This window comes from Phyllostomus discolor, chromosome 1 (genome assembly GCF_004126475.2).
Source record: "Phyllostomus discolor isolate MPI-MPIP mPhyDis1 chromosome 1, mPhyDis1.pri.v3, whole genome shotgun sequence".
NCBI lineage: Eukaryota > Metazoa > Chordata > Mammalia > Chiroptera > Phyllostomidae > Phyllostomus > Phyllostomus discolor.
In genome coordinates this window covers 168,390,519-168,534,697 of record NC_040903.2, presented here as the reverse complement: position 1 = coordinate 168,534,697, position 144,179 = coordinate 168,390,519, and the positions used below count along the sequence as shown (strand labels likewise).

Sequence of the window (144,179 nt, the reverse complement as noted above, 5' to 3'; positions counted from 1 at the left end):
GACAGTCAATAAAATTATATAGGTTTCAGGGGTACAGTTCTATAACATATCATCTGTATGTTGCATTGTGTGTTCACCACCCCAAGTAAGTCTCCTTCCATCAGCACTTATTCCCTTTACCCTCTACTACCTCCTTCTACTCCCTTTCCCTCTGATAATCACATGCTGTTGTCTGTGTCTATGAGGGTTTTTTTTTTTCTTAATCCCTTCACCTTTTCCACCCAGCCCTCCTACGCCCTCCCCTCTGATAGCTGTCTTTACAGCAGCCAAGATTTAGAGAATTTGCGTAACTTGCCCAAAGACACTGAGCAAGGAAGTGGTTTGAATTCAGAGCTCCCCGAAGTTACCTTGCTGTGCTGAAATGCAGTTGTGCTGATGGTGGTGGTTGTTTTTGGAATTGGGTCATTCTTCCTGGATAGCAAATTAAAAGTGAAATGATTAAGAGATAAATCAGATTCTAGACATTGACCTTGTGAGTTCAAATCTCTACAGCGCTCAGCAATTGTGTGAGTCTGGGCAAGTAATTTATACTTGCTCTGCCTCAGTTTTCTTGTTGACAGACTGGAACTGATAATGGTATGTACCCCACAGGGATGCTGTCATAGGTAGACGTATAAAGTTCCTGGCACACAGTAAGCATTAACAGTTTACTACTATCATCAAATAATTCATTCCTATGAACTGGGCTCATATATAATTGCTGTTGAGTATGTCAAATTAGCCCAGGGCTGAATTTTTAATTTTTAAAACATCTAATAATTTTCACTCTTTACGCAGACTCATAGATATTCACAATTTTTTGAAGTGCTAAGTTTTGTATTAGACAGGGTGACTTTAACAGCAACAAGATAATTACTTTTGAGTCCACTAGCTGTTTTTCTATGGGAAAAAATATTCAAGTGGACCCCTAATTGCGTAAATCGTCCTTTGCCCTTCTGTTTCATTTTGAACCTTGTATTTCTGGTACTGCTGATTTGATGATGAGTATTAGCATAATTTACTTAGGCTTTGATCCATTCTGCCTTGTACATAGATAAGACTTCAGACTGCCTGAGAAGTTTTTCAAAATTCCTACATTTGCTATTCCATTTAGGTTCATGTTTGTTTTGCCTCTATTTTTTCCCCTTTCCTCCCTTTAGTTACATAAACACACTGAGGTCTTTCTTGCCACAGGCTTTCACACGTGCTGTTCTTCTTCCTGAAACACTCTTCCCTTACCCCGCTTCCTTCTCATTGTTCTGCTCTCAGTTCAAATGTTACATTTTCAGAGATACTTTCCTTGAGAGCCCAGCAGTTTGGGCTCAAATTAAGAAGGTTATCCTCCCACCACTCTCCATTAATCTGCATCATATACTTATGTTTCTGGGTGGCATATATCATAACATGTAATATGTGTAAAATCTTTATATGTATAAAATTAAAGATAACATATACTTACACATATATATTCCTTATGTCTGTAATTTATAAATAAATCTATTGAAGTATTTTATATTTATATAAATATACATATAAATTAATATCTATAGTAACATATGCTTATGGCTACTTTAATATTGACTTACGTAAGTAATATAATCATACTTATGCAACATATACATATTTAATATAAATACTAAGTTAACTATATATTTATACTGTATATATAAGTATAGTTCTCTTTTTCTGTATGTTTGATTGTATAATTCTTTCCTCATTAACTGAAATGCCCTACTTACCATTCTGTATTATTTTTACTGCTTAATTGTTTGTCTTCAATTTGAAGATTCAGTTATTTATTTATTTTTATGTATCTTTTAAAATTCAATTTATTGGGGTGATACTGGTTCCAAAATCCATGCAGGTTTCAAGGGTACAGCTCAACAGAACATCATCTGCACACTGCAGCACGAAACCATTGCCCAAAGCAAGGTCTCTTTCCGTCCCCACTTATCCCCCCTTGACCCACCTCCACCTACCTCCACCCCTCTTTCCCTCTGGCTATCACCAAACTGTTGTCTGTGTCTATGAGTCCTATATGTTTTTTTGATTAATCCCTTCACTGTCTTTCATCCAGCCCCCCAAATGCCCTCTCCTCTGACAGCTGTCAGCCTGTTCCTACTTTGGTCATCAGATCCCACACAGAAGTGTGATCATATGGTATTTGTCTTTCTCTAACTGGCTTATTTCAATGAGCATAATGATCTCCATTCATGCTGTTGCAAAAGCTAAGATTACCTTCTTTTTATAGCTGAGTAGTATTCCATTTTGTAAATGTACCACAGCTCTTTCATCCACTCGTCTACTGATGGGCACTTGGGCTTTCCAGATATTGGCTATCGTAAAAAACGCTGCAGTGAACACAGCAGTGCATATATTCTTTTAAATTAGTGTTTCAGGTTTCTTCAGATATATTTCCAGAAGGGACTTTTAAAATGTTATCTCCCAAAACTTTCTTTGTCTTATATTTGAGGCTGTCTACAATAGAGAAAGCTATTACCTTTGTCTTTTCTCTTTCCTTCTCTAATTGCTTTAATCCCTGTTCTCTCACTTTTTTTCTTTTTGGTTTACTCTGATTAGCTCAAGATTTCTGATCTCCAGAACTGCAATATAATGAATTGATGTTGTTTTAAGCCGTAAGTTTGTGGTGATTTGTTCTAGCAGATATGGGAAATGAATACACACATCCTCCCTCAGGGCACATCCTCCAGGCCAGGGGTGAGACCTACTTCTGTGGCTGCCAGCTAATTTTCCAAAATTCAGCAACCTGCCCTGGAAGATGGCCAGTCCTGCATCCTTGCAACTTCTGCTAAGGTTCCATGATGACATGTATACAGAGGGTCTGCTTTTAGGGCTTTTGCTTAGTGTCTGCAATGGCTACTGACTTGTTGCTGCAGTACACTTCTTAAAAACAAGAGAATATTCGTGAGTATCCTCAGAACTGGGTTTCCTCACCTTTACCCTTCATTAGGTCTCTGAGAGGCGAGGGCAGGGTTAGGGGCCATTCTGGATGGCCTCAGACTCAAAGCTTCTCCATATTTTCTTCTGTACCATGTTTTGAAGGTTGTGCCCTGTTCCTTGATTGGCTGCTGTTAACAAATCCCTTCCCCCTCTATTTTTAGTTAATTTCCAAAAAAAATGAAAATCAAGTTGAATTTAGATTTGTCCTCTGCAACTCTAAACACAGTATATAGAGTAACGTATACATTTCTTGAAATTTCTGACTAAATGTGGAGTGTGGTCTTTTGATCTGCTTTCTTGTGGTAAGCCGAGGGGGAGGGGCTCTGCTCCATCCAGGGACAGGCCTACAGTTTGGAAACATTCTATACAGAGGGGACACATTAGCATACTATTGTGGCTACAAATTCAAACCACATGCCCCAGTTTATCATAAAGCTAAATTTTAAAAATCTCTGTCTAAAAAACCTCCTGTGTTTTATTTCTCAATTGTTTCTGAGCTTGCCTTCTAAAATTCCTGGTCTCTTAAATAGATTCCTGGAAGTCTCCAATAAACAGGCAAGGACTGATAGACACTATGGAGTCTAAAATATAAAACTTGATTAATTTTGTCTGTAAAATAAAATACACCTTTTTTCATTTTCACCAATAACTATTGATTTGGCTATTTTGAGTATGTCAGTTATCTCCCATTATTGGCTTCTAGTAGGTAGAGGCCAGGGGTGCTGCTAAACATCTTCCAATGCATAAGACAGCCCCACAGCAAAGAATTATTTGGCCAAAATGTTGATAGTACCAAGAAACTTTGCAAACCACTTTTGACATGTTCGATCAGTCACAGCACCTTCCCCATACACTGCAGAAATCTTTTTTTTCATTCCATTTCATTTTTACATTTCTTGAAATCGTAAAGCATAATACACCAAAAATGTTGTGTATTTTCTTCCATTTTCAATATTAAAAAGGTTACACAAAAATTCAGCAATTTTGATGTTTTCTAAAAATGCATGCTAATATGACAGCTATCACAATACTATCTAACAAAATTGTTTCAAATGAAGTTAAAAACAATTAAGCACTACTAGAGCCATTGTATGGAAAGAACTAAGTGAACTTTTTGGCCAACCCAATATCAGGTAGTGGCTGAGGCTTTGGGGCCCCCACATTAGGACTCTAGTGCTTGAGGTCACATGGTTTTTACCTGTGACAGTTTGAGGCAATTTGTCAGTTGGCCAGTGTTTCTAGCTGTGTGGCTGTTTAAATCTGGAGAGGGCCAGCACAGCTTTAGTAAATATACATAGTATGTGGTCCTTTGTGGTGGACCTTGATATGACCGAGGTAGCATAACTTTGGCCTAAACATTCAGTTTAGCTTCAGTTATATATATATATATATATATATATATATATATATATATATTCAAGAAATAAATATTAATGAGAAGATCCTTTTTATACCTTAAAACATGTTATATTATTTGGTAATTTTAATATCTGAAGTCTTTATAGTTCTAATTCTGCTATGTGTTGTTTCTACTGGTTCTTCATGATAATGTTTTTTCTCATGTTTTATTATTTTTATTGTGAATTCATAAGTGGGAATTCTTTGAGACTCAGGCTAACATTGTGTGTCTTCAGAAAAGATTTGCACTAGCTTCTGCAGGTTGGGAAAAGGTTACTTTCCTAGGATCACCTTATTTTTATTTCAAAATAGTAATTATTTTTATATATTTGAAGCAATCTCAAACTTACAGAAAAGTTGGAAGGATTGTGCAAAATACTTTTTTTCTAATTATTTGAGAGTAAGTTGTAGAAATGATGCTCCATCGCTTCCATTCACTCTGGTTTTGTCACACACAAGGACATTCTCGTACGTAGACACAATACAGCCATGAAAATCAGGAAGTTAACATCAATATATTTTCTAATGCCCAGACTCCATTCAAGGAGTTGACCCAACAATGTCTTTTCTAACAAAAGAAGCCAGTCTACAGTCATATGTTACATTTAGTTATCATGCTAATTCTTTAGACTCCTTCAATCAGGAAGGGTTGCTCAGTTTTTCTGGACTACCTTGACCTTGACAATTTTAAACATTATAGACCAATTCTTTTATAGAATGTCCCTCAGTTTGGGTTTGTTTGATGTTTCTTAATGACTGAACTAAGAAACAATGCAACAAATCAGGCAGGGTTTTGGGACGGAGAGTGGAAAGTAAGGTCAAGAATTCAGGTGGACAAGCAAACCCCAGATCAAAAGAATGGTTTTCTTCAGAAATAACAAATATTAATGAGAAGATTTCTTATGCAAAGTGTTTATTTATGAATGTGAAAATCACTGCACCTTCTTTTCTTTTTTCTTTCCTTCCTTCAGTAACCATGAATCCTATCATAGGCACTATGGAGGGGCTCCATGGTAAATAAGACAAGACTCTTGCTCTCTTTAGGTTTGTAAATTCAGTAGACAAATCTAAAAATTATTTATGTTTTTAACTTTTCCTTTGTTCACAGTAACCTAGCACATTCCAAAATGGTGATGTTTGCCCAGACAGAAGTGAGTGGAAAGTTGTCTTCAACATTAATTAAAGCAGCTATGTCTTCCAACTTAGTAAGCTTCATCCTCAATGCAAATGTGAAGCAGGGAGCTTTGTGTGTGAATAAAGACACACAAAGCTCGCTCAGTATGTGGATGTCATCACAGTTGTCATTCATCATTCCCTGCAGTTTCTAAGGGGCCAAGTAGCGAGGTGACCTTCCATCCCACCTCATTCGTGTCCCACACAAGCAGGTGGTGGTGGTGCTGTGACACCCCCACACTGTGGTGTTGGCAAGAATGAGCAAAAGCTAATTTTCCCTCTTACTTGGAAAAGGGATCTTTGCAGATCAATGAGAAGACTCTAAAATAGATGTTCAGGCTGAGAAGGGGAAGTTCAAAGAGTTATGTCCTATGGCCTCGCCCTTCACTGCCAACTTAAAAGACAACTCTGCCTCTGCTTCCTCCTCACCCACTCACTGTGCTCCCACAATTTCAGAGGAGAAATTCCCTTTTTAAAGGTCACCAGTGAATTTCTAATCATCAAATTCCAAAGCCTTTCTTAGTATGCAATGTCTTTGAACCTCCTGCCAAAACTGATACTGTGGACAACTCCCTTCACCATTTTTTTCTTTAAAATTTTATTGAACCTCTAAATTGCTTTGGAAAGTATGGTCATTTTAACAACTTGGTCTTTTCAATCATTTATGCAATTTATACTTTATTTATTTTTTAAAATTTTATTGTTGTTCGGATACAGTTGTCTGCATTTTGCCCCCACCATTCCCTCCCACCCCAGCCATCCCCACCTCCCTCCTCTTATCCCATCCTCCCTTGGCTTTATCCATGTGTCCTTTATAGTTGTTCCTGAAAACCCTTCCCCCCTTTTTCCCCCATATCCCCTCCCACCTCCCCTCTGTTTGCTGTCAATTTGTTTTTAACTTCAATGTCTCTGGTTATATTTTGCTTGCTTGTTTGTTTTGTTGATTAGGTTCCACTTAAAGGTGAGATGATATGGTATTTGCCTTTTTTCTTAAACAATTAGATTAAAATACACTTCACATATTATCCAATTCATTCAGATAAACTATGTAATCCAATGGCTTTTAATATATTCAGAGTTGTGTACTGATCATCACAATCCATTTTAGAACACTTCATTACCCCAAAAAGAACTGCCTCTCTTCTTAGTTGTCATTTCCCTAACTCTCCCACCTGCCCCTCAGCCCTAGGCAAACACTAATCCACTTTCCATCTCTATAGATTTGTCTATTTTGGACATTTTATATAAATGAAATCGTAATGTCATCCTTTGTGACTGGCTTCTTCCACTTAGCATGTTTTCAAGGTTCATTCATGTTGCAATAATGTATCAGTCTTCTATTTCTCTTTATGGTCAAATAATATTGCTTTGTATGGGCATGCCACATTTGCTTATCCGTTTACTAACTGGTGGATATTTAAGTTATTTTCACTCTTTGGTTATTGTGAATAATGCTTCTTTCCTTCATCTTAAAACACTTTCTTTTGATACCACTGTATGTTATCTTACTTTAACGGTTATCGAAAGAGAGAAAGAAAGAAAGAAAGAAAGAAAGAAAGAGAGAGAGAGAGAGAGAGAGAGAGAGAGAGAGAGAGAGAGAGAGAGAGAGAAAGAAAGAAAGAAAGAAAGAAAGAAAGAAAGAAAGATTGTGCTGATATTTAATAATCTTTGTGGTATTGATCTGCTTCTCTCCTTCTATCTCCTATCTCACCCCCTTAATGAGAGGCAAACCAGTAATTTCAGATTTCAGATATCCAACAATTTCAATCCTCTGGATTTTTAGATGCTTTCTCTCTTTTTTAATTTAAGTATTTTATTGTCTATGTTATTACAGTTGTTCCAATTTTACCCTCTTTGCCCCCCTCTACCCAGCCCTCCCCCTACTCTCACAGTTGATCCCCACACCATTGTCCATGTCCATGGGTCATCCATACATCTTCTTTGACTAATTCCTTCTCCATTGTTTAACTAATCCACACCTTTCATCTCCCCTCTTACAGTTGTCAGTCTGTTCTATGATTCTATGCCTCTGATTCTATTTTGCTCATTAGTTTCTTTTGTTCATTAGATTCCTCTTATAAGTGAGATCATATGGTATTTGTCTTTTACGAACTGGCTTATTTCACTTAGCATAATATTCTATACTTCTATCTGTTCTGTTGCAAAAAGCAAGAATTCCTTTTTTTTAAGGTTTTATTTATTTTATGTTTAGAGAAAAGGGAAGGGAGGGAAACATCAATGTGTGGTCACCTCTTATGTGGCCCCCACCAGGGACCTGGCCTGCAACCCAGGCATGTGCCCTGACTGGGAATTGAACCAGTGACCCTTTGGTTCATAGCCCGTGCTCAATCCACTGAGCTACACCAGCCAGAGAAGAATTCCCTTTTTTTTTTTTTTAAATGCTGTGTACTTTCTCCTTCATTCTTGCTAAATTCACTCTTCTCCATTTTCAAGGACCCAAAAATCCTACCAGAATTTCCAAGTTTTATTTCAAATGCTTCTGAAAAGTTTTCCACAATCTTCCTAAACTCACTTTTATGTGTTTTGTTTCTGTCAGTCTTATGTCCCATACTGTACATTGTAACTATTTATGTATTTATGATCTTCCATATCAAATTTACTCCTGAGGGTAAGCACTGTATCTTATCTTACTTTTGTATGTCTGTAGCACCTCATAAACTTGATTTATTTAAAGTAGGGGCTCAATAAATATTTCCTTGTAAAATTATTCAAGAGGATCATGCGAATTGAGTCCATATTTCAAAAGAATATCTGGATAAGTGGAGGAAAGCGATTTTGGGATTCTGAATTACCTAGAATCTGAAACTTTAGTTATTTTTAATTTGAGGCCTGACCACATAGAAGATGATTAGCATCTTCTGAATAATTCCTATCATATTCTATGTGGGGCAATGACTCATGGTTTTAAATATACCATGACTCGACACGAATTCCAAAGAAATGCCCATGGATATGAAACAAACTGTGAATGACTTTTGGAAACAGTTGATTCATTAGACTTAGGGGCATCATAGTTTCCCTCAAAATACTAGGTTATAGCCTTTTATGAACAAACAAAAAACAATAACAAACCAATACAGACACCAGCCAGTGGCAATGTAAGCTATGTAGTCAAATAAATGGAACTACCACCTAGGTTATGATATGCGTGGTTTTGCAGCAGAAAGATTTCTAAAACTAATTTTAAAATAGTTAAAAATACGTTCATCATCCTCAAAAGATTGTTAACTCTAGCACCACCTATAAAGTATTCTTGTCTAAAAATATGGACATGAATCTAGCCAAGCCTGGGGATGGAACAACCAGTTTGCAGGAAACATAGTATTTAGGGAAATAAGTTAAACAGTACTATGAACTCAGTACAACAGCTGAGTCCAGGCAGTAAACCATTTTACAACACTCATAACACATTTTTGTTTTTAACAAATCAATGGCATAAAGTAAAAAAGTAAATACAAGAGATTGAGAACTATTTGAAAATACGTGAAAGAAATGTAAGATCCATAATAAATGCTACATGTGGACTTTGTCTGGATTTTATTCCAGCAAATTGACTATAAAACCATCTTTAAGATAGCGAGTATCTACCTCATGAGGTCCATCAGTATTATGTCATGGAACAGTTTGTCCTCCACATATTCTAGGCAATTGTCAATGGTTAACAAGTCTTGCTCCAAGTAGTGAATGGCATTGTATAATTAAAACTACATAACCAGCCCTGGCCCTGGTGGCTGAGTTGGTTGGAGTGCTATCCTATACACCGAAAGGTTGAGTGTTCAATCCTGGGTCAGGGCACATAACTAGGTTGTGGGTTGGATCCCCAGTTAGGGTGCATATGGGAGGCAATCAATCAATGTTTCCTTTTCACATGGATATCTCTCTCTCTCTCTCAAATCAATTAAAAATATCCTCAGAGGATTAAAAAAACTATACAACCAAATCATTTGTATTAATGAACACATCATTACTCTAGTATTTAAAATCACCTTTGGTGTCAAATAGTACACAACAGCATAAATCGTATAATACCAGAGAGCTCATAGGGAGGCCAAGGAAAGCCTCAACCCAGTGACAATGTCCAGGTTCTTGTCCCTGTGCAAGGAAGGTTTAGAATGAGTCAGAGAGGGTCAGCAGAGCACAACAGATTTATGAAAGTGACAATACACACTCAAGAAGGAGGGTAGTGCGGGACAACTCAGGAAGTGAGACCCTGATGGGGTCTAGGAGGAGGTTTTTATTAACTATGGGCAAGGGGAGTGATGGGGGTTTCCTGGTCTCCGACGCTGGCAAGGGAGGGATTGGCCACTGATGGTGGGTCTTACTTGGAGGGCAGAGCAGCTTTAAAACCACAATGTAGGGTCAACATGTCTGTCAACTCTGGCTGAGACCAGTTTTTCATTTGTCTCAACTATTTCTTACCCCAGGAAATTGGGAGAGGGCAGGAAGGGGACAGATGTTTAGTCACAAGTCTCATCTACAGTCTGTAGTGCTCTGATCCAGTAGGTGAGCAGTGGGGGAGCAGCTGTCAATCTGCAGTGTCCTAATCTAGAAGCGGAGGAAACAGGGAGAGCCTGTGGCCTCTGTTCCCTATGTTAACTTGCTCGCCTCATCATGATTATCATCGTTATACTCATCTTTGTTAGAAAGACCATATTCCACCTCCCTAACAGTTGAGATCCTCTTTCCCTCAAACATGCCCTTCCATAACCCCAGTGAAACCCCAGGACTAAGGTCTCCTCTGAACCCTGATACTGATGAGCTAGAGGCAACAGAAACTCCAGGTCATGAGACTGTCAAGGAGAAGACACCAACTAGGAGTGTGCTGTTAGTATCCAGACACCATTAAGTAGGAATGGAAGTACCAATGAAATAGACTCTAAAAACAAGGCCTGGGCTTAAACGAGTAGAGGAAAGGCTGGGATAGGGGAGAGTGGCAATAAGTCCAAGTATTCTGCTGTTCTTACTGATTCTCACCTTTTGGGTACATAAAAGAACATTCCTAAATAAACTAAAATCAAAAAAGTTTTCCTAGAAATTGAAAGGCTTTCTGCCTTACCATCCCCACTGGCTCAGAGAGCTGCCATAGTCTCCAGTTTTCCCTGAGCCACACTTCCCCCACTATCCTATTTTTATATTGCCACCAGGGCTATCTTTCTCATTTGCAATTCTTATGTCACTTCCCTAATGAAAACACCTTCATTTATCCATGAGCATCTCATAACTTAAATTCATAATGTTAAGATAAATTGCAACTTCTTGGCATGACTATACCCATTACCTATTGTTCTATTAAAAAAATTACCCTACCCTGGGTGATGTGGCTCAGTGGACTGAGCACCAGCCTGCACACTGAAAAGTCAATGGTGTGATTCCCAGTCAGGGCAGAGGCCTGGGTTGGAGGCCAGGTCCCCAGTTGGGGACATGCAAGAGGTAACTGATGGGTGTTTCTCTTGCACATCTGATGTTTCTCTCCTTCTCTTTCTCCCTCCCTTCCCTTCTGTCTGGAAATAAATAAATAAAATCTTTTTAAAAAGAAAAGAAATGGAAAGCATACTGATATTGGGTTCAATTTTGGAAAAGAATTAAAAATAAAAAATTACCCCCAAATCCAGTGACTTAAAAACAGCAATAATCATTTGTTGTCACTCCTGATTACTGTGGATAGTTCAGGCAGAATACAGCAGGGATGGTTTCTTTCTGCTCTGTGATGTCTGGAGCCCTGCAAGGCTCATGGCCAAAAACATCTGAAGTCCTATCCATTCCACATCTGATGGCTACTGCTGGCTGGGTGCTGGCTGGGTGCTGTCTGGGGCTGGGGTCCAGAACACCCAAAACTTAGCTTTTCCATTTGGTCTGGCCTTCTTTACAACATGCTGAATTCCAAATACAAGGGTTCAGAGAGAAAGAGGAAAGCAGAGAGGGAGGTAGGGAAAAAAGGAGGGAAGGAAGGAGGGGGACAGAAACGCACTGGGCAAGATCCGTATTGTTTTTTATGACCTAGCCTTATGAGTCACACAGGCATCACTCCTGCCACATCCTACTGGTCAGGAAGGATATAGAGGTAGCTCAGGTTCAAGTAGAGGGAACAGATACCTCACCTCTAGATAAAGGAATGTAAAATCCTGTGGGATGAGATATATATTTAAAACTACAATCTGCTACATTACATACCTGACACTTCACCACCAACCTACCTCTTCACTCTCCTCTACTCCCTGCCACTCATTCTACTCTTTGCATACTGACCTTCTGTTCTGTTTGTTTTTTTTTTCTCTGAACATGACAAAATTTTCTATGCTTCTTTACCTTTGTATATGCTGTCATTGTGCCTGGAATATCTTTCCTTCTCCCTAGAGAAAACCTTATGCTTTAAGTCCAAAATCAGTTGTAGCATCTCTGCAAAGCCTTCTTGTCTGAGGTCAAAGAAGGTTAACTACAATATTTTCTTCACTAGGCTCCCATATGTGTTATGCATATTTCTATTTTATAATATTAACTGTTTGAATTTTTATCATCACCAAACTGTAAGCAACTCAAAGAAAAGGGCCAAGTCTTGTTCTTTTTTTCACATTTTTCCTTGTCTCTTCTAGATGCCAGATATTTAGCACTGTGCTTAACACAATGCTCTCACTTACTAATGTGTGCTGAATGGCTGAACAAAACTTTTAGGTAACTTTTGGAAAATTATCATTTCAAAGGCAAGGTGGCTCCCTAGAGCTTCTATTGCAAATATGTATATATTTTACCTATACTATTGTCTGAAATACCTTACTTCTTTATTTTATTTTATTTATTTTATTTTATTTTATTTTTTTAACTTTCAATTATAGTTACCATTAACTATCATATTAGTTTCAGGTGTACAGAATAGTGGTTGAACATTTATCTAACTTACAAAGTGATCCCCCAGCAAGTCTTGCACCCACCTGACACCATGTACAGCTATCACAATATTAGTGACTGTGTTCCCTAAGCTGTATGTTACATTCCTATTACTATTTTTTAACTGCCAACCTGTACTTCTTAATCTCTTAACATTTTCACCCAATCCACCACCCACACTCCTATCTGGCAACCATCAGATGGGGTGGTTGTTGATCTCTTCTTGTTTTCTTTTTTTATGAGTTTGCTTCTGCCTTGCTTGTTTATTTTTTGTTTTAGATTCCACATATAAATGAAATTACATGGTATTTTTCTATCTCTGTCTGTCTTATTTCACTTAGCAGAATACCATCTAGGTCCATCCATGTTGCTGCAAATGGAAGACTTCATTCTTTTTATGGCCAAGTAATATTCCATTGTTTATATCTACCACTTATTCTCTATCCATTTGCTTTTTGATTGGAGCATTTAATCCATTTATTTTAAAGAAATTATTGATAGGTATGTAGTCATTGACATTTCACTAATTGTTTTGAGGTTGTTTTTGTAGTTCTCTGTTCTTTTCTTATTCTCTTACTCTCTTGTATATTGATGACCTTCTGCTGTGTTGTGTTTGGATTCCTTTCTTTTTATTTCTTATATATCTCTTGTAGATTTCTGGGTTTTGGTTACTATGTACTTCATATATACTAAGCTATTTTAAGTTTGTAGCAGACTATTTTAAGTTGATGGTCACTTAAATTCAAACACATTCTATAACCACTACCATTTTACTCACCTCCTACACGTTTATGTTTTTGTCATTATTTTTCACCTCTCGTGTGTGTGTTTGTGTGTATCCCTTATGTTACTGTTGTAATTACACGTGGTCCTCTCACTGTTTTGCCTTTTAACCTTTGTACTAGTTTTAGTGTTGGCCGATCCACTGCTTGTATTATGTATTTGCCTTTGTTAGTGAGATTTTTTTTCTTAGTGGTATTTTCTTATTCATAGATTCCCCCCTTCTTCTTCTTAAAGAAGTCCATTAAACATTTCTTGTAATATTGGTTTGGTGGTGATAAACTCCTTTAGCTTCTTCTTGTCTGGGATGTAATACTTAAAGCTTTACATTTGCGAACAAGAAAAATGGATACACACACACACACACACACACACACACAACACACACCTGGGAGTAGGGGTGGGAGAGAGAGGAAACTGGATGGTGCTAATGCCTCATCAAGGCCAAACACTGACTCGGTCAAAGTATGGATGATGATGGGCCCTGTCTATGTACCTAGGGAAGAAAGGGTTGAGCACAGGGACACACTGGGGGGATGAAGTGGTGAAGCCACTAAGGAGGAAGAAAAGAAACAGAAAGGGAAGCCTTGTAAACACCTGTGAGAAATGCTGTCTCACAATTTTGCCCTCAAGCAAATCTTGCAGTCTTCAATGGTCCCTGAACAAACAGAAGCTGGGACAAAAGTACCTTGTTCAGCCTGACCCAGGTTCATCAAGCAGAAGGTAGCCCAGGATCTTCCTCCTTCTCCTGCCCTCTCACTGACTCCTCCAGCCCCTGCCGCCCAAGCGTTACTGCCTTGTGGTTTCACAGGGTTGACAGGAGTAAATGAAAACCCCTCCCTGCCAGGATCACATGATCCCAAGAACCTCAGGTGGACCTTAGATCCGATACTCTGGTAAGGCTGTCATGAAGTCTGTCTGCAGTCTCATTCACAGTTATCCTCCTTTCCAGCCCCTTCATTCTGTTCTGGGCCCACATTTTCTGGGCTTCTGCAACTGGCCTGTCTCTCTGGACCTGAGTGTCCTCATCTATTGTAAAGTGTGTTGGGTTTTATCACTGTTCCACAAACTGCCCAAGCATAAGAATGCTCTGGGAGAGCTCAAGTTCTTAAACACACAGGAGCCTAGGCCCTTCCATGGGAAACTGATCCAGCAGACCTGGGAGGAACCAAGGAATCTATTATATTCAGAAGTGATGAGGGGAGTTTAGAAAAGCCTGGCTTAGATGACCTTGAATTCCCTTATGGAGCTTGAACGAATGATCTAAATGTTCTCTTTTCTACACATAGTTATATAATTAACTTTCCAACTTTCCAAAGTGACAGCTCTGATAAGGTAGGTTGTGCCATGTCAAGAAGTGTGGGCTCCCACATCAAACTTACAGATAAGCTACAAAACAACCATCAGTTGAAACCACCTGAAATCTGGCTGAATGGAAACCCTACAACTAGGGAATTAAAGAAGTCACAGTGGAGCTGGTAGGAGGGGCAGAGATGCAGAACAGGCTAGTCCCACACCCTTGTGTGGCAGATAAAAATTGAGAGGGATATCACAGCTGCAGAGATCCTCCCTGAGGAGCTAGCTGAGTCCCAGCCCCATACCAGGCCCCCCAGCCCAGGGTTCCAGTGCCAGCAAGAGAAGTCCCCATAATTTCTGGCTGCAAAAACCTGTGGGGATTGAGGCTGAGAGCAACAGAGGTCTTCTGGAGTCACAGGCCGTTCCCTTAAAGGGCCTACGCATAGACTTACTCACACTCACTCCCTCTAAGTTCTAGCACCCACGTATCAGCTTAAAACACACCAGAGACACATGGGGAAGCTGGACATCGGGATGGGAGTTGGGGGCAGCTTTCTCCCAGTCAAGTTCCGGCAGAGGCCATTGTTCCTTTGATGAGCCCTGCCCCAAAAGGGCCGGCAGGCGGGCACCATATCTGAGCCTCCATCAACCTGGCTCACACTGTTTGCCCTGCGCTGATGATTCCCTGAGGTCCTGCCCCACTCAGCTTTCAGGCCCACCCACATTTCACAGGAACTGATCTGTACCAGTTAACTTTAACTGAAATTCATTCTCATTCATGTAGAACTTGATAGAACTACATATACTATTCAAGAGATGCAGAGGACCAGAACCATGGAAGTAGCCTTAAAGGTGGAGAAAAGAGGCAGGATAGGTGGAATGATAGTGAGATGAAAGATACAAAACTTGGTTTAACACAAAGGCCAGTCTGTACCTTTTGGGTATGGTAGCTGCATCGTTGAGAGTGAGTTTCTACCTCTTTCTTAGCAGCACCTTCGGGCATCTTACAACCCTTTCCTTTTCATCACTTTGCCTTCTCCTCCTATGGCCCTAGGAATTCTTCTCACCTGGAAATCCTTTGATTCATGTGTAGACCTTTTTGGGGACTTTTTCTGCTTGCCTGGCTATTTATAATGTTGAATGGCATTAAATTACACATCCCACATGTCTAGGACTTGCTACCATCTAATTCACATAATATCTCAGTGTAACAGGGATGGAGAAGTGGGGAGGGGAAGAGAGGGGCCAGGGAGGACTTACTCTAGCTCCTCATTCTACTAAATCAATTTCTTAGCTTATCATCTGGCTTATTTCTTACACATTCCTCTACAGGTACGTTACACTTTGCTTTCTTTTCCAAATTTTGCTCCAGTCTTCTGCACCATGCTAGTCTTGCCTATGTGCCCTCCTATAATGTAGGCATAGCTCAAATGCCATCCTTCTGAGTCCCATGCCACTTTCTCCTCTTCTCTCTATAGCACTGCGCACCTGCTAGAGCATGATATCCCCACTCTGCTCCCTGCTGGCCTGCATGAACATAGAACTCCTGATGTGAGATGATGGTTTACACATCTCAATAGTTCCCTGTTCCTAACACTGTTGTGGTTGTTTTTGTTGGATTGTGAAGATGTAACATAATGATCATAATTCACTCATACCACAACTTATTTAGATCAACCATTGCCCTATTCTTTAGTCCAGTTTTGAGAATAGCATTATAATATAGGTAAAGAGTTGGAATTGTTTTCCTTTTGTAGTTTAAAAAAATAATGCAGATATCCTACTATAAAGTCTGTTGTGTTCTGATGAAGACATACGTTTGCATGAATACTATCCATGGGAAGTAGGAAACATTTTTAGTGGCTCAAACAGTGAGTATGGGAATAGTCAGGAGTAGATTAGTGCTTCTTGATTTACTAGTGTGTATACCCTAGTTGTTCTGTTGATGTTTCAGTAGTATTTGAGTAAGAAATAAAATAAAGATAAGCATATTCATAAATTATAATTTATTTGGCAAAATGCAGCTTTTGCTTTGATTTCAACTAAATTTCAATATTGTCATGACCACGATTTTCATATAATTTATTAATATTCAGAATAATGATTTAAGATTCTTTAAAAAATTATACTTAAAGTGTTCAAATTTGAATGTATTTCATCAGAAAAATGAATTAAATAAACATAGAAACATTAAAATATTTCTCACAGATGTTTTCAAACAAGTTACTTTCTAAAATATTTGATATCTTCTATTAAAACCAAAAGGTAAAATAGAAATTCATGTGTATCAAATTAATAAATAAAATTAATCCATTTGAAAATATACTTACATCTTACCAAATATATTTTCAATTGTATTTTTCAATTACAGTTTATGTTCAATATTATTTTGTATTAGTTTCAAGTGTACAGCATAGTGCTTAGGCAATAGTATAATTTACAGTGTTCCCCCCATATTCCCAGTTTCCACCTGCCACCATATAGTTGTTACAGCATTACTGACTATATTTCCTATGTTGCACTTGACATTGCTGTGACTATTTTGTAACTACCGATTTGTACTTAAATTTCATCAGTATTTCACCCCAACCTTTCCCCCTCCATAACCATCAGACTGTATCTATGAATCTGTTTCAATTTTGTTTGTTTATTTTGTTCTTTAGATTTATTTGTCTTTCTCTGACTTATTTCACTTAGCATAGTCCTCTAGGTCATCCACACTGTCTCAAATGGTAAGATTTTGTTCATTTTTATAGCCAAGTAATATTCCATTGTATACATGTACCACCACTTTTTTATCCACTCATCTGTTGTTGGACACTTTGGTTGCTTCCATATCTTGTCTATTGCAAATAATGCTGCAACAAACATTATGATGCATATATTCTTTCAAATTAGTGTTTTGGGTTGTTTTGGATATATACCCAGAAGTAGAAATGCTGGTTCATAAGGCAGTTCCATTTTTAATTTTTTGAGGAATGTGAATACTGTTTTCAATAGGGGCTGCACCAATCTACATTCTTACCAACAGTGCATGAGGGTGCCTTTTTTCAATCCTCACTGATACATTTGTTGGTTAAATTATTGATAATTGTCATTCAGACAGGTTTGAATTTGCATTTCACTGATAATTAGTGATGTCGAGCATCTTTTCACGTGTCTACTGGCCATCTGTATGTCCTCTTTGGGGAAGTATCTGTTCAGATCCTCTGCCCATATTTTAATTGGATTGTTTTTATTTGTTTTGTTTTTGGTGTTGAGTTGCATAAGTACTTTATAAATTTGGGATATTAACCTCTTATCAGATGTATCATTGTTGAATATGTGCTCCCATTCAGTGGGTTATCTTTTCATTTTGTTGATGGTTTCCCTTGTTGTGCAAAAACTTTTTAGTTTGATGTAGTCCCATTTGTTTATTTTTTCTTTTGTTTCCCTGGCCTGATGAAATATATTAAAAAATATTACTAAGAGACATGTCAATGATTTTACTATGTTTTCTCTAGGGTTTTTTATGGTTTTAAGTCTTACATTTAAGTCTTTAATAAATTTTTTACTTTATTTTTGCATGTGGTATAAGAAGGTGGTCTACTTTCACTTTTTTTACACATAACTGTATAAAATTCCCAACACTGTTTATTGAACAGACTATCTTCACTCCAATATGTTTTTGTTTCCTTTGTCAGATATTAATTGTCCATATAGGAGTGGGATTACTTCTGGGATCTCTAATCTGTTCCATTGTTATATATGTTTGTGTTTATGCCAGTACCATGCTGTTTTGATTATTATAGCCTTTTATTATAGTTTGATATCAGGTAGTGAGATACCTTTAACTTTGTTTTTCTTTCTCAAGATTGCTGTGGGTATTTGGGATCTTTTGTTGTTCCACATAAAGTTGTGTATTATTTTTCTAGTTCTGTGAAAAATGCCATTGGTGTTTTGGCAGAAATTGCATTGAATCTATAGAGTGGTTTGGGTAGTATGGACATTTTAACAATGTCAATTTTTCATATCCACAAACATGCTATATGCTTCCATTTATTTGTCTTCTTCAATTTCTTTCTTCAATGTCTTACAATTTTCCAAGCATAGGTCTTTTACCTCCTTGGTTAAATTTATTCCTAGGACTTTTTGATGTAATTATAAATTGGATTATTTTCCTAATTTCTCTTTCTAATAGTTTATTAATAGTGTATAAAAGTGCAACTGAGTCTAAATTTTTATTTTGTATCCTGCTACTTTACTAAATTCATTTATCAGGTCTAGTAGCTCTTTGGTTGAATCTTCAGGGTTCTCCATACACAGTATTACATCATCTGCAAATAATGACAATTTTACTTCTGTCTTTCCAATTGGAATACCTTTTATTTCTTCTTGTTTGATTGCAGTGGCCAGGACTTCCTGTACTATGTTGAATAAGAGTGGTGAAAGTGGACATCCCTGTTTTGCTGCTGATCTTAAGAAAAAAGCCTTTAGTTTTCCCCTGTTGATTATGATGTTACCTGTGGGTTTGCCATTTTTAGCTCTTATTATGGTGAGGTATGGCCCCTCTATTCTCACTTTGCTGAGAGTTTTTATCATAAATGGATGCTAGATTTTGTTATCTGTTGATATGATTTTTATCCTTTGTTTATGTGGTATATCATGTTAATTGACTTGAGAATACTGTACCAACCTTGAATTCCAAATCTCACTCCATCATGGTGTATAATCTTTTTGATGTATTGCTGAATTCAGTTTGCTAATATTTTGTTGAGGACTTTTGTATCTATGTTCATCAGGAAGGTTAACCTATAATTTTCTTTTTTTGTGATGTCTTTATGTTGTTTTGAAATCAGGATAATGCTGGCCTCATAAAATAAGCTTGAGAGCCTCCCCTCTTCTTGACATTTTTGGAATAGTTTGAGAAGAATAGCTGTTAGTTATTCTTTGAATGTTTGGTGAAAACTCACCTGTGAAGCCATCCAGTTCAGGACTTGCGATTGTTGGGAGGTTTTTTGTTTTGTTTTGTTTTTTAATTGCTTTGATTTCATTGGTTGTAATCAGTCCATTCAGTTTTTCTGTTTCTTCTTGATTCAGTTTTGGAAAGTTGTATGTTTCCAAGGATTTATGAATTCCTTCCAGATTGTCCAATTTGTTGACATGTAGTTTTTTGTAATATTTTTTTATTATCCTTTGTATTTCTGTGATGTCTGTTGTTACTTCTCCTCTTTCCTTTCAATTTTATTTACTTGGGTTCTCTTTCTCTCTCTCTGTCTCTGTCTCTCTCTCTCTTTGAAGATTCTGGTTAAAGGTTTAGTCAATCTTCTTTATCTTTACAGAGAACCAGTTCTTGGTGTTACTGATCTTTTTGGTTTTTTAAAAAAGATTATTTAATCTGTTTCTGTTCTGATCTTTATTATTTTCTTTCTTCTTCACAAAGGCCCTTCTTTGGGCTTTGTTCTTCTTTTTCTAGTTTTTTTAGGTATAAGTTTAGATTGCTTATTTGAAGTGTTTCTTGTTTCTTCAGGTAAGCTTGTATTGCTATGAATTTCCCTCTTAGGATTGTTTTCACTGTGTACCATAGATTTTAGGTTGTGTTTTCATTTTCACTTGCTTAGTAACATGTTATTTAGCTTCCCTGTGTTTTTTTAAAGTTTTTTTCCTTGTAATTGATTTTTAATTTCATACTATTTTAGTCAGAGAAGATTTACTGAGATTTGTTTGGTGACCTAACATATGGTCTATTCTTGAAAATGATCCATGTGCACTTGAGAAAACAGTGTATTCTGTTACTTTGGGGTGAAATGTTCTAAAAATAATAGTTAAGTCCATCTGGTGTGGTATGTCATATAAGGCTGCTGTTTTCTTGTTGATCTTCTTAAAAAAAGATTTTATTTATTTATTTTTGGAGAGGGGAAAGGAGGGAGAACAAGGGGAGAGAAATATCAATGTGTGGTTGCCTCTCTAGGTCCCCCTGCTGGTGAGCCTGGCCTGCAATCCAGATATGTGCCCTGACTGGGAGTTGAACAGGTGACCCTTTGGTTCTCAGGTGGACACTCAATCCACTGAGCCACATCAGCCAGGGCTTCTTGTTGATTTTCTGTCTAGAACGTCTATCCATTGGTGTCAATCAGTTTCTATGCCTGTATTACTGTTGATCTCTCCCTTTATGACCACCAATATTTGCTTTATATATTTAGGTGCTCCTATATTTGATGCATAAATGTTAACAAGGTTATATCCTCTTATTGTACTGATCCCTTTATCATTATGTAATGTTCTTCTTCATCTCTTATTATAGCCTTTGTTTTAAAGCCTATTTTGTCTAATATAAATATGGCTACTTAGATTTTTTTCATTTGTATAAAATATTGTTTCCATCTCTTTACTTTCAGTCTTTTGTGTGGCTTTTTAAATGATATCCTTGTTGGGCAGAGTAGTATTCATTGTAGATCCTTGCTTTTCATCACAGGGGATTTTGTGCCAATCCCCTCTGGCATGAAATGATTCTGTTGAGAAATCAGGTGATAGTCTTATGAAAGCTCCCTTATAGGTAACTGTCCTTCTCTTGCTGCTTTTAAGAATCTCTCTTTATCTTTAACCTTTTGCATTTAAATTTTGTTAATTTGTTACTACCTGAAAAACTACCAGTTGGAACCCAAAGAAGATCAAGAAAATGGTCATTTGGCACTCTTGGAAAACAACATTTCCACTTTTGAAGAATCTTTTGTATTCATGCTGAGAAGGAGGATTTGGTAGGCTAATTTATCAAATCTCCGTGCGTGCACTGCTCACATCCTCCCTGCACTGGAATGATGACAGCGTTTGACACACTTGTCTTCTGGCAGTCAATGTCATGTTGTGTTTTCAGGACACAGAACAAGGGATGATGAAGAGCCTTTTCTTGAGGCCTGAACAGTGTTAGTTACAGCAGCAGATGTTTTGGGTTACTGTCACCGAGAGTCAGATCCTTAACAATTCTTTGTTAAACTTGCTTTTGTTTTATTTGTAACCGCAGGGCTATCTCCGTCTTACTCTGGTACCACTTATATGCTCTCCTTCCAGTTCCTCTGACCACACCAGGGGCCTTCTTCTTTCTCTCTTCCTGTGCTCCTTCTACTGAGAGCAGCATGAGGAAGATTTATTCACACTGGCTTTTTTTTTCTTTGAATACTAAAGAGAGCAAATCATCCTTGAAACATATGAAATTTTAGTATATTTGTTGTCAATTATGAAGATTTTCCTTATGAGAATCCAATTACAAATTCTTTGAGGTGTAACCAGACCTTATAGTTTTCTTTTTTATACCCTCTGGGAATCTAGCCAGTGCAAGACACATAAGAGGTCATTAGTATTAGACATATGAATATTGCAGTAATTCACTTTTAGAACATTTGATAAATGCTTACTTGCTACTCTAGCAAAGATATTGGGACTTTGCACTAGAAAGAACATAAGAAATGTGGTCTTTTAATAATTTGAGTGTCTGCTTGAATGTAAAGAGAGTAAAGTGAAAAAAAAAAAAGACTTGTGATGTCCCAATAGTGTAGCATGCACATGTCCTGAAATACTTTTACTGTCTCAGTGCAGACATAGGTTAAAAGTCGCTTGTTCAATTCTAGCTTTGATGTGGAAGGTCTCACATGTTTTGGAAGTGATTTCTTATTATTTTCCTCATAATCCTGCCACCTCTAAAAATAGTTTTCAAGTGAATTCTAGCTCTCACCCACCTTTTCCAAAACTCATGACTATTTCATAATTACTAAAAATCTCTACTTATTCATAGCCAGAGAGCTAAAATGCCAGAGTATTAATAACTAAAAATATTGTGAACATTCATTTGAGATCCCTGAATTATCTAGATTCCCAATATAACTTTGTATTGAAACCTCTAGTTTCCAAAATGATGTCTCACCATATCTCTAAATCTATAAAATCAAGTGAATTTGGAACGATCCTCAAGTTTATTATAGTAACTTAAAGGTTTTGTTTAATGTGTGATATTAATTTTCACATTGAATTTATTTTCTTAAGCGTTTTGCATGAATAACTCAGGTTAGAAAAACTCAGTCATTTGAAATGACAAACTAGACCTATACATTTTTACCTGGAAACGTGCCTTCAGATGTGTATTTCTTTTGAAATTCTGATTCTCATTTTCTCTGGTAAGGCAGCATCTCTGGACAACATATTGTCTTTCCTATGTTAGCAGGTCCATAAAACTCCTTAGGGCATTAGAGATATACAGAAATGTTAAAACTCGAAGTTCAAGCTACTTTAGTTACAGAGCGGACTCTTTTCTTTTTTCACAGCAGCAAGGTTTGATCCTCCCAACTGCCAGGCAGATGTCACCTAAGTGCGGTCTCCATATTCATTAGCCCGCAATGAATCTATTAATTGAATATGTAAGTTTGGCTAATTAGATGTAAGACATTTCTTCAGATTTAAAGGGTAATAATAAAAAATTTAAACTGCACACCAGATCGAGCATTTAAAAGGTGATAAATGCGAACTGCAAAGTGCACAAGTCCAATGTAGATTAGTTAATTGCCTCTGTTAATTTAGGTGAGATACATTAGCGGAAAGGTCAATCCATTTGGAGCTTGATGTGTTTTTCAAATAGTAAATTAAAAAACAGCGAGTCAAAGAGCACTACCAAGTGGGAAGCACAGAATACACTTTCCCAGTCCAGAGGTTGCAGAGTGGACTCAAGGGGCCCCACAGAGCTAACCTGTTATGGGGAAACCAGTGATTCTCAAATCAGGCTGTTTTTTAGGCACCAGGACCCTGTTAAAAATATCGGTGTCTTGGGCCTCTTCTTAGACAATTGAAATTTCTGGAGGTGGGACCAGGCATCCATATTGTTAAAAGCTCCCTAAATGAGTATAATGGGAAGCTGGATGCAAAACCATTGGAGTATTCCATGAATGTCTGACCTTGCAAATAAGCAGGAGTAAAGTGGCAACATCAACCTATAGCAGGGATGTATGCATCAGAAACTTGACCTAGTGTCCTAGTTAATGTGATTTTCTTCCTAAGTGGGGAAAAAATAAGCTGCCTTGGTCAGTCCTCTATTTTCCCTTCTGGCTAGATGTGTACCAAAGGCTCTTATGTCTGAGAACGTTTAACTTGGACTTGGGAAGTAGAAAGCAATCTCAGCTCCAAGCATACACTTTTGGGAATTCCAATGTTACAAATAGTTAAACTTAATGGATAACATTAGTCACCTTTATACCTAAAAAAAAGTCAAAGGAGTTCTTTGTAGAGACCTGTTTTGGACAATGTTATCTTTATACCCTGTGTCTTATGTGTCCTCCCCAGCCCGCACCACACCTAGAAGGGGTATAAAGTCCCTAGTAAGCCTGACAAAACTTTTTGTGAACAGGTTGTCTCCTCTATGAATCCTCTTTCATTTTCATCATGCGCTGCACATTCTGACTTCTTTCCTTCCTTGTGGCCCTTGCATAACTTTACATATATGGTTACTGTTATTCCTCAGACTTCTTTTTTGCTCTTCATACTTTATGTCGATGCTTGGCTCATAATGTATCATCAATAAGCATTAGTATTTGTTCAAAGCTATTTGATAGATAGAGGGAGAAAAAAATCCAGGTTTAGCAACAGCAGTGAGGGCATCACAGATACTTTGAAAAGGGGAAGATGTATGCCTGAATCAAGAGACCCCTCCCCTGTAGTTTGACAAGGAAGCTGGCCATTTCCTCTCTGTTACCAAGACATCTGAAGTGTTCTTCATTGTCTCTTCTGTGGCTTATTCCACCATGTAAAGGAAGGAAAGAGTCTCGTTTTCTAGTGAACATGAATGTGAATCCCTGTCCCAAATATCACCAAAGTTCCTGTGAGAATTCCTTATGCCCAAAGGCCCTTTGGGTGAATGACTATAAGGGTGCAAAGACTTGGAAAGAAGCTTATTTTTAAGAATGGGAGAGTCCTAAAGTAAGTAGTAGCGACCAAGAGACATGTGTGGATGTAAAGGATTTTCAAAGTAAAAAGAGAAACACAAACTAAGGAACTGAAAAGAAAAAGGAGCAAATTTAACTTAGTTACATCCTAAGGATTTATTTAGTTGAGAAAATAAAAGATTCTCGAGCTGGCCTATTAGTAACACTTCCTCGCCTACCATGATAAAAACAGTTGCTTTCAATCTGAGACACATCCATGTGACTTGCTCTGGGACACTGCATGCTCTGTGAGCAGGACTGTAGTGTTCTCAGAACTTCACTTTCTATGGTAAATCAGGCAAATGTACAATGTCTTTCTTTTCTTAGAAGTCAAAGGTCTTTTAATGAAAGTTCCTCTCATAAACTATTTGTAGTCTAAAATTAGTCTGCATTCTGAGATATTTTTCTTCAGAATAATTCAAATTAAAAATGCAACAATTCCAAAGATTTCTCATCGGTAGCAGATAAAAACATTGAATTCAAGTTAATGCTTTTTAAATAATATCACTTGCACATACATACCATGAACTGCAGAGGGAGCTAATGCCTTTTTCCTCAGGTCTGTCAGAAAAGGGGGCACAGCTGGGTTTTTAATTTTTCCCTGTGCCTCTTATGTGTGATTAGTGATACGGTAGTGAGCTCATCTCTGTGCCTAGATTGAAGCCTTTAAACAAATACGAGGTGGAACTGGGCTTTACAACAAAGACAAAACCAGTTTCCACTTTTAAAATAGTCTCTTGAGGTTCCCAAAAGGTGGAGGATATATTTTAAAAGGCAAGAATTGTATTTTGTATCAAAACATAATTTTGGAGTCATGAACAATAAGGAATCTACTCCTTGCAACCATAAATACACCTTTTCATAGACTACAGTGACCAGAGGCCATGCAGGGGCATAAGGGACTTCATATGTGCAGAATTTTTATGGTTCATAAAGGTCACAATCTCAGCCTCTTTTTTTGAAGATATTGAGAGGAAAAGGAAAATTAAATGAGCATTTAGATTCCAAATAAAAAGTTAATATTCACATTAAATAAAAATATAAGTGAGTTTATTTTATAGAAATTTTCATAATGACTCCAAAATACTTCATTAAGCATTTCTAGATTGAAATATATAAAGCTTTATGTAAGCTTTTGTTAATAAATTAAAGACCACTTCTCCATAAATATACTATGCATTAAGCTTTCCTGTTCAAGTTTTCTGGAAACATTTCACATAAAGTAGCCCAGCATATCCCATCTGAGATGAACGAGATCATTAGGAGACACATATCTGAAATAAGCATTCATTCTGCATACAACCCAAGGGCCCTAGTTTTTAAAAATATTTCAAACAATGTATCCCTTTCAAATCATTAGACTTAGAGACATTAAGGAACTAATTCAGTTAACCCAGAGGAGAGAAATGCTGTAATGTGTGATTTATTTTTGCAGATAAATTCAAATGCAGGTGTATCTGTTAGAAAAGGTAGGCTGTCATCATGGTTAGTGATGGGAACAGGAAGGCCATGAAGTAGGGCTACCTGAGGCTGAAATAACCCCTGATCATGGAAGCTTGGAGTTCAAGTTAGGCATTCAGTTACTGTCAAAATCAAGAGTATTCCTTTTTTTGGGAGAGGAATTTTTGTGTTCCATTCAGTTTCCCTCATTGATTTCTAAAACATGTTTCTCAAATAATAAATATTTTCCCTCCTTAACTAAAAACAAAAAAAGAAGCCTAAATCACTATGGTTTATACCTTAAAGTCAAATGTCATATAAAACTGATGACTTAAAATTACAATTTTGCATTCCAGTATTTAGGTGAGGAAATATAAGGCAAGAATTTATTTTTCTCCTCTACAAGTCCAGGATATTGGCTCCTCCAGGTCTCATAAACTGTATTCACAAGGAAATAGAGCATACTGCAGCTTACATTTCCTTGCACAGAGGTTTTAACTAGTATGTATCCTAAACAATAAATAATCACAGATGCAGCGGGGGGGCAGTGGAAGAAGGAAACATAAGGGTGGGTAAAAATGTTTCATAACCAAATCAGGGAAAAGACTGACATTCAGAATATTAGCAGTCTGAAGGTAGTTGTGGGGAAGACTCCCACGTTCACCATTTTGAAATCTATGGAGGAAACAAGAAGATAACAAAATGAGATGATAAAAGAAAGAAGGGGAGGAAAGAATAAGAATGTGAGAAGAGATGTTACGGCAGCCTTACAAGTAAGTAACAGAAGAATAAATCCTATGGACAGAAACCGAGAAGATATACACTGTCCCCATCTTGGATTAAAGAGCTTGGCTAGGAAACGAATGGCTGCAATCATGAGCTGAAGATACGGGGAAATTTTTTTTTCAGAGGATGATTATATGAAGAAAAATATTCTTAAAAATCTATGATCAGAAAGATTTATAACACAGGTGGCAAACACAAGGCCTGTGGACTGAATCCGGCCCTCAACCTTGTTTTATCCAGCAACAATGCTGAGCTCTTGCTTAACTGTTAAGGAGTAGTTACATTTATACAGTCCTAAAATTGCATTCGGCCCTTTGAAGGCAACTGCGAGGCTGATGTGGCCTCTGGTGAAAATGAGTTTGACACCCCTGGTTTACAGTGAAAGACGCAGCAAAGCAAAACAAAATCTAAGATCAGGAAAACATTTCTTAGAGAGCATAGAAAAGTAGTCAAACAGGGCCACAGGGAATGTGTTCTGTCTTTTGCTCATATCACTCAACAAAAATTCTTATTAAATAGTTACTGTGTGCTCAATGCTGTTTTAGGAATTGAGGGAAGGCACAAATGAAATAGAAGATACAGTCCCTGTGCTGATCACTTCACTACCTAGTTGAAGAGCAAATCTCACACAAAAGTAGCCCTTAGGGAACAGCTGAAACCAGTCTGCCATCTGTCACTGTACTAGATCTTTTGGAGACAGTTATGAGAAGCCAAGGGATCCTCATTTTCCTGCCTGGAGAAGAAGGGAAGTTCTTAATTTGCTCTACCTCATCGTGTAACAAATGCTAATAATACCGTCATACAGTTTCTTCTTTGGGAGAGATTTTCCAACCCTGATGATAGAACTGGAGTTAGCAAGGAAGAAGTGGGTCAAAGATGAACAACCCCATCTTATGCTCTGAGGAGACATAGAAATCAATAGTTTTTAGTCTGTGATAGTCTTTCTTGACAATATTCATTCATCAGTTTAATTTTTATAGACTTCCCTTTTCTCCTTCTTGGAATCCTTGGCTTCTCAGTGTCTCAAAAATTAAGGTCTCTACAGTCTTGAGTTCTGCCTTGCCCTCCTCATCTGCTGCTCCTCCAGCCACACTGATGTCTCCCTAAAAGTACTCTCACATCTCTATGCCTTTGTTCTTGTGGATTCTTCTGCCTTTACTGTCCTTTCCTCCCCTGTTGAAGTCTCACCTCTTCTTCAAGGCCCAGATGGCCTCCCCCATGGTGGGGCACCCTGATGGTGTTGTTGATGCTCATTTGTAACTTTCCCCCACAATCTCCCATAGTCAGTTATCTATCACTCTGGGGGGAAGGGTTTCAAGCTCACATATGGCAAGGGATGTCCCTCTTGTTTGTAACCCAGTCTCCAGCATCTTGCCTTGGGTTGGGAAGCACTCAAAATACATTTGCAGAATTGCTTTACCAGCATTGTTGATTTATTTCCCTTGCTGCTACCTTCTCCCTCTCTCCCCAACTAATTCTAAGATTGTTCTTTTTACCAATAGATGCTTCCTTTGCACATTGATGTTTCTCTCTCTCCTTTCCTCTCTCTCTAAAAAGTAATGAAAAGATGTCCTTAGGTGGGGATAAGAAATTTTTTTAAGTGTATCTCCTGAACACATACTACTATAAAGGCACAGTATTTGAGCATAGAGATCCCTTGTGAGTCAAGATCTCTCAATTGCCCAAGCTAAGGTCCCTAGCATCTCCATGAAAATGATTCATTCCGATAACCTTGGTATATACTTTGAGTTCTGAGAAGCTAAAAGTTATTTCTATAGACCTAATAGTAAAATGAAATATTTTTGTCTATTTCTATTGTTTTTAGCATCCAAGAACAGAGAATTAGACAGTTTTTGGTACTGAAAGTATTTAAGGCAAGATCTTTTGCGGCTGACACTTTACATCCAAAGAAATGGGGTACTAAAGGCTCCAAAAATTGCATTTAAGGTAAGAATTAGTAGGCCCCTGTCAGGCTTACAATGGGAGTAAGGAGGGTAAGTGACCTATAGAGGTCTTTTTATTTGGACCCCAGATTTAGCCCACGGAGTCCTAAATCCATTCTGGTATGGCATCTCTGGGTTCTTGACGAACACGTACATGCTGACCTTTAGCCTCCCACAAACTAGAAGAAGGCCTTTTGGGGCTATGGAAACACTTAAAATAGGGGGTGTAAATATGGAAGCTGACCCCAAAGAGGAAGTTAAGTGAGGAGTCCAATGTCTGGCGGGATAACTGTTAGCTTGAAGAACAGAAAAACCAAAACAAGTCTATCTTTGTGTTTAGGGGTAAGGAACACAAGGGCTGGAAGGAGGGATCCGAGAAGAAAGATTAGAGGGGTGAATGACACATGCAACTATTAGCATGTGATGACCAAGACCCGTGTCTCCTCCAGGCACAGCACGGACAGTCTGGGGCGGTCCCGGTCGGCAGAGGGCAGCAGCTGGGCGGGAGAAGCCTGCCCCGGGCGGCTCCCAGTCAACCGGCTCTGGGGCAAACTCATTTTGAGTGTGGGGCGAGGGACTCGCACTCATCGTTACGGGTCCCCGACCCAGCAGCCAAGGCGAACCTCGGGTTCGGCTGCAGGAAGTGGGTGTGCGCTGAGGTCGTTAGGAAAGACTCTGCGTTCTTGCCCCGGGAAGGAGAGCTGAGGGCGCCCCCTCCCTGGTCCCCGAGAGAAAAAGACAACCGGAGTTTGGCGGGCCCCGGGACGCGGGTGGGAAGGGATCTCTGCGCCCCTTGCAGCTGCGTCCGGGCTTGTCCCTCAGATACCGCGGTCCCGCTCTCGGCGCCACGTGAGCACCCGCCCGTTCGGGTGCCGGTCTCCTCCCGTCCCTCTTCCGGGGCCAAGACCCGCACCTGCCATCGGGAAAGGTGCGTCTCCCGCAAACGCGGACCCAGCTAGAGTGAGGCCGGCCCCGTTTTCCGAGCCCCGTGCGGCCGCGGCGCAGGTTCGCGGTAAGGCCGTCGAGGACTGGGGGTGTGGGCGTGGACCGGTTCCCGCGGCCGGCAGCGCGGTACGCACTTGACCGTGGGCGCAGAGGGAACGCGCCGGCGGACGGCGGGCTTTATGTAAATCCGGCTGTGCCTCGGAGTCCTAGGTAGGATGGACCAACCCCCGCGCCCCGGCCCTCACGTCCAATAAGAAGAGCCCCAGCTTGACACCTGCCTATATACAGGCGAGCGCGCCCCCGAACCGCGGACCGCGCGCACAGCCCGCACAGCCCGCACAGCCCACGCCGCTGGGCCAGCGACACCCCGGCCCGCCACCATGACTTCCAGCAAGATCGAGATGCCAGGTGAGGTGAAGGCCGACCCTGCCGCCCTCATGGCTTCCCTGCACCTTTTGCCGTCGCCCACGCCCAACCTCGAAATCAAGTACACCAAGGTAAGCGGCGGGCTCGAACCGCTGTACTCGGAGACTTTCTAGAATCTTCCTTACTTTCTCTGCTCGTTAGGGGGCGAGGATAGCCTGACAAGATCGGGGGTCAGGGTCGCCTGGGCCAGCCTGCCATCCCCGTGCAGCAGAGGGTTCGCCCCGTTTTCGGGGTTGGGGCTTTTGAAGTTCCGACGGGGTTTTGGGACACCTCGGGGACTTAGCACAACTTGAAGCGTGGCGCTGAAGGGTTGCCGTCAACGGCTTTTTTTTTTTCAAACTGCATCTGCCACCGCCTTCCGAGGAGGTTCCCGGGGTGCCGACCGCTGCGGGGAAGGCGTCGGCACCGCATTGACTCCTCAAACCGGGAAGGAGGGTGTCCCGCCTGGTTGGCCACGCAGCCGGGCTGACTCTTCTCGGTCCTCCGCCTCCGGGGCCCGTTAGCTGCCCGTCCGGCCCAGGTCCTCGGAAGTTCCGACGGTGCGGAGCGGCTTTCGCGCAGGAATTGTCAAGACACGCCGTGGTCTGGCTGCCTGCACAGATTTCATGGAAACCTGGCTGCCGGGAGTACAGTGGATCCAATGTCAGCATTGCGTTCGAATTTTGTAGGCAGTGGCAGTTTTCCTGGAAAACTTGGAAGGTCTTTTTATTTGTGCAAATTAACAGGTTCGCTTTTGAACTGAAAAATATATATATTCTTTGTAACGAACTCTGACATCTTGGGTTTGCCAAGCAGGATTTTTTTTTTTTTTTTGCACCACATTAAAGAAAATATGTGTTCGCTACCTAATATAAATCGAATTTACTTTTTTTCCATCGATTCTACATAGAAAAATTTTATTATTAATTACTCATATGGGGGATTTATAATGTTATAGCATTTGGGGGCAGGGAGATGGGATTTAAAGTCCTGTTTCTTGGAGTTCATTTTACAGTTTTCTTGTTTGATTTTGTTTCTTCCCGTTGATCTCCACCCTAAACTTCTCCCGATTAACTTAAACATTCACAGAGCACACACAGTATGGTTAGAGTTGTTTTCCATCATGCTTATTACAAGATAAACTAAATTTTGTCGAGAAGTAAATTGTTTGGTTCTGACTTAATGCTTGAAAGAAATACAAAAAAAACAACACCAGAATATTAAAATTTTACTTGTATTGAGCTTTAGGTTACAAAATCAGGGTGATTTGTGTTTGGAATGCTGATTTAGATGAATTTGATGTACCTGTTAGCTCTTTTAGATGGTGTGACAAATTTTTGAAAGCCGTTTTAATGAGAGGTCGTTAATGGTTACAGCCATTTAGACATTGTTTGCACAACAATAGTGCCAATGTGTGGCACATATCTGGGTTCAGGACCAAGCAGGGAAAGCCTGCGGCAGAAAGGTTTTGCTTTACGAGGGTCCCTAACCTCCGTAGCCTCACTTGAAAGTTATTAAGATGCAAGATCTACTTGTGAGAGAGGACCTAATCTTCAAATTTGGGAGGGTTTGATTTTAATCTTAGTTTTCATCGGATTTCCTTCACAGCCCTGAAAGGAGTTTTAGGTATGCAGCAGGTATCTCGGAATTTAATTTGGAAGCTCTTCCAGTTCTCTTTTTCTCTAACTACTCCTGCTCTCTTTTTTCCTCTTGTTCTCCCCAGTAGGAAAGACAACTGATTTATAGCTAATTGAAGTCTTTAATGTGGAGTCTTTTTGCTCAGGGGAGACTTTTATCCAGTATCCACTTTCCCACTTATTACAAAGAAAAACAATCAGAAATGAAATAATGGATTGTAACTTGATTCTTTAATTTGTGGGGAGGAGGCACCTTATTTTTGGCTTGACAAACAACCCTCATAAACACTAAGTAATACTAATCTAAAGGTGACCTCTTTTCACAAAACCTTGTAAAGTCAGATATCTGTGAATGTTCCCAGCACCTTTCCTCCTCAGCTCTTTAGTGAGACTTTTAAATTTTCTGAGACAAGCGTTGTGGTCAAACAGCTTTTATAACATGGAGCGGAAGCTGCTCTTTTTGGTAGCCGAGGGTAATGGCAAATGTGGATTTACTGAAAAGGAAAATAAGATTGATGGAGAGCTTTTTAAAAATTCACTTATGATTAAAGGTGAAGGAAAGTATATTGGCAGTTTTAAGCAGAAGAATGAACAAGGTAGAATGGACAGTTAGTCCTTTAGAATAGTGATACCACACTCACAAGGAATCTCTAACAGGGTAATTAATGGCTAAAACATTATTATGCTGGAGGGCTTGTTAAATAACACATAGGAAAGACACAACAATATCTGTGTCAGAAAATGGTACACAGATGATCCTTAATCATTTTTGTCTTGTTAAACAAATACATCTTTAATGAAGGCTATTGCTATAGGATTTTTAAAATATGTTTTGGGGACCAACGTAAAGCTACTACTGAGAATTTCAGGTAGCATGCATTTAGAAAACTTTTCACTATGCTCTGGTATTTTTCTTTTTTTTTCTTAGCATTCTCTTCTAAAACTATTTCACATTTTTAAAATAAAAGGCGAATGGGGAGATAACTAGGAAAAAAAGTGACTGCCTTTGTTTGTGAAAGATCCTGTGGAAATGCTCCAAAATTAAAGTCCAATCTCCAAGGATCTTGAAAGGGCTAACCTCCTGGTTTTGTATGTATTGACTTTCAGGCAATTACATTTAGTTTTAAAAATAAGCTTACCTCTTTAAGGTCCACTACCCCCTTTAGACTAATGATCAATGGCAACAACGTCTTTGGAATATATCTGTTTTTATTTCCCTCATAAAGTAAGCTAGACCCCAAGTTTTAAAAGTGACTTTTTATTAAGGAATATGTGAAACAAACAAACAAAAAAGACTGTTAATCAAGAAAAAGTGGTAACAGCACCAGCATGAAGGAGTGAGTGGACTACTTTGAGGCAGAAGGAATGTATACTGTCTTGCTTGTATCCTAAGAGGAATGCTTACCAGCTACCATAGGAGTCTGATTGCTTTTAGCTATGCTTTTATAAATTAAAGATGCTCTGAGTTGTTTCTGTTTTATCAGTCTGGCTTTCAGGATTTTTGTATAGCTGAATATATCACAGGAATACACACATTGTAAAATCAAGTCCAGTACTTCACTGACTGCTTGGAACTACAGAGGTCTTTCCTGGATTCCCAGGTCTTTGGAAACTTTCCATCTTAATGCGACTCTTACCTGCTCCATTGTCTCTTATCATCTCTCCTGGTTCTACTCCTTCCTCTGTCCCCGCATTGCACTACCCCACTACACACACACATGCCTTGCACTCTTTCTCTGTTAATCACTTTTTTCACTGCAAGTTTACACCCATAACTAATAATAACATAAAGTGTTGTTTTACTCCAGCATCTAGTAGTGTGGGGAGTTAGAACAGAGGGAGGAAGGGGAACATTTATGGGTGATTGACCTACTAAACTAGAAGAGAGAAAATAAAAGGCAATCAACTGTTAATCAGAGCTAATGTGCATTGGGTAGCTACTATTTATTCTTTTATTCAATTAACACTTTTTATTGAACATCTGCTTTCTGGAGAAAATAGTTTCAATTCAGTTCAAAGGATATTTGAATGGCCATGTTTCTAGCAACTGTGCTTTCCATTATGCTAGCTGGGCTGTGGAAGCATCCACTTTCTAAGGGCTTAGTCTTATTAGAAGCAGTGAGTGCCAAAAATTGTCAGCCTGGTGGTGGTTCAGTTATCATTGTAAAAATAACAATAATGAGAATAATACTTAGAATACTTAGCTTGTTTATAGGGCCTAATAGTTTACCTAGCATTTCCATATATGAGATATATATAAAATCCATATATTTATATATATAAAATCTTAGGGTTCTTGCAATAATAACTTTTGGCAGAGAGGGAGTAGGAAAAAGTAGGGATAATTGATAAGGAAGACCTTGGCCTTGACTTTTAAAAATTGAGAGAGCTTTCCTCACTATGGTCTTTGTTTTTTCTAATGATCACATACTTTTTTGAGAGGTGGGGAGAGAGATTAAATTTTTATTTTTTGTGTTGCTTCTGTTGCAGACAGGGAGAGACTATGGATTGGTCTATGTCTCTTAGAAAGAGATACCTTTTGTGACTTTTGATTCCCTGACTTTAATTTATTATTTTGATGTTTCTATGGTTTTTATATCTGGGGAAAGATTGTTGCCTATTCCAGGGATCATTTTTTATGAGATGGGGTGGGTCTAGTGACTTCTAAGCATCTCATCAAGACTGTCTTGATCAGAAATTATTAATTAAACTTTATATTTTTTTGAAATTACATAGCCTTTTGATGTTTGTATCATCCCCATTTAACCCAGGGAAGTGGACCAACTTCATTGTAAGACTTGAATTAGGTCTTTCTCCTGGGGTCCTGCCTGCCCTGGTACCTTCTACTGTATGGGCTTGTGTTACCAAATGGAATCATCATTCGCTGAGGCACTTTTGTCCTTTTTTTCCTGTGAAATGAGGAGTTAGTTTTTTGATTTGAGGGTAGAAAGAAGGTTCTGTAGGGAGCCTGTTCTGTGAGGTCTCATTTCCTTGTAGCAAGGCTGAAGAGGAGCCAGGCATGTATAATTGGTCTTAGACAAGCAGGTCGATTTACTGTGACCAAATTAAAAGCATCTCAAATACCAACATAAGCAGTTCTCTCTCAAGTCTTTTTCAGTTGGATAAAAGAATGCAAATATTGATGGACAGTTTTTGTCTTTTTAGTTATCTTAGTGACAGCTCACAGGGGTCAGCAAACTGCACACTGTCTGCCTAATTTTGTAAATAAAGTTTTATTGGAACACAGCCACACTCATTCAGTTACATATTGTCTGTGGCTGCTTTTGGATTACAGTGCAACAGAGACCATATGGCCCATGTTTTAGAAAAAGTTTTTAAGCCCTTGACTTAGAAAAAGAAAGGCTCTGAGTTAAAATAGGCCTTTGTTCAAATCTTGGTCAGGTATGTGCTTAATTAGCTATGTGAACAGTTATGGATGGCCTGTCCTTCTCAGGGGGGTTTCTTCACTGGATGTCAATTTCTACCTTTGTCAAAACTGAGATAACAGTATCTACCTGACAGGGTTGTTGTCAGGACTAAAGAAGCCAGTGTGTGAAAGTAAATGGCATGTAATGACGGTAGGCCAAGGGCTAATTCCATTTCACTTTTGTAAAGTGATGATTACATTCATTGTTCCAAATTAATGGAGTCCCATTAAGAAAGATCAAAATTGTATGATCAATAAAGTTTTTCAAACAGGCCATTGTTAGTATTTCAAGTAGTCATAAGAGTTTTAATATTCCACATAGTGTGTATGTTTGCACTGGATTTTCAACAAAGGGGATCCCGTGGAGGTTTCCCTACCAAGATCTCATCTTGACTAAAAAGTCGCCAAATCTGTTTCCTGGCCAGTATGGTCTTGCACCACATAATGGTGGTTAGGTCATCAAGGGACAGCATTTACTCCAGTGGTCCTGTAAGATTAAAATGGACCCAAACAATTCCGATCTCCTAGTGATGTTGTAGCTGTTGTGATGTTGTAGCCAAAGGCATTACCGTTTTGTGCCATTTCAGCCTGCCCACAGTCATGCTACCAGCTGGAAACGCCTGGGGGCACTCATGTGGCCCTGGGAGCTTTCCTCATTTCCCAGGGTACAGCGAGGTCCTGAGGAGAGAGCGCATGCCCTAGGATTTCACATGGGGTCACTCTTTATTGGTGAATTTAAAACACAAGAGCGGGAACTTAAAGCATGGAAAGGTTAAAAAGACACCCACACACACAAATTGCCTAAAATGGTCAGATATCTTAATCAACCAATATCTCTAAAACAAAGGAGTGTAAGTGAGAAGTGGGTTGACTATCCAGTCACGTGACTGACATTGTGTATATTCCAGGTAGCCTTACGCGAGAAGAGGACAGCTCTTTAAAGTGGATGCCTCAGCAATCACAGCTTAAATCAGGCGCTTGAATTATATATAAAAAAGAAGTCAACGGACATGGCTTAAACGATAATTACTCATGTGTTTGTGGTGATGCTGGTGTAAACAAACCTACTGCACACCAGTCATATAGAAGTAAAGTACAGCATAGGGAATATAGTCAGTAATATTGTAATATCTATGTTTGCTGTCAAGTGGGTACTAGACTTATCTGGGTGATCACTTCATAAGGGCTATAAATGTCTAATCACTATGTTGTACGCCTGAAACTAATAAACTATTGTACATCAACTGCAAAAACTGGTACATTTACACAACAGAATACTATGCAGCAGAAAGAAAAAAGGAGCTCCTACCCTTCGTGATGGCATGGAGGGATCTGGAGAGCATTATGCTAAGTGAAGTAAGCCAGGTGGTGAGGAATAAATGCCATATGATCTCACCTATAAATGGAATGTGATCAAAAAAGCAAACAAGCAAGCAAAATATAACCATAGACATTGAAATAAAGAATAAACTGACAGTAACCAGAGGGCAGGGGGGAGGGGAATGACGGGGAACAAAGGGGAAGGGTCGTCAAGGGACCTGTATAAAGGACCCATGGACAAAGCCAAAGGGGGAAGGATTGAGGGAGGGAGGTAGGGGTGGGTAGGGAGGAGGAAAGTGATGGCGGGAAAATGGAGATAACTGTACTTGAACAATAATAAATAAATAAATAAAAAGTATAGACACACATTACAGTAGTAGGCTATATCATCTAAGTTTGTGTAAATTCACTCTACAATATTCACACAAAATCAAAATTGCCTAGTGTTTTTCAGAAAGGTATCCCTGTTGTTAAGCAGTACATGGCTGTATTTTAATAATCAAAGTATGTATCTGACACTTGTACTGAAATTCAGTATTAATATACCTCAACATACCCAACTGCCTGGGCCTAAATGTCAGATTACAAAGAGCCATTTCTGGTATTTTTTAAGTCATTTGGACAAAGATGTTGCCAAGTCACTGATGCGTAAATCTAGGAAGGATGGCAGCATATGAGGACATTCTCAGAAGGAGGATGCTATTTGGAAATGGGAAGGTATATTAAGTTATATAATTTAAAACTGAAGAGACTTTCATTAGTCCTAACTGCCCAGTTTTGGGGCACTTCAGCTTCTAGAAAGCAAAAACACCATGCAGTGATTATTTTGAAAGACCTAGCATTTCTTTAATTTACTTGTCATTTCAAAGCCAATCATTTCTCTTCAAATACCAAGTCTAAAGCATATAGAAATGATTGCCATGATGTCACAATTAATTTTCAGTTGTCTTTTGAGACATATCATTGAGCTCTATTACATTTTACCTTTCAGATATATGAGATTATTCATTGGGAATTTCTTCTCTCTTGCATTTCTGTATTGCTTGGTTTTTGGCCCTAGTTATGTTCAAATTGTTTTCCTTCAAAATCTTAACTCTAAATGACTTTATTTACAGCAAGCCGCTGTCGTGTCACATAACTTGGAAACACTTCCAGATTTGAAACTTCCAGGTGGAGTAAAATTAGGTGCTTCCACCATCTAGACTTTTGCTGGGCTCTCACTTAAACTTCCCTGGGGCCAAACACAGGGGTTTGTTGAATGTGATTGAAAATTAGAAATTTGTGGGTGAACATCCTAATTTTTATTAAAGAAGGAAGCTTTCCTTTTCTTCCAGTGCAGCTTTGTTACAAACAGAAGTGGTCGTCTGCTCTGTTTCCTTTCCTCATCACACCTTTGGAGAGCCAAAGTAGCCGTTTCTTTATTCCTAGATCCCTGGAAAGATAAAACTGATTGTCTAGCTGAACCTGGAACCACCTTTCTCCTATTTAGCAGAATTTAGCATATCATTGGTACCAAAACACATTCCAGTCTTGATTATAACATATAGGGAAAACTTTCAAAATAATTAAAAGATTATGTTTTTGTACAGTCTCACACATAATTTTGATTTGTCTAGGCTAAGTCTTCTGATTTCAGATCCAATGATTCTTAGGATTTTTTTTTTGCCCCAGGTCACATCTAAGGGTTTCTTTTTCCTTTTTATAATTTAAATAAATTTATTTATCAATAAATAGAAATATATAAATAATAATATATTAAATATATTTAATTCTTTCCATTTTATTTTTTATAGAACTTAATGGGGTGGCATTCATTAATAAAATTATGTAGTACAGTTCTATATAATACAGTTATAAAATGTTATATAAGTGTACTGTATATACCATGTACTATATAAATTATATAGTACGATTCTATATAGTACAGTACAATTCAGGTATACAATTCTATAATATATCATCTGTATATTGTGTGTTCATCACCCCAAGTCAGATTTCCCTTCATCACCATTTGTCCCCCCATACCTTCTTCTACCTCCCCCCGACCCCTCTAGGGTTTTCTTAAAGGTGAACCTGATTCCAAAAAATGGTATGGATTTTGTGGCTCTTCCCACAGGTAGGATGGCACCTCCCTCCCATTAGTGGATCTGGCAAAATATGGTGGGTTTAGTAAACCCACTAACAAGCAAAAATATTTTCCTCCTCCCCAACCCCTGGTGCCAAAACACACACCAGATCTGTGGGCTGAGGTGTGAGTAATGGTGGGGAGTTTAGGGTTGGGAGGAAGAGGGGAAATACTCCCTTGCCTGGGAAGACAAAATTATGAAATCTACATGATTATGAAATCCAAAGAGTTAAAGTCTCATTTCCCTTGGTATGAAAATAGGACTTCTTCACTGAATCCTTTTTGTGAGGAGTTCAGAAACCAGTATGAGACTGGTTAAGTTGCCTAGCCAGCTTGAAATCAGTGAATTCTGCCTCATTTGTATTTTGGAGTCTGATACCCAACATACCAACGTAACTTGATTTTCACAGGGAAGGTTATATCTAATTATATTATCTCGGGGTCATTTTTATTTTTAACCGCAACCAGAGCTACCTATTTGGTTCCCTGAATTTATTTATTAATTTATTCACTTATTGGGCCCTCTTTTATACAAAGCACAGTTAGTCACTGTCTGGCATGAAGATACACAGATGTGGACTGTACCCTAAAGGGCCGGAAGAGAATTTCCATTTGGACATGAAATGAGGACATGCACACAAATAACTATGGTGCATGATAGAAGATGTTAAATGCTTGAGACGAGTGCATTTGAGCACCATGAAGGTTTTGAAGGAAAAGAGATGTTTGCAGCTCAGCACATCACCAGCATACTGTATTGTTAGACATACTTGACAGGGAATGAAATATTTTAATCATTCAGAAGACGATAGACAGTAATATAACACACATGTACCTATACCCAGATTTGTTCTTAACATTTTGCAAGATTTGTTTCTAATTTTTTAAAAGATTTTATTTATTTATTTTTAGAGAGGGAAGGGAGGGAGAAAGAGAGAGAGAGAGAAACATCGATGTGCAGTTGCTGGGGGCCATAGCCTGCAACCCAGGCATGTGCCTTGACTGGGAATCAAACCTGTGACACTTTGGTTCACAGCCCGAGCTCAATCCACTGAGCTACGCCAGCCAGGGATGCTTCTAATTTTTTAAAAAGAAATACACTGACGCTCCTCTTGTGAACTCGTTTTCCTACCTTCCTCTTATCTTTCCCACAGCTGTATGTACATGTATTCACAAACAATATATACTATTGTTTTGCATGTCAAATTTTTTTATATTAATGGTAGTATGGTGTATATATCCATCTGCAATTTGATTTTTTTGGTTAATATCTTCAAAATTCACCTATGTTGTTCCATGTACTTGCAATTAATTCATTATCATTGTTGTATGGTATTCCATTGCTTGAATATATCACAACTTTTACTTCTTCTACTATTGACGTTTAAGATACTCGCAACATTCACTATTACAATAATGCTGCATTAAACATTCCCAACCATATCTCCTTGTGCACCTGTGTGAAAGACCTTCTAGGATATATACTTAGAAGTGATATTGCTGGCTAATGGGGTGTATGTACGCTTAATTACAAGTTGCCAAATTTCTGTTCAACACAATCATAGTAGTTTCCACTGCCACCAGCAGCATATCCAACTTTGCATTACTCTGCATCCTCACCTATGTTTAGAGTTCCCATACTTACTAAATTTTGCCAATTTGATTAGTCTGTAATGTTATCTCATTGTTATTTTAATTTGCATTTCATTGATTTCTTGTGAGGTTGAGCATCTTCTCGTATATTTGTTTGGCCACTTGGCTTTCTTCCTTTGGCCAGTCTATCATTTGCTCATTTCTGTTTGTGTAGGTGTGTGCTTTTCCTGACTTGTAGCAATTTTTATATATTCAGGATTATAATCCTTTAACAATTATATACTATGTTAACATTTTCTTCCCCCTATGCCTTTTCTTCTCCCTTTTTTTGGTGTAATTGTCATATAGTTTTAAATGCAAATAGAGAATTTTTCTGTCTTTTAAAAAAATGTTTAGTGCATTTGGTGTCTTGTTTAAGAAATCCATTCTTATTCCAAGTTTTTTAAGATACTCATCTATATAGTCTTCTCAAAGTTTGTTTTTATTATTAAAATTTTTACTTTTTGCATTTGGTCTAATTGGTACTTGTTTATGTATAAGAACACAGATAAGTCTTAAGTGCACATGAAGTAACATAAAGGAAAGCCAAATGATATTAATGTGTCACGAATTTTTCAAAATTATATTCTGTGCCATTTTAGAATAAGATTAGGAGGTCCAGAATGTATGGTTTTCCTCTAAGCTTGGTCTTCTCCATAATGGAATAATATCAGAAACCAGTCCTACCTTGATGGATGCTTTTAGTTGGTTTCCCTAGACTAAGAACAGCAATGCACTCCATAAACCTACCTTTAAGGAATCATTGTAGAAAACTCTGGGATACATGATCATTATAACTTTTCATGCCAAGACTAATTTCTCTATTTTTCTTACATTATCTGGAACAGAGTAAGCACTCAAATGTTGGGTCTGTTGTGCTCCCTCCCCCCACACTCATTTTTGAAGGCCCATTACCTGGTAAACAGAAGAATTCTTCACTGTGTGCTGTTTGTTTTGGGGACTAGAGAAAACTACAGAGATGACAATGAATATAATGTGAAAAAGAATTTCTCGTAGAAAAAACCTGTTTTTTGAATAACTGATTCAGTATTGTGTTTAATCCTGTTAGAGAATTTAAATTGTTCCTTAGCACCAGGTTTGAAAAATAACATTACTTTGTATTTTGTTAGTGTTTTAAATTTTTATATTTTATACTCAAAGCTGGTGTCGTACATTCACCTTTGTGCTTGTATTTTGTGAGCTATTTGATCTGTGCATGTGTACCTCTAATTCAGAAGAAGCTACTGAAGAATGAACTTTTCCAACCCTAAAACTGAATGTAGCCCTTCATTGCATAGTACTTACGTAATAACTAATAGAGTTGGCCCCACGCTTTTTTTAGGGTGAACCTATATTCTTTGAATACCCTATATTACTTGTTTGTACTACTCCTAGTGGTACAGTTTTTGCCTTGTATTATATTTTTCTGGGTAACTCCCTGTTCATAAACTGTACTAGATTATAAATGCTTATTCATCTTGGTATTTCTGAAGCATGTATCTTAGTGCCACATACTATAAATGCTTAGGAAATGTTTGTTGAATGAACACTTGTTATATTTTATTATCATTAATAGCCATTAATAGCTGCAGTTTATATTATTAGTACTATAATATCCAAAGTGCTTTTCACATATGATTACATTTAATAATTGTGGCAGTCCTCTGATGGGGATATATGTTAGTATCCCATTTTATAAGTGAGAAAATTAAGCACACTAACATTAAATAATTTTTCTAGGCTCAGCAGCTAGTAGGTGGCAATTCTAGGATCAAATAATCCTCTTCCTTTCCTTTTCATAACAGTATGAACAGGCACGAAAACCACAACAAAGGCAATAAAATTTGAGCTTAGTTTAAAGTTCTGCTGAGTGTTTTTGCAAGATAATCCCAAATTCAGTTCTTTGACTACAAATTCCAAACTTAATTCTAGTTGATATTCTCATAGCTATCAGTAGCAACAATTTCAACCTCACATAAAGATGAGAATGCGCATTCAAAGCAAAAAAAGTATTGATGTAATCAACACTTGAGGTATGAATCACCCGGGTAGGTGCGATTCTTTAGGCTATGATAAAGAACTGTGTTTTTAGATTCTCACTGATTGGGTGGTCACACATGGCCCTTAATAACACCTGTTTGTTTGTTTTTTTATTCAAAAAGTGCTTTTCTCTGTTATGGTTATTAGATTCACTTGGGAGCTAGAATGTGTAAGACAGTTGAAAGCCAATATATTTCACATTCTTTCTAATGATTCTTTTCCCACCGTAAGCCATAATTCCATAAGTCATCATTTTGTGGGTGAGACACTTGTCAGGGAGTTGGGTGGTTATCTTCCACATTGCCTTTCATGAACAATTGTTTTTCACTGAGGCTCAACCACTGTTAGATCTGTTTATAACATGTAATCTACCGGGGATGCAGAATAGAGAAATAGAGAGTGGTCCCCAGAAATTCATGCAATATCCAGACTTTCACAGAGTCTCAGTGACTGAGGGTGGTGGTGATTAGGATGCACAATTAATGTTTCATTGGAAATGGCTCAAAAATCCTATCTAAAGACTTTGCTGACAAGTTGTCTTCTTTAAGCCAGATTTTAGACTCTCCATATTTCTGTCTTCACTTCTAGAGAGAACACATTTCTCTTTCTCCTGTACTTCTCAAACTTACCCCTTCTTATCTTTTCCATCTCCTTCTCTATTTTTACACACTTGTCTTCTCTTTCACTTCTGTAAGTATTTCTCTCGGGACAGGCTCTCGAAGACTCTCAGTCCCTGGATAGACTCATTATCTGTTTTCATTAAATGGTTAGTTATGCCTGGGAACCTTTGTAGTCGCTCTTCCAGCTGTTGTCCTAAATGGTCCTTCGGGAGACCAGAAGCAATGAACCTGGAATAACCACATTTGACTTCTGTGAGCCCTCTTGAGAATTTAGTAATTACTTAATGGATTGAATTGGTGACATATACTATTCCAGATAACACCCTGGGTTGCATTAAATTAACCTTCACAAATGGGTATTTATTGGTGTATACTTAAAAGACTACATGTGTTGGCTGTAATTGCTCTTTCATGCTTCTCCATGCTGATAGTTTGCACTGAGTGAAAAATTTCTCAGATTGGAGCCTGGGTGGTAGCTCTGTCCCTTTAGTGATGTGTGACATTGTGTTCAGCACATTGAGCATAAATCCTGTCCTGTAAACAGCAGGAGACTAACAAGGTTTGTCCACATTCTGATATCATTATCAGGAATTCCAGCCAAAAAAGACAGCGCTTAGAAAAGAAGTACACGAAACAGAGAGATTTTGGAACTCTTGATGATCTAAATTAAGGAGAGAGATTATTGCTCAATATTTGGTATGGACACATACATACAAATATGGGTACCGAAACTACATTTAGTGAAAAAAGAAACCAAACATTTTGCTTTTAATGAACACTTGCCAAGTCACTGACTCAGTTCTACAGAGAGCTAATGGGAGGCTTATTTATGAGTGTCTCTAATTGTGAGTGGTCTAAAGTGATGGCTATTGAAATAATGGAGCTGCTAAAACGATAGTACACTTTTAGCTTTCTTGGAACTCCTCATTATTTCAGCTAACTAAAATTCACACCAATTGTAATCTTACAATTTTTGGAAAGATTCTGCAGTTTTTTTTATAGTGACAAGTCACATCTGAACACACCAACTCTTTTTGCAAGAAGCCTTTCAGATGTGTCTTTTTAGGTTCATTTCAGGTCTTTATTTTTATTTTTACTGGTAAGTAACTTGTATGTTTGATAATGTCCCATCATGGGATCCCAAGGATGTCCTTATAATTACCAAAGAGTGGTCCACAGAAATCTGTGTTAATGATTCTCCTTATATATGTGAAGGATTTAGCAGTGTCATAATGATCCACTGGACATAAAATGTTTGTTTTTGCTAAAGACTTACAGGACTAGAAATTAGGCCAGTGACTACCAAGAGAATTTGTCCTTAAATCTTAGGAAAAATTGATTTTAATACTTGGCAATAGCAGTAAAAAGAAGAGGTTTGTTGGCACTTTTCTTCCAACCCATATATATCAGCAGCTTTTCTGTTAGCCTGAGCTCGTGAAACCCACAGCGGGTCTGGTAAACTCCGTGCAGAGGGAACTAACTTGTCAGAAGCTTACAGCTTTTCACTTGAGTCTAATAGAGACTTAGCACTTTGCAGGTCAGTGCCACTGCTATTTGTCTCTGACCTAAGAGATCTGGAGTTCTTCACATCAAAACCACATCTTGCTGAGCAGAGATCAAACGTAGGAAGGTAAGGGTTCTGCCAGTGATTTATCATGCCAGGGAGAGTGATCAGGCCATATGGGGCCACTGCAAATGAAGTTGACATTCCGGCAGTTTCTCATACAGGTCTCACATGTAGTTATGGCTAGTTTTTCTTGTAAAGGAATTCCGGGTCAAGTGGCAGCTTTCAGTGGCATTTCTTAGCAAGACTTACCGCCAATGTGAGGGTTTTTTCCAAATCAAGTCCTAGCAAGATTTTTCTAATATTTTATTTAAATGGCCAATAGGCATTTCTTGACTGAATATTTGAAGCTTAATTTGAGCTTTTCACTTGATGTCTCCTTTTCTCTTTTCCTTTTCTGGGAAGGTGCTGATTTAAGAAAAAGAAAAGAAAGGAAGAAAGAAAAATTAAAGTCCTTTAAGGTCTACCAGAAAAAAAAACAAAAAACAAGAAAAGAAAAAACCCCTTTCTTCCTAAATATTAGATGCAATTTTAAGTTGATGAAATTGACTCTATAAGCTATGCACAATTAGGCATATTAGTTCATCATCACAATTTATTAACTCAGGCTTTGGGAATGAATTACTACAACTATTACAATATAATTCTGGGGCGAGGGAAGGTAACTCAGACCTCTTTTGCATATTTGTACTGACCAAGAACAAAGAGGAAGAATTTAATCATTTGAAGACACAATAGGTATAATTATGTTTGAAAATATTTGCTAAGATTTGAGCCAAGGGCAAAATTTTAATTTTGATAAAAACAATTGAACAAATCTCTTTTCATTTAACTATATTACCATATACATGAAAATAATTGTGCTACGTAAAACTCAGCTTGTGTTTTGTTACTGTGACAAGCAAATGTTTAGTCTTCTGTGGAGAAATCACTTATTTATTGGTTCAAAGCCCTCTTCCGTAGGATATGCACTCGGGTGTCTCAGCCCTCTTTGCACAGGATGTTTGCTTTGTAACATAAATGAAAGATGATATTGGCATATAAATGTGGTAGTTAATGACCTGAACTTCTAATTCAATTGATGATACCAATTGTCTTTTTTGTGTTTTTTTTTTCTTTTCTCAATGAGATGGCCATAAATGGAATTAATTACCATAAATGGACGGGCTTTGGTGCTTAGAACTAGATCTCATCCTGTAGTCAAAATTCACTTGATTTCCTGAAGTATCATTTTATCTGTTTATAAACTGGGAATTACTTTGACTACTAAAGCACTTCAGCTCTGCAGGGAGTAAGTTTAAGTATATTTATGAAATGGAATTTCTCCTAGTTTTCACTTGGCATCCTTGGCACGTGGGGACATTCATGAAAACCTGGTGGGGTTGCAAATAAAATACACAGCATTTAGTTAAATTTGAATGTTAGGAAAATAATGAATACTTTTAAAATATAAGTATTCCCCATGATTTGCAAGTGATTTGGAACATACTTAATATTGAAATTTAATTCACTGTTTTTTCTGAAATTCATATTTAACTGGGCATTCTGTATTTTTATTTGCTAAAACTGGCAACCCTAAACTGTTAACACACATGGTTTGTGACTTTATTTGTGACCAGCAAATAAACATCACTTTAATGAAAAATTAATTGGCAATATGATGAAAGACCAAAGGAATCTCTTAAAATCGTTGCACTTGAATAATGCAGAGTGTAGTAGACTTTTTTTTTAACCCTAGCAATACTAGTGAATAAATAAGTCAACTAGGCCCATTGGAAAGACAGCTTAATCTCTTAAATGAATTGCTCCAACCTTTTAATTCAAAATCATACAAACAAAAACATTGAGATAAGCTGGGTGCTTTTTCAAATGGGGACTCCCGTGGCTTTGAAAATAAACACTTCAGCCTCTGCCCCCGCCCCCCAACACCCACACCGACACTCACTAGCCTTTCTGATGTCTCCCATTTGCAAATGAACAGGCTGAATTCTGAGAAAGACAGAAGACTAATTAAACCTAGGGAAGATAGGCAAAAGAACATTTGTTTCCAAGCCGAGCACAAAAAGAAATCATGTTATGTTCGACCTTCTTAAAACTGGAAGGAGAGAGCTAAACCCCTTTCCCTGAGTTTCTTCTTCTCAGAACCCATTTCCCACAAGCGCCTGCTCAGACCCTCTCAGAGCCAGGCCACTCTGGTATGTTTGAACCAGCCTGCTTTAGCCTGTCTTCATGGCAGTCAGAAAAAGGCAGCAATCAGAAATTCCAGGAGAGACCAGTTAATGTATTGGATGATCTTCACAATCCTAACCATCTCCCCCCATCTTTTTGCCCCATGTGTCTTTGATGGTTTGGCAGACAGGTCTTAGTTACCAGTGATAGAGAGAAAATAAATGAATGAATAAGCAAACACAGTACAAGGGGTGACTAGCTTTTTACCAGCATTAATTGCCTTGAATTGGTTGCTTGCATTCAGAATTAGAATCAGTTAAAAGTCTGAGTGCATACTATGCCAGTTTTTTTGGTAATTAAATATGTACCTTATCAAATCCTTCTGACCACTGGGCAACTTGATTTTATGTTACTTTACACATGAGAAAATTGAGCCACGGAAAGTTTAAATGACACTCCCAAGTCACACCATGTAGTGATCTTTATACACATAGGAATTTGACCCATTAAGAAACTATATAAAACATGGGAAGGCAGAACTTGATTTCAGGACACTTTTGCTCTTCTTTGTGGTTAAAGAAGACCCAAAAGACCTCGATGAGATTCAAGCTAGGTGCTAATCAAACCAGGTCACATGACTAAGGGATACTAGGAGAATCAGATACTCTAGCTCTGTGGTAGAGATATCGGGCCATGACTATTGGAATCCTCAATCATATGGAATGCTAGGTCTGCCCTAATTTGTATCACAGGTCCCTAGAATTACCCCCGGAGCCCTTTAATCTGAATGATCCAAGGAGCCTCATTCTGGGAACAAGGCCAGGCCCGCCACCTCACTCACCTCCCAGTGTATTTGTCCCCCGAAAGGCTGGCCAAACTAAACTGTCATCTGAGCAACATGACTAATGACCTTTTGTCTCTGTACTCTCATCAGTGTCCTTTCACTTTCAGAAACGGAGCTTGAGGTTAAATGTATGTGACAGAGGCTGGGTGTATCTTTGCTACCTAACTGCTGATGTTTTGACTTATTTCTGTTTACAACATCAACACAATTTGTGTAATCATCACACATTAGTGTGATGGGTTGGCATACAACATTTATTTTAAAATACTCTGGCACACTCACTTTAGATTAATATGTTAAAGCTGTTTTAAAATGTTGCCTCTAGTTTCTTATTTCTTTTGACTTTGTGCTATCTGCATACTTTGCAATTCTGGATTGCAGCCCTTTCTAATGAAGTCTTTTCTTTTTTCCTGCCTTTCAGCCTAGCACTCGGGATAAGTGGGGTTCAGAGCATATAATATTGAGTCCATTATATGAAACTGTTCATTGATTGGAAATTAGATTTAATAATTTAGTCTTTGTCAAAGCAAGCTTTGTAAAACCATGATTTTTACCAGTAAAAGATTACACCTACCGAACAAAGGCCATGTCTTTATAATATCAAAACATTGACTTTAAAGTAAAAAATGCAATCAATCATCAAGGTGTTTTCCTATACAATGCCATTTGGGTGTTTTTTCACTTTTTAGCCAGATGTTTTGGCGTGAAGCAGAGTGAAGAGTGGAAGTCAACAGAACCACTTTTGCTCTAAATACCTAGATATATCAATAGGAAGACCCACCCTCCATCATTGATCTGATCATTTGCTTCGTTATTTTACTTTATATAGGTACCTCTTTAATTAGAAGTAAAATAAGGTGGGGATTTTTTCATTCAAGTTAACAATACCTTTATTATCTTTTATTATAATATTCAATTATATGCTGCTTTGCAGAATAGCATGCTGAGGTTATCATCAACACAACTATTTTTATAACCATAGAAATTTAATTTTATATAGTTATATGATAGTGTTGTTTGTTCTTTGTTTTGTCCATAAATCTCTTTAAAGTACATCTGTAGAAACAATGGATCAATAATGTAAAAGGAGATAACTAACACATGACAAGTCCTCAAACTACTTCATCTTGCTTACTTAAAACTAATTGAACTTTTCAGTGTGCTTATTGATTTGTTATCTGGTACTCTCCTTTGACGAAGCAAAAGCAGTTTTGTGGCAAGGTGAGTAAAATTCAACTCTCCAAGGTACAATCTACTGCAGGGTTTCAGACAAGTCATTTGAAATGTTTACTATTAAAGTAACAAAACATTTTATTACTGAAATAAAACATGGCAGCTTTATGTCAAAGATTCATTTAGACTAGGAAATTTTCTACACCTAACTCCTTATAATGCCTGCTGCTGTGAGAATTCCTTGGGGATTTAGATTCCCCAGTTAGAAAATTCATGGCAACCTCTCTCTACAGTCATGACCACTTTGCTATGGGCCAGAAAGTGTGGTGAGCCTGACTTGTCCTGGAGTACATCTGACTGCAAAAGTGGCCAAGTGGTGTGGCTTGCCCTGCATGGCTAAGCTTCACTGTTTTGAATCTTAATCCAAGCAACTGCTGAGATTTATAAAACAACTTAAAGCAACTGTAGATGAATTAGATCCCTGTTAACAGCCAATCTGAATTCCTTATCTCATCTTCACTTCTTTCCCCAGTGCTCTGATTTATTTTGTCTTTTGAACACTGATTACATGTTAGAATGTGGGGAAAATCCAATGAAGCCAGGAGATCTTTCTTTCTCTCCTTTTTTTAAAAAATTAAAACTCTTATCTTTTTTTGGTCTTTTTAAAACAAATTTTTCTTGCACTTTTTTCATTACCCTTTAGTCCCTTTATATCCCCCTCCCTGACAGGAGATCTTTCTCTAAGAAACTTGGGAACGGGAGAAACTTCCATTTTAGCTGGCGAAGCCTAGGCACATTCTCATATTATCCCCTTAATTGTACAACAGCCTGGCAAGATAGATAGGCCTTCCCCGCCACTGGCCCCCCCCCCCCCCGCCCCCCGGATGTTTTTACAGAGAAGGACTCAAAGCTCAGAGTTTGAGAGTCTAAGACCCTTCAGGATTTCACAAACGGTAAAAGCAGACTGGTATTTAAATGGTGATCTTTCAACTCTAGCATTTCCATTCTAGTTTGTTCTATAAGGGATATAAAGGAATACATGCAAGATTAAGCACCTCAGTCCTCAGTGAATTTCCTTATTTCTCTAATTTGTTTTTCATGCATAGACATAACCCTCATAACATTGAACTTTCATGATTGAATAAATTAAAACAACTTCAGTCTCTACACTTGTTTTGGGGAGAATATACTTGCATGTTACTTTGTTATCCTTATGGTCTCTTTTGAAAAAAAATTGTATAAATGAGCTCAGTCACCTTGAATTGGCTTTTGAAAAGCTCACCTCTATGATCTTTATTGTATTAATCAAGAGATACAACCGTATACTCTATAAATAATTTCATTTGTCTGATTTTTTTAAGTACTGTATGTTTTATTGATTATGCTATTATACTTGTCCCATTTTATTCTCCCCTTCATCCCCTTTGGCCCTGTATCCCCACTCCAGCATTCCTCCCATTTAGTTCATATCCATGGGTTGTACATATACATATAAGTTCTTCAGCTTCTCCATTTCCTATGCTATTCTTAACCTTCCCCTATGTATTTTGTATCTACCAATTTTGCTTCTTATTCCCTGTACCTTTTTCCCCATTCTCCCCTCTCCCCCCCCCACCCACTGATAACCCTCCATGTGATCTCCATTTCTGTGATTCTGTTCCTGTTCTAGTTGTTTGCTTAGTTTGTTTTTGTTTTTGTTTTTTTAGGTTTGGTCATTGATCATTGTGAATTGTCATTTTACTGTTCATAGTGTTGATCATCTTCTTTTTCTTAGATAAGTCCCTTTAACATTTTATATGATAAGGGCTTAGTGATGGTGAGCTACTTTAACTTGACCTTATCAGGGAAGCACTTTTTCTGCCCTTCCATTCTAAATGATAGCTTTGCTGGATAGAGTAGTCTTGGATGTAGGTCCTTGCCTTTTATGACTTTGAAAACTTCTTTTCAGCCCCTTCTTACCTGTAAGGTTTCTTTTGAGAAATCAGCTGATGCTCTATGGGCACTCCTTTGTAGGTAACTGTCTCCTTTTCTCTTGCTGTTTTTAAGATTCTCGCCTTATCTTTAATCTTGGGTAATGTAACTATGATGTGTCTTGGTGTGTTCCTCTTTGGGTCCAATTTCTTTGGAATTCTCTGAGCTTCTTGGACTTGCAGATCTAGTTCTTTCACCAGAATGGGAAGTTTTCCTTCATTATTTTTTCAAATAAGTTTCCAGTTTCTTGCTCTTGTCCTCCTTCTGGCACTGCTCTGACTCAGATGTTGGAATGTTTAAAGGTGTCCCTTTAAACAGGTTCCTAAGCCTCCCCTCATTTTTTTGAATTCTTGTTTCTTCATTCTATTCTGGTTGAATGTTTATTTCTTCCTTTTGCTCCAAATCATTGATTTGAGTCCCGGTTTCCCTACCTTCACTGTTGTTTCACTGTATTTTTTTCTTTATTTCATTTTGGATAGCCTTCACTTTTTTCTTTTATTTTGTGTGTGTGCTCAATCATTTCTGTGAGTATCCTAATTACCAGTGTTTTGAACTCTGCATCTGATAGGTTGGCTACCTCCTCGTTGCTTAGTTCTTTTTCTGGAGTTTTGATTTGTTCTTTCATTTGGGCCATATTTCTTTGTCTGTGCACACCTTTTATGTTATAAGGGGCAGAGCCTTACACCAGGGCAGGGCAATCCTTGTTGAGTAGTGGTGCTGTATGGGGGGGGGGGGGCGGGTCAGAGAGGTAACAATGCCACTTGCTTGGCTCTTGCCCCATTTTCAGTCACCTCCCTTGCTTCCCACAAGCAAATCAGGCCTTTCTGGTGCTGATTTCTGGGTGGGTGCATTTGTGTACATTTTAGGACCCTGTGCATCTCTCCAACAAACTCTCCTGTGAGGCTACAAGTTTCTTCCACCACTGCAACTCCCACAGATTTTTATAGCCAGAAGTTTGGAGGCTTTAGTTTCCCATGATGGAACTGGCTGTGTGGTCTGTCTCAGTCCCTAGTTGTTCCTCCGGGTTTATCTGCACACAAATGTAGGACCTGTGGTCCACCAGACAGCACCGCACCCACAGGTTCGCCGCCTTGCAGCTTTTACTCTGGGCCCCAGCTGTTTCTGCCCCTCCTACCAGTCTGGATGAATGTTTCTTCTTTAACTCCTTGATTGTTTGGCTTCCATATGGTTTGATTTTCTGGCATTTCTGGTTGTTTTTTTTTTGTTTTTAAGTTGTTGTCGTCTTTCTTTGGGTTGTGTGAGGAAGCAGAGCACATCTACCTATGCCTCCATCTTGGCCAGAAGTCAATCATTTCCATGTACTCTATATTTCAGACCACCTCTCTTGGACACTGTGAGATGTGTACAACTTTTCCTTTTAGGTTTGGCAAGGGACACTTGTTTGAGAGAAAGCCTTTGTTGCAGTAGAGTGTTGCCCTTGTTAGAATTCTTAAAAGCTCTTGACGAGGAAGTAAATAAAATTTCTCAAATGGAGAATATATGATGTTTCCTGCCCAGGCACCCAGAATCTAGGATGCTATGAAACATTTATAGAAGAAAATTGTACTCACAGGTTTTTTTTTCCTCCAAATATCTATGTGGAGTGTCTTAATAAAGTGCCATTCTGAATTTTTATTTTAATTCCCTTAGCTGGGAGAAGAAACTGTGAGCCAAACATCTGTGATCATTTTATAAAGACTTTGGCATTTGATGCCCTTTTCTTATTCAGCCTTGGGTAACTGGATTCTACAGAGAAAGGAACACATAAAAAAGGAATCACTTTGATACAGTGCAATTGTGAGCAGTTCCTAAGTCAGTCAAGGTTGGCCATTTCCTTTTTCCTATGTTCATCCAAAACCAACCCTCTTGTGAAAAGTCATTAGGATAGGTTTTGAAATCCCTTTTCTTCAGTCCTGCAACTATAGCCCTGTGGTTGTATGAGTACAAAACTGTTCTTTAACATACCTAGGAAAATAATCTTCTGTCTGAGGATCACAATAGTCTGGCTTCTGTTTGTCCTGTGGCAGAAGTTCCTGCTTCTACACCTGGGGAGCCTGCAGCACATGTCCTGGGACCTCACCTCTAAACAGAATCATATTAGGATTGTAAATCACCACTGCTTCCCTAACACATTCGCTTTCAAGAAAGGAAATGAAAAGTTATTTTGCAGTTACCTGTGTTGGTCGTACTGAAGAAAAAAGGGGCTCAAGCAAACTTCTTTGTGCTGAATAATTTTTAGGAGACATTGTGAAAGAGATGTGGTGAGGATTGCTCATAGTCCTGGCCAACCATCACATCTGCTTTCTAAAGAAACATCAGCGAAAATTAAATTTAGGAAAAGTGCTGGGAGGGGGATCAGGATATGGGGATTTCAGTCCCTATTCTCCCATTAAGGGGGTGGGTGACCTTGTGCAAGTCCCTGGATTTTTGACAAGCTTATATAACACTTTCCATTTGCATAGGTTATATCTAAGGCACCTTGCAGTTCTGTGAATCTATTTCTTCCTAACCAAAGTGGCCTCCACTATATTTAGACCAACTAAAAGATATTCGTTTATTAGTGCGTTTTAAAATCATGTTTTCAGAAGACTTGGCTGTTAAAGTATGATCTTGATATACTACTTGGTTTCAAAACTAGAAACTAAAACCAGTTTTATTTTGGGTGGGGGGAGGTGGGAGTTTTCCAGTTCTTGGTGGCTACTTTGCATAGGTTTTAAAATGTTTGTTTTCCAGCTTAATTTCTCTTTTTTCAAATGATATCTTTCTACTATATAACTTACTTGATCAAGTACTAGGCATAATTGGAAAAAGAGGCAGACACTGTTGAATCCAGAGGACAGACTCTGCTATGGGGACAGAGATATGTTAGTCCAATGATTCTGGAACTTCACCATGCACATAGAGAAGGAGCAAGACAGTGACAGTGGTGTCACAGAACTTCTGATAAACAGTCTTATTGAGCGCCCACTAGTGGCCACATGTGCTCTCTAGATAGTACCTTAGATACTCAGTATTACAACTAGGAATTCTTTAGGTATAACATCTTCCGTTCAGCTGGTAGTAACTTTCTAAAGTACCATTTAAAGAAAAAGGGAAGCGGGGGAGGCAGGGGGAGGGAGGGAGGAGGGAAAGGAAGACAGATTCAGAAGTTCAACAGGGAAGTATCGTGGTCAATTATCCATGTCTGTCAAGGGGCTGAACAAAAGATTTGTATCACAAATGCCTGTCTTTGGTTACCAAGTTTGGTTCTCTCATAGACAAAGAAGCAGGTTTGGGGAAGATGGGAACATTTAGTGAGAAACCAAGACTCTAGGACACAAGCACTTCACTTCCCCCTCCTATCAGGCAGGTGTGATTCTTGGCTGGATTTCTCTGAGGCACAAAAATTACCTGTCTATTACTTTTATAAAATAGATTATCTTTGTAACATAGTCATAGTACGCATTCAATAAATACTTGTAACTGTTGTGACCATATCATATTATTGGAGCTGTATTGTATTGGTCTTCCCCACTACAGTGCTGAACGCTTATTTCAAGGACAAGGGCTGACTCTTACTTATTTCTGTATCCCTTAGTGCCTAGTATTGTGTCTGACATATACTAGGTGTGTAAGGAATGATTGTAAATAAAGGGAAAATTAATGCTATCTAGGGAGATATAATAAAGATGCTAACTGCCTCTCCTTTCACATGTAACTCTTGCCTCCTTTTTTCTTTTCTTTCTTTTTGTTCTAATAGTGCTGTGAGTCACTTAACTAGCTTTAGTACACGTTTTTAGAGGATAATATTTCTTTTATTTTCTCTCTTCACAGAAATGAAAGGTGACATGTCTTCATTATAAAAAAAAATGGCCTCAGCAACTTCTGAAAAAACTCTAGTGGTTAATCAGTTACTTTTAATATAAATACATATGCTTAATGCTGAATTACATTGTAAAACTCCCAGTCTGATTTATGGCCTCAGTCTGCCTTAATTAACATCGATTCTAGGGGAATAGTAAATGGGAATGGCCTTCACAATTGAGGTTGAACAATGAACTCTCTGGGTGTTGTCCAATTTGTAACATGATTTACATGAAGCAAGCCCTCCCTTTCCTGGGGTTATCCTTTTTTCATCTGGTGTTTAGGACAGGTTATATATAATCCATAGATAGGAACATTTGCTGTCAAATACTTTTGCTGATTTAGAGCTAGGCCACAAAATGGTCACTATTAATAAAGAAGGAGAAAAAAAAACCTAATCTGAGGCTTTGCAGGGATTCCAGCTTCTTGCTATGTGTCATCGCTTGTCCAGTCTGTGGCGTTTTTACGAAGTGGCCATAATGAAAGTCAGATTAAATGCATGGGATATATACATTTAATCAACAGACATTGGAGTCTGTGGTGCTGGAAGAATTATAAGAGCCCCGTGAATGCAAATTTATTGCAAAAGAATCCAAGGGGTCGGGGAATGAATGTCTGCTGAATGGTACTACCTGACACGGGACACCAAAAAACTTTCCAGAGTGAGTGATTTAAGTGTAAGGTTTGGCTTGTAAAGCTGCCAGCTGCTTGGTTTCAAAACTTGAAACATTTCCAAAACATTGGATGAGGCACTTTATATATGCACTAGAGTAAATACTCTGGTTTTACTGCCAATTTAAATGTGCTCAGTTTACAGTAATGAGCTTGTATAGGCATTACCTTGTTTATAGAAAGTGGAACAGGAAGAAATGAACATTAACCATTACCAGTAGCAATTCCCATTGCCTTCTGCCACAACACTGATGGCATGTATAGTTTCTTCCACTGTGGGAACATGTCACAACTGACATTGGTGTGTACTTGGCTTTAATGCCATGTTGCTTCAACAGAGTAACAAATGCTGTAATTCAACATGACTTGGTCAAGGCTGCTCAGACCAGTTGACTGTTTCTTACTACTTTTCCTAAAACTGCTAACAGCTGAGATGTAGGAGTCACGGAACAGTAAATAGGTTGGTGCCTTGATGGCACGTAGTGGAGTTTGTTTTAGCTAACTCTGTTTCCCACAAGTGAATCAGTCATGGGAATTACTTAGTTCTATCTTACAAAATCATTTGGGGGGTCTTTTGATGCCTTACAAAATTATTTTGGGGGTCTTCTACATGGAAGCAGGAGCCTTTGTATTTTGGGAAGACTGGCATAGGAACCCCTTTAGCCCTCTTGTACTCCTGGGGTCATGTGCTAGACACAGGCAGGTATATTTAGCCTGAAAGACAATTTGCTCAGCCTGGAGAGGAAAGAACATATAGCAATCTAAGGAGACACTAGCAAGTACAATGCCTAGAAGAGAGTAGGCACTCAGTAAAAACTGCTGAAGGAGAAAAGAAAGGAAGGGAAGAAGGGAAGGGAGGGTGTTAATAGGAAAAGACCATGGAAACCCCATATCTTTAGAGACGTATCTTCATGAGTTCAGCTGTGTTTAGACTAGACTTTGTGAAACAAAAAGTCCCTCCTGATTGCCAGGGACTCCTTGTCTTTATTTCTGCAATTCTTTGCATGGTTTCTGAGAACCCTTTGGCCCAAGTATATATGCTTATGAATATCAGTATTATGCTACCCAAGGAATACTGCGCTTCCCCTACAGTATGATTCCTTTTCCATTATGTGGGGATACTAGCAACATGCAGAAGTTGACTAAGCATAATACATTCCTGTAACTAGCAGGATTCTGACGGTCTGTAGATATATGCCACAGGCTATATATGTTTTTCAGCTGGTTTTGCTTTAATGCTTTTTCTAACAGTATTTTCATGATGATAAAAATAAAAGAAAGCTAGTTATTCAGCATTGAATAGTACAAAATACTGAATACCTGAACTTTCATGGGAAACCTACACCTCCCTTCATCTTTGGTTCCCTTCTCAATTCATTGTTTCTCAATATGAAATATATAAGGCTTATTTTTCTCAGTTTCTTCTATTTTAACAGAACTGTGTTACTTAAAAAATAAGTATTTGTTTTCTAATAGTTCTTCAACATTCATTTTTCTTGTCTTTTAAAAGTATCATCCTCCTCTTTCTTCTATAGCATTTTTCATTCCTTTTAATCACTGCTCTTTCTAAATGTGTTTAATTTATAACATGTTAAATTTTTTTCTTTTTCCTTGTGTCTTTCTTTCTATGACTGTTTGACAAGCTTTATGAGTGCTTGACCTGTATACTCTGACTCTAGATTTTCATGATTTCTGGGCTCTGCTTGCTTGAAGCCATCCTGCTCACTCTGAGGTCAGTGCTGTGGTAGAGGATAGTGCCCAGGACACAGGGGCGACTTCACCACTGAGACTGCTGGTAAGGGTCTGGGACCTTGTGGAGGAAAGAAGAGAAGCTAGATTTTGAATATCTTCCTTCTCTGTCATACGCCTTAAAGCAGGCTATCAGATAATTTTCAGAGAGGGGCTAAAGTTAAGGAAGCAGGGCTGATCAGGCCAGCTGAATCATTTTCATTAGGGATAGAGTTTCTTTGTCCTCACTTATCCATCCCCTACCCCAGGTCATAATCCTTCATTAATTCTTGTTTCCCTGAAGTGTTCTAACATATCAGCCCACACCGGTATTTTTCTTCTCTCAAGAGTACTCCTGCAATGCTTATCTCTACCATTCATCTTGGCACTAAATCATAGAGTGTCTTGCATTATTTAACTTTCCTGAAAGTGATCTTGTCTTTGAAACATGATTATCAGCTTCAGGATAGGATTTTCAGTGGTACCTACAAACAACTCTGTGTTTAGAATAGGCCTTTAATACACATTTTGCAAATTTTTCTGTGAAATCAAATTTCTGCTCAGCTATCCCTTCCTCTCTTAGTTCCAACTCACTATTTTTGTTCTATTAACCTGTTTCACAAAGGAGAATGTGGGAAAGAATTTTGCAGTTCCCTGAATTTTATGTACTGGTTGCATTGCAACCAAGATTCATAATTCTTCCTTAGTCTCTTTTTTTAGGTCATTGTTCTTGAATTTCCATAATTTAGGAGGTTAATAGTTGCTGGCTGCCAAAAGTTGCTATCTAGGGTTTCTACATCTGGCATTAAAGTAAATTATATTTTCTAGTCTAAAGGATCCCTCTGTCACATGCACTAGATCTTGGAAGAATTAATGCATGTGCATAAATATATGCATTTAAATTTTACTTTCTGCCCTGGCTGGCATAGCTCAGTGGATTGAGCACGAGCTGCACACCAAAGTGTCACAGGTTTGATTCCCAGTGAGGCCACATACTTGGGTTGCAGGCCACGGCCCCCAGCAACCGCACATTGGTGTTTCTCTCTCTCTCTCTCTCTCTCTCTCTCCCCGCTCCTTTCCTTCCCTCTCTAAAAATAAATAAATAAATCTTTTAAAAAATTTTACTTTCTAATGATTTGTTACTAGTATATTGCTCTTGTATCCTGGGACTTTGTTAAATTTATACTTCTAATAATTTATTTTAGATTTCTTAGCAATTTCTGCACAATCATGTCATCTGAAAATAAAGACCATAATTACTTATTTCATTTTCAACTTTTTGGTCTTTCATTTCTTTTTCTTGCTTTATTACATAGTAGAATATCAAATATTATTACAGCATTAAGTAGAAATAGTGAGAGCATCTATCCTTGCATACATTATTTTTAATGTATTGATTGATTAAAAGAACAGTGATCTAAAAATGAATCAGGGAGCTGAAAGAAGATGCAAAAGCCAGGTTTCCTCTAGAAACAAATGTCCATACCAATTCTCAGAGTGGTAAAGTAAACCACCACTTAAAGAATACACATTTTTCACAAGTTCACATAGAGCATTCAGCAATATTCTGGGCCATTATATAGACTTTAACAAATCCAGAAGAGTACAAATTATGGAAAAAAGTACTCTCAGACCATAACAGAATTGAACTAGAGATTAATAACAGAAAGATACCTGGAAAAATCATCAAATATTTGGAGATTAACAACACATTTTTAATTTATACATGGATCAAAGAATAAATCAAGAGAAATTTAAATATTTTACTAAATGAAAGTACAATTTATCAAAATTTAGGGGATATAGTGAAAGCAGTATTTAGAGGGACATTTATAGCATTGAATTCATATATTATAAGTAATCTAAGTTCTACCTTGGGAAACAAAAATAGAGAACAATGGAAACCTAAAGCAAGCAGAAAAAAATCATTAAAACTTGTAGCAGAAATCAATGAAATTGAAAATAGGAAAACAAAAGAGAAAATAAGTGAAACCATATAGGCTGGTTCTTTGAAAAGATAGATAAAATAGGTAAATATTTAGACTGGTTAGCAAAGAGAAAAAGAGAGAAGACACAAATTACAATATCAGAATTTAAAAAGAGGCCATCACTACTGCTTTGATAAATAGTAAAAGGATAATAAAAAGATACTATGAACAACTCAGTGTCCACAAACTTGATAACTAATGAAGCAATTTCTTGAATGACACATTCTACTAAGATTCTACTGTAAGAGAAATAGATAACTTGAATAGCCCTATATTTATTAAACAAACTGAATTTGTAGCTAAAAAATGTTCTTACAGAGAAAAAATCCAGGCCCAGATGCTTTACTAGTGAAGTCTATGAATATTCAAGGAGAAAAAAGCCAATTCTGCACAAACTCTTCCAAAATATTGAAGAAGAGAGAATACTTAGCTTATTCTTTGAGACCAGCATTACCATTATACTAAAACAAAGGCATTACCAAAAATGTCTTTAAAATCCCAACATCTATCAAAATGGCACCATTCCTGAGATATTCATCACCTGTTGCCTCCCTCTCTACAGTTCTTTTGAAAAGAAGTCTCTTGATCCAGGACTTGACCCTTAAATGTACTCAAAATATACTACATGACTTCCTTTTTCCTGTTTCCAGATGTTTGGACCCAAGGGCAGCCACTTAATTTAAAGCTGTTTACTGATTGGAAAAGATGTATAGGAACCAAATCAGATGCCCTTCTTAGGAGGTTAACCTAAGAGACCCAAAGGAAAAGATTAGTTGTTGGTGGGACCTGAAAGTGGAGGCCCATATTAACTAAGCCAAGATAGGTCTGTATGTTTTACAAATTGAATCAGTAATTCATAGAATTCTTCCAAAAAAAGAAAGCACTGAGTCCAGATGGTTTCACTGGTGATGTCCATCAAACATACCAATTCTCTACAATCTCTTCCAGAAAAAAAGAGCAGAAGCAACATTTCCTAAATCATTCTATGAAGCCAGCATTACTCTAATACCAAAACTAAGAAAGGAAAACTACAGACCATTGCCTGATTAACATAAATGCAAATATTAGCAAATAAAATCCAACAATGTATAAAAAGCATTATATACCAAACCAAGTGGGATTTATTTCAGTTATACAATACTGGTTCATATTCAAAAATCAGTTATAATCTGTCACATCAACAAGCTAATGAAGAAAAATTACATAATATCTATATGTACAGAAAAAACATTTCACAAAATCCAATACCCATTCATGTTTTTAAAATCTTAGCAAAGCAGAAATAGAGGAGAAGTTCCTCTACATCTACATAAAACCTATAGCCAACATCATACTTAATGATGATAAATTAGATGCTTTCATTTGGGAACAAGGCAAGATGTTTCCTCTTGCCACTCTTCTTTAATATTGTACTGGAAGTCTTAGCTAATGCAATAAGAAAAGAAAAGTAAATAAAAGGCACACAGACTGGGAAGGAAGAAATAAAACTGCCTTTGTTGGCAGATGACATGATAATCTAGGTAGAAAATCCCTAAGAATTTACTGAATCCCCTCCCCCCAAAAACAATACTCTCTGTCCCCCCAGAATCTCTTAGAACTATTAAATGATTATAGTAAAGCTGTAGGATACAAGATTAATATACAAAAGTCATCTGTTTTCTTATATACCAGCAATGAATAATTGGAATCTGAAATAAAAAGCAATATTATTTATATTGCCACAAAAAGAGAAATACTTAGGTATAAATCTCTGGTATATAACAAAATGTGTATGTGATCTTTATGAGAAAAACTATGAAACTGATGAAATAGGTCAAAAGAGAGCTTATATTTAATGGATAAGAAGACTCAATATTGTTAAGATTTAGTTATTTTCAACTTGATACGTAGATACAATACAGTCTCAATCAAGATTCTGATAAGTTGTTTTGTGGTTATAAACAATCCACTTGTGAGGTTTATATGGAGAGGCAAAAGACCCTAAAGAATCGACACAATGTTGAGAAGAACAAAGTTATAGGATTGATGGTACTCAGCTTCAAAACCTACTGTGAAGTCACAGCAATCAATACATTGTGTTATTGGCAAAAGAATAAACAAATAAGTCAATGGAAGAGAGATCCCAGAAATAAACTCATGCAAATGTAGTCAAATGATCTTTGACAAAGTAGCAAAGGCAATAATGGAAAAAAGATGATCTTTTTAACAAATGGTGCCAGAATAACTAGACACCTACATGCAAAAAGTGAATCTAGACACTGACTTTACACGTTCCACAAAAATTAACTCAAAATGGACCATAGACCTAAACATAAAATGCAAAACTATAAAACTCTTAAAAGATAACATAGGAGAAAATATAGATGACCTGGGGTTTGGCAATGAATTTTTAGATAGAACACTAAAAACATAATCCAAGAAAGGAAAAATTCATATATTGGACTTTAAAAAAACCTTTTTGAGCCCTGGCTGGCGTAGCTCAGTGGATTGAGCACGAGCTGCAAACCAAAGTGTTGCCAGTTCAATTCCCAGTCAGGATGCATGCCTGGGTTGCAAGCCATGACCCCCAGCAACCGCACATTGATGTTTCTCTCTCTCTTTCTCCTTCTCTTCCCTCTCTAAAAATAAATAAATAAAATCTTTTTTAAAAAAAGTAAAAAAACCCCTTTTTGATCTGTAAAACCACTGAAAGAGAATGAAAAGACAAGCCACAAACTGGGGGAAATATTTGCAAAACACATATCTGATGAAGCACCTGTATCCAAAATATATAAAGAACTTTTTAAAATTCAACAGTAAAAAACCAAACAACTCACTTTTAAAAATGGGCAAAAGATCTAAGACACCTCACCAGAGAAGATATACAGACAGCAAATAAGCATGTAAGATGATTCTTAACATCATATGTCATTAAGAAATTTCAAACTAAAATGAGATGCCACTATGCACCTATTGGAATGGCTAAAATTAAAAAAAAATGGCAATACTAAATGGTGATGAGGATGTGAAGCAACAAGAGCTCTTGTTCATTGCTGGTGGGAGTGCAGAATGGGTATGCTCAATTTGGAAGACAGTGTGGCATTTTCTTACAGAGCTAAGAATAGTCCTACCATGTGATACAACAATCACTTTTCTAGGCATTTACCTAAATGAGTTGAAAATTTATATTCATCAAAAATCTGCACATCACTGTTAATAGCCGCTTTAGTCATAATTTCCCCAAACTGGAAGCAGCCAAAATGTTCTTTAGAAAGTGAATGAATAAATCAACTGTAGTATATCCATACAGTGGAATATTATTCAAAATTCAAAAAATGAGCTAGCAAACCATGAAGAAACATGGAGGAAGCTTACATGAAAATTGCTAAGTGAAAGAAGCTAGTTTTAAAAAGTTTACCTTCTGTATGATTCCAACTATATGACATTCTGAAAAAGGAAAAATGATGGAGACAGTAAAAGGATAAGTGACAGAGGTTTAGGGGAGGGGGTTGGAGAACTGGGTTAAAATGGTGATGGGATTAAAAAAAACCTCATAGACACAGACAACAGTATGATGATTACCAGAGGGAAGGGGAAGAGGGGGGATGAGAGGAGGTAGAAGAGGGTAAAAGGGGATAAATGGAGATGGAAAGAGACTTGACTTTGGATGGTGAACACACAGCACAATATACAGATGATGTATTCTAGAATTGCACACTTGAAACCTATATATTTTATTAACTAATGTCACCCAATACATTTAATAAAAATTTTTAAAAAGAAAAAACACTGATTTAGCCATTCAACAGAAAAAGTAATATTCTCCACATACTATTTAGGGTTAGAGTTTTAGCCTACAAAGATGTATTTCTTTTGAATGGCTCTGAATAAGAGCCAAATGCATGTGTCAAGGTTTCATTAACACAGAATTTCATCAGAATTTCATTAAAAGTCATTTCACAAGCTATTGCTTATTAGAGATTGACTCCTACATGCAGAATTAGCATTGAAACCCAAGCCAAAAAATAAAGTCATGCAAACATGTAATACCTGTAGTGATCCTTCTATGAGGATTATTCAAAAACTCTATCTATATTGACAAGGGTATTTACTGAAGTAAACAGGGCCTTTTAATTTTGAGGAAAAAATATTGTATGGAAAAAAGCCTTGAAAACACCCTTTACATATTTACACATGGTTGAATGATGTAACATCTAAAGACAGAACATATTATTTATTGCTTCTTCTCTGATTCCATGAAGACATTCAAAGTTTATCAGAACTAACAAAACTGATGGAGCTGGACTTCCTTCTTTTCTTTGTTAAGTATATTTTATTGACTATGCTATTACAGTTGTCCCATTTTTCTCCCCTTTATCCCCCTCTGCCCTGCACCTCCTTCCCTCCATCATTCCCTTCTGCCTTAGTTCATGTCCATTGGTTGTACATATAAGTTTGTTAGCTTCTGCATTTCCTATGCTATCCTTAACCTCCCCCTGTCTGTTTTGTGCCTACTGTTTATGTTTCTTATTCCCTGTACCTTTTCCTTTATTCTCCCCTCTCCCCTCCCTGCTGATAACCCTCCATGTAATCTCCATTTCTGTGATTCTGTTCCTGTTCTAGTTATTTGCTTAGGTTTTTGTCTTAATTTTGTAGGTTCATTTGTTGATAATTGTGAGTATGTTGTCATTTTACTGTTCATAGTTTTGATCATCTTCTTTTTCTTAGATAAGTCCCTTTAACATTTTATATAATAAGGGCTTAGTGATGGTGAACTACTTTAACTTGACCTTATCAGGGAAGCACATTCTTTGCCCTTCCATTCTAAATGATAGCTTTGCTGGATAGAGCAATCTGGGATGTAGGTCCTTGCCTTTTGTGACTTTGAAAACTTCTTTTCAGCCCCTTCTTACCTGTAAGGTTTCTTTTGAGAAATCGGCTGATGGTCTTATGGGCACTCCTTTGTAGGTAACTGTCTCCTTTTCTCTTGCTGTTTTTAAGATTCTTTCTTTATCTTTAATCTTAGATAAAGTAATTATGATGTGTCTTGGTGTGTTCCTCCTTGTGTCCTATTTCTTTGGAATTCTCTGAGCTTTTTGGACTTGCAGGTCTAGTTCTTTCACCAGAATGGGAAGTTTTCCTTCATTATTTTTTCAAATAAGTTTTCAGTTTCTTGCTCTTCTCCTTCTGGCACTGCTATGGCTCAGATGTTGGAATGTTTAAAGGTGTCTTGGAGGTTCCTAAGTCTCTCCTCACTCTTTTGAATTCTTGTTTCTTCATTCTGTTCTGGCTGAATGTTTATTTCTTCCTTCTGTTTCACATTTTTTATTTGAGTCCCAGTTTCCTTTCTTTCATTATTGGTTCCCTGTATATTTTTCTCTATTTTACTTTGCATAACCTTCATTTTTTTCCTGTATTTTTGTCCATACTCAGTCATTTCTGTGAACATCTGATTACTGGTGTTTTAAACTCTGCATCTGATAGGTTGGCTGTCTCCTCATTGCTTAGCTCTTTTTCTGGGTTTCCGATCTGTTCTTTCATTTGGGCCATATTTCTTTGTCTCTGCACACCTGTTATGTTGTAAGGGACAGAGCCTTAGTTATTCACCAAGGTGGGGCAACCCACTTAACTGAATTTTAGTGCTGTATATAGGTGAGGCGTCAGAGAGGGACCAGTATCACTGGCTTTGCTCTTTCCCTGCTTTCAGTCACCTCCCTTGCTTCTCACAAGCAGATTAGGCCCTCTGGTGCCTAATTCCTGGGCGGGTTGGTTTGTGTATGTTCTAGGACCCCATGTGTCCCTCCAGCAGACTCTCCTATGAGGCTGGGAGATTCTCCTGCCTGTTCAACCCCTACGTGTTTTTACAGCCAGAGGTTTTGAAGCTTTATTTTCCCTTGCTGGAACCCTCAGCTTCATGGTCTGATTTGTTCCCTAGTTGTTCCTCCAGGTTTATCCAGACTCAAATGTCAGACCACCAGGTCTACCAGCTTCCACCTTGCCATGCATCCTCTCTGTCTCAGCTGCCCACCTCTGCCTCTCCTACCAGTCTGGATGAATGTTTCTTCTTTAATTCCTTGATTGTTGCACTTCTATACAGTTCAATTTTCTGGCAGTTTTGGTTGTTTCTTGTTTTTAAATTTGTTGTTGTCCTTTTGTTTGTGGAAGGAGGCTAAGCGTACTTACTAACACCTCCATCTTGGCCAGAAGTCCCCTGGAGTGTTTTCTTTATATATAAACATTTTACAATCTACTTACCTTTAGAAATTCAAAGTTTTCTTTAAATATTGCATGTATCTTGAAACCACATTACAAGAAAAAAGTCTTTGTGTGCAATTGTATTTCATGAAAAATATGCCAACATTTTTTAAGTTGAAAATTACATTGTCTCTATCTGTACTTAGTAGAAGAATGAATAGTCTCCATTAAGAATTGGACAAAAAATAAGTAGTACTCAATCATTGTAAACTATACAAGGAAACCTACAAAATAAAAAAAGAAAGAAAAAGCAAGTTATCAACAAAGATGATGATCAAGACTTACAGCAGACTTCTTAGAAACACTATTATAGTATAGAAAATATTGGAATAATGCCCTCGATATAGTGTGAGAAAGTAATTGTTTTCTGGGGAGTATCTTTTTGGGAATTAGGGTGCAAAAAATATGTGTTCAGACTTGAAACTTGATCCCCAATAAATCTTTACTAAATAAAATTTTAAAGAATCATGAGAATAAAAGAAAAACTTCTTAAAAATTTTCTGTATAAATAATTTTATAACAAATTCTTGGAGAAAGAAATTAGATCTAGCATTCTAAGTACCTTGTAATTGTTTGGGAGGAATGTTAAGATATATATTAACTTTAGACTTCAAGTTGTTAAATATGCACAATAAAATATGATGGACAACCAATGAAAGAATAGAAATATAGTGTACAACTTCCAAACCAACATGAGGGGAAAATTGAATTGTACAATGAACAATGGCAAACATTAACGTGAAAGAAGAGACGAGAAAAAAACACAAGTAAAATAAAGCAAGACAAATAGAAAGCATCAAGTTCAAATATCACAATAAATATAATCACAATAAAAACAAATGTATTAAACTTGCCAGTTAAAGGACAGAAATTTTCATATTGAATAAAATAAAATCTAGTCATACATTATTTAAAGAGACATATAAAAATGAAGATGTAATTAAGAGTAAAAGGATGGGAAAAGCTATATTAGGAAAATACTAAAGAAAAATTTACTTAGCTTTACTAACATTAAACGAAATAGGTTTTAAGAAACAAAGCTTAATCAGTAATGAAGATGGTCACTTCATATCAATAAATGTTTCTGTTTTACCAGAGAATCTTAATAGTTACAAACTTACATTCACTTGAAATTTATAGAGATAAAAATAATGAAGCTAAGGGATATACTGACAAATCTAAAATGAGAGACTTCAACACAGCTTTCTCAATTATTGGTAAGACAAGCAAAAAAAAAAAGATCAAGATGATCGGAATAATGCATTTCACAAGATTGATATAGTATATTGAGAAACTCCTACCTAGTAATTAGTTCATAAAGACAAGAAAAAGAAAACCTATAACTGAGAATAAAGAAATTAAAAATTCAGGATAGTGGATACCTCTAGTGGAAAAGTGGGTCAAGCAGGATCAAGCAGGAGGATAGGACCAGGAAGAAACACACAATTAACTTCAGTGATATTAATGACATTCTAGTGCTTGAATAGTGTGCTCATTATGTGCTTTAATATGAATGTTAACTCACATTTACATTACATGTATTATTTTGTACAAGAAAACTCTACTGCCCAAATATATTCCTCATTCTTTAGAGTGTGTTTCAGATTTTATTTTGGTGTGGGAGGTATTATGTTTCTAATTACATTAGGAAAGGTGTTAGACAATGATTCACATCCTCTTCCAGCAGACATTCCATTCCAGTTAACATTAACTAAGTGCCCACCACATTCATTATGTCTTTTAATACCAACAGCAACCTATAAAATGTCAATGGGCAGTTCTTCACAACCATAGAAAAAAGTTAAGTTTATAAGCTAATCCGTCTGTTCCTCTTAGAAACCTAGAGCAGGCCAAGGACTTTCTTTTATGCTCTTTTATTTGCTCTTTTGCTTGTGATTAGAGCACCACAGAATTATATAATGTTATATGTTGATATTTGAGTATTTTACAAACGAAGAAACTGAACAAGCTAAAATAACTTAGCTAGAGAGTCAGACAGCTTTACTTTCAGAGAGCTCCAAAGTAGAAATGACTACATCTTCCTGATACTTATTCTGAAATTCAGTTAATGAAAAGCAGAATTTTCTAGTTTCTCATACAGTTATTAGCAAGTATTTGAATTGAAATAATTTGTAAATATAAAAAGAATAATTTTGGCAGCATTGGGCCATATTTTAAAGCAGAGCTTGAATTATTTTATTTGTCATAAACTCACATTTAATAAAGAACTTTTATGAAAAGAAAGGTGTGATGTCTTCATTCTTCATTTAACAAATTTGTTTTCATTATTTGAGGTGTGAAAGGTAGGCACCAGGGCAACTTTAAACCTTTCCCTTTTTTCCACTTTTTATTTTGAAATAATTTCACATTTAATTTTAAAAGTTTCAAAAATAGTGCAAAGAAGCCCTGGCTGGCGTAGCTCAGTGGATTGAGCATGGGCTGGGAACCAAAGTGTCCCAGGTTCGATTCCCAGCCAGGGTACATTCCTGGGTTGCAGGCCATAACCCCCAGCAACCGCACATTGATGTCTCTCTCTGTCTCTCTGTCTCTCTGTCTCCCTCCCTCCCTCCCTAAAAATAAATAAATAAAAATATTAAAAAAAAATAGTGCAAAGAATTCCTATGTGCCATTCACCTTTTCTAATCCAAAGATCTTGTTCAGATCCCACCAATTGTCCCAATAATGTACTTTTTTTCTGGTTCAGGAGCCAATCCACAGTTACATGATTCATTTATTTTTATGTATCATTAGTGTCCTTTACTTTGGAACAGTTTTTTTTAGGCTCTCTTTGTCTTTCATGACATTGGCACTTTAAAAAAGTAAAAAATTAAGACCACTTATTGTGTACTATGTGCCTTAATTTGGATTTTCTTGATAATTTGCTCATGATTAAATTCAGGTTATGCCTTTAGGAAGAATAGCAGAGAAAGTTCTGTGTCCTTAGAAGATCATATAAGGAGCACATGATATCAATTTGTACCATCACTGGTGACACTGACTTTGATCATCTGATTAAGGTGCTGCCTGCCAATTTTTTTCAATGTACAGTGACTGTTTTTCCCTTTGTAATTAATAAATATCTTGAGGGGAGATAGTTTTGAGACTACATAAACACCCGAATTTTCATTATACTTTTGAGTTTACCATCTGTTGATGATTTTTGCCTCAAGCAGTTGTAACGGTTGTATTTGACAAATAGTGATGATCTAATTCCATCATTCCTTCACTGCTGTTAGTTGGAATTCTACTGTGAAGAAGAGCTTTTCTTTATTTATTTAGTTATTCTTAATTTATTTAGTTATTCATTAAAAAATTTTACATCAGTATGGATACATTTTTCATTCTGTGAGTAATAGTTCATTAATATTATTACTTGTATCATTGTTTAAATGATCCCATTATTGGCTTTCAGGAGCCCCCTCATGTTGGCTCCTGTGTCCTCCTGATATGTCCCATCAATTTTTGAACATGTACCACACGTTCTGGCACCACAATAGCCCAGGATCATTTTGTGCTTCCCTGCTACAGCCCTGAAAGGAACTGTTTCTCCAAGGAGCCCTGGTTGGAGAAGAACACTTTAGACAGCATTCAGAACATTTGAAATGGCCCAGAGAAGCTGAAAACCTTCAAGTATTGTAGAAGTATCTGCTATCCTGTGTGCCAACAATGTTGTCAGTATAAGCTTTTTAGTTGTCATACTATATGACTGGGTCTACAAAAATAGTAACGTGGTAAAAATATAAAATATTTTAATCTTTATCATACCAGGAAAAATAGTCATCACATTTACCACCTGGGCCCATGGACTCTTTATATTTTTAAAAATTGTAAATTATTTTATGGAAAATTTATAGAAGTAAATAAACATATAGAAAAACCAACAAGACAGGAATTTAAACAGAGAAAACCACATCTTCTTATGTACTTTTCTGGTTTTAGAGATATATGTACCTCTAATAGGCAATGCCCTCGAGTGTGCCTATGTGTTCATCAGCTTTCTTGTATGAAACAGGAAATCTTTTTAAACTTAATGATACTTAGTATTCTTTGTTTTTTAAAAGATTTTATTTATTTATTTTTAGAGAGAGAAGGGAGGGGAAAAGAGAGAGAGAGAGAAACATCAGTGTGTGGTTGCTGGGGGCCGTGGCCTGCAACCCAGGCATGTGCCCTGACTGGGAATCGAACCTGTGACACTTTGATTCGCAGCCCGCCCTCAATCCATTGAGCTATGCCAGCCAGGGCTGAAATGGGAAATATTAATCTCATAAACGCTGACTCCAGATTTTAAACACATTTCAATAGATTATAATTTATTATTCCTTGTTTTCTTGCATGTGCATTGTCACAGTGTGACAGTATTGAAAGGTTTGAAGGCTCATAATTTTATAGAAAAGAGGATGGCCATCTTTTAGTTTCATAATTACAAAAACATTTTTAGTTTTAGTTTTATAACCGTAAATTACACTGATCAGTCTAGTGAACTTTTTTACTTTTACATATCTGCCCTTTCAATCACCTTTGTATATAAACCTACCTTCAGCTTTTGTCCATTTATGAATCATAGCAAGTAAATTGTTATCCACACATACCATGAAAGATAAATTATTGTCACATATCCTTTTTTCAAAACAAGATGCTCCAGATTCTTGTTACAAAATAATTCATGATTAAGTCCTTCCAGATGAATGACTGATTAGAATATCATATTTCCTTTTTGTGTTTATAAATATATTATTTACTCTTTGATTTTTTAATTTAGAAAATTTATTTATTTATCCTAAAGACTCATAGTCCAAGATTTTGTTCATTCAGTTAATCTAGTGTTTCTGGCTGTCTGCTTTCATCTTCTGACTCATCCAACAATTGTGAAATGTCTTTGATAATTTTCTTCTCTTTCCCATTATGGACAGAAATGAAAAATTTTCAATTCTTAACTGTGTTTAGTGAAAGCTAAAAAGAATATGACTAAAATCTGTCTCCAGACTTTTTTATAAATGTCCTTTTGAAAGATGATGCATTACTTTGGACAATACAATAACAAAATCAAAGGTGATGAAATAGTGGTGATGTGTTTATTTATTCTTGTCTAGTAATTTTTTGCTTCCTTATTATTTTAGGATTTTTTAGCATAGTTGGAAATAATTGATGAGTGATCATTAAATAGTTTCTAGAATAATGAAATAGCAAAATATTTGAAGAGCTAGGAAAAGATCAAGATTCCATAATACATCTTAGATTTATAAAATGATCAATGAACCTAAATGATAATAGTAAGAAAATGAGTTTTATTCTATTAAAAATAAGTAATATTTTTCTTTGGTCTTTGGAAGACCTCTAAGAAACAATGTCATGAAATATCAATCCTTACAAATAGTCAGAACTGCTCAACAAAGAAGCTTAAAAACTTAAATTGGATTGTGATGATATTTCAAAGATTAAGAAGTAATTAAGTAGTGGATAAAAGAAATAAGGAGTATTGGCAAGGTCCCTTGTTCTGTAAACCTGGTAATATTCTAGATGTGAATCTAGATATGATGAGTTGTGAACTGTTAGGAAATTTGTTAAATGGAGTGAAGAGAGAACTGGACCAGGAGTGCAAGGTTTAGACATTAACTAACTAACTGTGTTTCTTTGAGCTGAGCAATCCTGAAAACCATGGTAGAGTGGAAAGGGCAGTAGCCTTTGAATCAGAGCCACTGTAAGAACCTGCATCTTAGGACTCTTAGCTTCTTGGCCTGTCAGTTTTCCAACTTTTTTGTGGAGATGATAAGAGCCTGCTGTTAGGGCTGCTGCATTTACTGAATGACTAGAGACTGTGAGACCCTGCCTGGAAGTCTGGGACTCCAGTCCTCTCTCCACTCCTGTGGCCGGAAGTAGCTAAGTATTTACTGAATAAATGAATGTACTGTGTTAAGCATCTTTATAAATTACATATTAAAATTATAAAATGTATGAAGTTAAAAGCTCATTGTGTTTGTGCTTAATACATTTGTATTAAGTGCTATACAGATTTAAGATCTTTTTTTCCCTTTATCTTAAAAAGCCTTCAGGAAAAGAAAACTTATTCAGTCAAATTCATTGTTATATCAAGTCCAGAAAAAAAGCAATGCTTTGAAGTAATCTGGAATTTAATATTTAAAATTGTAGCTGTATACCCATTTAGCCTCACCGGTGATTACTAAAATGGCAGGTGATAACAAATCAACCTGTCATTGTATTTGTTCTAAGTTGCCTGGCTAGCCAACTGAGTCATAAATTCAGAAATTTTCATTTTCATGCCATAAGTTTATAGAGTAAAATATCTCTGTGTATCCTTTGAGCTTGTATAACTTAAAATTATTAGTTTGAGTTTCTTAATTTCAATATGAATGTTAAAATTTCTTTGTCTATATTTTCCCTTCTCTTTCAACTCATGTCATACAAATCTGAGAAATTGACCTAATTTCTTAAATCATTAGTCTCTATGTCATTTTATTAAAATCTTCATTTTTTTATGTAAGGCAACCAAGGCTCTTAAAAAGCATAGAGAGACCAGTTTGAAAGTTGTAGACCTTTTCCCTTTGCTAAGCCATGTAGCCTACCCAGTAAAGGGAATGAACTCTAACTGGGATTTAACTTGTAACTTGTTTAATTCACTAGTTTAGTCAGAGCCATTGCTCAGGTCAGGGTCTGACTGTAAGTTCAGCAAATGCTTATTCCAGCAGCCTTCAAGTTCCCCTTGTGAAGACACTTAGGCCTCTGATAGAGAAACTGGGGTCTAAGGTCTGACCACTGTTGGTTTAATTTACCCCTTACAGGTATCGGCTAGAGTTTGGATGATCAGTAAATATGTTTCTCAGCCTCAGTGTATGTTTTGTATGTTTATAAGGCTCTGTTCTTTCATTCTTATTTGGCTCTTTCACTGGCTGGTAGGTTCACTGTATTTGATCTTTGGATGACATTGAGGTAAAAAATATTATAGAGGAAATTCCTAATTAGGGGTGAAGCTTGGCTGCATACTTTTTAAGGATCTCTTAGAACTCTTCAAATTCTGTACTTTAATTATATACCAACAGCATGTAGAATAAGTATGACTACAATGATACTTCCATAACAGTTTGCCTTTGACAGGCTTCCTATCACCTGTCTCACAGATCCTGTTCTCTGTCTGCTTCTTTAGATTTTTATTAACAATGAGTGGCAGAACTCCGAGAGCGGGCGAGTGTTCCCTGTCTGTAATCCAGCCACAGGAGAACAGGTGTGTGAAGTCCAAGAAGCAGACAAGGTATGTCCTTCTTAGAAAAAAATTCCCTATGAAATTGCTTTCCAGACTGTACCACTTTTTTTCATGAGAGCAGATGGTTCTTCCTTTATTTGGAGTGTTGTCTCTCTTCAGTTGTGCCTCTTTCTTTCTAACAGGCAGATATAGACAAAGCAGTGCAGGCAGCCCGCCTGGCCTTCTCACTTGGTTCGGTGTGGAGAAGGATGGATGCTTCAGAAAGAGGACGCCTGCTGGATAAGCTCGCAGACTTGGTGGAACGAGACAGGGCAGTTCTTGCAGTAAGTAGCCTAAGAAAACATTGTCTTTACCCCAAATTTACCTTTCCACTGTAATTTAGATTATTCTGTCTTTCTGAAAATGTGATGTGAAGCAGACCTGGGGAACAAGCTAAGGAGTACATAATATACTTGAAAAATGAGAGACATTTGGCTTTTGTGGTCAGGTAGGGGAAATGGAGGACCAGCTGAGTGTCTCTTCTTACTGAATTTTGAAGAACAAAACCGTATCTTCCCATGACTGGTAAGGACCTTCCTGCCTTCTCCCCACCTTTAACAAACAAAACAGTTAAGCTGCAGGAGATTCACCACACTCTCTGCAGAAAACCAACACCAAATGATTTACTTTAGAATCCGAAAGGACCATTTTTACCTCCCTGGAACTAACCCCTCCTGACTGAGGAGAAACCTTCAGAAGCACAGGGCAGGATAAGCACTTATGGTGCATTTCCACTTTTACTTTTTTTAAAGTAAAAGTCATTTTGTTAGAGAATACAGGCTTTCTGAAAGCTGGAACCTTTAGGGAATGTCTGTTCTATACATGAGGGATCTCCACACAGATGACCCACAGTTGATCAATTAACATTTGGGGCATCTGTGTTCAGTCCGGGCATTCAAACCATGAATACTCCATCCCACTGTCTGCCTGGGAAAGCAGGTCCCTGTGGGGCTTGCTTTGGGAGAGGGAGGATTCAATACCCTTCCTCAGGGTCACTTCCACCATGGCTCCTTGCTCCCACCCCCACCCCCAGGGGTCTGTCCGGAATATGGGAACAGAAATGAATCTTTTGTGGAGATGTTTTGAAACTCTAACTGTATGTAACATTTATTTGTCTATGAAAACATTTTCTAATCCGGTACTTCAAGGAGGTGTTTATACATAAAAGGTGAAAAAGGTGTTTCATGGTGAAATGGCCCCTTCTGGGAAATTCATAAGACACCGAGCATATTAAAGACTGAAAAGCCCTACCCAATGTTTGTCAAACTCAAGTAAGCCTCAACATTTTTTTTTTTACTAACTTATCAATATCATGCAAAACTGAATTCTTTGGAATGCCTTGGGGAATGCTAGTCTATATGCTTGTCTCTTCACTGGATTATGATTTCTTTGAGACTGAAAATTGTATTTTACTTTAAAAAAATTCTAACACAGGGTCTGACATTTAAATGATCAGTGGGAGGTACACTGATGGCCTGTAAGAGCCAGTTTGATTGAGTTAAATATCTACAATGTTTACAACACCAGATTAACAATATGTACTAGATGATGATATATTAGTAGTTCATTTTTAGTTATATTTTCACGTCATAAAATTCAAATGCCATTCTTTTTCTGACATGTGTCTCATTGTGATGGCACTCAAATGGCATTCCTACTTTTAAACGTACTTTAAACATGACCAAGTCATGACAGGAGAGAGTTTTAATAAGAAGTCTCTGGAATGCAGGGAGCTCCTGACTAGGAAACCAAAGCCAATACCATGTCATTAGCTCACGGGGACCATTTAGGTGGCCCGGATTTTGTTCACCACACCACTTTGGTATTCTACTCTACTGTGTAGATGATCCTATGCTAGACATGGAGAATGTAGTGCCTCTCTCATGAATATATAAATGTCCTAAAAAGTGCTGGGAAGTTATTTGATTCCCTTTAATAAAGGTGAGCCAAAATACAGTGATAAATATTGTAGCATGGTATTTTAAAATGAGCTTCATCTTGTACACATAGCAAGTGAATAAATTGTACTGTGAATTACAGAGTTTTCACACTAGTATGTGTTCTAAAACGTCCTTGTAGAGAAGGACATGAGATTACAGTTTTTATTTCATTAAGTTCAATTTGTAACACCTTTAATATTTCTCAAGTCAAAATACTCTTCTCATTTCAATGTGTTCATTTGCAATGCTTTTTGTTACCAATTTAACCACTCTAGGAACATGTGATTAAAATAACATTTATAATCTGAAACTGCTTAATGCCTCTATTTTTATTAAATGAACCAGATACTTCATTCTTAATAGATAATGGTTGTTAACATAAATATTTACAAAAAAACAGCACTCAAGTTGTTAAAATCTGAGCTTCCCTAGAGGAGATCTTGTTTATTTGGTGGCAATAAATAAACCCACTGTGAACCACGGATATTCCATTTCTCAGCAGGGGTCTTGGCAGCTGTTGAAAACGTTTTTGCATTCGCATCAGTTGCATAAAAGTCCATACCCCTGCTCTTCTTTATGGATTCAGATGCTGGTGTAGACTCTGAACAAGACCCCAGAAGCTCTGATCATTACTATAACCAGAGCTGGTTTGACAGACAGTGTTTCTTCCTCGTCAGTTGAAGAAGTCTTGTGTGTATGTATTTGGATAGTGACTGCTGGAAACACACGGGCACAACAACATGCATGTATATATCCATGTGGTTTCAACTGGAAACTAGGTGAAGCTGGCAGCATGGAAATCTTTGTATTTGAGAAATCAGGGGTGGCCAAGTATGAGTCACCGTTCGTATTTATCTCTATTCTCTTGCCTTCTTTTATCTTCTGCTCCAGAAATTATCAAGCATATCACTGGAAAGTTCTCTCTATTTCTTTTCCTACAGACCATGGAATCCCTCAACGGGGGCAAACCGTTCCTGCAAGCTTTTTATGTGGATTTGCAGGGGGTCATCAAAACCCTTCGCTATTACGCAGGCTGGGCTGATAAAATCCATGGGATGACCATTCCTGTAGGTATGTAAAATCTGAATATGTTGAAAAAAGAAATATGAGGCTCCTCCAGAAACACACTTTCATCACCAAACACAAATAGCAGTCTCAGAGAATACAGATATGAGCACACTTAAGCAGTCTGAACCGAACAAAGAGCCTAACGAATTACACCACTCTGATAATGTCCCTGTTTCTTTATGTAGACGGTTCATATGTAAGTGCAGAGTCAGGCCACTTACATTGATACATCAGTCAGCCCAGGGGATAGGTGTGTGTTTGTCAGCTGCTGAGTGCTTAGCACTGTGCTAGGTGAGGTTCTGCTGGTGTGGCGAGGCCTTGGGCCTGGGAAGTCAAGGGAAATTTTGAGAAGATTAAGATTTAGTTCTTTCCCTCCTGAAACATAAGATCTACTTGTTTGGAGGGAAATACATTAATAGTTGTTTTCTCTTGGTGGTGAGATTATGGATGATGTATTTCTTTTGAAAAAGTATTTTTCTATATTGACTGCGAATTACTTTTACAATCTGTAAAAACAACCACCACCCTGACACGTTTTTGTAAGTTGCATGGCTTAGCCTATCAGTGCTGTATTCCTTTAAAGCAGAGGGAAAATAGCTAAACTAAGTTAGTTGGTGGAAACTTCTTGATCTAAGTGTGAATATTGGGGATAGCTAATACCATGAGGAGTATTTGCGCAGCACCCCAAAGGGAAGGCGCTGTTGTTAACGTCCTCACTGACAGAGGAGGACACTGAGGCCTGGACGAGTTAACAGTCTTTCTAAGTAACCCAGCAAATAAGTTGTAGAGCCCAAATTTTAACATTAGAGGCTGGTGACTCTCTTCACTAGGAAGGTCCATTTTACATAATGGGAGGAAGAGATACTATGACAGGAATGAGACTGGCTAAATGAGCTCTGTGGATATTAGGAGCGGTGAGTAGATATGAGGAAGGAAAAAATGTTTACTGAGTGGCTCTTGGGTGCTAATAAGTACTGTGCCAGATACTCTACCTGGGTTCTCCAGGAAACAGCCTGCTTTCCCTGTGCATACTAGGAAGAGTGAACAGTAATGCTGGGAACTTGGGAGTGCCCTGTAAGAGCCTTCATAGACTGAACGGGACTGCTTTATAAAAAGGGGATGGTTGGCTGATAGCGCAGATGGCTTAGAGCAGTTCTCAACTTTATTGTGTATATGTACCACCTGCGATCTTCTTCAAGTGCCGTTTCTTTTTTTTTTAAATAAAAAATTTTATTTTTTAAAAATTATTTTATTGTTCAAGTATGGTTGTCTGCATTTACCCCCCACCACTCCCCTCCCACTCCAGCCATCTCTACCTCCCTCTCCTGATTCCACCTTCCCTTGGTTTTGATTGACTAGGCCTGGGGTGGGCCTGAGATTCTGATTTCCTAACCAGCTACCAGGTGATACCTAGGCTGCAGGTCTTCTCCCTGAGTAGCAAGAGGAGGGTCAAGACCAGCACCAAGCAGGTAACTGCTGTGATGCCTCATTCAGGCATGGAGCAAGAAGAGAAGATGTCACAGTGGGAGTAGAGAACAGACAGAGATGAGACTTCAAAAAACTATTTTAAAATTGCCTCCATGAGTGATGGTGACATGGCATGTTAGTCTTTAGAAAATGAGCTTTGAATTACAGGCACTCTTCCCACTGTCTAGAGGGTTCACTTGTTCAGCAGACTAAGAAGGATGGAGATTGCCCTTAGGGAGAGTCAGAATCTTAGTTCAGTCCTGGCTCTAGGAATATTACGGAACCACTGTTCTCCAGCAGCACTTGCAGGATTTGGGAACCGTCTAGGTGAGGCAGAGTCACTATGTGGTTTGTGCAAACCTTTTGGAGGACCTAGGATTTAAAACCTTTGTCATGGACAGCACACATGTCAGTTTTTCTAGGTTGGCCTCCCCTACTTCAGTGCAGAAAGGTAAATGAACAAGATCAAAGGCCCTTTTTTGGTTTCACCCCAATTGCTGTTTTACTATTAAAACAGCAAATATGTATTTCAAGCATTTAAATATCTACTGAAATGTTTTACAAATATCTTAGGACTAAAGTGAAATAGAAGGCCCTATGCATAAATCTCCAGTTGGCCTAACAATGCCTTGGTTTTCATTTGCTTCCTTAGGGGAGAAGACCCTGATTAAATAACAGATTATTAAAGTCTCTGATAGTGGTTAAAGCTTTACTGTAACTTTCTCTGCCAATAGAAGTGGCTAGTCCATTGCTTCACTGTTTTCCTCTGTTGCTCTTTGGAGACCCTGAGGATGTTGATCTTGGAGTTAGAAATACAGGGCTTAGAAACAGCTTTTACAGTAGCCATTTCTAAGCCACCTGGACTCAAAAACTGGTGTTCAACCTGTGAAGGAAAAAAAGTGAGGAATTTTTTTAAATGCTAAGTTTTCATTACCCCAGTTTTTCTTAAAGTACATTTAGAGGGATACCAGGAAGAGACTCTCTGTAGGGTCATAATCTGTAGGCTGAGCTCCTAGAGGCTGGGGATTTGGGATGTAAGAGCTATCTCTGTGACCTCAAGCAAATGGAGCAAATGTGAACCTGGCTGCTTTCCTCTCTGTTCCAGTTTTACTTGGGCTTGCCTGAGGGCTCCTCAGAATTCAGCCCCTGACCTCTTTGGCTAGATTAGAGCTTAGTGAATGTAGTTGGACTAAACCAGGGGGATTTTTGGAGAAGATCAGGGAGAAGAGGGGTCATTATCATTCAATTACTTATCCTTAACAATCCATTTGAGTTTGTCATTTTTAACAATAATTTAACATGAGCTTGGTTCTGTTTCTGCACTCTTGTTTATTTTCCAATGAAACCTGGAATATAAGAAAGCTGTTAGCCTTTAACCATGAAGTCTTTATTGTGTTATGTGTATTGTCCTATGAAACACCTTAATTTTTTGTTTAGAATTATAACACAAAGGAATAATGTACTTTATATTTGTGATCACAGGATCTTTGTGATTTTGTGTGTCTCCCTGTGAGATAGGTTGGATTTTAAAAGATATTATACCCATTTTACAGGTAAGAAAGTGAGACAGCAAGGGTTTAGTGTCTTGTACAAGGTCACATGGCTAGTCAGGCCTGACATTCAAACGCAGGCCTCTTTCTGCCTAGCCACTGTAGACCCTCTTTGGGAGGCCAGTTCAGCAGGGCAGGAAGAGGTAGAGAGGCCAGTCACCCTGGTGAAGTCTTTAACTCTCTGCAGATTTTTAGATTTATATATAGTTGATTCTCATTATTCATGGTAGTTCCATAAAGTTGGTGCAGACACGGAATTAGTGAATACTAGACCATTGTTCTTAGGGGAAATACAGAGATGCAAAGCACAGTTCCATTTGGTCACCGATTAAAAAATAAAGCTGAAAGATTTTTTTAAATTTAAAATATAAGACTGCTTTGTTACACTGAATCATACTCCATGGTTCATCCAGCTTAGCATCTCTGACACGGAAAGATAAGAGCCAAAAAGAGCGGGAAGAATGGTGCTATTTGTTTCACTCCTTCCCATTTAGAGAGGCAGGCAAGCCACCATGTAATGGGAAGAGTCTTCCTTCACCTTCTCTACCAGGCGTCAGCTTCAGCCTCTAGTCATTCACTTATGTCTTCGAACACATTAATCCATTCAAAAGATTTTTTTTTTGGAGCACCTGCTATGTTTCACGTCCTTTGTTAAGCACTGGGGCTAAAAGGTGAGTAAGTAAAATGCTTATAGATTAGTAAGGAAAACCAATGGTAGACAAGCCATTGCAATGTAGTGTAGCTTATTCAGATGTGGAAGCATGAAGTTCAGTGGGACTTCATAGAAGAGGCAATCCCATCCAGTATGATACCTGAAGGATAGATAAGTGAAGATGGAGATTGGGCCATCACAGGTGGTGATAGTACCTGCGCAGAGAATGGAGGCAGCAGAGTACAGTGTGGTAGTGGATCTGAAAGTATAACCAGATATACGCAGAAGACAGTGGGGCTCTGGGGCCAGGTAAACTATGCAACAAGTTTTATTCCACGGCAGGGGTGAGCCATGAATTATTTTGAATACTGTAGATGAGCACCTTGACCAAAATTGCATTTTAGAAAGAACACTTTGATTACATGATGGATAATCAGTTGGAGAGAGCAAGTATCTGCTTCCCCCACCTTCCCTGTAGGGTATCCTCCCTCTAGAATATTTGGGAAGAGGAGAAAAGGGTTATGGTGTGACCACTTTTGAGCCAACCACTGGGAAGCTGTTTCTCCTTCTGACTGGAGGGCTTTTCCCATTCCTCCCCATCACACCCCACTGCACCCCCACAGTTGGAGTCATCACAGCATCGGGCAGTGTCAGTCCGATTCACAAGGGTCTTGATGTTGTTCCCCTTACAGCATTGCCCATTTCCTGCCGTGGTACTCAGTGCAGCCCTTGTTTCTGACCATACACCCTATGCTCTGACCCTTCTACTATGGCATCTCCTAATTGTGATGATACATAATAATCACTACCATGATTTATTGAACACTTTATTTGTGCTCATTATATTATCTCTAAACTCATAGCAGCCCAGCAGGCCAAGTATTATTTCCCCCATTTTGATTATTTTCAACCTATATCAAAGTCCTCAGCCCTCTCATGTCCACAAACTCCTAATGATGGAGGAAGGATCAAAGCTTGTTTGCAATTAATGGAGGGAGAAATGGAAACTAATTGATTTGCGTATGCTTTTCCTCTGTAACTACCGGTGATTTGATTGATTTTGTGATATGTAAGCAGAGAAAATATAGTTTGTGCTTTAAGCTGAATTCCAACACAAAAATGGCTTTATGATACATTAGCTTGTACAAAAGGTAAAAAACTGCCTTGGTCATACATAAGTAATTATTTATCCACTTCCATCCCTTTTCAGTTTTACCTGCTAACTAAAGAATAGGTTAAAAATGCTCTGACATTGACTCAGATCCTAAGGCTTCGCCTTCAACAACTACATCTAGTTTAGTATTGTCAACGAAGAATGCACATAGTGAGATCTTATTATTCACTCTTATTGCTCACTGTGAATGAGGAACTATTTTCTCTGGCCACCTAAGAAGAACCCAGCCTAGTTAGTGGGACCTGAAGTGACAGGAAGTCAATGAAGTCTGTTTCATATGTAACCTTTTTGAGAGGTTCAAGGCTGAAAAGACCTCAGGGATTCCTAAGGGCAATCCCCTCATTTTTCATACAAAGAAACTAAGGTCCAGAAAAGTAGTGTAGGGGGGTGACCTCCCAGAAAACAGAAGTATCTTCTGGAGGGTGGGCCCCTCGTAGTACAGGCTTCCACTGCTAGGTGAGTGTTCTAGGAATCTATATGTATCAGTGTACTGGCAGAGAGAGGCTGCCTTCAACTTCAGTGAGATTTTTTAAAGACTCTCTTAATGCATTTGCCCATTTCATGATGAGTGATTTACAAATGTACCTGCCCACACTGCAATGAGTGTTCTGCAGTTTTTGACCAAAAACAGCATGACCCCTGTGTTCCACCCTCCCTATTCCCCCAATCTCACCCGGAGCTACTTTTTTATTTGTTTCCCTGGATGAGAAAAGTTTTCAAAGGGAAACATTTTGCCAATGTGGAAGAAGTGAAACAAAAACCAGCAGAAACTCTTTCAATCAAAACCTAAAGTTCAAAAACGGTTTTAAGCAGTGGGAAAAACATCTCAATAGGTGTATTGCATCAAATATAGAATACTTTGAAGGTGACTGAAGTTTAAACATGTAAGAATAAATACACAGTTTTTTATAAATAAATTCCGGTTTTTGCCACCCCCCCCCGTAATGTAAAGTCTGTGTTTGTGTAGATGTTTATAGTTTATCATTATAAATATACACTGTTCAGCAAGGCCTGTTCAGGGTCACAATACATAGGAATTTGTCAGGGGGCATAATGGAAAGTTCGGTGTAGCTGGTGTAATTGTTTAATCCTGGAGTAATCAGAAGGGTTTCTAGCTCCCCAAGAGGTAATTCTCTACACAGATTAGAGGTTGGAAGATGGCCTCCCATTCACTGAACTGTGCTCCAGATTTTCATGCTATCAAATAAACTCATTTTCAGTGTGCCCAGGTATATAAAATTAGCTGCAGTTCTTGAAATACTCTTAATATTGTAATTGAGAGCTAGTCCTTCAGGTCCATTTTGGGTAAATTTCTCCTCAGTTTCTGGCACATTTGAGATTTTTCTGATTTCATTGACTGTGCATATTGCCCAATTATACTGTGTTTAGTTTTTGTATAGACTGTGCCAGTGTCAGATATTATGAGAATAAAAATTCTGTTGAAAATCTTTTTCAAACAAGTATAAAGTCTGCTTTAAAAAGTCATGTTTACCTTCAATGAATAACCTAAAAATTAAATTGTTCTAGTTGACTAAATAATTTCTGTCTCTTCTGTGTAATTTGACAACCCCCATCAAAGAACAGAGCATGGCAGCTCAACTGTATTTCACAAATAGAGCAGAAGCTCATTCTATTCTAGGGAAAAAGACTTTTCTTAATATAATTCTAGACATGGTTCGGTCTACAAATATTCAGTAAAATTTGATCCCTAATTCAACCAAATTCATAGTATAAAAAAGTATTCAGTTGTAAGAAATTTATATTCCTCATGAGGTGCAAACACTCAGGTATAAAAACACATCAGAGAAAGTGTTTCTGGGTGTGTCTTAAACTCCTGTAAGAGCAGTAGCTGTTACTCTGTAACTTTTTACTTTCTTGAGTGAAATGAGTAAGAGGTAGAGAGATAAAAACTCCTACACATATTATTTAGTATTTCTTTTTTGGTATCTCATTTTTTCTTTAGCTTTCTCCATCATGGTTATTTATGTTCTAACTTGTTGGCTCAGATTGTGGTATTCAGAACATTTTTTTTGATGTCCTCATCAAATGCAGCCCTTTCATGCTGAGTCTGAGCTCTCTCTGCTTCATATTTGGTAAGAAGACCTAAGATCATCATAGCCCCAAATGGAATGTCTGTGTTTGGGTACAGATTTTTTTTCTACATCAAGCTCATGGGCTTAATAGCACAAAGCTCGAGAAATGGAGGAAACAAACTTTGAAGTCTTCTTGCCATATTTGGAGAGCATTGTTAGCATAAAAGTTGGGAAAATGGGTTGTAATTTTTCTTCTAGCAGAGAAGAGAACTCATTATATATCACCTTAGGTATAGAAGAGAGAGAGAGAAGTTAACACTGTTGCCCTTTTGAGCCAACTCTCCCTAGATGAAGAGGGGAGAGGGGCTGTCTTGTGCTCCCCCAGTTGAGGGAAAGGGGTGTTGCTCTACAGTGTTCCCTTGATAAATTACGATACTGGAGTTTGTGTGAGTTCTCTGTGTCCACATATCAGACCATCAAAGAGTCCTCGTCATCTTTCACAAAAGGTTTGTCATTTGCCCCATTTGTACTCCTCATTGACCTAATAGTGATTCTATGGTTTGTGATATCCACCTAAATCCAGCATCTTATTCAAAAAAGAGTCTTTAATATGTTTCTAAGGGTAGTGAACCTGAAGTCTGATGACCCAGGTTCAAGTCCAAGAGTCACAATGTAATGAGTTACATGACTCTGAACTTAATGTATGTGCCATATTTTCTCCATTTATAAAATGTGATAACAGTTGCTCTGTTTTTTCTCAAAGAATTGTTTTGAGCATTAACTATTAAGAATGGTAAAATATTTTGTAAGGTTCTATAGAAATATATATGTAGTTCTTATTTTGCTATTTAATTTTTCATTTTTATTGTATTATTTTCCATTACCATTTAGCCCCCTTGTGCCCTTCTCCCCTCACAGTCTTCACACTGTTGTCTGTGTCCATGAGTCCTGTTTCCTTTTGCTCAATCCTTCCATCCCCTAACCTCCCCACATCCATAGCTATCATTCCTGCTCTCTATGAGTCTGTCTGTATTTTGCTTGTTAGTTCATTAGATTCCACATATGACTGAAATCATATGGTATTTGTCTTTTTCTGACAGGCTTATTTCAGTCAGCATAATGTTCTCTAGCTCCATCCATGCTGTCGCAAAGGGTAAAATTTTTTCTTTTTTACAGTTGAGTGGTATTACATTGTGTGAATGTCCCATAGTTGTTTTATCCACTCATCTCATGATGGACACTTGGGCTGCTTCCATCTCTTGGTGATTGTAAATAATGCTGTAATGAACATAGGGGTGCTTATGTTCTTTCAAATTAGTGTTTTAGGTTTTTGCGGATATACAAGGTCTATCCAGAAAAAGCCCAGCCATTATTAATAACATAATGAGAACAGTTTGTGTGACATTGAGGTAACTTGACAGCCAAGGAGAGTGGACTGGAGTGTGTATGCATGAACAATGACCACTTCACTGTACTAGTCAGTGGGGGTGGTAGATGCTGTTGCATGAGCATGTGTACTGTGTGGCCATGGCATTCAAAATGACTGAGTAGAGCAACAAATCTGCATCACATTTTGTGTTAAGCTTGAACATTCCTCTGTGGAAACTATTCAGATAATTCAGAAGGCCACAGCTATGGGCAACTGGTGATTGGCAGCTTCATCACAACAGTGGGCCCACTCGTGTATCATATCCCGTGCAGAGTTTTTTGGCAAAACATCATATCACCCAGGTGACTCAGCCCCTTTGCAGCCTAGATTTGGTGTCCTATGACTTCTGGCTTTTCCCAAAACTAAAATCACCTTTGAAAGGAGAGAGATTTCAGACCATTGATGAGATTCAGGAAAATATGATGCGGTGGTTGATGGTGACTGGAGAACTGTCAGGTCCCAAGGGGCCTGCTTCGAAGGACACTGAAGTGTCATTGTCCTATGTACAAGGTTTCTGGTATCTTCTTCAATGAATATCAATATTTTTCATACTGCGTGGCTGGATATCTTCTGGACAGACCTCATATTCCCTGAAGTGGGTTCGCTGCATCAAAAAGCAGATTCATTTTTAAGTTTTTGAGGTATCTCCATACTGCCTTCCACAGTGGATGCCCTAATCTGCATTCCCACCAACAGTGTACAAAGGTTCCTCTTTCTCCACATCTTCACTAGTCTTGTTGATTTATTGATAGTAGCCATTCTGATAGGTGTGAGGTGATATCTCAATGTGGCTTTAATTTACATTTCCCTGATGATTAGTGACGTTGAGCATCTTTTCATATGTCTATTGGCTATCTGTATGTGGTTTTTGGGTAAGTGTCTATTCAGGTCCTTTGCCCATTTTTAAATTGGATTTTTTTTTTGGTGTTGAGTTTTGTAAGTTCTTTATAAATTTTGGATATTTTAAAAGTGTTAAAAACATTAATCAGGTTCTCCTACACTTCAAACCCCTTTCAGGCAAATTAGTAGGCAAAAAATAAATAAGTAGAAATGAAGTCAGCTACTATAAAGTGACTGTCAGTCATTGCGATACCTGTGGATTCTCCTTTAGCCTCTTGGTTCCTTTGAACCTCACGACGCAGTGTGATCTGTGGATCAGAAGCACCAGCATCACCTGGGAACTTGTAGAAATGTGAAGTGTTGGGGCTCATCCCAGACTTACTGATTCAGACTCTGCATTGTAACAAGACTTCTGGGTGCTCTGTGTACACATTTAAATTTGAGACACACACTAGAGTGTACCACATGGCACTGGTGCCATGCAAGATGACTGTATATAATAAAGTGGTGAACATTTATTATTTTAATCATAGGTTTGAAGAAATTAGGAGAAAATGTTGCTAACTCATGAAATCAGTTGTTTCATAGATTTTCTTTAAGGTGAGACTATCATGTAGCCATTTTCATATTTTTAAAAGATGAATTGATTTAAAAATTATTAAGTAAGTAATAGAGTAAGTTATACTTGGATATAGCAGAAATTATAAAGATGGCCCTTAAGTGATTTGTCTATGGGTAACTTTAGTTTAGAAGTTTGGTGGGATTTGGAGTGGGGCCATAGCAGCTGTGAAGGACCTTTGAGGTGCCTTTAGCCCTGGACAAGAGTGCATGCAGAAGACACAGCTCTTGTGTTTGCCAGGCACCCAAGATCAGACCGCGGTGTCCAGAATCTTCTTGTACTGACCAGATGAGAAAGATCAAATTCAAGGTCTAGGCCCTTTCTTTATCTTGCACTCAGTGCTCTGTTGGAAGGAATTGAAGCACCACAATACCCTGCACTTCTTTATTAACTACTTAGAGGAACTGTAGGGATAGTAGATTCTTTAGTTCCTTTCTCTGTGAACAGTTTACTCAGGAAAATTTTTATTCCCCGTAACTCAGTTTCTTTTGGGACATAGTTATGGAGTTGAGTTTAGTTCCTTGTGAAGTCAGTTTTTTGAGATTTTGCCTACACATTTTCTTCTATTGTTTCTTCAAAACTTTCAAAACGATATATAAATAATGCAACTAAATTCTTAAGCACTTCGCATGTAAAGGAGGGAAGTGCTTCATGATTCGCCATGCTGTGCGTGTGCAAGTGCCTCGTGAATTTTCTCAGCCACTCCAGCGTCCCACATGCGCTGCTAGAATAAGCACTTGTGTTGTTCTTCAGTTCATATTCCCATTTTTCTTAGCCTATTTGTACTCCAATTTGACATTTTACTCTGATTTTTAAAAAGATTTTATCTCTTTATTTTTAGAGAGAGGGGAAGGGAAGGAGAAAGAGGGAGAGAATTATCAATGTGTGGTTGCCTCTTGCACGTCCTCTTTTGGGGACCTGGCCCACAACCCAGGCATGTGCCCTGACTGGGAATTGAACTGGCCACCCTTTGGTTCAACAGCCCACACTCAGTCCACTGAGCCACACCAGCCAGGGCTTAGTCTGATTTTTATGGTCTGTGATTATCTACCTGAATCCATCATCTTAACCAAGTTCTAGTTTAGTTGGGAAGGATTTCCTTGGAAATAAAACTCTTTAGCTTATTGGTTGGTGTTATTGCTTCTCATGGAAAACCTTCCCTGGAAGAAGAGCCTGACATCACATTTATGTCTACTGAAAAATACAACCTGAAACATTAAAAGGTATTAAAAAGGTATTTTTTTAAAAAAACAACCTTTATGGAGATTTATAAATTGAAGAAGGGCAATAACTGACGTTATTGTAAAGAATGACATCTGTGAAAATTCTGGAGTTGTCTGCACACAAAACTAAGATATATAATGATAGTGTTTACAGCATTATTTATAATAGCCTAAACTGAAATCAATTTCTGTGTCCTTCAGGATATTTTATAAGTACTACCATTATTGAGCCAGTGGAATAACATTCAGCAGTTAAATATGTTAGATTTACATGAAAAAAATGGGGAAAAAACAAAATATGGGAGACTGTGAATAATATGATGCCATTTGTATTAAAAAGGGGAGGGGGAATAAAAGGATGCTACATATACTTGTATGTGAAAAAAAAAGTTTTTTGAAACAATGCACCAGTAAGGTAGCTAGCTATTAATTCTGGGAAGAGGTTCAGGAGAAAGAGAGAAAAATTTAATTATTTTAAAGAGTATAATTTTGAATTTAAAACAATTTTGTTTGATAATATTAGTGATTCAAGTGTGTTGCGAGGCGATCATTTCTCTTTCTCCAGCCCGCACACTCTGCCCCCACCTGTAGCCTTACCTGTCCCTAAAAGTAATGCTCTTCATGAGCATTAGCTCAGCATCTTCGCTTTCCCAGAGGGGAGGCTTTTGAGAGAGACAATAAATATCAGTGGCAGGGCCAAAAGGTTGGCAATTGGGGAAAAACAAAGACTTTGCCCAGGACCAGAAATGAAAGGCCCTGTGATAAAAATGAGCCATTCTTTCTTTGGTTATTTCAATCAGACATTTAAAATAATTCAGATAAACATAATGACATTTTCCTAAGGAATAGTTTGGTTTGGTTTTCCTGGATAATTATTTTAGTTGCTTTTTGTTCCTATAAGGAAAACAAGGTTATTAAATCATCCTCATTTCCATGGCTCATTTGAGGGTAGAGGCTTTGGGTTATTGTTGGAATGTGCTTTGAAGTGGACTTTTGCCTTCTTGAAATAGGCCAGCATATGCCTAGTTCCTCCAGGAAATGCATTTGACACCTAGACTGAGCTATGAATAGATCCACTTTTACTCCTCACCTTTTCCAGTTGCATAGAATTTTAACTTGACTCACTAGTATTTTACTTAATTTTTTAATACTTTAGAAAGTTATTTAAATTTTTGAGGTATGTCAGTTTTTAAATCAAATAACTGTTCTGCATGTAAGTATCATAACATTTAGTAATGGGTATTTTCCAGTTTCCAGCTCCCCCACATACCCACTCCCTCCCCAGGATGGCTTCCAGTGTCATCAAAAACCTGTCCTTCATTTTGCCTGAAGAGGTTAATACTCTGGGTGTCTGGGAGCCATATCTGGAGATATTTTATGCCAAGTAATAGCTCTTCTACCAGCTTTTGTACGTGGTTGAGTAGGATGTGTTTTCAACTTTATTTCTGGGTTTTTTGTTTTTTTTTTTGCTGCCACCCAAGTTCTATCTCTGCATTTTTTTCTTCCAGTCTGAATTCTCTGGTAGTGACCATGCTCATTTCTTTCAGATGGAGACTATTTTACCTTTACAAGACATGAACCCATTGGAGTGTGTGGACAGATCATCCCAGTGAGTGTATCTCCTTGGGTCTCATATTTATTTTCATTTGAGCCAGTTCTCTTAAAGATACATAAAACATGGATCTCAGCGATGTGTGTTTTCCATTACTGGGGGGAAAAAACTGAGCTCATGTTGTTGACATATCTTTAACAGCCTCCCTGCAAATGCTTATTTGAACAGGTTAATAGGGTTTCAGCTCCGTTACCAGGAGTTGAGTTCTCAAGTCATGGAATTCTCATGATTAAAATAAGCAAAGCCAAGCCCAATGTATTAATAACCTGCCCTTGGTTATGGATGTCCATTTGGCTTATGGAAAATTAATGCTTTGTTATATTTGCTTGTTTATTTTTTAAAACTGTGACTCACCATCTTTCCAGGCATATTGTTTTATATGGTCTTTTAATCTCATTCTTTCCCACTGTTTCTTTTCACAAGAATCTAGATAGAAGACTCTACAGAAGACACAGCAGTACCATTAACGTCATGGTCATAATTGAAACCATGCCGGGCTGTTGTGTGTCTTGTAAAGGGAAATAGATGTAGTGCTTAGTGTTTAGATTGGAACATTAAACATTGTCTTCTCTCTCTCTCTCTCTCTCTTCCCCCCATACACAGCCTTGGCACTATACAAAATATCATCAAATCTTCCAAGAGTACTAGCTAATCGTTCTGGCAGGGATTTCAGGGGAGGCTCAAACTAAATTCTTACACTATAGACAAGAAGTTTTCTTTTTTTTTTTTTCAAAATATAGGAGAATGAGTTAAGATAATCTTTGGCTTTGGGGGCCAAAGATTTTTGGGAGGTATTGATGTTCTTTTCAGGATCTACAGACTCTGGGTTACTGTAAAATTTATTAGAGAGTGAAAATGGAAAATGAGTGGTTTGGTTTAAGTTCTTCTGCCCCCACACCACCCAGAGAAACCCCACTTGGATCAGAGCAGGGGTGAGGTCTGTCACCTTAATTGCAGGAACTGAAACCTGCTCTTCTTGCCCTTCCCAGACTCGGGGAGCTGCAGCTTTCACTGACAGGATGAGAGCTGCTTGTCAACCAGCTCCAGCTCAGTTACCGCACTCCAAGATTTATATACTGTAGATGGAATTAAAACATCACTGTGGACTCCCAAGTTTATAAACAACTAAGGGGAAAAGAAATTGGGTGTTTGGTGAAGGCAAGACACTTGTATATTTTTGCAAGCTTGCCAGGGCCAGTGAGAATCTTTCAAGGATGGCAGCTGAGATGCTTCAGGCAGAAACACATTGTGGTCAGGGGCTGAAGCCAGGGGACCAAGATTTCTGTTTTCTTTCTTAATGAAATTATCAACGACACCTGATAGTCTTGAGGTTCATGCCTGTGAGTATGACAATACCAGCTTAATACCCTTTTAAAAATTAGTTTAAGTCAGTTTTAGCCCCAAATTCAAATACTCACATGTATTATTTTAGTGTCCATTAGCTTATTTTTGTAGTAAGAAGGAAGCAAACTAAAATTTCTGCATACTCAAAAAATAAGGATACACTTTATTTTATAATCATGTTTTTGTGATAATTCGTGTAGGTAAAGAAAAGGGATTACCATGACAAATTATGTGCATTAACAAATATAATTTACAACTAGAATTTTCTCTTCTAGTTCTTTCACACTGAAGAGCTTCCATATCAGTCTGAAATTCCTGGTATAAAAATTACCAAGGCAAGAAAAAGTTTTCAAACACAAGATCTTACTGGAACCGAAGTCTAGTTTTAAAAACATATAAAATAACAGCAATGAAAAACTAAAACAAAACAAAGAAAAAACAAATACTCCCTTTTCATCGTGTGATTTCTTTTGCTTGGTAGTTGGAATATAGTAATTTGGATTTTCAAGGTCAGTCCTATTTTATTCTTAATGAAGTAATTTAAAAATCCAAACATCTACACTTTGTGGTGGGACAAGATTTATGTTGAGGACTAGTCTGAGAAATCTGAGAAGTCACAGCTTGAAAACAAAGTAGTGGAGGATATTTTTCCATCTATCAACTTTGAGTTTTTCCTTTCAGTGGAACTTCCCCCTGCTGATGTTTGCCTGGAAAATTGCTCCAGCTCTGTGCTGTGGCAATACAGTAGTTATTAAACCAGCAGAGCAAACACCACTCAGCGCACTCTACATGGGAGCCCTCATCAAGGAGGTAAGAGAAACCGCCTTCAGGAGTGACCCCCCACTCCCCGTGTGGTTGGGGCCCACTGGAGCAGATCTGATTTAATGTGCTTCTTCACCTCTCACAAGCCACGTTTCCTCCAATTCTGTTTTGTTAGGCTGGCTTTCCACCAGGAGTCATCAATATTTTGCCAGGATATGGGCCAACGGCTGGGGCAGCAATAGCTTCTCACATTGGCATAGACAAGATTGCATTCACAGGGTCTACTGAGGTAGGTACCTGGGAAACTGTGGGTTGAGGAACAGGTCTGCAGATGGGTAGAGAGTTTAAAGGAAAACTGAAAATGTTACTCAGAGGCTGGACACCGAAAGATCAGTGAACACTCAAGCCCTCAGAGGGCAGCATTGGTGTCATAGCTAGAACACTGGCGAATCTCAGAGTCAAGGCCCACATTGACCACTGATGCCATGGGTCTCCTATCTCTCTCTCTTTTTTTAAGATTTTATTTATTTATTTTTAGAGAGGGAGGAGAGGGAGAGAGAGGAAGAGAGAGAGAGAGAAACATCAATGTGTGGTTGCTGGCGGCCATGGCCTGCAACCTAGGCATGTGCCCTGACTGGGAATCGAACCTGTGATGCTTGGTTCGCAGCCTGCGCTCAATCCACTGAGCTATGCCAGCCAGGTCCTATCTCTCTTATGATTCCATCTGTGTAAAACCTGTCCCAGAAAAATAAACAAAACTCGACTATCTTTTGAAATAAAAGGAACACAGAGGTAAAAACAAATTATAAATACTATTTCAGAAGAGACTTTCCCAGTGACTGGGCCTCTGAACACTTTCTTGAATCAAGAACAGTATGGCAGAAGCAAGTTAAGGAGCTGGAAATTAAACTAATCTCTGGTAGGGGTGAAAATGGGAAGTTCTCCTTCTATTTATTTCCACCAGATCCTACAGAAGCAACTGACAGCTAACTATGCACATGGGTCATAAGGGATGATATAAAGGCATGGTCAGCAAGCTTTTCTCTGTAAGGTCAGGTAATAAATAATGTAGATTTTGCAGGCAACATGGTCTCTGAAGCAGCTATTCACCTACACCCCTGTGACACCAAGTAGCCATAGGTATTGCATGAACTGTGCATGGCCACAGGCTCAGAAAGCTTTTTGGAAAGACACTGAAATTTGAATTTCATGTAATTTTTATGCCTCACAAAAATAATAATCTTCTTTTTTTCCCCCAACCATTTAAAAACACAAAAACTGTTCTTAACTTGTGGGCTATACTAATAGGCAGCAGGCCGACATTAGCCCCTGAGCCATAGTTTACTGATCCGTGACACGGAGCCACAAGTCCGAGTAGAGAGATTTCTCACAAAATGCTATCCAACACGTCTTGGGTTGAGGGAACACAGGTGATAAAAAAAGAGAATCTAAACCACTTGGTCAAGTAGAACTTCACAGATGCCATCGTCAGGAACAAAGGCTGTCCACAGGTCTAGAACAGTGCTGCCTAATAGAAATATAGTGAAAGCAACATTTGTAATTTATAGTTGGCTATTAGGCACATTAAAAAATTTAAGTGAATTAATATTAGCAACATATTTTATTTAATTTGGCATTTCCATATTATCATTTCAAATTATGGTCAATATAAAAATCATCCCAGCATTTGCATTCTTTTTTCAATATGAAGTTTTCAAAAGCTGGTACACATTTTACATTTATAGCACATCTCAATTCCCATTTCAACTTTCAAGTGTTCTGTCTTGGACAGCACAGGTCTAGGGACTTGAGTATACACAATTAATAATATTTAGTTAACATGGCTCATGTTAAAATATTTCATAAGAGATTAATAAACATGAGTGTTAATTTATAGTTACAGATTATTATGCTTTATGTTTGTCAAGAGTTAACTTGCTTGTTTCCAAATCTTTTATTTTAGTAGTACTGCTTTGGAAATTTCAATGAAACATATAAATGTGAGCATAAAAGAGAATTATTGTTCCTATTTAAACTAAGTCTAATGCTTTGAAAAGATTTGCTAAGGGCTAGATGCTAAGAAAAACTACAGTCAATGGAGAGCGAGCAAGGCAATTGTGAAAGGCTGGATAAAAAATATAAATCTAGTTAGAGCATGCACCTGGATTGCTTTGCAAATGTTTTTAAGTCCTCACTCCATTCTAAAGAAACTGAAACCAGAAATCTTAAACACTATTCTAAGGGTATGGTTTAATCAGAAAGGACAGGTGGACCCATAATTAAAGGAAAGACCTTGGTCCTCTATCCAAAGATGGGAGAATGAATGTATATATTTTTAAAACTAAAATGAAGTACTTAAAGTATCTTCCCATACTTCAACTTTTTTTCCATTAACCAACCAGTGGTCCTGCTTGAATCAGTTGAGAGGCTTGGACTGTATAATATTCTCTAATAAAAATGAGATCGTAATATATAAATTGAGTTATCAAACTTTGTATGTCAGTCTCTATAGATAACCTTCTTTCTTTTTAATAGCTGAATGGAATACTCTTGCATCAGTGGGTCATAGTTCAGTCCTCATTCATGTAAACTTCATATTTTTTTCATTGTTTTCCCCTATTACACAGACTATTGAAATAAAAATTCTTGGAGATCCAGATACGCACGTGCGTGCATGCACACACATGTTGAAAAACAGATAGTTATATATTAACTTGCTTACCGCCAAGAATGCATTAGAGTGATGGTTTTGTTTTTACACTCTCTTTATGTATTAGGTATGTCAATCTTCTTTTTGTTTTATAATTTGCAAATATTCCCAGTTTGTTCTCTGCTTTCTAATTTTTGTAAAAAAATAGATTTGTCATGCACAAGTCTTTCTCTTAATGGCTTCTGGGTTTTCTATCATCTTTAAAGAAATCTCTTCAAGATTATACAAATGGTCCTTAACATTTTCTTTCAGTACCTTTATGCTTTTGTTTTTGTTTAAATCTTTAATCTGGTTGGAATTTGTTTTAATGAAAATGAAAGATGAGGCCTAAGTTTATTTTTTTAAATGAGTGTTCAGTTCTTTCCACATCATATATTAAATGATGTATCCCTTTGCAGCTCATTTGAATAAAACACTAACCTTACATGATAAGTTTCCATATGCACATATTTCTGTTTTGAGACTCAGAATTTTATCTGTCTATTCTTTCACTGGTGCCAGATTGCTTTACTTGCTTTAATTACTAGTTTTTAAAAGATGTGTTGCAATGTGGTAGGCAAGATACCTTGCTATTTGGTTTTTCAGAACCTTTTGGCTCTTCATGCCCATTCTTTCAGATAAAATTTCAAATCCATTTTCTAAACACCTTTTCTTCCAAAAACATCTGCATTGGAATTTGGATTGGTGTTGCATTACCTATCTGTATTGAGCTGAGGGTAAGTGCTTTCTCTACAAGATCGACTCCTCACTTAAGAACATGGTGTAACTCTAGTTTGTCTTGTTGTCTTCATCACTTCATGGCCTTGTGCATATCTGGACAAATTAAATTCTAGGCATTTAACTTTTTTGTCCAAGGATATTTCAATCTAAAAAGTGAGTGCCTTTTTTTGAAGTCACAATATCATGTATTGGAAATTTAATTGAATAGATGACCTTGCTTTTCAGGCCCGACAAGACATAGCAGGCATAGTGAATCATTAAGAACACAACATTTGTTTCCAGGCTGCTTGGGTTCAAAACTCTGTTTTGACATTTAATATATATTTTTAACTTTTAAAAATACTTTTTTGAAGTTTGATTTACATACAAAACATGCACCCATTTAAGTACCAAATGTATACACTAATGTAACCATCACTCAGATCAAGATACAGAATTTTTCCATAACCTAAAAAGATTTCTCATGTCTCTTTGTGGCTAACACCCTTGGTCCCAGGCAACTAGCGCTTCTTTGTATTAATTTTGCCCATTCTACAATTTCATATAAATGGAATCATACAATATGACACTTCTCTGTCCATTTTGGGTTGTTTAATATTAATGAATTATTGACATGGTTGTATTTAAATATCCTATCTTGATTTTTTTTCTACTTGTCATTCTGGGTTCTTTTTTTTTTTTTACTTACACTATTTCTAGTGAAAAGTTAGCATTCTTATCTTTGTTTTACACTACATAAAGTTTGTTCTCTGGTTGCTTTTAAGATATTCTATTTTACTGGTTTTCAACAATTTCATTATAATATGATTCTGTGAAATTTTGGGTTTTTTTGTTTGCTTTTTACTAATTGAGATTCATTGAAAATTCTTGAAGCTGTGCGTTTATAGGCGGATATATGAGTTAATAGTTTTCATCAAATTTGGAAAACTTTGACCATTATTTTCTTCATATATATATTCTTTCTTTCGTGTACATTATAGCAGTTACATTGTTGAACATGTGGATTTTGTTATTCTTTTTTTTAAGATTTTATTTATTTATTTTTAGAGAGGGAAGGGAGGGAGAAAGAGAGAGAGAGAGAAACATCAATGTGTGGTTGCCAGGGGCCGTGGCCTGCAACCCAGGCATGTGCCCTGACTGGGAATTGAACCTGTGATGCTTTGGTTCGCAGCCCATGCTCAATCCACTGAGCTATGCCAGCCAGGGCTGTTATTCTTTTTTAAAAATATATTTTATTGATTATGCTATTATGGTTGTCCCAATTTTTCCCCCTTAGCTCCTTTCCTCCTGGTACCCCCTTTCCACCAGCAATCCCCTCTCTTAGTTCATGTCCTTGGGTCATGCATGCAGGTTATTTGGCTTTTCCACTTCCTATACTATTCTTAACATCCTTCTGTCTATTTTGAACCTACCCAATTATGCTTTTTAATCACTGTACCTTTCCCCCCATTCTCTCCCGCCCCCCTCCCTGCTGATAACCCTCCAGATGATCTCCATATCTATGATTCTGTTCCTGTTCTGGTTGTTTGCTTAGTTTGTTTTCTTAGATTCAGTTGTCGATAGGTGCAAATTTGTTGCCATTTTAATGTTCATAGTTTTTGATCTTCTTCTTTTTCTTTAATAAGTCCATTTACATTTCATATAATAAAGACTTGATGATGATGAACTCCTTTAGCTTTACCTTGTCTGGGAAGCACTTTATCTCCCCACCCCCCCATTCTAAATGATAGCTTTGCTGAATAGAGTAATCTAGATTGCAGGTCCTTGCTTTTCATCATGTGAACACTTCTTGCCAGTACTTTTTGCCTGCAAATTTTCTTTTGAGAAATCAGCTGATAGTCTTATGGGAACTTGTTTGTAGGTAACTATCTGCTTTTCTCTTGCTCCTTTTAAGATTTTCTCTTTATCATTAACTTTAGCATTTTAATTATAATGTGTCCTGGTGTGGTCCTCTTTGGATCCAACTTGTTTGGGACTCTGTGCTTCCTGGACTTGTATGCCCATTTACTTTGCCAAATTAGGCAGGGTTTTTTTTTTCATTATTTTTTCAAATAACTTTTCAGTTTCTTGCTCTTCCTCTTCTCCTTCTGGCATCCCTGTTATTCAGATGTTGGTACTGTACTTGTTTTTTTGCATTCTTTTTTCTTCTTGCTGTTCTGGTTGAATGCTTATTTCTTCCTTATGTTCCAAATTGTTAATTTGAATTCTGGCTTCATCCTCTCCATTGATGGTTCTCTGTAGATTTTTCTTTATTTCATTTTGTGTAACCTTCATTTCTTCCTTTTTGTTGTTGCCATACTCAATGAGTTCTTTGAGCTTCCTGATCCACCAGTGTTTTGAACTCTGCATCTGATAGTTGGCTATCTTCATTTCATTTAGCTATTTTTCTGGGGTTTTGTTCTGTTCTTTCATTTAAATCATATTTCTTTGTCTCCTCAATTTGGCAGACTCCCTGTGTTTGTTTCTGTGTATTAGGTAGACCTGCTTTGACCCCCTGTCTTAGTAGTGTGGCCTACAATAGAAAAGGTACCTGCAAATTGTGTGGGGCAGAGAATTAGGTAATCACCAGAGTGGGGCAACCGGATTCACTGCTTTGAGGCTCTGTGTGTGGGGAAGGCTCAGACAGGGGACAAGACTGCTGCCTGGTGTCTGGAGGTTTGCCCAGCACTTACCCCATTTCTAGTTACTTCACCCACTCTGTGTATGTGACTGGTACACTTCCAGCTGTTGTCTTAGTGGTTAGTCCCAGAGTAGATAAGTTTGAGTATGTTCTAAGTCTGTGTTGGCTCCTTCAAGCTAAGTCTCCTGAAAATCTAGCAGTCTTCCCCTGCCCCACCCCACTAGTTTTTACAGCCATAAGCTATGGGGATTTATCTTCCCAGCACTGGAACCCTAGGCTGTGCAGTCTGGCCTGGGGCTGGAATCACTTGTTCCCAAGGTATCCCTCCCAATTTTTATTCACCACACATGAATGTGGGATTATCTGTTCTGCCTCCACAACCATGTCTCCACACCTCTCTGCCCATCTCCACTACTCCGCCCCTCCTACCCATCTGGATGAATGTGACTTCTTTAAATCCTTGGTTTTTGGACTTATATACACATTAATTTTCTGATGGTTCTGGGTGTTAATTTGTTTTGAAGTCTAGTTGTAACTCTTTCTATGGTTGTGCAAGGAGGCAAAGTGTGTCTACCTATTGCTTCCATCTTGACTGCATATCAGTTTTGTTGTTATTCTTTAAAGGGTGCTAAGGTTTTTCTCCCTTAACATGTGGCTAAGTACAACTTGACCTATATGACACCTAATTTTAAACTTTGTTAGGACTAGTTTATCTTTTACTAACACTCCAAAATTTACTAAGATTAGTAAATTGAGATCCTTCCAGTGTTTCTACTGAATGGTCCCAGTGTTCAACAAGGTGTTTTCCATTCCTGCTGGTCAGAACTCAAATGTCTCCCAGCTCTGTATAAGCTCTGGGAATTATTCAGGTTTCTGTTTTTGTTTGTTTTTTAAATATATTTTATTGATTATGCTATTACAGTTTTTCCATTCCCCCCTTTTATTCCAGTCTGCCCTGCACATCCACTCCCACCTGCATTCCCCCTCTTTGGTTCATGTCCATGGGTCGTAAATATAAGTTCTTTGGCTTCTACATTTCCTATACTGTTCTTAACCTCCCCTTATCTATTTCTTACCTACCATTTCTGCTACTTATTCTCTGTACCTTTTCCCCCTCTCTCCCCTGCTGATAACTGTACATGTGATCTCCATTTCAGTGATTCTGTTCCTGTTCTAGTTGTTTGCTTAGTTTGTTTTGGGGTTTTTTTTTAGATTCAGTTGGTAATAGCTGTTTGTTGTCATTTTCCTGTTCATATTTTTATCTTCTTTTTCTTAGATAAACATTTAACATTTAACATTTCATATAAGAAGGGCTGGGTGATGATGAACTCCTTTAACTTGACCTTATCTGGGAAGCACTTTATCTGCCCTTCCATTCTAAATGATAGCTTTGCTGGATAGAGCAATCTTGGATGTAGGTCCTTGCCTTTCATGAATTGGAATACTTTCTTTCCAACCCCTTACTGCCTGTAAGGTTTCTTTTCATCAGAAATAAGCCGATAATCTTATGGGAACTCCTTTGTAGGTAACTGTCTCCTTTTCTCTTGCTGCTTTTAAGATTCTCTCCTTATCTTTAACCTTGGGTAATGTAATTATGATGTGCCTTGATGAGTCTTTCCTTGGATCCAATTTCTTTGGGATTCTCTGAGCCTCCTAGACTTCCTGGAAGTCTATTTCCTTTGCCAGATCGGGGAAGTTTTCCTTCGCTGTTTTTTCACATAAGTTTTCAATTCTTGCTCTTCCTCCAGTGTCTGTTACTGATAAGGGGCGGAGCCTTAGGTGTTCACCAGGTCGGGGCAATCCAGGTCACCATGCTGTGATGCTGTATGTGGGGGAGGGGTCTGTGAAGGAACAGTGCTGCTTGCTAAGCTCTCTGTTGGTTTTCAATCACTTCCCTCACTACCCACAAGCAAATTGGGCCCTTCTGGTGCTGATTCCCAGGTTTGTGTATGTTCTAGGACCTTGTGGGTCTCTCCAACGAACTCTCCTGTGGGGCTGGGAGTTTGCCACCCGCTGCCACCTCAACCCTCACAGAGGTGTTTTCAGTCAGAGGTTTGAGACTTTATTTCCCCATGCTGGAACCCTGGGTTGTGTGGTCTGTCTCGCTCCTCAGTTGTTTCTCCCAGTTTATCTGCACACGAATTTAGGACCACCCAGTCTGCAATCCACCACCTCACTGGGTCCACCATCAGCTGTCTTGCCTTGTGTCCTCTCCACCTGGCTGCCCATCTCTGCCCCTCCTCCCAGTCTAGATGAATATTTCCTTGGTTGTCAGACTTCCATACAATTCATTTTCTGTCAGTCTGGTTGTTTTTTGTTTTTAAATTCATTGTTGTCCTTCTTTTGGTTGTGTGAGTAGGCACAGTGAGTCTACCTATGCCTCCATCTTGGCCAGAAGTCCTGGTCTTTGTTTTTCATCTAGACTTACAGAGCTTCACCCTATGTATTCCCTCCTTAGCTTTTAGCCAGAGACTCGAGGGGACTCCCACACAGATTTCTGGACCTCATTCTCACTGGTACTAAGCTCTTTATATTTTATCTACCTCAACCACCTCATGGTGCAATCTAGAAAGTCTTTTGACAGAAGTGTCTTTCCTTATTTGTTTCTCTTATCCATGGAATCACAGTCCCATATTGCTTGATGTCCCATTTGAAGAAAGAAATTCATCTACTTTTCTAGTTGTTCAGAGTGAAAGGGCAAATCCAGTGCCAGTTACTCTACAATGACCAGAAGCAAAAGACGCACTGCATTGTTTTATTACTTTTGGTATTTTTCTTTGATTTCTTTCTCTAGGTTTCAGGTAATCGCATACCCTCATGGTTTATCATTGACTCATATTGGATGAGATTGACTCATATAGTCAATGAGGTTACAAATGTATTTACTTCAGTTCATGTAATTAAAGTCTTAAGAATACAACTCTAAAGACATTTAGATTCAGAAAAGTCTTTGGTTGGTTTGGTATAGAATACTTTGAAATACCTTAGTCCCTTGCAGTGGGTAGGGAGGTGGGTACAGGTGGAAGAAGGTATAGGGAGGATAAATAGTAATAGAAAAAATACAATAAAGATAATGTAACAATAAAATAAAGTACCTTGTCCAATAATTAACCCATTTTTAATCTCTTTGGGTAAGCTGACTTGCTTATCAGTTTAGTGTTGATTTTTTTAGCTTTAGTTTCAGAAGTTTTTGGTCATATTGGTAAATTTGGGTGCGGAGTAGTAGTCTCTCCCAAGACTACTACCCTCTAGGCATTCTCTTTACTAGCTCAAGCAGTGTATGCTGTGTAGTCAACATGCTTTATAAATATGTGTTAACTGCATGGAGGAAAGACTGAATTCGAGAAATAAATGCTTAGTCTCAGAGCTGGAAGGTGACAGATACATCAAGTGAAGCGCTTTTCTTGTTCCTTCCTGCCACCAAAAGCTTAAGGTTTAATATCTTTCACTTTGTAGCTACACAATTATGGACAAGTCACTTAATTCTGTACAAAATTGGTTTATAGTAAGTACATAAATTTCTCAGGGTTGTGAGAATTAAATGAAATATGAGTTTTGTACACTGTAAACAATAACCAAATGTTAGTTTGTAATATGACATCAGCATCCCAGAAAGGGAGAGATTTTTGGAGATTGGATGGTCTGTCAAGGCTTGAAGAGAAAAAGGGATTTGATATAAGTCCCAAGGAATTTGGATATGTACAGTGAACTGGGGGAAAAGGAGCAGTGTTAGTAAACAAGTAGAGGGTCGAGAATAAAGAAGCTCTTAGTAGGATAGAGTGGGTATTGGCAAGGGAAGGGGAGGCAGATGAACTTGAAAGTAACATGCTGTAAGTCAAGCCTCTGAAAAGAATTTTTGGTTAAAAAAATAAGGTCAAAGTGTAGAAACCTTCTCAACAAAGACATTACATGAAAACTATACATTAATATCCTGTATTAATTGTAGACACAAAAATACCAGCAAACAGAATTCAGTGATATATAAAAAGGATTATACCCCATGACCAAGTGATATTTCTCCCAAGAATACAATGTTGGTTTAACATCTAGAAATCAGTGTAATACTCCATACTGGTAGAGTAAAGGACAAAAATCACACAACCATCTCCATACACAGAAAAAAGCATTTCACAAAATCTTAACACTACACAGAAACTTTTACAGAAATGTTATTCTTAATTACCAAAAAGTACAAACACCCCACATGTCCATCAAATGATAGTTAATAAACAAATGGTAGTATATCTATTCCGTACATTAGGGTATTAATCAGCCATAAAAAAGGAATGAAGTACTCATACATTCTGCAACATAGATGAACCTTAAAAACATGCTAAATGAAAGAAACCAGTCATAAAAGACCACATATTGTATGATCTTATTTATATGAAATGTCCAGAATAGGCAAATTTATAGACAGAAAGAACATTAGTGGTTGCCTGGGGCTGAAAGGAGGGGAGAATGGGAATGACTGCTAATAGATATGGAGTTTATTTTTGGAGCGATAAAATGTTCTGGAATTGGATTGCAGTAATAGTGATGGTCTGTCACATAGCTCTCTATACTAAAAACTATTGAATTGTATATGTAGAAGGGGCTTTTATGGTATATGAATTATATCTCAATAAAGCTATTAAAATGGATGATTTTTAAAAAGCATTTAAGGCTTTAATTGTGGTTATTAATAGCCAATATTGATTGAGCACTTACTGCATGCCAAATACCTGTTAAGTGCTTTGCATATATCATCTCACTACACCTTCACAGGTGAGCTGATTGTGGCTGGGCGAAGTGAAATTACTAGCCCGTGGTCACATACAGTAAGTTGTAGGTCTGAGAGAGTCATATCCAGAGCCTATGCTCCAAATCACAGTGCTGCACTGCCTCTCTGGAGAAGAGGCTGTGCACCCTCCCCTAGGAGGAGGAAGCCATCAAAAACCAAGAATCGCATAGCAAAGTGGGTGCTTAGGAAGGATAATCTCTTAGTGGAACATGGCCACAAGTATCTAATTCTGAAGGGTTACTGCTTTAACTCAATTTTCCCCCTTTTTTCCTATAATTTACTTTAAATTGCATCTTCGGCATCTTTAAATTTTAATTGATATATTATACTTTCATCTGATATTATGCAATATAGGAGCTAAAGTTTTAAACTTAAGCTATCTAAAGTCAATTTCACAAACATTATTGAGCACCTGTTACATATCAAATACTATGTTAGACTTCAGAGAATTTGTGTAATTCATTCTAATCCAGATGATTGAATATTAGTTACTGTGAACACTACTGGTAATAACTGTGTAGTGTGTATGGGAGTGTGAAGGAAGAGAAATACAGTTCACCACCTTACTTAAAAATTTCCTGATTTTGAAAATGTTTTCTAAGATCAAGGCTAAAACAAAAATCCTCTTGCTCAACATGCTTTTCAAATGTGTCTGTTCATTAAGGAGACACATTGCTAGCTGAAGATATTAAATTTAAATGAAAAGCTGCTTCATGCAAAGATAACAATATTTAGGAAAAAGATAATTCTGCACTTTAATTCTACAGTTGTTAATACTCACAAGTGGGAAAATATAGATCTGTTTCTTTTTTTCTTTGGAGAAAATGAAATTGTAGAGATGTGGGAACCAAAATGTAAAAAGGACTTGGAGGAACCCCAGCGGGGGGCCCCTTGTGAGTAATATGTTGCTTGATATTGGCAGGTAATCAACAAATACTGGTATCACTCAATTCTCAGAATCATTTCCCTTGTCTGATATTAAGGACCAGCACTTTCAAAAAGCTGGATACATATTTGGCTGGAATGGGAGATTAGGTTTCATTGTTGCCTCTTAATAACAAATGCAGTTTTCCTTTTTTGTCATTTCAGGCAGCTCCATGTTTAACAGCCATTTGAATTCCAGAGCTGTAGATTGGATACTGACACAGTGTATATTCTTAAAAATTTCTTCTGAAATAAAAAGCCTTAGAGAGGTTGGGGGTGGGGAGCCTTAAGGACCTAAATCATGATAGATGGGACATGTTGAGGAGTTAATGTGTGTCTGATTTCCTAGTGCCCCGGACACTTGGAAGATTGAGCCGGCACTGGACCCCAGATGTTCAGTGATGGCTAAACACATAATCCCAGTGTTGTGGTGGAAGTGTTTAATATTTAAGGGACATGAAAGTATGCAAAACTTAGGTAAAATATCAGGTTTTCCCCTATAGCTGTCTTTTAAATCATTTGCTAATCCTCAAATTTGTATTACTCTCACCTACATTCAGGCCAAGTTAATTTTCATCTACAAGTGGCTTATCATAACTGAGCTGAATAGTTAATAATCAATCTAATGATCAACAAAGACCTCATAGAATTTTAATGAATTTAGGAAGTTAAGAGCTTTAATGTAGTTCAGCTTAAATTTCTTTTCATCCTTTATTTAGAGGCTATTAAAGAAAAATAAAGTGCTCCTCATTTTTTTTACAAAAATGAAAGCTTGAAAGAATGCTGCATCACACCATACTCTTCTATTAAAAAAAAACTAGAGGAAATCACCATTTTTTCAATAAACAATTCCAGATACCATTTTCAAATTATACTAAAAGTAGTGAAGATTAAATATGTTATACCTGTGTCAGAACTTTAGACATAATTCAAACCTCTACAATGATGGTGTGGAGCTTTCACTGTACATGTTATTAATATTTAATTTTTCCAGCCTTTAGCTTTTCTGTCTGTAGATGAGGGGTGATTATACCTAATTCATGGATTGTGAGAATGGAATAAGATAGACTATCTTAAACAGACTATCTTTAAATATCTAAAGTATTTAGAACAGGACCTGATTCTTAACAAAGTGTGAGTAAACATTAGCTGTCATTATTTTTTGTTTATTTTTAAATGAAATTTATAGACCAATTTATGCTTGGGAAAGTGTGTTGTAATAATAGAAGGGGGTTGGATTCAGCTGACCTTGGATCAAACACACCTCTCCGGCTGCATGACCTTGGCAAATTATTTAATTTTTCCGATCATTTCTTCATCCATTAAGTGGGGCTCTGAATAAATCCTTATAGGATTATTTGTGGATTAATTGAGGTAATGTATTTGAAAATTTTAGTTCTGTTGCTTGGCACATTGTAAAAACTCAGTAAATATTAGCTGAATTTGAAACTTCCATTTGTAAAGAATATGTCTATCAAAAACTAATTCCTGCCTGCCTCTAGCAGTTTTACTTTCCTTTTGTTTGTTTTATAGCTTTTATAAATATTTTACAAATATTTCTGTCTTCCAGTAAATGTTTGGGTTTTTTTGTTTCTGTTTTTGCTCTTCTCTTTCACTTTTTGGAAGAGTGCCCAGGTGCTTGCTTGTATAAACTGATTTGGAACCCTTTTCTTTAAGTGGTATAGAGTGCTGGTTTGGAGATGCTGCTTGATGGGGACACTCGGCAGCTATTAGGGAACTTGCTTATGATTCTGCTAAAGCCTAGACTGGAGGCCGCTCCTTCCACTGAATTTGCCAGAACTGAATCCCGGGGTGGGGAGATACTCCTTTGCAGTAAAGTGTAATGTAGTTGCCATTGTTTTCCCATAGTTGTTCAAGGACTACTTCATTTACAGTGAGGGAGAGGGGGTGGGGCTGGTGAGGGGGCTTATTCAAATGCAGATTTCTTGCCATCACCCAGGATCTTCTCAGAACATTTGGAAATGGGGTCCAGGAATTCTGATTTTATTAAGGCTTTCTACTAATTGTCATGTTCATTAACATTCAAGAATCACTAGTTTATATACAGTAAGTAGTTGGGTTATACTCCAGACCATGTTTCCAGGCCCACTTAAGGAAAACAAAACTACAGCTCTGAGTTTATTAATCTGTGCTAAAATAAAATGAAAACTGAGAGATACTACTCATATTGTCTGCTGTGTCTGTAGTTCTCATTCTAGCAGTAATCACTCTCCTAAGCACCTGAAGGAAAAAAAAGAAATTAATTCAAAATTAGTTTAGCAAAGTGAGGACATGCTGCAAAGCATTCCCTACATCCTTAAACCACTCAACAAAGAAACAAGAAAAAATGCCAGTATTTTATTAAACATTTACAAATATTTCCCAAAGTTTAGACATACTACGAAACTACGCATGCAGTATTGGTGATCTGGGAAAACAGCCGACTCAACATAGGGAACTCATTGCCATGTGAACAGTCCTGCTTTAACCGTATTTCTCAGACAGAGGCTCTAACTCACACAGTGCAATTATCAAGTTCTAAGACTTATTTGTAAACAAGCCACACCTCATGAACAAGCAGTTCCTTTGCCACTTTGCAGTCTGTGTGTAGTTGATTACATTTTCCCACGCCCCCGCCACACGCCCCCACCCCTTGTGTACTGGAGCAGCTCAAGAGCCCAGAAGGGCACTCACAGGCTCACTGGCTCCAAAAGAGAGATGACTTTGATCATCTTAGCACTAAGATTCCTGTTTCATCCAGTTGATTTCCTACTGTGTGCCCAGCACAGGCAAAGATATCCTTACGTCACTCTTTAATTTACAAATGCAACAACTCAGGGCTTCGCTTAGCATATGAGCGTAGAACTGATTCTTGGTAAATAGAACTGAGTTCTTCTTGGACTTATTCCTCCCTCTCTTCTCTACTTCTTCTGTGCTCCAAGAGTGTTCCCCAGAAAATTTCATAGGTTTAGCACATATATAATGCCACTGCCTGGCATTACGTTCTCAGGACCAGTATGTGGAGGGCCTGTTCAATGAAGGACAGAGATTTGTAGAAAATCCTGATGAATTTATAGAAAATTTTATCTTCCAGGCTTAGCTGGTAACATTTTCTTCATATAAGCAATTTTTGGTCACTCAGCTCTTATCTGCATAAGAGCACTATTCCTAAGACAAGGTCCAAAGTTTATTTCTATCTAACTATTGGTTTCCGAACAAATTAACTACTATTTTTCCCTTCAACTCTCTTCTGTATAAAACCATCAGTATAGAAGATTTTCACCCCAAGTAACCTAATCAATCTGTTTGATTTTTTATTTACCAATATGAAAGTAATCAAATAAGTCAACACTAATATTTCATTTAGAATATTTCCCTGAAATAGCTCACTTATCATTATTAGCCTCTCTTTTGAGCTCCAGACTCTATGACTAACTTCAGAGTAGACATCTCTACCTGGATGTGCAGGTTTCTCAAGGCAAAAGACAAGTTAATTAATGACCTTGCCCTTGCACCTTGTCCTGCCCTCCAGCTTTACCAGACTGCTTGCCAACCCCCTCTCACAGTTCTGTGACTTTGCAAATGCCATTTCTCCTGTCAGAAATGACCTCCCTTCCTACCTACCCAGTGAGTTCTTAGCTCAATGATTTTGTTCCACCCTCTGTGAAGATAAATGAGAACTAGCTAACTTCTATAATGAGTACAACACTTTATTCTTGTTTAGATTCATACTCTCAAATATTGCCTCCTTTTAGTTCTAATCATATCTTTTATTGGCCTCTGATATGTTCTTTATCTTCACCACCTTTTGCTTTTCTTTGTTTCTTTTTTCCCCTCTTTACTTGTTCTCTTTCCTTTTCAGCTCTAATTATTTTAAATTTAATTATTCAATCATTTTATTTATACTACTAGTTTAAGATTTATCCATGTTGTTGCATGTATTAATACTTCATTCTTTTGTTTCTTTGCTTGGTAACATTCCATTTTATGGCTATATCACAATTTATTTATCCAGTAACCTGTTGATGGACATTTAGGACATTCAGGTTGTTTCCAGGTTGGGACTACTACAGTCAGAAGCTCCTAAGAATATTTCATGCACAAATTTGTGTGTCCTTTTTGCTTGGGTAATATCTAGGAATGAAAGGGCTAGATCATATTAGGTTAAGAAACTGCCAAATTATTTTCCAAAGTGAGTGTACCAGCTTACATTAATAGCAGCAGTGTATCAGACTTCCATCTCCTTCACACCCTTGCCAGCATTTGGTATTGTTGGTCTTTAATTTTAGCCATGTTATCTCACTGGAGCTTTATATAATATAATATAGGAATTTTTTATCTTCATAGGAAGGACAGTAAAAACTAAATATGCAACCTTCAAAGATGCACATATTAGATGGGGGAACTTAGAGAAAAAGAGAAAAGAAAAATTGACAAAGAGAATGAGGTAGAAGGTGGTCCTATGAAGTGTTTTGCTATTAAGATTATTCACATGGTGAAGTAGCTTATAGCAGTGTGAATAGAGGAAGTTTCAGCTAAATTTTTCTGACAGAGTCTACATTTGGTATTTCTCTCTCTAGAGGGGCTTACATTCACTTGTCTGAGAACCAATCCTTGTGGCCTCTGGAATATCTTAGTTTCTTCTCTAGTGATATCACTAACAAACAATAGGGGACCCATGGGAGAAGCATTTGCCTAGAATATGAAAGCCAATCCATAATTATCCATATTAATGGTGTCAGAGGAACAACTTTCACAAGCAAATCAAATGATCACATAATCCTCACGTCCCTTTTCAGCTTACATATTTTTACTTCTTTATCCATCTGTCCTTTCTTAATTTTGTAGGCTACTTGGGAAATTGTAGAGGTGTTTTCAGGGGGAACATGTCACTGAAGTATGGATTTAAACGTGGCCCCTGTTATGATTACTCTAGGGGAAGGGGACATGTTGATCCATCACAAGATGTCTGTAACAGGCAGCAACAAGAAGCTTATTTTGGGTGGCTGCTTTCCATTTCCTTTAGCAAAAGGCCTTTAAAAAGCAAACAAAGTTACTCAGACTAAAGACAGAATTAATTTCTACTTATGCAGCTAAATGCATAGGCAATACATGTAAATATTTAATAAGTGACTATGAAAGGGCTCTAACAAACACAGAGTCAATAAACAACCTCTGAAGTATAGGAGAACAGTTTGCATTTTGCTTTGTATGGTGTTTTCTTTATTCAGTTAGATTAACAAACCATGATGTCATCATTAGTCAACAAGATAGTAGACAGATCATCAAAGCAAACTACAGGAGAGTCCAGATTGATTCGTGCCAAACAAATGTTTGTAGCTAACAGCTGTATTATCACTGATTCTAATTTACGCAGCTGGGGCTCTCCTTTCATTTCCTCAGTGCATGGTACGGACGCCCTCTCTGCTGCCGGAGGAATGAATCAGGTCAGTCTCTCCTCTGTGCAGCCTCTCGCTCTGTGCAGGTGGGGAAGCAGTGTGCTCCAGTTGGAGCTATGTTTTAAAAACAGCAAATGGGCCTCTTTCTAAGGTTGTAAAGTATTAAATATCCAGCATTTGAATCAAATATGCCAGTTTGATGTGTCAGCCTTTAAGTCATTAGCTTTCTTTTAATACCATAATCTAAACTTGAGTACTGAAGAATAAGAGAAAGTATGCTGTAGTCTCTGCCTGCTAGCTGAGATTCCTTGATTGTATGCAGGTTTCTCCCCTCCGAGCTCAGACTGAGCATGAAAAGGCCCTAAGATGCACACCCTGCAGTTCACCTAGTTAGTGGGACTCACATGAAGTAGCTTTGACTTGAGCGTTACTCACCAGACTTCTTGAAAAAAAATCCAAACTTGATTTTTAAAAATGTATCTGAAATAGGAAGAGAGTGTCATATATAACAGAGGAATGGCTAGGTATACAGGCAGTAGATCTAGAGTATCTGTTAGTTGTGGGTAGTGTGTTTAGCTACCAGGATTCTAATCATGGCAGAGGGGACCTAGCCTCCAGGAGAACATCCAAGTGAAGTGGGAACCACAGAGGGAAGCAGTCGTGGGACGAAGAGCCAAGGCTTGGCATGGGCCTCGGAGTCCACTCCTGGCTCAGACACTTGCTGGGTGCCTGTCAGCAAGTCATTTCTTGACCTCCCTGAGTTGTGATTTGTTTGTTTTGGTTTTTTTTGTTTGTTTTTTTTTTCAGCTCTAAAATGAGGTAATGATTCTTGCCTCACAAGGTTGTCATGAAGATTATATAATGTTTGTGAGAACAAGCAGCAGACAGTTGGTGCTCAATAAATGATCACGTTAAACAGTTAGAAAATAGAACCAACAATGAAAGGTTAGAGACAGCATTAGAGAAATGCCTTTAAAGAGTCCTTGATGTCATGGTCCTTAGCCCTAGCAGCACATTGAAACATTCTTGGGAATTAAAAAATAATACGACACCTGAGTGCCCCACTCCAGACAAAGATCAGAATCTCTGTGTATAGCCCAGATGTTGAAAAAACTTTTAAGTGGGTAGGAGCCCCAATGTGGAATCAGAACCACAACGCCATGCCTTCCTTCCTTAATGATGCAGACATTTAAGCCAAAAGGAAGAGGAGGAAAGCTAAAAACTGTGCTGCTAGCTGTGGCAAAACTAAGCCTTGGAAGTAGCATCCTGTGTTCTAATCTCTCCTTTCTGTTTCTCTGATGACTTCATGTTCTCTGACTTCCAGAGACCTCGAGAGCAGCTGTCATGTTCGGGCCCACTGACTCACCAAATGTTGTTGAAAACTGTGTGTGTGTGTGTGTGTGTGTGTGTGTGTGTGTAGTCTCTCTGCCCACAAAGTCAGCCTGCAGGGGAAGACAGCTGTTAAACAAAACAGTGTGTCGTTATGTGGGATCAGCCAGTGGAGCTGGATACCAACCCTGTGGGGAGGGTGGGTCTGGAAAGCTAGCTTTTCAGGCGAGGTGGCAGAGGTAGGTCTGAGAAAAAATCGGTTTATCAAGTAAACAAGAGGAGAAAAGGCATTTTAGATGAAACCACTTATATAAAGACCAGCACATTCTGGGTGGGGCTGGAGGTTTTTTGTGGCTGGAGTGATGGGTGTGTGGTGCTGGGAATGGTAGGAAAGAGGCTGGAGTATAATTAGTGGCTGTATTGGTTTTCATAATCTGAATTTCACAGTAAAATTTTGAAATTGCTGTTACCACTTAAAGTAAAGGACCTACTTAGATGCCATGGTCCTGTTTCTTTCTGGTGGAAATCTGAGCAGATTGATTTGGACTATTGCTGAATATTTCAGAGAGATAAGCAATATCCAATAATACACGTTTGGCATTTCTGTTTCCATGATAGTGGGAAGCAGTGAGCACACAATGGAAATTAGAGAGGAGAGGAAGGTAGAGGCATAGAGTCAATCTATTTGGGGTGTAAGGAATGAAAGTATATTGCAGGAAGCAGGCATCTTCAACTACTATATTGAGATCTCGACTAGAGATTTTTCTGTTGTAAAAAAAGGTGGAATATCTCTGGGATAAAAGTTACCCTAATGTATGTAATTAATCATGAAAAAGAAGTATCTTTGAGAAGAAATTCATCCCTGTATGAATAGTTAATTAACAAAAAAGCAAAATTTCACCCAACTTTAGAAACCGTTGAGAGGGAAACAGCCTCCAATGCAAGGCGTGGAAGCCGTTAGTGTTCTCTTTAATCCTGTATAACCAGTTACTTTCCACACAGAGTGCCAGGTTGCATTTCCAGCCTGTTGCATTGCCGTGAACATGATTCCAGTACATTCTGGCTGGTCCAGGGATACTTCTCATATCAATCTTGAAGACTGTTCAAAACCAGAATGGGAGTCAGAGTTGGTCTGTGCCAACATTCCTGCTGAGAATTAGCCCAGTTCTGTGATGTGTGGGGTAGCCCCAGTTCCCTGCCCTTGCCTGTTCGGGGTGCGTAGATGCAGCTGAGAGACTTTGCAGGGAGTGCAAAGTTAGGAAACCACATGATAGGAACACTGTCACTTTTTCATGATGAGCTGAATGTGAGAAACTAAAAAAGATCATATTTTTCTACCATTCAGTGCAGCTGTGGTGCTTCTATGAGAAACTACTTTCTGCTCCATGAGGCTAGAAGATGCGGAATTGTGGACTGACTCTCAGAGTGAGCAGGGGCTCGGGGAGCCCTCTGTGCCTTTGTTTAACTCCAACAAACTGGAGACCTAAGGGACAGATGAACTGCTTGCCTTGTACCTTCATTCATCAGATGAAGAAACTGAGGCCCAAGGAGCTGAAGTGGCTTTCCCAAATTGAAGATGGGTTATGGGTTAGGAGCCAAGCCAGCATTTGTGGTACCTAGGTCTTCTGACTCCTATGGGCCAAACGATAGTCCATAAGCCTGAGCATGGTAATAATTAGCCAGGTTGTCAGATATAGGACAAGAGGTATAATAAGAGTATATTGTGAAATCTTTGTTGATTGGGGGGAAAAGATAATGTTGAACTCAAAATCTGGTCTCTATTCCTTTCTTTTGTTTAATTTTTCCACTTATTGTATGTTTCCCAAACTATATGTTTCTCTGTTTTATCTTACAGATCACCTGTTTGATCAGAATAGGGCTTGGTTTTGTTGAGGTCATCCCTGTTGACTTGACTTGTAACCACTCAGAAGACCTGAACGTCCAGTCAGATGTTCATCTCACCAGGCACTTTCGCCTTCTAACCACGTGTTGTATTAAGGGGTTCAGTATGACCAGTGTAGCACGTGTCCCCAAGGAACCCCCCTATTACTTTTCCACTTAAGATGGACCAGTGAATCCCAGGCTGTTCTTTGATGTCTGTGTTTCGTTTGTTCTTAGACTTTTGGACCCCATAGGTTTTAATTTGTGAAACCTTCACATGGTGTTTGTATAAGTGACAGTTTAGGTTGGTTTGCATAGGACTATCATGTTTTATAAGCAGACACAGAGTCATTTCTCACTAGAACACATTGTTTTTAAATATTACTCTTTCCTATTAAGAGTTGCTTACTTTGGAGTTGCATCTGCTCCTTCCATCGCCTCTCCCCCTCATGATCATGATAATCAGGCATGCCTCCTGGTTGGGGTCACTTAACCTCGCTCTGCTGGCGGGAAGAATTCATGAGTAGTAATATATTCTCCACAGAGAGTCTGACCTGGAAACTGAGAATGTCATGGGAAGGCACACAGTGCCTGATTCCATAATTAATGAAGATTGTTGCATCCTAGCCCAATTTAATGGGTAGGGCCTAGAGTAGTCTGACTCTGGGTCATAATGAAGTGCTACAGAACCATAATTTCATCTGTTTAGATCTAATATTAAATCAGACCCATATTTTCCTCTAAGTGGACTGCAAAACTGCACTTATTGAGCACCTCCTGGGTTTACATGGGAGTCCTCTTAGCTGTGAGTTCCTTGTCACTAAGGGACTGCACCCAAATTGCACCCGGCACACAGTAGGAGAACCAGGAGCATGTGTTGAATGAAGGAGATTGCTGAAATCAGGTTTTTCAGAGTATCCTGTCCTGAGGCCACTCCAGATGGAAGTGGTTCTCCCATCACCTAACACGTCCAATTCTTTCTCAAGACTGGGTGCAACTTGACCTTCTTTGAAAAATGAAAAGGAAAGGCATTCATTGTTCATCTGAGATTTACCTTGCAGTGTTTAGCACAAATTTGGTTTCTAAGGAAAAGCTGGCAAAGCACTGACATGGGAAAAATTATTCTGAAGTATTCTTCTCTGATGACCACAGACTGAGCAAGATTTTTGTATCATTACTGTAGCCGTGAAAATAATCACTGGACAATGTTCCTAGTGGATATATATATCAGCCCATAGAGGGTTCACGGAAGGACAGGGGGGTAGAGCTAACAGAAATACAATGCCATCAGGGCCAACAGTCTCTTTACCAACTCCAAACATTTATTCAGTGTTGGCACATTTTGCAATGTATAAAATCTGTGATTTCTTCTCACTTATGCTTATTTTTTAAATGTCAATCTGAAGGCAGAGTATGTTTTTAACTGATTTGTGATCATCACTTGTGTCTACAAAAGATGATATTTCTACTCACTTGGAAATTAATTTGGAGTTCAAGGATGAGGTGTTGCTGCTATGACATATACATCGGATGTTTAGTATGTAGAGAAAGGAAGGTGCCAAGCGAAGAATGTTGGGGGGAAGGGAGGGAAGGAGAGGGAGTGAGCTCACACTTGTGCTCTCAATTTAGCCTGCACATAGTCTGACAGGTTCTGCTTGGAACCAGCTGGGAACCTGCTAATATCCATTGACTTCTGACTCTTGAGTTTCCTTACTTTTAAAATGAGATAGTACCTACTTTTTATGATTTTCAAGAGCCTTAAATGAGTGAATGCATATAAATGTCTGGTACAGACCAACTCAATAAATACTAGTTTTTTAATACAATAATAATAATAATGTTCAAGACTTCCAGGGATTATCACCTTTGAGAGAGCACTTATCTTGCTAGACTTTAAAATGAGTCCCCATCAATTTTTTAAAATACATTTTATTGAATATGCTATTACAGTTGTCCCATTTTTGCCCCCTTTATTCTCTTCCCTTTACTACCACCCCCCTGCCTGCATTCCCCCTCCCCTTAGTTCATGTCCATGGGTGTTACATATAAGTTCTTTGGCCTCTCCATTTCCTGTACTATTCTTAACTTCTCCCTGTCCATTTTGTACTTACCATTTATGCTGCTTATTCCCTGTACCTTTTCCTTTATTCTCCCCCTCCCCATCCCTGCTGATAACTCTCCATGTGATCTCCATTTCTGTAATTCTGTTATTTGATTCTGTTATTGTTCTAGTTGTTTGCTTAGTTCATTTTTGTTTTTGTTTCTGTTTTTTTTTTAAGTTTGGTTGTTGATAGTTGTAAGTTTGTGTCATTTTACTGTTCATATTTATAGTCACCTTCTTTTTCTTAATAAGTCTTTTTAACATTTCATATAATAATGGCTTGGTGATGATGAACTCCTTTAACTTGACCTTATCTGGGAAGCACTTTATCTGCCTTCCATTCTAAATGATAGCTTTGCTGGATAGAGCAATCTTGGATGTAGGTCCTTGCCTTTCATAACTTTGAATACTTCTTTTCAGCTTCTTCTTGCCTGTAAGATTTCTTTTGAGAAATCAGCTGATGGTCTTATGGGAACTCCTTTGTAGGTAACTGTCTCCTTTTCTCTTGCTGCTTTTAAGATTCTTTCCTTATCTTTAACCTTGGGTAATGTAATTATGATATGCCTTAGTGTGTGCTCCTTGGGTCTAACTTATTTGGGATTCTCTGAGCTTCCTGGACATCCTAGAAGTCTATTTCCTTTGCCAGATTGGGGTTTTCCTTCACTATTTTTTCAAATAAGTTTTCAATTTCTTGCTCTTCCTCTTCTTCTGGCACCCCTATGATTTGGATGTTGGAACATTAAAGAAGTACTGGAGGTTCCTAAGCCTCTCCTCATTTTTTTTAAATTCTTGTTTCTTCATACTGTTCTGGTTGAATGTTTATTTCTTCCTTCTCCAAATTGTTGATTTGAGTCCTGGTTTCCTTCCCTTCACTGTTGGTTCCCTGTATATTTTCCTTTATTTCTCTTTTCATAGCCTGTACTTATTCCTCTATTTTGCGACCATACTCAACCAATTCTGTGAGCATCCTGATTACCAGTGTTTTGAACTCTGCATCTGATAGGTGGGCTATCTCTTCATTGCTTAGTTGTATTTTTTTCTGGAGTTTGCTCTGTTCTTTAATTTGGGTCATTTTTTTTTTTTTTTTTGCCTTGGCACAGCTGTTATGTAGTAAGGGGCAGATGGAGCCTTAGGTATTCTCCAGGATGGAGCAACCCACACTGCTGGGTTTGTGGCTCTGTATGTGGGGGAGGGGTCCAAGAGAGAACAGTACTGCTTGCTCAGCTCTCTGCCAGCTTTCAGTTATTTCTTCCACTACCCACAAGCAAACTGAGCCCTTCTCATGCTGATTCCCAGGTGAGTGGTTTTTTGTACAGTCCTAGGACTCTGTGAGTCTGTCCAAAGAACTCCCCTGTGAGTTTTGGAGTTTTTCCTGCTGCCGTGCAGTTTTTGAGGCTATACTTGCCTGTGCTGGAACCCTCAGTTGCATGGTCTGTCTCACTCCCCGGGTGTTCCTCCCAGTTTATCCACACACAAATACGGGACCACCCAGTTTTCCAACCACAACCTCACCTGCCCAGTCCTCCAGCCACTGCCTTGCTGGGAGCCCTTTCTGCCCTGGCTGCCCATCTCCACCCCTCCTACCAGTTTGAATGAATATTTCTTCTTTAATTCCCTGTTTTTTGGACTACAGTTTGATTTTCTGGCTGTTCTGGTTATTTTTTCTTTTTAAATTTGTTGTCATTGTTTTTCTTTTGGTTGTGTGAGGAGGCAGAATGTATCTACACATGCCTCCATCTTGGCTGGAAGTTCCCATCTATTAAGATGATTTTCTCAGGGCAGAGAACACCACACACACTCTAAGATTCCTCAGGACAGGTCATCATAGACACAGCTTTTTCTGGGACATGCCATAGTGCTGTTTCCCCAGCAGCCTGTAGGTGCCAGTTTCCCTGTGTCACCACAGGTCTCAGGCTACAGTCATAATTTTCACCTGGCTGACATTCTCATGACAGAACAGAGGGCCAGATTCTCTTTTCCTTTGTGTTCACATATTTTCTTCTTGAAGGAGAGAGAGCATATTTGAGGACAGGGCCTCTGCTAGCCCATCTTTGCAGGGAGTTTACCTTGTGGTAGAAGAGAGAGGAGCTGGCAAGGGAGGGAGGGGGCAATGTGGCTGGTGGGTTGACATCTGCCCATTCATCTACAAGGTCAGATGTTAGTGTTTCTCAACCCCTTGGTAAGTAACATTGTTCTACAAACTAAGAGACTCTAGTTTTACCTAAAGGTTAGATTTCCTCAGAATGAGAGTATATTTGCTAAAATTTCTGGCCATGGGGTCAGGTTCTAATAAAAACACAAAGCAGTTAATCCAGCTAATGACTAGTACTGGAGATTGGGGGGAAGTCAGAGAAACAGTTTCCCCAGTGTCTCCTGAAACAGTTGATGTGCATAGACAGTTTGGAGATGCAAGAGGAGACCTGCTATGGAAGGTCTAGGTACCTCCCCTTACCATCACCTCCCTTTCTCTGCATGGAAGGTGAGGAAGAGAGGTTCCAGCTTCTCACACCTGCATGTGGTTAACATGTGTAGTCACTGTGTGCCAGGTCTGGTTATAAGGGCCATATATCTTAAATCAATTAATCCTCAGGTCAACTAAATACTGAGGTAAATACTATTTTTAGCTTCATTTACACAGGAGGGAATTCCGAGGCTCAGAGAAGCTAAATAAATTTCTCAAGGTCAAACAGTAAGTGATAGAATTAGTAAAAAAAAAAAAAAAAAAATCAGGCTCCGGAGCCTTTTCTTTTAACTGCCTCTATACTGCCTAAGGAATTATTAGTCCTAACGGAGGATCTCAACAAGGCTGGAGAAATTCAGCATTTCTCTTCACTAGACTTTTAAAATACTTAACTTTTGGTAGGATTCAGGCACAAGTAGTACTTTTCATCTCAAGAGCAAACTGCCTATCTGGGCTCCACAGTGGCTCAGTGTTTTCCATGAAATGGCCTCTGCCCTCCAGTGGAGCAGCACCCGGTGAGTGGTCAGGTTCTCCAGGAGAAGTCTCTGAGATGCCTTTGGCATGCAGATCATTCACTAGGTTTCCCTGCTGAAGGGGAATGGGCATGGGAAATCAAGCTGCAATATAGGCCTGATGGCCTCAGCCAACCACATCTGGCCAGGTGGAGCATATTTGGTCTCGGAGTTGTCTTGTGGGCTGAAAGGGCAGGGCCTTGACACCCTTGCCACCATCAGTGGGTGGATGTGGGACACCCAGGGGAGGGTCTCTTCTTGGGCAAGAGAGCTCTTTTCAGCTGAGGCAGCCTCTGAAGAAGCTAACAGCACTCGTAGTCACTGAGGCAGTGACTCACATCTTGTCCACACAAGTTGAGCACAGGAGCTGTTCCCTTGCCCGTCCAGTAGGTGGGTTTGCTTTGCAGGATCCATTACTGCTGCATACTGCTGTTCCCCGGACTGGCTCTGGCCATTGGCCATCTCAACTGCACATTGTGCAAAACCTCTCTCCGTTTCCTTTCAGGTTGGAAAGCTTATCCAAGAAGCAGCTGGAAGAAGCAATTTGAAGCGAGTAACTCTGGAACTCGGAGGGAAAAGTCCCAATATTATTTTTGCAGATGCCGATTGTAAGTCAACCACAAGTCTCTCACGTGTTCCAGCACACTGTCTTTTGGCACTCTCTCGTATCCCCACTTTTGACAGGACACTAAGAAAAAGATCTTTGAAACTAAGGAACATTCAAGAAGAAGAATATGGACCTTCCTTCTAAGGGGAAAATAGTTTAATATTGGGAAAGAACACATCAATTGGGAACTGAATAGGGTTCGTTTTCTAGGCACTAATAAGTCACTTTAAGTGTGTGATGTTGTAGAATAGGGTAGGAGGAGTGAAGGCTTGGTGAGTGCTCTAAAGGGGAAAGACTGATGCTTTAAGCATCTGAACACCTGACATATAACCTCCCTGCCTAGATTCAAGAAATCGGAAACTTCATAAGTGTGCCTGGTGGATCATTAAAAAAATTCTGCTTTCACTGGCCCTGCCAACATTTTCCCAAACCCACACCCCCTTCTCTGTTTAGTCACTCCAACTCCTTTCTGTAGTTCCCATGACTTCCAGTCAGGCTGACCGCACACTATGGTCAGTTCTGTATGAATAGACCTAAATTGGAGGTGATTACGCCTTGGCAGTAGGACTTTAGGGAGGCTGGAGACAGTAACCTAGGAAACCCCATGTCTCCAGGCAGGATACTGTCTAGTTCACTCTGCACAGGTGTGGTCTCTATGTTTTGAAAAACTTTCCAGGGAATGAAATTCCCACATCTCTTTCAGTCATCCTTTTTCTTCTTCACATCCTGCCAGGCAGAGCCGTTTCCCTGATTTCACCACTGGAGAGAACAGAAAGCAGATTTCCTGGTTTTCAGCCCCAGCTTGGAATCTGCAGAGTTCAGCTTCAGCTTTATACTAGTTGTCAAGAGGATAAGAATTTTTATGCCTAAATTCTCCCAAGGAATAGGTGCCTCATTGACATGACATTGATGGATTGAGTCAGTCAGTCATTTAGCAACTAGCACACACCATACTTATTAATATTATCTTGAAGTATAAGAGATGAAGAAAATGCAAGTTATCATGTGCTATATTATGCAATTCCGTGTGAATATAGAGGAAATTTAATATCTTCAAACAAAAGGCATTGCTGTTATAGTTCAGTTCACCAAAATACTAACATACTAACATACAAAATACTAACAAATACTAACATGTTAAACATAACAGCCACACCCTGGCAGGTGTGGCTCAGTTGGTTAGGTATCGTCTCATAGACTCACAGGTCAGGAGGTCAGTTCCCAGTCAGGGCACATGCCTGGGTTGCAGGTTCAGTACCTGGCTGGGGCGTGTGCGAGAGGCAGCTGATCCATGTTTCTCTCTCACATTGATGTTTCTGTCTCCCCCTATTTCTCCCTCTCTTTCCCTTTCTCTGAATCAATAAAAAAAAAAAAGGAAGGGAGGGAGGAAATAACAGTCAGAAGGCCTTACAGATTAGGGTTGCACATTGGCCATCATAGGCCAAATGCTGGGCATAACTACATTTATATGTCAAAATATCACGCAGTGCTTAAAAATGATACATTAAAATATTGATTTCTGTCTTAAAATTGGAAATCTGGCAGCCATGGGCTTATATATATGCACAGCAACAGCCAAGTGTAGTGGTTTTCCTTCTGAGCCTCCATCACACTGTTTTACTACCTGGCAGATTCACAGCATTACATTATCTGCCCAGCCTCTCTGAATATTGGGGTTTGAGACTCCTGTTACAGGTGACGTGCTCCCATCCTTTTTTTACAGAAGAAGAAAGGGACTCAAAGAAGTGAAGATGTCCAAGTTAACATAGCAAGTAACATCCGGGTCTCGTTAGAACCAGAACTAAGTTGCATTCTCAGCCCTGTTACTCGTGTGCTCTTCAGTGAGCATGACATTGTACCTGGGGCTTTGGAGGGGGCAGAGAGGTGGCCCTCTAGTCAGGCCCCTCCTCGGCTGAAGCAGTGTGAGAACATGGCTGTTTCCTCTTGTAGTGGACTATGCTGTGGAGCAGGCTCACCAGGGTGTGTTCTTCAACCAAGGCCAGTGCTGCACTGCAGGGTCTCGCATCTTTGTGGAGGAGTCCATCTACGAGGAGTTCGTGAGAAGAAGCGTGGAGCGGGCCAAGAGACGCATAGTGGGGAGTCCCTTTGACCCCACCACTGAGCAGGGACCCCAGGTAGAGAAATCACAAACATTTCCTTTCTTTATTTAATCCCTGGTGAGCACAGAAAGTGGACACTCAAGTGGGAGCCAGCAAAGCACCACCTTTCTTTTCCCCACTGCCTCCTTACTCCTCTACGTCACTGGAAGTGTAGCCAGTGAGGCATTGCTTATGTCTTATGATTCTTTTTTCATTTCTAAATTTTATTTCTGAAAAACTAAAGGATTAGGGTTACCTTAGGATACTCTGAATTTGGGGGGTAAGTTGGAGTCTCTCAGCTCGAAACAAAGACCTAGTCATCACAGGGTGGATCTTGACATTAGCGGCCAGTCACTGCTGCAACCACTGGGCCTCAGACATCCCTGCAGATGCCATGGTCAGGGAGGTGGGCCCTCTCACCCCCAGAAGCCAGTCATTCTTTTTCCAGCTGCAGAGGATCCTCTCCACCACACCAGGCCACCTGGGAGATTGTTTGTAGATTGTGAACGTGTAGGCCATGAAGGTCTGGCTGTCTACCTCCCTGTGCTGTACGGTTGTCTCTTACTCGGTGCTTCATGCACTGTGGGGGGTGGGGAGGCTACGAAAGTCCCCTCGGCCTGCGCTCTTCAGCACTGCAGGTTCTCCACAGTCATCAGGGCATATTTCCAGAAGGCGTGCTGGTTTAAAACTGTAGAGGGAATCTGAGAATCTGAGAATGTTTAAAGGAATACGTGGACCAGATCTCATCTGGATCCCTAGAGCCTGGGTTTTTCTAATGAGAAACAACAACACTGCCTAAGTTTTGGGGCCATTTGAGAGAAGATTGACATTCTCGCTGAGCATTTCAAATTCAGGTGAATGTAAGGTTTTATATTATTTACCATAATCATTGGGTGATAAACCTATAACTTTTGGAAAGAAGATGGACCTTATTTCATGGAGTAGGAAGCTAGCCCCCACTCTTTAAACTTAGCCCTTTCCTCTAAAAGTGTAATAGTTCTATTAAAAATTTACCTCGACAGGATGTGATGTATGTACCATATAAAGAGGTGGTGTATTAGCTCATCTGTTGCTTTCATCCTTTTAGTATCCGTACAACTTGTAAAACTCTTCATTTGGCTATAGAAGTCAGTTTTTCCCCACAGAGAGAATAATCAGTTCACTAATATCTCCATCATTTAGAAATGTTTAAATCTTAAACTGGTATTTTTCACTTAGAGAACTGTTCATTTATTGGGACTCTTGGTATATTAGTTTGAATCATACAGAATTGCCATTTTTCATGGATCAAAAATATTTAAGTAACAGTATCCCATATGATTTGCCTAGGTATGATGAAGCTTTGAAAAAAATCACAAATGATTCTTGAGAACATGCTTATTTCCTTTTTCATAGAAGGTTTTACTTGGAGTCATTAGATAATTTTTTCTGTAGATTGATAAGAAACAGTACAACAAGATCCTGGAACTCATCCAGAGTGGTGTGGCTGAGGGCGCCAAGCTGGAGTGTGGTGGCAAAGGGCTGGGCCGGAAAGGGTTTTTCATCGAACCCACTGTGTTCTCCAACGTCACTGATGACATGCGCATTGCCAAGGAGGAGGTATCAAATACAGGGTCCTAACAGAAGCCACATTTTCTTGGGATGGTTTTTGGAGCATTTCTAGTAAATGATATCAGAGTTAAAATGATTTCTATTTTGAGTGCATTGTACTATAGCAATAAACATGGCTATGGAAAACTTTGTTTCAAGAAACAAGTTGAAAAGGAAGGAAAGCTGGGTGTCACGCTGATTGCAATTGTTATTAGCCAACAGAACCATCAGAATAGGCAGTCGGTGGGTCACTGGGCTGTTACCCAGGACAGAAAAAACGTGCTGTCATCTTCGTGTTCATGCAGGCGGGGGGTGGTGCTGATGAGCCTGCAGCAGGAATCGTCTTTCCCGTCCTGCCTGGGGCTCATGGGCATGCAGCTGCAGTGCACCCAGTGGAATTAATGGATGGCTGGGAGGCTGGGCTGTAGGGTATTAAACCCAAAGGATAGACTCCCATGTAATCTTATTCTGGGAAAGTTTGGGATATTTGACAGTTTTGTGCTGCTAAACTTAAACATTATTTACATAACAAAGGCAGAGAACACATGCTTTGAAATGTGGAAAGCAGGTGAAGGAATGGCAAAGCGACCATATCGATCAAACTACTTTGTTACAGATCTTTGGCCCCGTTCAGGAAATTCTGAGGTTTAAGACTATGGATGAAGTTATCGAAAGAGCCAATAACTCTGACTTTGGACTCGTGGCTGCCGTCTTTACCAATGACATCAACAAGGCCCTCACAGTGTCTTCTGCCATGCAGGCTGGGACTGTTTGGTAAGATCAGCCTGGGCCATTGTTCTGGTCATAACACATTCCACGGGTGGTGTCGGGGCCTCGTAATTCTCCAGAGCCTCAGTGAAATACACACGTGTCCTCTGGAAGGACGGGGAAGACCAAAAGCAACCAGACCTCACCCTGAGGGGTGATGCAGTCTTCACTGGCCAGATAAGGAAATCAAAGTAAATCTTAAATTATAAATTTTTCATCTGGAAAAAAGGAAATAAAACTAAAACTTACAAAAGGTATCATGCCTGTGGGATTATTTCTGTGCAAGCAGAATTCACACTAACAGCAGTACTGTTTTCATCTTTCAGGATCAATTGTTACAATGCCTTAAATGCCCAGAGCCCTTTTGGGGGATTCAAAATGTCTGGAAATGGAAGAGAAATGTAAGTGTCCAAAGCTGCTGGTGAAACAGGGATTGTGAACAGTAGCACAAAGGAGTACTTTCATTCTTTTACTCATTCATTCATTAAACAAACATTCGTACACCATCGTAAGCTAAGCACTGTGCTGCACGTTACAAAAAATGAACAACAAACACAATTCTTTTACCTTAGGTGGGAATGGAGAAAAATTAATGTACCAATAATCCTATAAAATAAGGGCTGCTAGAAAGGTATGTCAAAACATCTTGTAAGGAGGCAAAACCAATTAATTTTGCCTGATGGGGTCAGAGAAGACTTCACAGAGAAAATAACATACCAGTTTTTTTTTAAATCAGTTAGATTTTTTTAAAAAGATTTATTTATTTATTTTTTAGAGAGGGGAAGGGAGGGAGAAAGAGAGAGAGAGAAACATCAATGTGTGGTTGGCTCCCATTTGGCCCCCAATGGGGACCTGGCCCGCAACCCAGGCATGTGCCCTGACTGGGAATTGAACCTGAGATGCTTTGGTTCTCAGCCCACGCTCAATCCACTGAGCTATGCCAGCCAGGGCACATACCAGTTTTTTAGGAGCAGGCATTCTAGGCAGAGAGAATAGCAAGAACAAAGGCATGAAGGAACCACAAATATAGAATAGTCAGGAACAAAGGAGAGTTTGGTGTGCTTAAAACACTGGTTACCAACTGCTAGCCCAGGGACAAAGCTGGCCTGCAGAAATGTTATGTTTTGACTCAATTTAAAAGTTTTTACCTGCCATTCAGGAATGAGGAGGCTCTAAATAAAATCCAGATCCCCTGCTCATTTTCATCCCCCTATAGCAGACCTGCTGCTGTGTGAGCCCTGCAGTTCATCTTTTCCCCACCCTTCCTGTTGGTTTTGGGACTTGAATAGTGGTTGTCATTTATTTATACATACGTGATTCACTCAGGTCACTTGCTTAGCACCTATAGGTTCTCTGAGTCTGGGAATGCAGCATTAGGCCATAGGATGAATGAGGGGCTTAAACCCAATATCAAAAGGCTTTAAGGGGCATCCTGTGGGAGCTGAGGAGATCCCAGAGATTTTAAGGCCGAGATTTCTGGTACCTAGAGGATGTTTTGGCAGAGATTATAGGAGGAAGACCCAGTAGAAGGAATTTGCAATAATAATTAATGATACCATTAATTAAATGCCTGATCTGTTTTTTGCTTTATGCTAACTTCTCTCCTAACATCGTGTGACTTGATTTTCACAGTGATACTATAGGATAAGTACTTATCTTTATATTACACATAGTTCAGAGGAAGACCTAAGGGTTAAAAGGGTTATGTAGTTTGCCTAAGTCATGCAGCCTGTAAATGGCAGATCTGAGATTTTAACCTAGGTTTCAGTGGCTCCAAATGTACTTGGTTCCCATAATACCCAACCAAGGAAGCGTGGGGGCCAGGCATGAGGATGCTACAGGGACAGGATTGGGCAGGGTCCTGTGATGGGACCCTGAAAGGGCCTGAAAAATGGGACTGTGGCAGAGGAAATCTAGACTCAAGAGGGAGTTTATTTTCAGGCTTCAATATAAATGGATTTTTTGAGTGGCACTCAAAGGATTAATGATCCTTTCAGTGCAGCTGGGCTCTTCTGGAGCCGACACCCACCTGCCCAATCCCTAAAAAATTTTTTTCTTTATTTTGAAAGGAGCTGGATCTGTTTTCTAAATCTTGTGACTCACAAAAGGAAACGTATTCCATGCCCTTTCCTTCTGCCATTACGGAATGCATTTTTTTTAGAGCAAATGCTTAGTTTACAATCAATCTGCTCACAAGTCTTGAGCATATGCTGTGTGGAAAGCAGAACGCTTGGTCTGCGGGGAAGGTACAGCTCATTTAGGTACTTAACATGTTGTTGGGTAAGTGAAATATACAACATTGAAAGAATCAGGAAACTTCCAAGAAAGACCATTAAGTGATAGAGAAGTTTGAGAATGGGAGAGATTACTGTGAGCTGGAGAAGTCCAGGAAACCTTGAGATATGATCTCATGTAGGGACTGGAATTGGCCTTTAAAAGAGAGGAACATTTAGGTAGATGGAGAGAGGGAAATATTTTTTCAGGGTTGGTGGGCAGAGCAAGGTGGCAGTGTGAGAGGAGTAAAGGCATTGTGGGAGAAATAAGTGTGGTTTTGGAGGGAAACCCATGCAGTGAACCCATAAGACTAACACGGAGGGTTTACATGCTTTAGGTACTTTAGCTGGTCATTTCTAGCCTCTACCCATTAAACCATAAAGTAAGAGTAGCTTTGGGGCAAAGAGCAGAATACCTAGAATCACGCTGCTCAGATGTGTATCCTGGCTGTAACCTTTGTACCTGTGCAGCTTTGGGCAAATTACTTAACCTCACTAAACCTCAGTTTCCTTATCTATAAAGTCGGAATAATTATAGTACCTACCTCAAGGGGTTGGTGTGAAGGTTAAATGTTAGAATTAAGTGTGCAAACATCCCACAGAGCATCTGGCAAGCCTTCAGGAAGTTAGCTGCGTCATCATTATTGATCAAATGCTGTAGATGAGTGTTATGTAGGTGATCCTCATAATGTTTGTTTTTCTTAACAAACATATTACTTTGGAAGTATGGCAGAATTTTTTCTAAATTCCAGCTTGTATCGCCAACTTCTGTTCTGTCTCTGGTAATGCCAGGGAGAAACTGCTCTTGCTTGGACCTCTGCTTCTGCCCTTCAGTACCTCTCACCTGCTTTACAGCCAGAACCAATCTGGATCCTATTTGCTCAGTTATTGGTATTCCTCAGCTTTTATAAAGTCTTCATATACTCCAGGTATCTCTTCTTAACTGGCACATGGCCTTACTTTTCTTCTCCTTGTCACGCTGCATTCACCTTGTCATTTCATTTCCTGCCACTGTGCTTGTGCTCCCCCGTCTCTGGGTCGGAGCAAGCGCTGGTTCCGGAAGTGCTGCTCACATCAACCTCCCTGTTACAGACCACTCACGGGGTGAGTCATGGGCATGAAATATACTTGTAACAGATAAGCACTGGTTGATGGCTCCTAATCCCAGGCTTGCTCTGGTCCTTGATCATAGTCAAGCCTCCTGCCAGGATTCAGGCTGTGACATAGTCCAAGTCTAGCCTGTGCCTGTCAGAAACATTCCCCTCATCTAGGAAGATGGCCCAGGAGACCGTTGGCTGTGTCAAAACCACCCAGAACAGTGGCCCAAGATGATGAAAAGTAGCCTCTTGTCTTGTAGGTGCTGTGGTGAGTTGGCCTTCCCAGGGCAGTTAAAACATAACCAGGAAACAGAGACTCACTTCATCTTGTCTAAGTTGGATGCTTCTTTGTCCTCACTTGCCCCCAAACATGTTTTCTCTTCCTTAGCTGACCTGGAGTGGCAGAAAACGCTTCACATAAAGAACCTGCCTTATCTTGGCCCCCACCCTTCCTTCTCATTTAATACAATCCTAGAAACTCCCTTTAACCCAGCATGTAGAAGGAGTTGTTTCTCTTGTGGCCTACAGACTCCATGCAGCTTTAGTCCGTGACATCTCCTTGCCCACCTCTAAGGAACAGGGACAGGAAATAGCACTTTCTGGAAACAAGCTCCACAGAGGGTTGGGGAGCCTCTGAGTTCCCCGCCACAGACAGCTTGTGGAGAGGGCTGCCTTCTACAGGTTACCTGATGGGCTGGCCTCCAACTCCTGGGGTCAGAGACCTGGGCTGCGTTTCTCTCAGTTCTACCTGTTCAGCTAATTCCATCTGGTTCACTTGTCCCATCCTTTTCCTTCCTCATTTAGGTTCCCCTGAGCCCAAGCTATAAAATATATGTCACAATCAAGGGAATAGAAAGAAAGCTGTGAACCCCAGCATTTAAAAATGAAGGACACAAGCTTTGAAGATGAAAAGCATTATTAGGATACTCTAAATAAGGGCATCTCAAGTTCACGGGTGTACTCACATATGTATTGTGCATATGTGCTCGTGCGTGGTACGCACTGCACAGAAAGTCTCCTGCGGTCTGGGGGAGGGGTTTGCTAAGCGTGCCTATCTGGGGACCCACTCTCAGAGGTTCTGATTTAGCAGACCTGGGCTAGAGCCCAGGACCTGCATTTTTTAACAAGTCTCTGGAACCATTCTGATGCAGGTGGTCTGGGGACCCTGCTCTGAGAAATGCTGCTGTGAGCCAAAGAAAAAGGCAGGGAAATACACACCCTCAGCAGAAATCCCTGTTTGTTTAGTAAGTGAGTGTGACTGATTTCCTTAAATGGCTGGCTGAGAGACACCACAATCTAACACCTTACCTTATCTGTAGGTAAGCCAGGTTTGGGTCATCTTAAGGAATATAACTTAGCCTGGCTGAGAAACATGAATACAGACTTCTAAGTGTACCTGTGTCCAGCTATGAAGGTGCCCACACGAAGACATTGGGACACCTTAATAATAATACATCTGCCTTTTAGGTGGTAGTGGAGTTCCTCTTTGTGGAACTGGATGTGCTATAGAATTTAATTGGATTAACTAGAAATTAAGTAGATCTGGAAGAAAGACCTTGGAATGAGATGGCAAGATGGCTGAAGCCTGAACTTCAGGCCTTCAGAGACCTTACAGCAATGTTTCTCAAAGGGCGAGCCGGCCGACATCTGGGTCACAATCTCATGGGTTCCTCCTGGACCTAGTGAAACCGAATCTTGGTGGGGTGTTCAGGAATCTACCCCTGAAGCAAGCTTCATGGGTGTCACTTAGGCATGCTGAAGTTCAGGAATGCTGCCTGAGAGGTGCGGGGGTACCACGAGGATGGGGGTGACTTTGCTGGAGTCAGGCAGTCCATGAACGGCAGAGCCGAGGTGCCACTCCTGTCTGCCAACGCACCCCCTGCCCCCCCACCCCACTCCAGTGTTCTTTCTGCTCTGTGTCCATTGCCCTGGGACCTCTCACTGGCTTTCTCTGATGCCCCGGGTGCTTGGGCAGTGTTTTTTTCTGTGGTGCATTTGAGTCCACTCCTGTCTCAGAGCAGGCCGCGATGGCAGATGCCTGCCTGGGACCCCCGCTGGGAGCACCTCCAGTCCAGCAGGGGTCCCCTTGCTTTGCTCACCCAAAGATGCCAGGACCCAACAGTCACACTTAGAAGTGACCCTACCGGCTTTCTGTGGACTCGTGTCTGCTTTCTGTAGACTTCTGGCCCTGTAGAGTCCTTACACTTCTCACAACCTAGCCGGAGATCTGAGCAGGAGGAAAGTGGTTCAGGGTCTGCCCCAAGTGTGAGCACAAGCCAGGAAACAAGAAGGGAGTAACCTTGTTTCAAACAGGAGGCAGATGGTATCCGTGATGAAGAGACACGTTCAGAATTGCCCAAGGGCAGGAAAAAGTGCGGAGAGAGCCAGAGCTGAGCCGGTGATAAACTCAGAGCCTGGATAGAGCTAATGAGGAAACCGAATACCAAGTGACGTAATCCCAAATTCATTCCTCTCATTCCTGTAAACAAAGTGGCCAATGCAGATGAAAGAGCAGCACGCTTGTCCCAGTCGCTCCTTGGCTACCCTCTGATGTCCTGGCAGCCGCAGGCATGTCAACTCAGGTGCCCTTGGTGCTCAGAGGACCTGCTGGCAAAGGACTGGAGCCTTGTGCAGGGATGCAGGGATTCCTGGAAGGAAGCGGAAGGAATCCTTTACAGCAGGCCTGCACGGCAAAGCCCAGTGCCAGTAACTTCCTATCCTTTATATAGTACTGTTTTTAAAGACAGCCTTTCTTAATCCTTTCTTATTCAAAAACATCCTTAAGTGCTCTTTTTTCCTCGCAGAGGCGGTTAAGTCAACAGGGTGGAACTAAGGAAGTGGGGATGGGAAGAAGCCTCTCTCCCTCCCTCCCTTGCACAGTTGTCAAGTGCCCTCTGTGAGCCTGACACTGCAGGTTGTGCACGAGGTTTGGTGGGGGGCAGAAAGCTTGGGCAGTGAGATTCAAGTCCATGGGGGAGACAAGATGGTCAGACAGCCCCCGGTGTGACAGGCGGTGGTGGAAGTGGGTCCACAGTGCTCTGCAAACACAGAGAAGGGGGAGCTGCTTCAGGAAAAGCTTCATAGAAGTGTGACTTTACAAACACTAGAAGGGGAAATAAATTCAAGTATTTTAAAGAACAGATAGTGCATACTTGATTTTACAGTGAAGTAGAGAAACAGGAAAGAGCAATTAAAGAGAGGTAAAAATGAAAGGGCCTAGGGAAGAAAAAATGGCGAAAAAGAGCATCATAGCCACAGGGTTTTAGTGCATCCCAGCATCTTCAAAGCAGTGGTTGGAAAACGCGTGAGATGTCCCGAGGGCTGGGAAGGGCTGCCCCAGTCTCCTGTAGCCACCTAGACAGGTGACCCAGCTCCCAGCCCCTCTGTCTCAGCCCAACTGCCTGCAGGCTCCTTAGAGGCTGGGACCAATTATTTAGTTTCTCCTTTGCCCAACCCAGAACAGTGCTGCCCCATAGTAATAGCTCAATTATGTTTGTTTACTAAATGAATGACAATTCTTGATCTATAAGCAAGATCCCTGAGGCCTCTGAGAGCCAGGAAGGGCAGTGGCCAAAGGAGAGTCTGGGGTAGGGAGTGGGGAGGGCAGATCACTGGCATTTCCCAATTCTTTTTTTGTCATTTATTTTGATTACTATGAGTGCTGTGGACAGTTGTTTATTCAGGATTGTTTTTAAGGCATTTCAGGTGATTTCTGCTCTTGTGAGGTAGGCTTTTCAGTATTCATTTTCATGTATTCAATCTAAGGATCAATGAAAAGGAATTTCAAATCCCAAACCAAGAGGCCCATAGCCTGGGAATCTCACGATTTTCTCTGAGTGGACCAGCTCTCCGGCAGAGCACAAGGTGTCGTGGGTGTTGGGGGCAGGACCCGTTCGTGAAGAGGAGAGCACACACGGCCCTGAGGAGCCAGTGCACCTGGGGTGGGACCTCAGCCTGCTGTGCGAGGTCAGGATCTGTCGTTCACTGCGGTGCCCACTCCGGCACAGCCAGGGTCTCCGGGTGACTGCTGGCCTAGGCAAACCTCCAGGCCTGTTTCTCTGAGTAGGTGGGATTTGTGGCCTTTCTGTGCAATATTGTAAAGAAAAATCATCTTTTATGTTTAAGAAACAGTGACTGCTCATAAGATAACAGCTTTTCCAGCCCCTCAGATGAAGGTGGGGCTTCCATTAGGGATTTTTACATGAACCCACAGGACCTGCACCTTCTGGGACTCTTACCATCGCCCAGGTCAGACCGTTTGGGCCTGTGGTGTCTGACACTGCCCATTTCTGCTTTTCAGGGGAGAATTCGGTTTGCGGGAGTACTCTGAAGTGAAGACTGTGACGGTGAAGATCCCCCAGAAGAATTCCTAAGGAGGCCAGAAGGAAGGAGAAGGCCTGCCTGCACGACCCTCCCTCTCTGCTTTCCCTGTGGGGCCCAGCTCTCAGGAATCCAAAGTTGACACTCAGTCTTTATTTAAAGATTCAGATGATGACGTGTAGGCCAGGCCAGTCACTGCATAGCTCAAGCAAACCAGCGGGCACGGTTTCTTGGCACTCTGTAAGGGATCACCTTATTGACACCAAATATTGGGATGGAAGGAAGGGGTAAGGCACACCCAGTACTCTTTCTGCAGTGGCGCTGAGTCAGAGAGCTGTGCTGTCTGATGCCTTTTGTCACAGAAAACTTTCTGGTGAGAAAGGTAGCCTTTCCATTGTCTTCATTTCCCCCTTCCAGGCTTTCCCTTCTCATCCTCTGCTCCCCCAAGGAGACCTCGGCTGAGCTCATTTGGGGCAGATGTTTGGGCCGGGAACAATTTTCCAAGGTTTTGCAGCCAAATTACCGTTTCATGTTATCCATTTCTTCAAAGCAAAACATGAAATGGTTTTAGTTAGATGCAGGCCAGACTGAAAGTGCCAGAAGCTGGTACACTGCAGATATACTAGGAAGTAACTAAGAACTTAGGATACTCCGGACCCAATCTGGTTTTCTTACATCCATGAATAATATGAGTGAAAGATCAGGAAGATGGAGCTGCAGAGATCATGTGTAGTTCACAGCTTCCGAGTTTGCGGCGTGTTCGGAGGTGTGCGCATGCGCGGGCGTTTAATTCCTGCCTGGCTGTTGCAGAATAAGTCAGGGGGGTGGGTTGTTTTTACAGATTAATGAGGTCTTTTCCAAAGCTTATCTTTAAAATCAACCAAAAAAACAATCTGAGTAAGCTTGAGAATTTGGAAGAAGGTAATGCTGTGTGCCTTGCAGAAATAACTTTGTTTCCAATACTCTTTGACAATTTTTAACTAAGTGATCTCTGCAGTTGGATCTACAGCTTCATCCCCACCCGTCCCTGCTGCACCAACATCTGCTACTCCCAGTGCTATGGGTGTTTCTTTGGCCTATCATACTTTAAAATGCCCTAATTCCACTGGCAGTAATCTTGGAAAATCTGGCCAAGCTCGGAGGTTTTCATTTACATTTGCATAGTTCCAGTGTGCCACAATTGCCACGCCATGCCAGAGCTGCTCTGCCACATGCGGTGGCTTCCCGGCACACCCATCTTGTCTCCGCCCTCCCGAGGGGAGGTGAGAAGCAGGCTGGCTCCCTTTCCTCCCAGCCACACACCCCTCTTCTTCCCAGTGAACCCGCCAGTGTGATGTGAGCAGGGTCAGCTGTCTTTCCCTGCTCCCTCTATCCAGCTGCTGAATCCAATCCGGTCTCTCACCAAAATGAAGGTCATTTATTTAAAAGTGCCAAACCTAAGCTAGAGGGTATGGAAGATGGGCAACACGTATGTAGCCTTCTGTATTTAACTATTTTCTGCTTTCTAACCACACCGGTTGTCTGTTTCTAACTTTCGTCTATTCACGACGTTTTGAAGGAATCTCCCCTCACTGTTACTTACAGACGACAGTGCGTCCAGTGGCCTGATGCCTTGAGAGATGCCACATTTCTGATGTTTTCCATGTGAATGTCATGCTGTCCCCTTATAGCGTGTGTCCAAGTGAACATATCCATTAACCAGCTAGTTACCTTCAAACTGCAATATAGAATGTGAAAATGAAGATTTATTTCTTTTAATTTACTTAAAAAGAAACCTCTGTGCTAGCAATAAAGCATTTATATTGTGTACTCCTTGGGAATGTTTGGCTGTGTTTCTGAGTCCTCGTGTCGTACCAAGCACATCCAAGCCCTTCTCTCAGTGCTGGGTGTTCAGCTGTGTTGCCCTCTCTGGTGAGTGAGCACAAGCCTGGGAGGGTGTTCTTACAGAGCGCAGTAAGGTGGACAAGACCCTTATTTTCTGACCCTGTTTAAAAACTATGTATGCATACAGTTTTATAACCATCAATGAAACACCTGAAATGACCATTTTCACCTCAAAATAACCTCCACAAAAGCCACACTGTAGAGGAGTTTGGGAGGCCCGCTTCTCACAAATAGCAGCTACATGATGAGAGCGTGCGTTGCTGATGGCATTTCGCAGTAGCTTCATTTTTATTTACCAAAACAAAATGAAGTCAAAGCTGCCAACCTGATGCATTATTTTGGCTGTAATATTTAGCTGTAAAGAGGAAGCTACGGGGTGGCTGCACGACCAGCTATAGCTTATTTGCTCCCACAGTATTCTCAGAGTTGAGCTTTTGGAGAGTGGTGTCCACCCTCTAGACCTGTACATCCCCTTCTTCCAACCCTTGGAGTCTCCACCCAGGTCCTGTCCAGTGAGACAAAAACAAAAACTGATGACTTGGCCACAGAGGAAACTGGACATGGAGACACATGTTCCTGAGCACTGGGACTCAGCACTCTGACTGCCACGTTGCGTGCCTCCGGGGAGCAGATGATGTGAGTGTGGGGGGTGGTCCCCGGGCTGCTGGGTGCAGCTCACTATGTGAGAGGTGGACTTCCTGTGGACTTCCCTCACACTCAATAATAAAGGGAGAAGGAGATGGGTACACACTACTCATTTAGAGGTCCTCTAGATAGGTGGCTGTGTAGAGCTTATCTGTAGCAGGAATTAGAATAAGGTAGAGATACTTTGTTCCTCAAAGCACAAATCTCCTCAGACTTTATCCCCTTATGATTCTGACATGAAGGAAAATGAAGGCAGCATTACAAACATCATTAATGAAATACAGAGACACTCACTGGTCACTTGTCATCAACACTACATATTTAACCCGAGACTTCCATTGCACCTTTTCTCCCAAACACGCTCAGTGCACTCGTATTGATGATTTCATTCTTTTTCATGACTTTAGCTAATAAAGGGAAAGAATATTATAATGTAGGACTAAAGAAAAGAAAGAGAATCTACTGGTCTGTGTAATAAAACAGAAAGCACCCAAGAAAAGAGAACGAAGAGAAATTAGTAGAAGAGGTTGGTTTTGAACTGGAAGAAATGTGATTTCAATAGGCCAGGGAGCAAGAAGAAGGCATTTCAGGTAGAAAGGAGTAAGCTGAAAAGCTACAGAGGTGAGGCCAAGGCACCCTTATGTGATTGTGAGGAGACAGACTGGCCGGCACAGGCATCCTGAGCCGGCAGTTGGTCAGCTTGCAGAGGACCGTGGGGGTCAGCTGCTGGTCCATGTCCGTGTGGTAGAAAACAGGGCATCTCCAGTGATTTATGAGCTGGAGAGTGAAGCAGTGGCCGGAGCACCCTGGTGTGGAGCAGAGCAGATAGAAAGAGAAACAAACTGATTATGAGTTTGGTGTAATACTTGCTTGGGCTGTGGGGATGGAGAAGAAGGAAACAAACCAGGAGAGAAATCGCCGGACCTTGATGAATGAGTATGAAAAGATGAAAACTAAATGAGCGAGCATTCGAGTCCAGCTGAGGAAAGAGATGGCAGTGCCACTGCCACAGAAGTTGCAATGTGGAACAAAGTTTTGAGGAAAGATTGTCACCTTCAGGCTTTGGACATGTGAATCTGAGGACGGTAAAGAGATCCCCAGAGAGAAATCGCCAGCAGGCATCCAGAGATAGGGGATTGGAACCAGGCCCAGTGGACAGGGCTATGGCGTGAGCAGGAAAGGGATGGCTCAGTGCAAGACTAAAGCCAAAACCAGGGCCAAGGAGAAGGATCTGAGAAAGACAGATGGAGGCTGTGGCGTGAGAAATAGGAGGAAGTCACGTCAGCTGAGCCCCACTGAAACCCAGGGGAGAGCTCTCAGGAGGGCAGGCAGCAAGAGGTGGAGAGAGCAAGGATGATCCGGAAGACTCCGCATTAGGAGACTCTCAGTTTGCTCAGTTATGAAGTAGAGGCTGCCGGTGTCTGTTGGCTGAGGGAGGTGCCAGCAGCCACTGCCACGAGTGTGCTTTAGCCATGAGCGAGGAGGCCTTTCACAGGGCTGCACCATCTCAGCAACAGCCGCCCCAGAGCCATAGTGCAGATGCCTCCGCAATACGCCAGTACTCACCTCAGAGCCCCACGGAAAGAAAGGACATGAACCCACAATTAATGCATGCCACGTTATGTTAGAAGAAACTAGAGCCGGATTAGCTGGCTGAGGTCAGGGAGGAGGAAGCTGGCTCTGGAATAAGTGTCAAAGAGTAAGTAGAATTCAGAAGGTGTAAAGAGGAGAGAGAGTGAGACTTCTGGGGAAAAAAAATCTTTACACAGAATTTGTTCATGCCGTGTGGGCTGCCTTCTTGGCTGGGGAAGGGGTGCAGCTGCAATCAGAACAGAAGTGCTTATTGCCAGTAATATGTATTTATATAGTCATTTACTGCTTTTCTAGGGTTATTTCTTTTGGTTGACTGATATCCCAGAAATATTTAAAGCCAGTCACAGGAATGCTTAACATATAACAGGGACAATACAAACAATGAAATTATATGAATTAAAAGTGGAGTTTTTTTAAAAAAGAACAAAGTTTGCAAACTAATGCAGCTAGAATGAGGCTGAAACACACATTCCACAAAGTTCCATCACTCTTCTTATCCGATGAGGGAAGAGCAGATCAGTGATCCTAAGAAAGTAACTTCCCTCCTGCCTTTGCTTCGTGTCCCCTCCCCTCCCTCCACAAATGTTCAGTGTGCAGGTGCTGCCACAGGTGCTGGGGATACAGGTGCTGAGAGCCAGGCGCAGCTCCCTCCCTCGTAAAGCTTGGAGCTTAATGTGATCACTCACAGCCAAGAGTCGGGGGCTTTCTTTGCTGTCTCACCGTAAAACGCCTCACCAGGCACTGACATGCAGTTTATGGAAGAATAACACAGAACCTTTCCCACGTCCTCTCAGTTGGTAATCCAGAAGAAATGACTTCACCCACGGAAGTAGCTGACTAGCAGTGTGGCACAGTGACAAGCATGCTGCATCAGGGGGTCAGAAAAGTGATCAGGAGTCCTCACTTAGAGCCCCTCACCGGCCATTTACAAGTCGTGGGTCTTGGGTTAGTTACTTAACTTCCATGGGCCTCCGCTTCCTCCATGGGGTCATGATGCTCGTTCCTGCCCTGCCTGCCTCACAAAGTTGTGTGAGGATTAATTCACATCGTGGTCCACAGATTTCTTCAGCTGGTCTGAGACATCGTGCTGCACACACTCAGCTTTAGACAACTACGAAAAATAAAAACAAAATGATCCTGTTGCTTTGCTGGTCAGTCTGTAGGACATGAGAATTCATTGTTTCTCCCCCAGCTTTGAGGCTGTCAGGTAGACCCTGACTCTTCAGCCTAGGTTTCCTGTGGGTTCCCAGTGAGGTGGGCCCCACCGGAATTCCTTGAGCCAGCTAGGGCTGAGGGAGACGAATGCAGCTCCCACGCTTCCCCAGGCTTGGTCCTGTTTATTCAACACACTGTCCAGACGCTCTGCGGGGTGGTTACAAGACCTGAAGGCTCTGTCCAGGCTGTCGGCCACCCTGAGTGTCTTACACAGCAAGTGCTCCTCAGTGGAGACTGAATGGAATGAGAGCCTGGGAAATCTACTCTGGAACAGCCCGAAGCTCTCTTTCCTGAGCATGTACATTGTCTAATTCTCACTTGGTCATTGGCCAGGTTGAAAGGAAGATCAGCTTGCCATTTAGCCTTTGATGTGAAACTGCTCGGATAATGTTTCCGCTGGCCATTTATCTCTGTAGTGAAGGGGAACCTGAAACCAGTGTGGCCTGGGCCCCATTCCTGCGGAAGCATGAGCGCCTCGTAATGGTTTCAAGGTCTTCGGGCTCTGCTTTTGTTGTTTGTTTCTCAAGAGCTGGTCTCTGTCCTTTTTCTCTTTCATATGAAATAGATGTTATTTATCAAACAGGCTTCAGTTGCCTCATTTCATCTACAACACAGTGTCTGCAGTCTGTTCACTGTGATGGGCAGCTGGTTTCATATTTTATATTCTGAACAGGATAAAGAGCTCACCAGCCTAGGCAGTCCTGAACTGCCAAGAATAGAATCCCTTCAACCTCTAACGCATCTGGAGCCGAACACAGTGATTTCAGGACACTGGCATCTCTTTGCAATTCCATGCAGCGATGTCCAATTTATGGAAGGATCCTATAGAATTTTTCCATTTCTCTTGTTTAGTACCCTAGAGTAGGAACCCCCAAGCCTTCCATGGGGGTAGCGGAGTCACAATGAACAAGAAGCCACGGTCCTTGCCTAGCCAGAGGTCGGCAAACCCACGGGCAGGGTCTGTTTGTTAAACAGCTGAGATCCCAATCTCCATTTCCCAAGTTAGGTTCATTCATAAACAACACAGGATTCGTGTAAAATTGAATAAATTCCAGATGTCACTTGTTAATACAATTAGCTCATGTTCCCTAGTGGCCCTGAGGGAGGTGTAATGGCCACGAACAGTCTCAGAGCCTGCAGCGATGTCCCCTCCCAGCCCGTAATTGTGTGCGCTAAAGAGTGCTCTGCCCTGCCAAGGGGAGGTGGGGGCAGGAGCTTGTCAGGCAAAGGCCGGGGCCGTGTGTGTGTGTGTGTGTGTGTGTGTGTGTGTGTGTAGCGTTGTCCATCCATCACATGTCTTTTAAGTTCAGATCTGACACATTAATTCCAGAAAGAGAAACCTGTTAGGGACATAAAGACCTTCCCCAATGGACAAATGAGAAATATTTGAAAGTATTTCACTGTTCACTAGCTGTGTGCCCTTGGAACACTAGCCATTCAAACCCTCAGTTTTCCTCACCTGCAAAACGGGGCGATAAAATGATCTCCCTCACACAGTTGTCATGAGAGTAGAATAAGAAACTGTGTGTAAAGTGCTTAATAGTTCCCATTGTAAGAGCTCAATAATATGGTAGTAATTAATAAAAATGAATAAATAAATCATTATTCACTAGAGCTGTAATCACGAAGAGCTTGTAAATCTCACATTCCCTTGGGGTTGGACTAGCACATGTATGGCTTGGGTTCCCATGCAGGAAGAAGCCAGGCAGGAGCAACAACATGGATGAACCTAGACAGCCCTACACTGAGTGAAATAAGTCAGACAAAGACAAATCCCGTATGATCTCACTTACATGCTGAATCTTTAAAAGCAATATAAATGAACAAACAAAACAGAAACAGACTCATAGCTAGAGAGAACAGACTGATGGTTGTCAGAGGGAAGGGAAGTTAGGGGACTGGGTGGAAAAGATAAAGGGATGAACTAGTACAACCTGGTAGTTACAGAACAGTCTCGGGGATGCAAAGTACAGCATGGGGAATATAGTCAGTAATACTGGAGTAACTATGTATGATGCCAGAGGGGCACTAGACTTACCAGGGTAACCACTCCTTAAGATACATAAATGTCTAATCACTATATTATACACTTGAAATGAATACAATATTATATGTCAACTGTAATTGGAAAATAAGTTAATAATAATAAAGGTGGTCTTAGACGGCGGGACTGGAGCCAGGAACTCCTGTGAATGCTGGGAGGCTGGAAGGACAGTGATCAGTCTCAGCTCTGCACCCCATCCATTCTGCTGAGTCCCTGCGGGTTAGAGACCTCTTAACACAGAAGATGTCCTGGCTCTCACATGAATAAAGAACGAGTAATAAGGGGCAAATTGGTGAGGGAGAGAAATGCTAACTTAAAAGAGGGTTTTGCCACTTCACCAAATAGATGTTAGCTGTGTTGAGGTTATTATTTTATTATGTTATTGTTGTTACCTAGCTAGCTCAAGGAACATGGTAGCCTTTTGCCTAGCGGGGGAGTCACTTCTCTGGTTTGAATATTTAAAGGGAAGCCCAGTAGAGATTCTCAGAAAGGGGACCGTAACACCTCTGGAGAAGTCACATCCTAGAAAGGCATCTCCTCTCCCCAGGGCTACAAAGGGTAGCCATCTGTAAGCTCTCGGCCCTTCCAGAGGGGCAGGGCTGCTCTGGCCCGGATGTTGAAAATAGGAGCACACTCCCAGGCAGGGGTCTGGTAAAATCAGCCAAACCTGAGGGGCCTCAGAGAGCAAAGCTTACAAATGCCCAGAACCATGCATCTGTTTTCTTTGTCCTGTTTTATTACAAGAAACTTATTCTTACAACCCAGTTATAAGGCTTGCCCACAAGAAGAATCAATAACCTTAAAAAACCTGGGGAAAATAAAACCACTCTGTGAACTCAATCCCGAGGGCTTGGCTTAGGGCATGATGACCCAGGATTCTGATTTGGCTTTTTTTTTCCTTTTTCTTCTCAAAGATAACAAATAATTGAATGCACAAAGCCACATACATATTGGAAACACTTGTCTTTTTTTTTTTTCCACTTACCCGCAATGATATCAGGGGCTTTGTAATAAATAAGCGTGTCAGGAATTCTTTTCAGGAAACTAAACGACAGTTTTAGTCTTGTCTATTCAACACATTGTTCAGAAATGTTTTGGTAACCTTTAAATCCCTACTCTAGGACACAGGTTCCCATAGCCTCCAATTAAATTCTTTCCTATTTTGAAGGTCATTAAGACTTCGGCAGAGGTGCTTGTACGTGGGTTTGAATCACACATCCGTGTCCTCGGCTGAGGAGGCAGGAAGGTCCAGGCTTGTGTGGGAACGTTCCACAGGCCACCACTGAACGTGCTGAGCCAGGCCCCCCAACCCCGAAAGGAAAGCCTGGGGGTGGTGGGCACCTGTCTCCTGTGCTGGATCTGCTTCAGTTCCAAAAGGCTTTTTTCCACCTTTAACTCTCACTTGGTTTTGGTTTCTTGCAGTGAATCCCAAGCTCTTCTTCCTTGTGACCGAGGCGGACGTTTGCCCTGCATGGATCCCGTCCCCACCCACCGAGCCCTGGAATGGCGACCACCACGCTGCTGGGGCTCAGAGCTGCCCAGAAATCTGTGTGCCACTGGGAACTCTTTTCCGAAGGACAATGGAATGTTCCAGTGCCTACCATTGAAAATATAGATTGAAACAGAAAAGAAAGAGTTAGGGATTATATAATAGAATTTTTAGAGTTAAAGGGTACCTTTAAAATTATTTTGTCCAATGCTCTCGTTTTATATATGCAGAAAATAAGCCAAAAAGAGAAATGACTTCCACACATTAGTCCAAAGCCTTTTCTCCTCTGCCTCCTGGGGTAGAATTTGGGGGAAACTGTTGTACTGAATCCCCCATATTACTTAACAGGAGTAAAACACAGTCACTAATTGCAAATGTTTCCAAAAGGGTGGAAGCAGTGTCTTTTAACAGAGCCGATTAGCCCATTAGTACCCACTAAACACATCATCACCCAGTTTACCAGATTAGCTTGAAGAAAGCAGGGTTTGAAGGGCAAGCGATCTGAGACAAGGGAAGTCTTTCTTGTAGAAAGGAGAGGGAAACCCTCTGGGAACCGCAGTGGGGAAAGGAGAGAAAACCATGGTTTGGAGATCTGGGTGCTGGGAGCCCAGATTTTATTAGCTGTTCTGTTTCTAAGTAAGAGTGGGATGTGGACCCCTCAGAGGTCAGTTTTCTTATCTGTAAAACAGCTTTCCTTGTAGGAGGGCAGTGTTGCCCTCAAGAGCAGGCAGAGTCCTTGAACCTGGCGTCAGAGTCACTTAAGAGAATTGGTTGAAGACACTGCCCTATTTCCTGTCTGGATATTTTGATTCAACTGGACTGGGACACTATGTGTGTGACTCCTCCTTCACCTTATTTTAAATATGAATTATTTTAGTTATTTTTGAATTGTCAATTACATGCTGTAGGCTCAAAATTCAAAAGCCAAAAGAAAAAAGAGTATTTGTGTATTGGAAGATTTCCTTCCAACACCTTGTCCTCGACCCCAGTCCATTTTCCTGAGCAGACCCGGTATCAGTTTCTTGATCTCTTTCCAAAGGTGTCATCGACATTTTTAGCATGTAGCCCAAGTGGTTGTGGTGCATCTGATCTCAAGACAGGTACTTGAGTGTCTGCTCTAGAGTTTTCTTATGCTGAAGACGAGGGAACAGAGGCTTAGAGATGTTAAAACTATGCCTCACAGAGTGTTTGGGTGACGACAGCAGCTCCGATTTACAGTGCCCCTGGCTCTCTGCTTGGGGTGCCAAGTGTTTGCTGTTGTCATTGTCTTGCTGAGGGTCGTTGTTGTCTGGGACTGGAGGGCTGTGATGTATCCACTCCCAGAGCTTCTCTCGTCTCCTCTAGAGGGGACAGACAGCTGGCTTCTCCCCTTGGCATGAAGCACTGTGTCAGGAAGGGCTTCTGCACTCAGAGTGGCCCCCTGGCATAGAGGTCAGGATAGCTGGATGAATGACCGTGCAAGCCCAGAGCCAGGTCTTAGAAGGAAGCTTGTCAGAATAAAACATGCCTCTCTGGCCCCTGGTCCCTGGAGAGGTGTGAACTTCACCGTGGGTATTGCATCTTCCCCTCCTCTCCCTGTCGTTTGTGGCATCAGAAATTTAAACTCAGGGATTGTTTCCCAAAGCTGACCAATTACATATCAATAAAACCTTCCTGGAAAAGGAGCTGGAAATGAGAGAGAGTAAAGAGCCTTCATTCTTGATACTTGAGTCAGTAATGGCCTTAAAGATCATCTAGTAATGGTCGAAGCAACCTTCTTTTCCACATACTCCTGCCCTTAGTTAATAAATAACAGTGAAGCTTCACCACGGGCCGGGTTTTGGACAAATTATCTTTTCAACACTTGGATCGGTTTACTTCATAGCTTGGTTGTTTCCTGTTTCTCAACATCCAATTGGCTGGCCCTGTAGCTGGCCGTGAATCTGGGCTTTGTGTGTGATCCTACGAAGCATTCCTTTGCGTTACTTAAAATCCATGTTCCTCCCTTTAGAGACCCTGTGGGGGTGGCCCTATGTGGCAAGAGGGGACCTTGCAGGAGTCCAGGCACCTGGGTTCTGGTCCCAGCTGTGTGCTGACGGCAGGCACTCAGGGCCAACTTCCTCTCCACATGCTGGTGCCTCATTCACGCAATGTCTTCACGTTACATTGTTCCTGCCTGAGTGAGATGCATGAGGAATCTCATTTCGTTGATGGCAATGAGATTTGAGAGGCAGCACAGAACTAGAGCCCAAACTCCTTCCAGCCTTGAGGCAGAGCGTCAGTGCAGGTGATGGGACCCCAATCCTTAGCTTCTGTCCCACCACACATCTCCATTACTCCTCCCCACTTTCCATGCATCTCCTCCTCCAGCCCCAACTCACCCATTTCATATTGTTCCCCCTCTCTGCTCACTGGTGCCAACGTTCCCTCCCCCAAACCCAGTCCCACCCCCCTTCATACTTTCAGCAGGATGATTTCCCCATGTTCAATGTCGGCACCAGGTTCTCAGATACCTAGAGAGTAAGACATGGCAGTCCTCTGGAGCTCACAATCTGACGGAGGGGACAGAGAAGCAAATAAATCACTCTAATATGGTGACCTTAGAAAAGCTGAGGAAGGATGTGATCAATGTGGACAGGGGAGCAGGGTCTGGAGCTAGTTTGGGAAGAAATTTCAAAGAGAAGGTGTCATTTGCATTTTTTAAATATCTTCCCTGCTTCCAGAAAAGGATTTTAGAAGGAAAAACATAGGGCCAGGATCAGAGATTGAGAGCATTATGATTTGTCATGCAGCCCGCCACATATTAGGTGTTTTTATACTTGCCTGGGGGCACACAGCTAGAAAATTCAAAGTCGTGCTCAAAGCCCAGAACCTTACTTAACTTCATACTGACTCCCTGTAGCAGAGTAGTTTCTAGGGGAAAAAAAAGAAGTGCAGATGTAAGCAACAGAAGAAAACCCAAAGTACCTGGAACCAGTCACAAGGGGAACACATCTGTCTATCCATCAGGGGTAACAGAACAGTGAAGTGCAGGCAGGGAGGGAGAGGATGGTGCCAGGGAATCTAAGACAGCAAGTGGGAACCCCTGTGCTGCTCACCTCTGAAATTCTGAATGGACCTTGCAGAGAGGTGGAGGGGCCATGCTCTGCGAGGGGCTCTTGAAGATAAGCTCAACACCAGGATCCACGTTTCCTGTGCTCTGTGACCTTAAGATCCTGATTTCCATCAAGGCTTCTCTAGCGTACCAGGCTGGCAAGTGATGTAAAGCTGCTCTGCCGGAATCCAGGGGGAGCAGTGAATGTCAGGAAGAAGGAACCCACTATCGGATACCACCTACTTACACAGCTCACAGCACAGGGGCTTGGGCGGGGATGCATTGGTGGAAAGACATTCCCATGGATAGTGAAGAACACAAATCCTTCCACAGGGGGAACAGCAGGCAAGCAGAACTCATCCTGCTGGAGACAGAACCTTTCACTTCATCAACGCCCAGCACCTCTAGTAGGCTCTAGTGTAGCGCCAGGAACAGAACTCGGTTCCTGCCTTCAAGGGGTCTGTGATTGGATTTGTACTTCCTGGGCCCACTTGCATATCATCACACCAAGTGACATTAGTAGAAACAGAAAATTTTACTAGCTGAATTAAAATGTTTGCCTTCATTGTCTATTATAACAATGACCCAATATTTAAAAAATAGCCCTTGCATTTTGCCAAGTAGTACTGTTGGAATAGACAGAGTTAAGAGTGGTGTTAAGACTGGATCTGGAATCAGGCAGGCAGCCTTCAATCCTGGCTCTGCCATGTATGTGTGACTTGGAGCAAGATGCCCTTTGCTTCACATGTTGCTCTACCATAAACTGAAAGAGAGAGTAACACATAGTTTTGCTACAAGGATTATTATCGATGCATATCAAGGCCTAGAGCATTCAATAAATGAGATTTTTTTAAAGTATGCACCGAACAGACTAGGAAAAAATATTTGCCATATATGTAACAAATTATCAGTATCCAGAACACATAAAAACCTCCTAGAAGTCAGTCAGAAAAAGACAAGCCAATAGACAACTGGACAACATATGAATGAATATAAAAGACCAGCTTAGTTAGATCCTATGAAAAGATCCTCATTTTTACTAGTTATCACAGCACTGCAGACTCACAATGAAAGTTTCAATTTTTATAAGATTGAGTTCATACATCATTTTAAATGCTTAATTTAAATAACAAAACATTTACCATATATGTGATCATTTATCTCAGCATAGGGTGTGGTTGAAATTTCGAGCTCTGAACCCAGGCTGCCTGGGTGCATACCCAGGCTCCATCTCTTACTCTGTGTGGGCTAAACCAAGTCCTCTAACCTCTCTTGCTTTAGTTTCCTCATCCTTGGTATAAACATCATAGTAGTACTTATCAAGGGCAGTTGTTTTGAAGACAAATGAGCCAATACCTGTGAAGAACTTAGTGTCTGGCATGTAGAAAAGACCAGTAATGCAGCTTTTACTACCATTACCCCCCTTCCTACAATGAGTCAGCAAAAATCATCCCATTTTGGAGTTGGGAAGGTCCACACTTAGCCCAACGTGATTCCACAGCTAAGGAAACTAAGGCCAGGAGATTCGATGATTTGTGCAAGTGACACAGTACGACTTAGACTCTCAGTCCAGATTCCGGTTCCCAAGACTTTGTGCTCTACCAATACAAAATCAGGTTTTCTGAGGCATAAAAACACTCAGACTTGGCTTCATTTCTGTCCCTGTGCAACATCTGTATCTCTTTCTTTGCACACAGCTCACCAGACTTCCTCAGTACAAGTGCAACTCAAATAAAAGCCAAACTCGTGGCATAAATATTTTGCTGGTTACAGTGATTCTCTTGTTCCCAATCAATGCTCCAAAGAAATAAACCACTAAGAACTAACACTTGTATTTCACAGCACTTTCACCTGTTATCTCATTCAGTCACTAAGACTCAGTGAGGCGGGTGTCATCGCTATCCCCAAACTACAGAGGGGAAACTGAGGCTCAGAGAGTTTAAGTAGTTTGTCCAAAGGTCTTAGAGAGGATTTAACTTTCTACTAAATTAAATGGCAACCTTAAAATTAATTTTTAAAAACTGAGCAATGGGAATTGTTTGGTATTTTTTTTGCAAGGCTGGGATAGAGACAGGTTAAAACAGGTGAGAACTTATTTGTATAGCAACCGCACACATCTCAGATATTCATTAACAGAACAATTTTCAAGTATCAAATACCCATGCCTTATTGATAAAGTATTCATCCTGATATTTGTTTCTGAGAATATAGTTACCATTCCTATGGAAAAATGTTTTCATTCAAACTATATTAAAGGTCATAAGTATCATTATAAACAGAGATCATAATTTCTAACTGCTATACTTTAATCTTAGTTTTGGGTGGTAAGTAAATATAACTGACAAATATAATCAATTAATCTTTTAAGAAATGTTTCAAACCCATCCAAACATACCATGAACCACGTGGGGTCTCCCTTCCTTCAGCGCCATCTTGATGGGCCCAGAAGTAATAGCAATATTAAAGGAAATACTCGTGCCCATGAGAGTCAGTGCCTGTCACTCCAGAAAGATGCCTCTGTGAACCAAGGTGCTCAGCTCTCAGATGCGGGGTATGTATCTGCATAGGTGTGCTAGTTGATCCCATTTTGTCTAGTCAGACTCACTGTCCATCCAAAAGCTTATGTGAATAGAACCAAGTACTTAACTCTCTCTGACTCCCAAAGTTAATCAAGGGAGGTTTATTAGAGTGGGATAGATATGTCCAAGGAGGCATAAACTCTTAATATAAATGAGAAGAAGAAGGGGCTCAGAAAACAATGGAGAAGCTTTTGAGTGGAAAGTCCCTTTTTCTTAAAAGGAAAAGGGGGCTGCCTGAGCTTCAGTGAAGTAAAGCCTGGGCCTGCAGTGGCAGTCCTATGGGAAAAGGGAAACCCTATCTCCTGAGAAGGACTGCACGGGAGAATATTTTAATGAATTTCTACCTTTGGGTGGACAGGTGGTGAAGTGCAAAATGCAAACAGCACAACAAAGAAATGCAAATGGGATGCCTGTTTGCCTAGTGGAGCCCGTCCTGGAAGAGCTCCTGCCCTATCGGGATGCTGCTTTGAAGGTGATGGATGGAGTGTGGGCTCCTCAGCCCAGCCAGGGTTCAGACTCCCGCTCTCTCCTGGAGGACCTTAGTGATCAAATTCTCACTGTAGCATCTGAGTGTTTGTGTTATTCTGGTACAGACCTACCATCTTTTAGATGCAGCCAGGAGAAGGTTCATGGCATCTGTTCTTTTTGCTGTGTCTGAGGATCTGTACCGAAAGTTGAGCATACTCATCGGTACACAGGATCTACTTTCAACATCTCTCTCCCAAATTCAGAGCTCCTTATTGATGAGGGCAGTAGATGTCAAAGAATATCTCTTTGTATACCAAAAGATTTAAAAAAATATATATCCCTTATAAGAAATGGATAAATTTGTGATAATAACAAGTGAGTGCTACCAAGAAAAATCAATATTTTAAGAGCTTGTTCATGAAATGACTTCTCTCTTGGGCTGATGGAGCACCCACACATTGTTGTCATGTCTTGAACCCAATTCCAGGATAAAGTCAGCCCTCAGAGCAGCCATCACTGATAAATTGCTAATAAAGAAAAGGAAAGCATATGGTACCAATGATCTTGAGGAAGACTGGACTATGCAGTCACTGAAGGAATCTCAATTCCTTAAAGAAAGAGGATCTACAAAGGTAGCAGAATGTTTACCACATTAGCAGCAAAGGTTGTAACACCTCAGAAAGGAAACTCGAGTGGCAAGAAACTTCTCCTGGCAGTGATAGACCGTACTATAAACATGGCCATGATGAGGCAAAGTGGAGGAGAACATTGAAGGAAGCCTCCAGCCACTGTGGTGAGGGGGTTCATTCAATAGATCTAGGCTTCAGAGATATGGGACGGGGGTAAAGCATAAGAAAGAAAGAGGGAAAGAGAAGGGTAGGAGTGAAAAGGGAGTGAGGGAGAATGGAAAGAAGGAAGGAAAGAAGAAAGGAAGGAAAAGGAAAAGACAGGAGAGGAGAGGAGAGGAGAGGAGAGGAGAGGAGAGGAGAGGAGAGGAGAGGAGAGGAGAGGGGAGGGGAGGGAAGGGAAGGGAAGGGAAGGGAAGGGAAGGGAAGGGAAGGGAAGGGAAGGGAAGGAGAGAGGGGAGGGA

At 39.5% G+C, this 144,179-nt stretch overlaps 1 protein-coding gene across 1 annotated transcript; it reads left to right on the top strand.

Annotated features, from left to right (window-relative positions):
• Window positions 1-29,860: 29,860 nt before the first annotated feature.
• On the top strand, window positions 29,861-129,908 carry ALDH1A2 (aldehyde dehydrogenase 1 family member A2). The gene is made up of 13 exons (XM_028507468.2): window positions 29,861-30,042; window positions 72,097-72,201; window positions 72,336-72,476; window positions 75,074-75,203; window positions 87,735-87,796; window positions 89,825-89,953; window positions 90,081-90,194; window positions 115,851-115,953; window positions 117,903-118,087; window positions 119,486-119,650; window positions 120,258-120,415; window positions 120,736-120,810; window positions 128,080-129,908. The coding sequence occupies exons 1-13, from the start codon at window positions 29,926-29,928 to the stop codon at window positions 128,150-128,152; spliced, it is 1,557 nt and encodes a 518-aa protein (XP_028363269.1). The 5' UTR covers window positions 29,861-29,925; the 3' UTR covers window positions 128,153-129,908.
• The last annotated feature ends 14,271 nt before the right edge of the window (window positions 129,909-144,179 follow it).

What these genes read in the sequence shown, in the direction of transcription:
- ALDH1A2 (XM_028507468.2), top strand. Translation starts at nt 29,926, where the DNA reads ATGACTTCCAGCAAGATCGAGATGCCAGGTGAGGTGAAGGCCGACCCT. An exon ending in TGGGAGCCCTCATCAAGGAG is followed by an intron (nt 89,954 to 90,080) that starts GTAAGAGAAACC and finishes CTGTTTTGTTAG; the next exon opens with GCTGGCTTTCCACCAGGAGT. An exon ending in CATTCACAGGGTCTACTGAG is followed by an intron (nt 90,195 to 115,850) that starts GTAGGTACCTGG and finishes GTTTCCTTTCAG; the next exon opens with GTTGGAAAGCTTATCCAAGA.